This window comes from Phaethon aethereus, assembly GCF_964289735.1.
Source record: "Phaethon aethereus genome assembly, chromosome: Z".
NCBI lineage: Eukaryota > Metazoa > Chordata > Aves > Phaethontiformes > Phaethontidae > Phaethon > Phaethon aethereus.
The window spans coordinates 47,730,537-47,874,715 of record NC_138577.1 but is presented as its reverse complement, the minus strand read 5'-3'; the positions used below and the strand labels follow the sequence as shown (position 1 = coordinate 47,874,715).

Here is a 144,179-nt window from a genome sequence, read left to right as displayed (position 1 = left end):
GTACTATGATGGTAATTATACTGAAGTCAGCTTGTTAAAGATCTTAAAGATACTGTAATTACACATGTTGAGACAAATAACTGTTTTGTATTTAAAATAAATGGTACTGTTAGATCTCGGCAAATTTAACAGCAAACATATTCTTCCCAAGAGTACTTCTGTCCTACCTCTCTGTCTTTGCATTGGGAGAACCTCCAGGAAGCTTTTGCCAACAGAAAAATAAATAGTGCTGACCTAGTGAGACTGTGAATTTTAACCTTAACTGTTTACAGATGACCAGTGTAGCCAATGATTCTTAGAGAACATGTAATTAACTGCTACTATTTGGGATATTTTATTCCTTCAGAAAATATGTCAGGCAACATTAGGAAAACAGATTCATGTAAGTGACACATCTAAACAAAATGATCAAGTCTCCTGTGTATTTAATGCACTGATAAATCATGCAAAGCAGTATTTCAGCTATTAGGCTTGGTTTTTTAATGGCTTTTTAAATATATCGGATCCATTCATTACAGCCTACTTACTGGAATTTTTACTTAAAATATTTTGCTCACATATTGGGGTATAAGGGAAGGTATTACTGGCAGGAGGAAAATTCAACATAGCTTAGATGCTTTGCTGGATTAGAACCTTACTATACTTTCTAGATTTCTAAGAAAGCATCCTTCTTCTGCCTTTCCAAATTTTCTTGTACCTCTGCTGTTCGTTTTATTTCTTTTGTGGGTATTTTTTGTTGTTGTTTCAAAACAGTAGGCAAAAATGTGTCTGGTGTGTCCCCTCCTTCCACTGCCCCCCCTCCCTCTACCTGAGGGAGACGGAAATCTGAGATCACATTGAGGATCTTCCCGTATTAGTGCTGAACCTCAGCACAGTCTGCCAGCGAGGAGGTGGGGAAGAGGTGCCCTTGGAGCTGCTCCCTTGCTGGCTTCCCAGAGGGAGACACGGAGGCTAGCCCACCCGGTGCTGCTCCCAGGGGCACTTGCATTCCCATTGCCCCTCGCTCAGCCCACGGGTACCTTCCCAGACCTCTTCCACTTTGGATGCCTCTTTGTCATCACCTCCTTCTGCTTAGGACTGTTTGTGCAGCCCTGGCCCCATGCCAAGGGCCTGCATGTCTCCTTCTCTGTGCTGTATGTCCCTGCTCACATAGGACTTTTCCAGATCGGCTCTTTTTTTCTGGGTGTTCCTACTCTCTTCTTCCTGCCCATAGTCACATTTCCCCTTCGAGGCCACAGTAGCCTGCCTGCCCTCCTTCCTTATCCTCCGCTTTTCTTCTGCAAGAGGAACTGTGAGTATCCCCAGTACCCTGGATGTACTGACGGGGTGCATGGAGCAAAGATGTTATGCTGGAACGGCCAGGGAGACTTCAGGAAGCAGTGACCCGCGGTGGTTCAAGTGGATGTGCCAGCCCTGTGATGGAAAGGGCATTGTTTGGCCTGTTGATCACCCACAGCTTTAGAATTAATCGTTGTGATTGCTAATTAGCATTCAGGTCTGTGTCCTTAACCCTCCTCCCCACCTTCCCCAAGAGGGACACAATTAACACAAACCAGCTGCTTTGTACAGCCACAGGGCTGTCTTCGTAGAGTGTGGTACGGCATCCACAAAGCTGTAAAGAAGAAGGATATCGAGATGTATCAATAGAAAGAAGTTATGTTTTAAAATGGTACAGGGCATTGGCGTAACAGGGAGGATCTAAACTGTTACACCAAAAGCTGCCACGCTTGTCATAGTTAGGGAATTATCTCAAGGTGCAGACACTAATAGATAGAGTAATACCTGGTTGTTACCAACTGGGGCTGATGCTGAGGGAGTGAAGAGGAAGGAAGGTGAAAGTTGAATTTACAAACAAGGTATAGGTTTAGGCTGGATTCAGGGATGACCCTCTGTGAGGTGGGAACAGTTCTGCTGGTGTGTTATTATGCTCTGGAGCAGCAAGATAATCAAAGCAGGGACAAGTTTGAACTTCATGGCTAATTGCTGTTGGCTTGACTGGGAATTCAGTGCTAGAGATTAATGGCTCAAGATGGCCTTCTGACACACACACATTTGTCCGGCAGAATGAGGGAAGCAACAGCATGTGAACAAAAGCAATTTTTATCAAGAAGGCGTCCTTGGTGTTAGCCATACATTTCCCCTTGTTTACTAGCAGTGGAGTGCCTTCAGCCTAACGCACTTCTTTTTTCAGAGGTTTCCTTGTATTTTGCTTGCTGGTATCATATCATGTTAGCATATTTTCTATTACTGAAAGTGCAACAGAAGAGGAGTTAACACTAATCATTCATTTAAACTTGAAATGTTAACATTATTTTTGTAAGTGACTGAATGTAAATGAGGTAGCTTGAATTCCCTGGTGGCTTGTAATTAGGCTTGTTTTTGCCAAAGGTAATCTTATCTGGTGTTTCATGGTGCCAGCTGTTCACATGAGTCAGTAGGAGTTCCTTCCTCAACCCCATTCCTGCATCTGACATAATTTTGGAGGGTTTCACTTTCCTCAGAAGTGTTAAGCAAAGGTGACTGCTGATATGAAAAAATCTTTTATGTAAGATTTTTTAAATTCCTTTAATTTTTATAACTTTTCTGCAGAAAGAGGTCAACAAGTTACTTTTATCTTTTTGCCCTGAAACATTTCATTAACACCATCTATAAAAGATTAAACATCTTTTAAAATCATTGGTATTAACAGTTCGTAACGGAAGTACTGTTTGCTTTGAAAGCAGCAACTCTGCTGTTAATTTCAAAGTGTTATGGGAAATGTTAATTATTGAAGTTTTGAAAGTCTTTAAAAATTAAGCACAACTGACAGTGTTTTCTTGGCATTCTTTCTGCAGACTTTCAGTTTCTTCAAGGTCAGTAATAAAACAACCCAGAGCATGAAGTGGTTAAGCCAGCTGAGGAATAGATACAGAAGGGAGCAGGGTTTGGGGAATGACCAAACTTGTAAGAACAGGGGGGAAGGGGAGATACGAGAGAGCTGAATTTTCACCCACTGCAGTGATGTTACATGTACATGCCCTTTTTTGACATACCTTGCAACCACAAATTGGTAATGATACATGCCAATGGATATATTTGTCATTGCATGTCTGTGGAGCCCCGGACAGGGGCTGGGCATTAGTCTGAAAGCTCTGCCTCTACATACTGTCTTTCATAGCAATTTGTGTGCTCCTCCTGCTGAAGGGACCCATTTTTACTCGTAAGTTAAGCTGGTGGTTTCCTCTGGTCTCGTGCTTTTTTGACTGCCTCCTCTTAATGTTTCAAAGTCATCTTTCACATGACTGGTATGATAGCACAAATGCTCTCACCTGGCCGCTTTCTGAGAGACCGACATGGAGCTGAACTTGGCAGAGGAGAGATGGGTCGGTATTTTCTCATGTCCTAAGCAATGTTCTCCCCTCTCCAAGGGCACCAGCAAACAACACTTTTTTAAAGAGCACATCAAAGTCCTTTGGTGATGCCAGAAAACCTGATGGCATATTGTTTTCCTCCTGGGCAGATGCTGGAGGGGTGTGTGCAGAGATCTGGCAGGGCTTCTTTCACTGCTTGGTTCTCAGCCCGCTGGCTTCACGAGTGGGTACAATTTGACAGGATAACATAGGAGGCAGTTTTCTAAGGGAGCGGGGATGAGTTTGTAAATGGGAACAGGTACTCGGGCACAGAGGCAGTGGCGGCTGGGTGTGCTTTCTCTTCCAGCACTCTTATCTCCATCCAGCTATAGCTAACCCATCTGATCTGTAATAACGGTTTTCATTACGGCTCCTCAGCACAGCTGCGAGGTGGGTCAGTGATTTCCTCCACCACCACTCCCCCAGCCTTTTCCTTCCTTTCCCTGGACATGCGGTTTGTCATCTGCTTGCACAGAGCCTCCTTGTACTGGGCTGTGGCTTCCTGTACTAAATCTGATCCAAATTTGTGCTGTGAGGTATTCCCTCCCCCTTGAAGGGTGGCAAGGAGGAAAATAACAGTTGAGAGTGAATAGGTGTTGGCTGTGATCTTTACATGTGCTGGCAGCAGATCCCACGACTTGTATTAGCTGCACAAGTTGAACAGATGGAACAAATTGACAAAATCGTGTTCGCTCACGCTGTGCTCGAGGAGCAGCTGAGTTGCTGTTTGAAGTTGAAAGTTTGTGTGTGGGGTTTTTTTCCCCCTTGTAGTAGAATTTCTGGTTATATCATAGAAGGTATTGCCTCGTGCTCTACAGTAGCCCAAAACAGTTAATGAGAGCGGTGTGTGTCATGCTCTGTGGCTCAGTGTATGCGGCCAGGGTTTTGGTGAGGCAGAGGGAAGTATGGAGAGTGTTTCCCTTCTAGATAATAGACTAAATGCCTCCTCTAGTTTTAAGTCCACGGTAGGCGGTGGATCAGGGCTGAACTTGGCCCTTTTCTGTTCTGGCACTGTCCAGGTCAGGGCAAGACTTCAGCTTTGTTTTGAGGAGGGTGTGTATGAAAGAGGTGATAAATGGAAATATGCTTATGGAGTTTTAAGTGTGATGATTCTGGAATTGTGGTTCATGAGGAAAACCTCTTTTTATTCTAGACAAGCCTAATTCTTCACCATCTACTTCTCCAGACAGAGCACTAGGTTGCAAGAAGGAACAGGACCAGAGGGTCCTAATCCAGTCCAAGACCTCCTCTTTGCTTTGAGAGGAAGCTGGTTTACACTAGTGCACATTGCATCTGCAGCTTGCTAGCTCAGCTTTGCTGATCTGCAAAACATGTGAAGACTCTTTGAGGCTTCTCCCTTGCACTTTCTTGCTTCCTCTGCCTTTCTTTGGGCAAAATACTGGACTTGCAGCTGACACTTTTACCTTCCCATACAATGACAGTGAGTCAGGAGCCCCAGATTTAGGAGGCACCAAGTGGACAATTTTCTTCCTAATTCAGCTATGAAAAAGAGTCATTATACTTTTTTCCTGCTGAAATTTGTTTCTAAGAGTGATTGCTTACCTGCTTGTTCTGTCTTCCCCTTGCCTCCCTTAACTCTTCAGGACTTCAGGATGCATTTGACAGCGACTGGGAAACTGGGAGGATCACTTACAACAATTATAAAAATGGATCTGATGATGCTGTTTTGGCTTACAAACTCTTGGTACAAACAGGCAACCGAGCAAAGCCCATTGACATCAGCCAGGTACTGTATCAGAGTCCATACTGGTTTATACAGGAATACACAAATCATCAGGAGTGGGGGGAGATGCAAAGAGCATGTTGTAGTCTCTTTTTTCCACGTTGATGAATTGGATGCCTGAGTTACACCTTACTGCATGGCCTCATTGACTTTGCTGAAGCCATTTGGTAGCTGCAGTCTGGCCTGTATTGCAAAGTGTTCAGAATTCACACTGGAAATGCCTGTCCTTGATTATTACTGGTTGGCTTGTGTTCAGTAATGCTCTTGTGTCAGGCACACTCAGTTTCCATGGAAATCGTTGTGAAAAATGCATCCATAACTAGATGGAGTCTGGTCCTATGCTAGACAGAGTGAACATTAGCCTTGTTGCCCCAAGTGGCATTATTTGTGGTTTGAATCAGATTGCCTTACAGGGTTGTCCTTTGCTCAGCTTTCTGCTCTGGCTTTGAATCTAGCATCTGCAATTATTTGGTTAGCTCCTACCGATTTATGCACAATATAACATTTAAAAAAAGGTGTTGATGAATGATAGTGGAAGGGGACTGAAATAGTTACATGCTGTATCAAACTCTTATGCCATCATTACTAAATACAGCTATACTGTTGTAGAACGAAGAATGGCAGTTGTTTGAGCTGCCTAAGTAAAACATGTCTGTGGTTCTTTTGCAAGGTTATCACAGCTTATGACAGCATTTGCGTTAGCCATTGGTACATGGAAACTCAATAGGTTTGACTCCTTACACTAAAATTAGATTTCAAACCTCTAAGAAGAAATTCTGCAGTAACCTAACTGCTCCTCTCCTAGAGTCATCATTGACTCGCTGTGCTTTCAGGCAGAAAAATAGTCTTTCTAATGAGCTTCTTGGCAGATCTGCTTATTGTCTTTCTTTTTTTCCTGGCATTAAAGGTGACAGATTTACAGAGTACATTGTTCAAAGTTACTGTGGTGTGTAAAACACACTGCTGTATAGCAACACGCAACATGCTGTCAGGTCTGAATGAAGCTTCAGCTATGAATTAAGCAAAGAAAGGGAGTTGAAGAGAAAACCTTCAGTGAGATTTTGTTTAGCAGAGTGTACCAGGTACGCTGTGGAACAAATGCGATTGGACTGCAGCTGCTGATATAATTTCCTGTGCCTGGGAGGGAGAGAAGTGCGGTGCACCCACAGGGGCTGAGCGCTGTACTCTGCAGTTCCAGAGACAGCTTGAAGACATACAGTTGTTGCATATCCTGTGGACTAATTGAATCCAGATCCTTGGAATCCAGCTTTTTTTTTTAAACTGCTGTCACTGTTGTTTTTCATTTCATTAAAAAGACCTGAAACTGGAGCCGAGCCAGTTTTTTAAATAAACAAAACAAAAACCCCCAGTAATACTTTTCACCCACAGAGTCCTCTATCAGAGCTCTAGCTGTGCAGGATTTGGCGGCAGAACCCTAGAAGTGTACCACTGCTGTTTACCCCACAGATACATTTGCCCGCAGTGACCCAAATAACACAGGGCACTCATCTGCTTTCTTGACGCTGGGCATTTTCTGAATACATAGGTCATAGGAGGCAAGTGTTAGCAAAATTTATACAGATGTTGTTTTATTTTTATAGCTCTCCTCCATTTACTGGGTGGCATTTCCTTCAGTGTTAACAACAGAGGTTAACTGCACACAGACGTGTATAGGGACTCTTGCCAGGTTTTCTTTCCCTGTCTTTAAATATGTTTCTCCAACTTGGTTGTTTTTCACTCTTGGCTGCAGGCTTTCAGAATTTGGATTTAATTGGTTCAGTCTATTCTGGAACTGTCTGCTGATTTAGTGGTTATTGTAAATATTATATGAGTACTAACTTATAAATAACCACTTTCTATTGTCACTGTAGTTGTTTAGATTTTTTTTTGTTGTTGTTGTCAAACAATGGTTTACTGATAAGTCACTTCAAGTGAAGATTCATACTCTTTGCTTTTCGCCTCCTATACGTGTGTTGCATCTCCAGGCCATTTGTTGAAAGCTTTACGGCAGGAGCCCCGAAAGCAAAACTCGTTCTGAAAGGCTTCTAATTTTTTCCATTTTGCAGTTGACTAAACAGCGTCTGGTGGATGCGGAGGGAATCATTAACCCAAATGCTTTCTACATCTACCTGACAGCCTGGGTTAGCAATGACCCTGTGGCCTATGCTGCCTCGCAAGCCAACATCCGGCCTCACCGCCCAGAGTGGGTCCACGACAAAGCAGACTATATGCCAGAAACAAGGCTGAGAAGTAAGTAGCATTTCATCTCGATGTCTTGCAGCTTATATAAGTGCCCCCACTCCTTCCTTCGAGAACCAGTAACTCTCTAGTTGGCTGATGCTGCACAGGGCTCAGAAGCGTGAACAGGACAATATATTGTGTTACTCTGTAGTCTTAGGAGACTCGTGCACTATTGCAAATGGGGCACCACTGCAGGGTTTTATCATGTTGGAAAATGAGTTTTGTATGATTTTAAAGCTCTAAAAACTTACAGTAAGCACTGCTTTGTAGTCTCACCTGATAGTTCTGTCTGTGACAGAAACCTGGAGATTGCATGAAATTCCTGCCTATGTCATTCTGAAATTTCATCACGGCGATTATATCATGTTTATCCCCAATTCTTAATAGCTAAGCGATTTTTATCAAGTTAGCTCATATGCTAAACTGCCAACACTGATACGGTACGAGAGCAACGCAGGTAGGGGAGCAGTCTCGTCCTGTGCTGTTTTCTTTTTTTTTTATGGGTAGTCCCGTACCCACTGTTTTCCTGAGCACCAATGCCAGTTCACATTGCTGTGCTTCAGTTTTCGATTTATTGGGAGAATTGCTAGTTGGACACCAGTGGGGAGGGGGAGAGGCATATAGGGGAGGACTGGTGCACTTGGAAATGTGACTGGGTAACCAGCTAGCCATGCTTCAGTGTATCTGAACCCTAGAGCTTTGTGGCAGTCAGCCAAGTCTTGTCTTAATGAAAATTTATAGTTGAGATTATAATAGGGCAAATCATGTTTAGCAAGTCAACTGAATGACCCTGCAGGGTCTGGAACACACAACGGCAGTAACAAAATGCTTGTTGTGGAAGCTTTTTTTTTTTTGTCATACAGTAGACATAGCATTATGCTCAAAAAGAAATATGGAGAGTGTTGGTTTATCAATTTATTAAAGGATAAAGAGTTAAGTATTTCCATAGTAAACCATTACTTCTATATTAGTTATTTTCCCAGTCATGTGTATCAGTAGCAGAACATGGATTTCTGAACCTGACTTTCAAACTATTAAGTGGAAATCTTAACCATCCTGATGGAGCATAATTTTTCTCTAGTTTTGTGTCAGTGGATCTCAGTTACTCAGGGAAGTGACCTTTGATTTCAAAGGAACTGCACTGGCATAAAAGAAGAACATTTGGATAAAATGTTTTAAGATGATGTGATCTACTTTATATTGCAGTTGGGGATTTTTGACCAGGTATTCAGTAAAAACCACTATAACACTGATGAGTATTAAATACATGTATTGAAACATATCTGTTAAATTATATGGACTTGTTTGGGGACTTGATGTAGACTGTGTTCATCCCATTGCACTGCATGATAAAATATAGTAATCTCCTGTACTGCTTCAGCTTTCAATTTATTGGGGAGTTTTAAAAATGTCACTCATTCCAAATAAGTAAAATTTAGATTTAATACCTTTAAGCATTTTGCTGTGGACAACAAAGTGTTTTGTTAATCATATTCTCTGTGTATCTTCTTCTTTCCAAATACACATTTTAACACTGCTATCCTTTTCCTAGTTCCAGCAGCTGAGCCCATAGAATATGCTCAGTTTCCTTTCTACCTCAATGGATTGCGTGAAACTTCTGACTTTGTGGAGGCTATCGAGAAAGTGAGAGCTATCTGTAGTAACTACACCAGCCTGGGGATTGCCAGCTACCCAAATGGTTACCCATTTTTGTTTTGGGAGCAGTACATTGGTCTTCGTCACTGGCTCCTCTTATCCATTAGCGTAGTTTTGGCTTGCACGTTTCTGGTGTGTGCCCTCTTCCTCCTAAACCCCTGGACGGCTGGGATCATTGTAAGTTTATTATAAGGGTCTTTGTTGAAGTCAAATTCCTTTCAGCATAGCTCTTGCTGTAGTCGGGAAGGTTTTGTTTATGTCTGGGCCTCTGGTGGAGTATGTATATTGCATCATTCATTATATATTTATTCAACTTGAGGGGGTAGGGTTCATGCTAAAGGTACAAACCTTAATAACCTTAATCCTTTGGCCACCTTTTTTGCAGCTTTAAAGGTTTCTCAGAAAAGTACATAAACTTTTGCCCTTGCTCCGATGCACCCTAACATGAGAAATAAAGACACAGAGAAAAATTAAAAGCTCTATTAAATATTAAACTTATTTATAGTTATTTATTCCTTCTCCACTTTTATCAGACGTAGTTATTTTTCAAGGCAGTTGCTTGTCGCTAACTTGCCTGTAAATTTTCCCACTGATTTCTGAATGCAGTCTTTCTGGAAAAACTGAAATGTTAGGTTGTACAGTACACACTGTGGAAAAGAGTATAACAGAGCTGTTGAGGAGAAAGAGCCATGAAATTATAAACTGAAGAAAATACTCCTCCATGCTTTCTGCAAGACACTGTAAGCCTCTCAATAAACATTCAAGTTAAATTGAATGATGATGTTCCTATGTTTAAATTCCATAAACTATCGTATGGTTTATAAAATGCCAGAAGTAGAAAAGTGTAAAACAGTTACTAGTTTTTGTAACGTACGTTTATACGACAGTATGTTAAAAGGTAAATGTTTAGTCTAGAATATTTTTCATAGCACTTAATCAAGCAATTTATGTTATTACTCTTGATTCATTAGCTTATAAAATCATTTATTGTAGTGCATACTTTTTTCCCTTGGAAAAGGCATTTATTTTCAGAGTCCACCATTGCTTTTATAAGTATGTCTATCTTTTTTTCCTGCTTGGCTTTATAAACTTTTAAAGTTGATTCTACAGATTTCCTCCCCTCCCTTTTCCTCAAATTTTTTTTACAAGGTAGATGAAAGAAAAATAAAAGCTTTCCCTCAGATTTAACTGTTCACTTTGTGTCAATCCCTCCAAGTACCTTAAAAGCTCAGAGTACCTCTGTAACCTGAGACTCATCAGCTGATTATGGCATTCGTTTTCTTTTGGGCTTTAAACCTACTCAAAAGGCATCCTCACTTATAAAAGAATTCCAGTACAGGTAGTTCAAATTTACTTTTTCTGGAAGGATTGTTCGAGAAACAGGTGAAAAAGAGCATATGTTTTGGGCGGTATCCGTGATAAGGAAGTATAATTTTTTTTTCAGATCACTGGTAAATTGTAACCAATACAAAACTGATGCTTTGTCTGTTAACTGGTTCTTAGGAATATAATTTAAACTGGCTCTTTAGCAAGTCATTGCCACTGAGCACAATGAAACAAGGAAAAGGAGCTTGTCTTTGGGAATAGAGGATGGTTGTGAGGAGCACATGTTACAGTGACCATGTTGTTTTGAAATATTTTGCTCTTCATTTGTGTGGAGTATTAAGAAGTTACTAACAACTGTTTGAAATCATCCAGGTGGTGGTGCTGGCTCTGATGACTGTGGAGCTGTTTGGCATGATGGGTCTAATTGGAATAAAACTGAGTGCAGTGCCTGTGGTCATCCTCATTGCTTCTGTTGGCATTGGTGTGGAATTCACTGTTCACGTTGCATTGGTACGTAAAATCAGGAAGCATTTTCAAAATATTTTAAAATAAAATGGTGGCAGTGTTAGTATTACAAATCTAAAATAGTCTTCCGATGTGCTGAGGAGGAGCAAAGGGGAGAAAGAAGTATGTTTTGTATAAACATTTTCAAGGTTAAGTGTCCAAATCTGGGTGCACCTACTCACCTAGCTTAGTCAATGTGCAAAAATTTATAGAAATGACAGGGTACTTGCAAGGGGGCAGTCTTGGGTGTTCAAGATATACAAAACTCATCTTGCTTTATTTGTTGACAAAGAATAAAAGGCTATTTTCTGTATTCACATTTGACAGTGTTAGTGCTGATCTTTCCAACATTTTGCACACTCAGCATAAGAAATTTTCCTATAAGGCTATTCTAATTGATATTTCAGAATAGTTATGAATTTGAACTTTACTGTATCAAAAAGTAGGAATGAATGAGTGGTCAATATAATATAATTTCAGGGAGGAGGTGCTTGTAGTCCACTATAATCTCTAGTATACTAGTACTGTAGCAATCCAAAATGAAGTGAAGGGAGGGGGCTGGAAAGTGGTGGTGACGTTGGATGGGAATGCAACAGGCCTTTTAGACTCAAAAGGAGAGCTGGTAGACTGCTAAGAAGACCTGGTGACAGGTCTCCTCTCTATAGAGGAGAACTAGCAGGGATCTTAGCACACTGGGGATAGGTAAATACTGGGAACATGTTGTAGATCTTTTCCAACCTTGATGATTCTGTGATGTACAGAGTTGGGGCATGTAAAGTGGCAGGATAGAAAAAATAATTTTAAGAAAAATTGTAGGGGAAGTAGGGTAAGGTTAAAGAGGGGCAACTTATCCCTGAAGTGGTGACATCTTTTTTTCCCCTTACTGCTATGGATAGTTAGGCTTTTGGAGGTAAACCTGTTTGCTAGGACTTGAAATAGTTCGAGGAGTGTCAGAAAGTGTTGAAGAGGAAGAAAGAAATGACAGTTTCTTAGAATTGAAGATTTAAAACAGAAAAACTGGAATAAAAAAGGACAAAACAGTTAATTGTTTCTAAATGGGAAGAAACTAATCTAATTTACAGAACTTTTATATATATATAAAAAAAGTAAAAGTCACCTGTGGCTGAAAGTAAAATGCCAAGCAAACACAAAATTGCATCTTTTTTCACATTGACTCTGGAGTAAAAAATTTTCAAACATAGGCTTTAAATAAAAGAATGCCTAGTAGACCTCTGATGATAGCAGCAGTACTGACCTTCACAGAACTTCCTGCATAGAAACAGTCAAACCAGTGTTCCATAAATAAAAAGGGCAATGCTGGAACTGTTGATACAGAACTTAATTGAACTTGTTGAAGAGTGATTCGCAATCTACTTGTGGCTCAGTTCTCTGCTGTCACTTGTGGATTGTAACCTCAGTTTTTTTAATTCTGCAAATAAATTTCAAATTGATAGTAGACTCTTGTATTATGCATCCTTTAATTACACATATATACATATGTTTATATAACTTGTTAGTATGTTTGTGGATCAGATCCCGTAACTCCAATTCATGTCAGTTGTCTCACTGACAGCTGCCTTTATCCTGAGGGGGATTCTTTATCCATTTATGTATATGGGAATGTAAAATGTCCTGGATACATTAATTTTCCACTTTTAATCCAATACTAAAGATTAATAATACGTGGTTTGGCTACCTACTGAAGTGAGGGTTGGGACTCTCACTCCACGTGTACCCATTTTTGGTCTGCTTGTCCCACCAAATGACTTTTTAATGTGTTGACTGATTCCACCCCAGATTTGTCAGATAAGTGAAAATAAGCTGCTAGAGAAGAGACACTTAAATTCCACGACCAAGAGGAAGATAGCCGCTTGAGCATATCTTAATAGGCAGTAGAGAATTTGCCGAAGAGAGAGCCCTTATAAATCACAGGAAGAGTATCAGCTGGGTTCTTGTCTTTTTAAACAATTAAGTCATACACAGAGAAGGCAAATTCATATGAAACAACAGCATTTGAGTGTTCTTGATAACAGCTTGTTCACTAAGGAGTTGGAAGGAGAAAGACATTTCACTAGTCATATTATTGCTCAAGCTTTACTGTGTTCAGCACTATTCCTAAGGCAATTCTATATGTGTAGGCCTGCTAGCTTTCAAGTAGTAGAAGTTGCAAAAACATTTATTTTGAGTGGAACAGAAGTGTTAAAAAAAGTCACGGGAGCCATGGCCCCAGGAGAGTGAGAGGAGTAGCCCTGTAATCTTGACGCCTGAAGTGCTTTCACGGTGAAATGACCTCTTTGCAGGCAGAAATAAGCAGACCTGGAGACACAAGCCTACTGATGCAAGCAGGCATTTTTTACAGAATTATTCTATCGTCTGACCCTGTGATTAGTGCTTACTCTGGTCATGTGATTTCAGCAGCAACTATGTGGTATGACTGCAGAATTGGGCCTTCTCTTGAAGGTTAGCCAGCTATAGAGATAATTCCATAAACTGCAGTCTGAAGTAATTAACTGGTGAAAAACTGTGCATGCTATCAGAGAGGCTGTTTGGAAGGTTGCATGCATCTGTCTAATAAAATGTTGTTTTCATTGTTTTACAGGCATTTTTGACTGCCATAGGAGACAGGAACCATAGGGCTGTCCTTGCATTGGAACACATGTTTGCACCAGTGCTGGATGGGGCTGTGTCCACTCTGCTTGGAGTGCTAATGCTCGCAGGATCAGAGTTTGATTTTATTGTCAGGTAAAGCATTTGTGTGTGTCTTGACTTTCTTTTTTAAAATAAAAATAAGTATGCTTTTAATTTTTAGTCACTTCAGCGTATCTGCCATTTTATTACTATGCATGGTGTGTCAAGCATGCTTACGTCATGGTCCTGCTTTCCCTCTGTTTTATTAACTCCTTGTTACATGCTAGACGTGGTAGTGTTTCCATTGCTGGTATTAAAATCTGTTCCAGGAAAATCTGACACCCAGCATGAAAGAACACAAAAATGGTCCTCTTTAGCAAACTTTGCTAATTCTGGGTATGAGTCAGTTCAAAGCATCTAGTATTGTCCAGTATTAGCTGGGTTTGACCCTTATCCTTTAGGTCCTCCAGACTTCTTGCATGCACAACAGTTTGCGTGCAAAGGACACGTGAACCTACAGTGTGCTGCAACTGTGCTGCCAGTGACTCTCTCTGGGCCTTCTCCTTCTATCATTATGTGAGGTTTACAGCGAGGTATAACAGGGAGAGGAAAAAAAGCCCTGTTTGGGAGCTGGGGAACCATAAGTAGGAACACAGAACTTCATATTAAAATTTTGTAAAGCAAAGCCTGAAGGCCCTTCTATTTAGAACTACGGGCAGACTGTTTCTTGTGAATTTAATTAAGAATGTGAATTCGTCAAGTATGAGAGGAAAGCAAGTTTTTCATTGGGGGGAATTTGAGAAGTGCAGTGAAACAGAACCCATTCTATTCCAAGCAACCTGTGGAGCTCTGCAAAATGGCTAATCTTAGAAGTAACACAGGTTCTTTGTGGTGAACTACAGCATGAAAAAAAAATAACCCAAGCCCTAAAATGGAACTGAGGTAGAACTGAGCCAAATAAAAATGCTCTGCAAGATGACTTAACTGCTTAGGTAGACATAGATAGATGACTAGACTTAGCTGACATCCATTTGACAACAAGAACACTAAAATGTGAAAGGCAAGAACTGAAAGAATGGCTGCTAAATCTCCTCAAGAGTTTTTGTTTATGTATGTAGGAGATTTGAAGAAAGCAGGCAGTTTGCAGTTAGTCCTCATGAAACCTACATGAGGTTTATTACTATACAGATACTGCATGTCCTGAAATAAAATTTGCATTTTTTCCAAAGGCAGTATTTTTTACTTTATTGGTATTGGAAAAATAAGGTAGAATTATTCTTTTAGGATTTGATCCTGTAAGGGTTGGAATACTTTGACATATAGGTTACTTATAGATTTAACCTGAATTTATAGAGGTGCATTTGGTGTGCTACTTTCCTACTTAACAGATAAGATTTTGGCAAGCGTATTTTTGTGTCATAGCAAATGGAAGATTGTAGCAGCCCTTTACACCAAATTTGGATTGGATGTTCTCTCGGTTTATAAAATGAGCATATCAACTTTTCAACTTATGTTACTTTATGTTTTTTGGCCATCAGTTTCTCATTTTCTAGCACAATCTGACTTCAGTTTGCCTTGTTTAAAAAATAAAATAAAATAAACTGTGGGAGCCTGAGCATTGTTATAGTGGGCAAAGAAGATCACAAACTTCCGGAAAGCGGTAGATTAGTCCAGCAATGTGGAAGATTAAATTAACAGACTTTGTATACACCAAGTGGTCAGAGATGTAATCCTCCTGTTTATCCTAGTGTTAGATGGATGAGACGCAAATGTTTTTAATGGCTTTTGTTGATCTCTGTCCCAGTATAAAGTTCTGGTGGTTTATGTTAGTGGAGTAGATTGGCTTGCTGATTTTTGGTAATGTAGATCAGAAATTCCCAAATGTTTACAATATCAGGATATTTATAATTTTACATGAGTCTGATACATTTGATCAGATGTGGAAACAGGGAGGTAGTAAAGTTTGTTGCCAGCTAGACAATGTAATCAGCAGACCCATTAGTAGCAAACTTGCCCTCCGTTCTTCTCCTTTGCCTTCTTCTCCAGGAATTTACCAAGACTGAGTCCTTGAAATCATTAATTACAACGAAGCCTTAAATTTAATCTGAGCCCCAGCTGTGCCGAATACCAACTAGCAAGGCTTTCCTTTTACTGACAGGTTTACCTTGGTATTCATGAAGGATCCCAGACCTTAGCCCTCAGTGGTGGGAAAGGACAACCACTTGTGCACTTTCCTCTTCTTCCATAGTACTTCAGTCTTTATGTTTGAATTGGCTGACGCAAAACAAGAGTATTCAGAGATGCTAAATTGTTCAACAAAAGATTAGCCTGCAATGCAGCTCTGCCATTGTGGAGTGCTCTTACTCAGTACAATGCTGAAGCTTACTATAGAATGGGCAGCATTTTCTTTGCAGAAAGCGGGTTCCTGTGTTCTAAAAAGGTTGCAATTCGAGCTATTTGGTAAAACTGGAACTCACAGGATTCTACGCAGAAAGTTGTGATTAATGAACAGCAAGGGAAAACCCTTACCTGATACACTGGAGATTTAATTAGAGATTCTGCTGTAAGATGCAGATGCATTTCACAGTGGATTAGCTGCTGGGAGAAGAGGGCTTCTTTTCCTTCTAGGCTAAATTGTTTAAATTCTACACCCTTCACTTCATTTGTTTGCTTCTGCTGGGTTTTCACTAATGGGGGCCCCTTTTCATTGTATTTGTGCTTTCAATCCATTCAGCTATTCACAGCACATTCCATATTTTTGTGTTTGTGTAACATATTCATAAATAACATTACATGCTTCCAGATTCTGGGAAATTAACAAATGTAATTTTTTTTCTTTCCTTTATCAACTAACACTTTGGGTTGTGGAATGTAGCTTCTCTAAATCAAAAGGTAAAAAACCCTATATCTGTATATGGAAAGTGATATAATTGTTTAGTACAATGTTAGTAATATTTTTAGATTTAATTTATTATAGGTATTATTTTAACATATGTAGGAGTAATTTGTAATCCCTTATTTCTAACAATATTTGTGGCTATTCTCTCCCCCAAACACCTTAAACTCTACTTCAGGTATTTCTTTGCTGTTTTGGCAATCTTAACCATTCTGGGAGTTCTCAATGGATTGGTGCTCCTTCCTGTTCTTCTTTCATTCTTTGGACCATACCCTGAGGTCAGTAAAATTAATGGTGAACAGAAGTAATAATACTATGTCTGCACCCCTGCCTCTGCAGATCACCCCACTTTTTTAGAATCTCTTTATTTTTTAAATTCTCATCGATTTTTTTTTTTTTTTTCATTTTTAAGTGTCTTGCTCTAGGGTGTTTTTTGAAATCTTTATTAAAAGTGCTGTTTGTTATTTAGCTTATATTCTTCTACGTATATTTTAATTTTTTTTTTAATAAGTATTGATTTAGAGGCTGCGATCAGCAAACTTGATACAAGTATAGGATTATTTATGCTTTTAAAAGCATAATGTGACATGCAAACTGGTTTGTAAAATAAGGATTTTCCCCAACATTTTGCAAAAGATAGTTTGTTCTTTACACATAACCTTCTTCCTTCCTATCTCACAGTCTCTGTTGCTTTTCTCAAAATATTTAACTGAGCAGACCACCAGGAAGGCCTGTGTGGACCAACATACACCAGTGGTGGTCCACAGACCACACCTTGATAACCATGACAGGTCTGACAGAAGGTCCCCCCTGTCCAGTTGCCCCTCCTTGTGGTATGCTCTTGGCTCAAGCAACATTTTTGATGACTGGAGAGCTTCACTTAGATGTTGATGACTTTGCAGTATAAAGCCCAAGTCCAGCAAAAAAGGATTCATAGATACCAAATTTATATTTGGTTGCTGATTATTCATTACCTGCTCTATAGTTAACACAATTACTGCATTACATAGGGCTGTCTTCATCACATACTAGTAGAATCAGTGTGCTATGCTTCACGTCTCCATATATATATATGTGTGTGTCTGTGTACAAGAATAAAACACAAGGTATGTATACAGCACTGGTAATATTTCAGAAGTATTTATTTTTTTAGTATTAGTAAAACAGTTTTGACAACAGTGTGTACTCTCTTACATTCCTAACAGTACACATGACCTGTCCCTTACTCTAGCAATATATATGTGTATATGTTATTACGAGATACCTTGCTATGTTATGTGTGCGTCCATCTCTCTTTGCAGATAGACCCTGAACCATACTATACATACACATTTGAGGTAGTTATATGAAATCACTGTTAATGCATGCCGAACGGAGAGGGAAGTCCACATACTATTTTTATAAGTGCAAATGCATGCAAGCACACACATACATGCACTTCCTGAGACAATAATACCCAGAAGAGTCTGTGTAATCTTGTTTACATACATATCCACAGATGGAGATCATGTCTCTCTTTCTTTCATTAATTTTTTCTGTTCAGTATAAATGTTTGTCAGAAAACTGGTGCTGGGGTTCTTGCGGTATGGGAGCGTTTGTGTCAAGCACTAATGATTAAAAGGGTAATGCTAACTGAATGTTACTGAATGCATTGTCATTATCAGGTTTCTCCAGCCAATGGACGAAACAGATTGCCGACGCCATCTCCTGAGCCACCCCCTAGCATCGTGAGGTTTGCATTGCCACCCGGGCACACAAATAATGGGTCAGATTCCTCTGATTCAGAGTACAGCTCTCAAACCACAGTGTCTGGCATCAGTGAAGAGCTTCATCAGTATGAGGCTACCCAAGGCCCTGGGGCACCAGTCCGTCAAGTAATAGTGGAAGCCACTGAGAATCCTGTCTTTGCGAGATCCACTGTAAGTAGCTTGCATATTGACTGGCAGTAGGGCTAGAAGTGTGTTTGGGGTTTTTCTTACTTAAATCTATTTTTTTGTGTGGAAAGCTCATTCATATTTCTGTCTGATTATGCTTTGTGCCAAAACTTGTAAGCAGGGAGTGAAGTCTTTCCTCATTCTCTTTAGAATTAAGTTGGGAGTAAAATGATGGTATGAAAGCATAGGTCTTTGGCACGTGTAATTGCTGCTACTTCATATTGGCACCAGCCACAAGAGAGAGCTCTCAGTCTGTTTAATGACTGTTTTTAGAGAGAGAAGGGGAAGAGATTAAAAGATCAGACCTCTTCCACATAGCTCCTTGTGGATCACCATCTCATATACCTCTCTCTGACAGCACATTTTGGGGAGAAAGATCAATAGAGCCAGAAGAAAAGAGTTTCAGGGTTGTACCAAATGTTGAGCCTATTGCATCTTGCCACTGGGTTGGCATAACTGTGATTTCAAAGGGAAGTGAAAAAGCTCTGTCTCCTACCCCTGCTGATGCTGCATGCTGAGCCGCAATGCGGATCTGGTTTTGTTCAGCAGAGGCCTAGAAATAGGTACAAGCACAGCCACATTTGAAGTTGGTCACGGTTTATTGACTGATGTGGCCGCTGCACTTCACGCTTTTTACGGAAATCAGAAAACAGATTCCTACCATCTATACAAACTACCCTACTAACATCCTGTGTATGTGCCCTGCATGGAATAGAGCCTTTTCCAAACGCCTGCAGTTCTGCTTGTTGAACGAGTTAAGATCAAGTGCTTGTCACCCATCCCTTTGAAAAGATGGACTGGCAGGTAGGAAGCTTACAGCAATGTTTTCAGCTGTCATCCTGTGTTCTTCTGAAGGTATGCTTTCCAGGTTTTACTAACTTCAGACAAAAACGATCTGAAAAAATCAACAATTATCAGACACCAGCACATTACCTGTGTGGAGTTAGAGCCAGGACAACATTATTATAATTGTTCTCAGCATAAAATGTAAGCAAGTGTAGTATCTGTTTGCCCTGCTTTGTCAGAGTCATAACCATGCATCTCTCTTTCAGGTGGTTCAGCCAGAGACAAGGCATCAGTCGAGTCCCAGATTACAACTGAGTACAGAGTCCAGCACGCAGCAGGCATGGCGTCAGGGCAGGCAACCCAAACGGGAAGCGAGGGAAGGGCTGCGACCACCTCCTTACCGCCCTCGCAGGGACGCTTTTGAAATTTCTACTGAAGGGCATTCAGGACCTAGCAATAGGGATCGCTTGGGCCACAGGGCTCGTTCTCATCACATGAGAAGCCCAGCGTTCGGCACCGTGGGCGCCGCGGGACCAGCGTACTGCCAGCCTATCACTACTGTGACTGCCTCAGCTTCAGTGACTGTTGCTGTCCACCCTGCAGTGCACAGCCACAGCTCTCGGGGAGGGAGCTTTCCATCCTACGAGGGATACCATGAAGCTGACCATGGGCCATTTGAGGACCCCCATGTGCCTTTTAATGTGTGGTGTGAAAGAAGAAATTCTAAAGTAGAAGTTATAGAACTGCAAGATGTTGAATGTGAGGAAAGGATACCTGGCAACAGCTCACAGTAAGGTAGGTCCGACTCCTGTAGCTGCAAGCTTTGCCTGTGTCAGGCAGCGGTGTGATCGAAAGAAAGGGGAAAGATAAAATTTCTCTGAGGTACCTTTCCTTCAGGTAGGTTTACTTATTGGTCCCTGATCGTCTTAAATCTGCTGACCAGGAATTTAGTATATTTTGCTCTAGAAATCAGGTTGGGTAAGATAGTTCTTGCCGACACTGAGAAGTTCTAGTGGGTTCAGACATGAACTACTTCCAAGAGCCTTGCAAAGTGGCTGTGTTGTACAGTCCCAGCTTACCAGATGAGGAAAATGAAGCAGAGATGTTGTGTAACATCTTCAGAGCTGTGCGACTGCATTTACTGGTGATAGGTCCTGTCTTCTGATCCCTGAATTAGGCACATTCTAAAACATCATAGAGAATGACATTGCCTAGGAGAGTGTAGAACTGCCAGCTACTTGGAGTTGTCCTCTCTTGAAGAAAACTCTGTGAAAGAATTTGAATTCTGTAGTGAGGACTGAGTCCCTCTGGGAAGATGGGCTGAGTGAGAGATGGGAAGGCCCCACCATGCCTAGTGGACTGCTATGTGGCGGGCTGTCCCCTGCACTTTGAGGGGCGTTCAGAGACCCACCCAGCGAACTCGCATGGTGGAGGAGTCCTTGGGCCAATCTCTCCCTTGCCAGGGGCAGGTTTGTGTAGGGTAGGGCTGACCTAGCAGGGTGTTTAATGTGTTCCTGTGAAACAACAGATACACCCGAGAACTTGTGAGACTCGATACCTAAATCGTCTGTCTTTAGGCTGTCAAGAGGAGGTTACAGGAAACACTGCTGTTTACAACAGAAAGGATATTTTAAGAGATTTTTGGAGAAGAATAAAGCTGTTCATTTTCTTGAAATTTTTCCATTAATTTTATAGGGAAAACTTTGAAGAGGAGAAACCAGTTGAGCTTTTACCCTGAATGCTTTTTGGGCCTTGCACCGGAAAAAACATTTCTCACTATTTTAACTCTGGTTTTCTCTTTTTGGGGAAAGAGGAAGTGTTAAAATAGTTACTTAACTGTGTATTCCTGTTTTCTCTCCTTGCTTTTCAGAGCTTTTCAGTGGCAGCCACTAGTTTGACCGAGGAAGCCATTTTATTTTGGTTGTAAAACTACTTCACATGTACGCGCACATGCACGTACATACACACACGTGTGTGGAGAGTTTTGATGGAAATTTTTTGATAACTCACAATAAAATTGCCTTCTGATCTATCAAACATTGCTCCCAACATCTCAAAGTGCAAATAGACATGAATGCCTTTAGCCTTGCAGTCTAGAAATATGGCAAGTAATAGTACCCTCAGAATAAGGAAATACTTGGGCTCAGTTTTTTCAAGCTGAACTGCATGGTAATAGGAGATTCTTAACTGTGCATAGTACTCAATGTAGCATATTTCTCCTTGAGGTGTTCATTGGTTTTGACTGAACTTGTTGCAGGTATCTAAAAGTAGGAACTCAGAAATTAAAGCATCTGTGTTTTTTAAATGGCATCAGTATTTCTTTACTGGGAAATTCATGACTGAGATGAAAGCAGAGTCCATATTTCCTGACTGCTAACCGTAACCACAAGAATCATGAAATGAGTTTTGTATTAGCTTGATTTTTTTTCTTGAACTTTAATGAGTGTTTGTTTTTCTTCTCTCTTTATTTGCGAAGGTTAATAACTGAAGCAAAGAAGAGGCCAAAGATGGAAAACTGTATTTCCGGAACTGCTTGAAGAGAAGAACTGCTTGAAGTTGTAGAAAAGGACATGCTGCATCAGGACAACAGTTCACTGTTACTGTAACCTATTGTATTATTTTGTTAAATATTTCTTTAAGTATTTAAAAGATGTACACATATGTAATATACAAAAGAACAATGTAAAGTAGTATAATCTGGAGTAATTTGCCTCTGGGCAATAGAATGGGGACAATATTGTGTGCGCTTTGTACTTTTTGTACATTGATCTCTGTGCCACAACTAAGCTTAATCTAGTTCTAAATTTCAGCATAAGTTGCTGCTGCTTAAATATTGTATAATTTACTTGTATAATTCTATGCAAATATTGCTTATGTAATAGGATTTGTTTTAAAGGGTACATGTCTGTTTAAAATATTTTAAATTTGCGTATCACAACCCTGTGGTAGTATGAAATGTTACTGTTAACTTTCAAACACGCTATGCGTGATAATTTTTAAAATAAGCAGATATGAAGAAAAGCAAGTTAATCTGGGAGGCTTAAATAGATTTAGCTATGTGCAGGTTTTGTTTTGCTGTGTGTATTCATGTGTGCATCTGGAAGTGTGCATGCTTTTGTGTGTATGTTCCTGGTGTACTGTAGTTTCTCTTTTACTGTATGGTAACACTTAGTGGGCTTATAAACCCACTGATGCTGATGAGAGTCTGGCTTTCCCTGTTAGCAGGCACTAGTGAAAACTGTGTTGGTGTTTACCAACATATACCATGGACTGCCATCATCAAAGGCCCAACTAAAATAGAAGACAGAGAGTCAAGGTTTGGGGTTGTGGTTCAGTTTCCCACACTCTTAATGACTTGGTTCACATGACTTTGGTCAAGTCACTTAACTGCCCCATGCCTCAGTTTCTCATTCTGTAAAATGGGTATAATTACATTTACCTACCTCCCAGGAATGTTGTGAGGCTTAATTACTGTTTGTGTAGTGCTTTGATTTCCGCCCCCCCCTTCCCCCCCCCCCCCTCCTTGCAAGAGGTGCCAGGTAAGTGCAAACACTATAACCATTATTTTTTCACTTCCAAAGGTGCTGGATATTGAGAGGTGCTGGTGGTTATAGAAATTCCATGAGCATATGCCTTATCTTGATATTGATACTGTTAACTGTGAGTGGCATTAGAAGCTGGGTAATTGAGTGGTTTGATGGTGAGACACAGCTCAGCTGTGTCCTTACAGCATTGAAGGCAGTATCTTTGGTCACCTTATTTCCATGGCAGGAAGGAAGTTAATAGTAAGTGATAAAAATCAAATGGAAGGATTAAAAAAATCTGTTTTCACTTTTTAAATATAAATGGCTTTCTGATGGGTCCAGGACTATAATGACATATAAGGCCTGGGGTGTTCTTTTCTATATTGTTTGTGTTTTCCCATGCTGCATTGGCACTTTTAATTAAAACAGCTAAACTGGGATCTCTTTACGAAACTAATTTAGCTTTTTAAAGGGGGATTGCTGCAGGTGAAGGGTCTGAAAAAACACTACAGTCTGTGTTCCAGTTGGAAAAAAACCCTAAGAATGGAGAACCTTAATTTAAAATCATAGAACAAAAGTTTTCATTATCTCTGTCTTCTTTCTTCATCTTTTTCCTGCCCTTCTCCAGGCTGTTGTTTTAGAGCAGGTGGATGTTCAGTTGTATATTCAGAGTGAAACAAAGACAACCAATATTCAGTTTCTAAACACAGCAGTGGTGGGGCTTTTCTTTAACTGCGATGCCTGAACAGCAGCGGCCAATTCTTTGATGGGAAAGTGTTTTTCTCCAGTGGCTTCAGGGAGTCTATCTTTGCCCACAGACCTTGCCAGCATAACGAATGGGGATAATTAGAATGCACAAATTTCCACACCTTTTTTGCTCACTTGAAAACACTTTGATATGAGGCACTTGTTTACAGATCTCCAATGTGAACGCTCGAAGAGCAGGTGGCGAGAGCCTGGTGTCATTCCCATGATACATAAGCTACTGTTTCAATGCACACTAAGGGTTAATGTCGCAACTGCCTACTGGTCCAGTTCACTGTCTAACATGAAAACTCTTAATGACAAAAAGACGAGGGGCCCCAATTTAGCACTAGCAGCACAGTGACCTCAGATCATACAAACTCTGCAACAAAACTGTATGATACTAATTGGAAGCTACCTTCAGCCGCCAAGCGTGTGCGCTCCCGTGTCAGAGGTCGGCGGGGCTCCCACTGACACCGCCGCCGCGGCGGGCTGCCTCACCCCCCTCCTCTTCCTCGGGAGGGAAGGGGGCTGGGGTGAGCCGCGGTGTCTCCCACCTGCCCCTGCCCAAGTCCTCCTGCGTGCTTGTGTGTGGGTGAGCTGTCTGCTGCTTCGTGCACAATGTAGACCTTCTCCAATAGTCACATTGGTAAGGGGAGAACTCAGTGGCTGGCAACATTGTTTTGTTTTGGTTTTGTTCTTTTAACTTTTTTAATCATGGGTGATATTTATATTTTTGTATCATAAGAATGTTTTCTTACAGTGTTTGTCATGCCAGTTTATAACAAACAAGATGCAGGGATTTTATTTCTATTGGAAACACTATTACAGCTATGTTTTTACTGTTTAATGGATTTTTATTTGTATAGAGTGCTTACTAATGTTAAATAGGAAAGAGTATATAACAATTACATTAAGGACTTGTCGTAGCTTTTAGTATAAGGAGTTAAAAGGAAAAAAAAATATTCAAACTGGGTCTCATTGCCTGCCTGTTTTGGTAGGAGTGGGTTTGTGTCATTTCAGTTACAAAGATAAAATTATGCCATATAATTTATTTATATGAAAATTTATTTTTGTAGTGTACATAGTAGTCATCAAGTCTCTTGACAGAAGTATATTTTTAAAGAGTTTATATGTAATGATGATACCATTATGTTTTGGAACACTGCTGAGATACAATTACAGTGCACACTTTTCCTTGTAAACCCCCTGGCAGATAAGAAAGCGTTTAACAGTGTTAAGAGAGAAAGAGAGTGTGAATATTCATACAATTCTGAACTGTGTTGTAGTCGCCATTTGTGATCTAGTGTGGTTCTCATGTTAAACTTTGAATGGAAATTGTACAAACTCTCTAAATATTAATGTTCAAACACTGATAGAAATTCTAACATGAATAAAAAATATTATAACTTACTGGTTATGGATTTTATCATTTGTAGTGTGCTTCTTAATGTACTACTCATCAGCTGTGCAGGTACAACCATGCAGTCATTCTGATCTGAAGCATGATTTTGGGATGTTTGGGAGATTCAGATTGCCCCATTTTGGAGAAGGAGCCAGTTCTAAAATCCTGTCATTTTAGGTGGTTCTTGTCAGATGATTCTGTTACCCTTGTTATGTCTCGGGGGATAGGTTTAGGACTGGATCATACCTTTCATTCTCTCTCTAAATGCAGCGTGTTGTGTAGACTTCGAACCCTTGGGTAAAGCAGTTTATGTTCTTTCTGCTTTAGAAGTGGGAGGAAATTCTTTGTCTTTTTCTGGCTCTGTGGTTGCTCCCTAAATTAGGTGAGAGAAACAGTCTATTTTTCCCACTTTGTGGAACCAAAAAATAAACAAACGTGGACTTCTGAAAACTACAGCTCTCCGTAAGAAGGGAGACTCTTGACCAAAGTCCTCCGGGGAAGTGCATGAGCAACTGCAAGCCTGGGTGCGGGTCCCTGGGAAGGGGGAGAAGCTGCTGCGGGCAGCAGGGTGCGGGTTGTAAGTTGCAACATCTGTCTGAAGTCGCTCGCATCATGAACCTCAGTGTGGTGTGTCCTGTGCGACCATGCTCTGCCGGGCATCCACCAGAGTGCCACAGAGCCAGCACGCATCTACTTTATCCACAGGATAACCCTCAGGTGATTTTTTTTTTTTTCATGCGATCTCTAAATTCCTTATAAACAAAAAGCCCAAACATGTCTTGGGGTAATTTGTAATTCAGCCTCTACTTCTCATGGTCAGAGGAAATACAAATACAGCTTTTTACTTTTAACCAGAAAAGAGAAAAATACAGTTAAAGGCCTTGAACTGCAAAACTGCTACACATGTTTTTTTGCTACTTGAAATACGCTCCTTCAGATCCTCAGGACTAGCCAGACGGAGTCAGGTTGCCAGCCTTGGTGGGTTACAGCCCGTGAGAACAGTGGCTACTGAAGTCTTGCATTAGCTCAACTCACTGACTTTGCCTTTTGTGTCCCAGCCATTCATGGGAGCAGCTCCACTCACAGGACTGGAAACCATAAGAATAAATCAATGCATTCTGCCAGCCAGACCACAGGATTTTTCTTTAAAAATTCCATTTTGCATCAATGATAGCTATTTACCTTCCATTACTTGTCATGTTTAAATTTCTTATAAGTGGCTCTTCTTGGTGTCCATCTTATTAACCCCAGGTGAGATCTTAATATTTTTGTCAGAGATTGGCCATATTTATTCAGGCCTTAAGTAAACATGTGGCCAAATTTTTGTTGGCATAATGCATGTATTTAACAGCTTCAGGAATGCTGCATGCTGCTAAACTGCAGCGGCACTGATGTATGAACAGGTGTTTCATTTTTGTTAACTTTCACTCCCAATGAGCATCTGAGACACTAACTGTTTATATCTGAAAACCACTGTTGCCAAACTGTAATTACTTTTAATGGCTGCTGCAACTAATGAGAACAATTACTACTTCCCTACTCCATTTAATCATTCTTGTCCTTTTTGTTGCAGACATGTTGAACCTTACTGCTGGAACAGGATGCAAGTCAGGAAACTGCACTACCCAGCCTGAGTGGCTTAAAAAAATACATGCCCCGTTTAACTTTACATGGTTAATTGCATCTAATTAAAAGCAAAAACGAAGTAGTACTGCTGCTTTGGGGGCGAGGGGGGGAAGTTTAGCAGACATCCTGGCATATTCGGTACCGCAGAAACCATTCAGCCTCTGTGGATACTACGTAAGCAAAGGAAATCTCTACCTCACATTTTTGGTCATCTGCAGTGGCACCCAGGCCACTTACAGCCCTACAATAGCTTTTCTTAGGAACATTTCCATCCTCATTTTAAGAGCTGTAACTGCACGTGTCACTAGCGCTTCTGCTGCCGCGGCAGCTATAGCTGCTTGTCACTGATGTGGGGCAAGGCTGCAATGGAGAAAATTCTACCTATCTCCCTTGGGTTAGCGAGCGTGCTGTAACTCAGCTTGCCCTAAGGAGCACCAAACACAAGACAGCAGCAAGCTTTTTAATTAGTTTTGCCAATCAGAGCATCCTCCCAAGCTCTTTTGCAGGCTTAACTCAAGCTGCCAGTTAGGAGTTGCTGGATCTTCGAGCCACCTAATTTGCATTAGGACACCACGTTCACACGGTGGAGATAAATACACTTCTGCACAACAGAGCACAAAACCCAGTGGCTTTTCCATCTGGTCTTTCCCTCTCTTGAGCTCAAACCTTTGCAGTGGGTCTGACTTCGCAGGTCCCCAGCTGCCTACAGGCACTGCAGCCTTGTGAAACCTTCTGGGGAGCAAGGCGGCAAGCTACGGCCACCAGCAAGCGGGAGGGCTGGAGGCTGGAGGTTGGAAACGGCTTCCCAGGCAAGGGAGGGCTCTGCCTCTGTTGAAGAGGAAGGGCTGGGAAGCCAGGGCCAGGCTTTGTTCACGGGTGAGTGAAGTAAGTGAGTTTCCCCATCTGTTGAGGGGGAAAGACCACTCAAGTGTTTGAAAAGTGATTTATGGCAGAAGTGAGACACCCGGGGTGCTCTGGAAGAGGGAGAGCTCCACCATCTGATTTAGGAGACCCAAAATGGTATTGCAAATGTGTTTCCAAGCCTAGGTAAGACTGATTTTTCTGTTCCACGTTGTGTCCAGTTTAGCAACTCTTGATTTTTTGTTCTCAAGTTTATGTTGGGGAATAGACTTGTAGGGAGGAATGTCTGGCTAGCCTTTTGAAAGAGAGGGGAGAGGAATTAAACAAGAATTATTTGGTAACTAGAAAGGACTCAAAGGAACAGTATTACTATGCTGCTTTTTTCCGGCTTTTGTTACGTTGACAAAGCGAAATCTTTCCCCTCTCTCTCCCTTGTGACAGATGTTGTGTCTTGGCCAGAAGACAAGAGGCTGCACCTCTCTGGCCTGCCAGATCTTGGCAGGGCTTTTAGGTGGGGAGCTTCCTTTAGGAGAGCCTGTCACCGCAGGGTGCTGCTCCTGCTGTAAGGTGGCTTCATTGAAACTATAAGTGACTCTCTAAGTCACCAAACATGGGTGACGAACAATGTTTCAGGTGGCTGGATTTAAACTAATAACCTTGAGGTTAAAATGCTAATTTACCCTTCCTAATTACCAAACATATGACCCATCTGTAAATACAGTTTGCGTCTCTGAACCAAATGGGTTATTTATTCTCATTAAACAAGGGACCGGATATTCTATTAGTTGTTAAGACTAATAAAGGTAAAAGATTCGAGTACCTTATTTCAGTAGAATAACTGGGGTAAATAGGAAAGTCACAACTTTCACCCCAAATAACTAGAATTTGCTGTAAGAGAATTCAAACCCTCTTTCACTTTATTGCTTCCCTATTATGCCATCATTTTAAGTAGGCTATTTATTTTAACTTAAGAGCATTTACTTTGGTAGCCAATATAATATACTTCTGCACTGTCTTGCAACATTTTAGAAGAGTAACAGGTTCAACTTTAAATGGTTGTGAAGGGTAAGGATGTTGTTATCGTACAGCATCACACACTGAAGTGTAACACTTACGCATATTGTCAGATGACATATGAAAGACAGCTAAAACTTTTTATGTTGGTGTTAGTAGTATTGAGCTTTCTACCTGGCAAAAGGGCAAGGGGGAGGCTCTTTTTGTCCACTTTTATCTTCTCAAACTTTGCAAAAAAATATCAGTAAAGTTCTTGTGAAACTAAATGAATGGAACAAAAGTATCCATGGCATGAGCTCTGTGAATGCCATGCATTTATACTTTCATTCAGTCTGGCCCATATTAAAACAAATGAGGAAACAGAACTATAAATTGAGTTATTTTTAGCCCCTAAAAAGTTCTGTGTATGAATATAACTAATTATTAAGCATATAAATGGTGAAAATACTAACTCCTCTGTTTAAGTTACTTAACATTGCTCCACCTAGTTAATTTAACTTTTCACTCTGCATATCTATACTGTTGTCAGGCATTTCAGCGTAATGCTGAGGAAAAGTGTATGTATGGGGGCAAAAAGTGCTTTTAAGCACATGGCCCGTGAAAGCTTTAATTTCATTCATAAATAGGTTTCCCAATTCATTAGATAGTACACAGAATTTCAGTGGATGTTCTCTAATGCAACAGACTGTAATGCTCCAAAGTAACTGGTACAGTCCATTGAATCAGTAGCCCATGAACTAACAAGGATTTATGAGTTAGTTGGTTATGGTTCCTTAGGAACCCCACCATTTAAGAAGGATGTGAAGGTCCTTGAATGCCTCCAGAGGAGGGCAACAAAGCCGGCAGAAGGGCTGGAAAGCATGTCCTGTGAGGAGCGGCTGAGGACTCTGGGTTTGTCTAGTTTGGAGAGAAGGCAGCTGAGGAACAACCTCATTGCTCTCTACAGCTTCCTGAGGAGGGGAGGTGGAGAGGGAGGTGCTGGGCTCTTCTCCCTGGGATCCAGTGATAGGGCCTGTGGGAATGATTCAAAGATGCACCAGGGGAGGTTTAGACTGGACTTTAGGAAGCATTTCTCTACCGAGAGGGTGGTCAGACACTGGAACAGGCTTCCTAGACAGGTGGTCAATGCCCCATGCCTGTCAGTGTTTAAGACGCATTTGGACAATGCCCTTAATACCAACTTCTGGTCAGCCCTGAAGCGGTCAGGCAGTTGGACTAGAAGGTCATTGTAGGTCCCTTCCAACTGCAAATATTCTATTCTATTCTATTCTATTCTATTCTATTCTATTCTATTCTATTCTATTCTATTCTATTCTATTCTATTCTATTCTATTCTATTCTATTCAGAATATTTAAACAATTTGTTATTGAAATAAGCATAGAAAGGAGCATGGAAACTCCTGCCAAATCTGATGGGAATAAGCCACAAGTCAGCAAGGCTGTTTAAGAGCCTTAAGCAAATACTGCTTTTAAATTATCTTCAGTGGGATTGCGCATAGGTAAATCTGCATTTGTATTAATCTTTGCATGGTATGGTCCATAAAGGGTACTGTGAAAAGTGCGCTCCTGGTTATGCTATTAATACCCTTCCTTTAATCCACAGTATGTAACTTGGGCACAGTGAGTCATCCCTGTGTAGGTGTCCCTCTGCTGTCATTGACTACAAAAGGTACACGGATTTCTGACTGCAGAGGCTCCAGCCCATACTTGAGCTAGATGCCCATAGCTAAGGGTGAGAATCTAGTGAAAAAAATCAGCGTTTCTTCCCCCTCAGACTGTAAATCGTAATTTAGTCAATGGTGCTCTGGGACTCCTTGAATGGATTCGCATACTTCAGGAGCCTTTCTGAGCTGCGTCTGAAGCAGTAAGTTGCACAAGGAAAGCCAACAAGCTGGGGGTTTTGTTTGTGGAATTGGCCTGTCTCATACTCATCTGAGACGTGCACAAGAGCTACGCTGGAATATGCTTGTGAACCTTAATCCTAGGCCTCCAGGTCACTGCCATTACATCCAGTCTTCCTCTCATTATTGTGACATTTAATAATTGTGTTCTGTTTTGGCCGTTCTGTGTTAAATTATCACCTTTTTATTTTCCTTCTGTTTAAATACTACAAAACTCTTTAAGTCAAGAAATTTGCTGTAACCTAAGTGCAATGACCTAGATTGTACCCTTCACCTCTGTGGAACTGGAACTCCACAGGGAAATAATGCTTTGGTTTTTTGACTTAAGTATGATTTTATTCACAACCACACCACTTCCTCCTCTCTTTGCCCTTCCTCTTCCTTGCTTTCCCCCTTGCACATCCTCATGGGGATGTCAGTGTGGCATCCAGTGTGGCTCAGCATTAGCTGGTGAACGGAGTTAGCTGTGGTATGCAGTTTGAATGGAGTTGTTCCAAAAAGCCGATGAATAGAGCTGGTGGGGAAGTACGAGATTTCTTGTGCACCAGTAGGATAGTACAAATTTGGGCCTGTGCAGGCCCGAGGAATCCCAAAAAAGAAATCTCTCTAAGAAGCCCCTCAGACTATGTTGCCTGGGAAGGGGTGTTTCTTTTGCTTTATTTTCTTTCTCCGCTTTGTGTATATGTTTCCCAAATTGTTTTATGGTTCAGATTTTGCAGGAGTCTACTAAACAGTTTTACATTTTTGAAAGCCCAGTCACTTATATCAGACATATTTAGCAGAAAAAATACTATTAAAGAAAACTCAAGATTCTCCTAACAAAAAGTGACATGGGCTCTGGTCCTTTGAACGTTTAAATCCTTTGTTTCACAATCTCAGTGAGTAGCTGGGGCTGTTCAAACCAGAAAAATTAAATAAGTAGTTGCAGAAATGGGATGTGAGTGCTGCAACTGATAAAAATACATATAAGAAAGTTTGAGTTTGCTACTAATGACGATGAGACTTGGTTCAGTTTGGTAACATTGGACTTGGATATTCTGCATGCAGTAGTACTCACACACGTGCTGCGGTCCTTCTTCGCTTGCCTTCATAGATGCAGGGGGAAGGGATGCTGAGACACAGAGAAGCAAAAGAGCCAGTGAGCCATACAGTAGAAAGTGCAAGGAAACAGCAGAAAAAGAAATGAGGGAGAACTCTACCTGAGCCTGTGTAGGAGGACTCACAAAAATTTCTTTAAAAGGTGCATTTGAAGTTTGTGTAAAATGACTCGGGGTGTCATTCTGCTGGACAAGGGAGGCTTGGCCGTGCCTGGATGCTGAGCATAAGAGCCCAGTGTTCCTACTCATAGGGGAGGTGATAACTTGCTTTGGGGGATATTTTTTATAATGTTGATGCTGGCTTTTTGAATGTTTTTCTATGCAACGTGTGTGTGTCTATGTGTGTGTGAGTGTGTATGATGGGAAACATGCGAGTGTGTAGTAGGAACTGTGGTTTCAGTGTGTGGAATTTGCTACTGGCAAGTTATTCTAGCACCGAGTCCAAGATAAATACCAGGTAGGCTTATATTTTTGCATGTGCTTTTTTGTCCTGAAATGTTTTAAAAGTCTTCCAAAATGCAGGAAGTTGCACCTGGGGTTTCACAATTTTCTTGGGGATGACGTTCCCAGGGCACATCGCTTCATTTTCTGTTTCTGCTTTAATTTTTGTTGTTTGGCAAACTCCTGAGGGGAAGCTTAGAAGAAGAGGCTCCAGACAAGTGGTTTTCCTTGGTTTGGAGGCTCCCTTCACTGACCCTTCCTAAAAAAATTTCTTCTGCACTGTCCTACAGACTGTGGGAGGCTCCAGGCTCTCCTTCCCACACTCCTGTTGTTTTGGTTAATTTCTTCAGAGTACAAGTAGGATTAAGCAGATTGGAAGGGGACTGACTTACTGGAAATGGTCTTGTTGGCTCCCTTAATGTACATGTAATAGAAGAAAAAGGCTTTGAATTGAAGACACTCCACTGTGTCACTTAAAATTATTTTCTCTGGCCTCAGAGTACCTTTCCCTTTAAGGTCTTCTTTGCACGGATACTTGGACTAATGATTAATTTTTTCCCACTGAAATTGCGTGTCAGACCCAGAAGTGGGCTGTGGCCCAGCAGACACCTTTTCCTGTTCCAGAAAACACACATCCCCCTAATAACCACCATATCATTCCTCACATGCTGCCAGGCTTAGTGTGTGAAAAACAAGGCTCTGGAAGCCCTTGTGAAGAAGTGTTGCAGTCGAGGGGTGTTTGGGAAGCCACCGCTTATGGGGCAGCTGGGAGCTTGGCTGTCGCGCTGGCTGTTCTGGGGGGATTTGTGACACGTGCACCTCGGTGTGTGTTTTTCGATCCCTGCACCCTGGTCAAAAAGAAATGAAAGGGCGAATGGACTTGGCCATCCCTGAAAGCCAGTAAGAGGGTGGCAGATGGGGAGAAAAGTTCCAGAAGTGGCATTGTCTGGGTCGGAATTGTGGACGTCAGCAGCAGTATTCCCTTGAGCAGCCACAGGAGCTGGGGAAGACAGCCTATCTTTGTGTTCACGCAGTAACAAGGAAGATTTGGGAGGCGTTGGGAAGCTGGGAATTTGTCTGAGGAAGGGTAAAAGCAGCTTGAGCCAGGAGAGGATAGGTTAGAAGGAGCAGGGAACTTCTGAGATGGGAGCATGGGCAGGTGGCTTGGCGAGAGCAAGAAGTTGAGAAATGGGGACTTCTTCAGTGAACATGTACAGAAGAGTGAATGAAAGCCCCAGAACTGAGGAATAAATGCAGCTTCTGCGCTTTAAAATGTTCAAAAACTTAAAATATTCATAGAACTTTGTGACAGACCATGAAGTACTGCACAAAACAGACAGCAAACAATGCAACTGTAATTAAAATATAATAATGTCATCAAAATTGTTATTGTTTCATCACAAGAAATCAGCCCTTCTAAAATGCACAAATAGTTATGATCTGTTCAGTCCAAATATTATATTTAAGAGTCCTACCTTACAATAACAATAATAAATACTACACAAGATTGAACATTGTTTGGAGGCACCACCATCATGGGGATAAGTAATGCACTTGCAGTTCATAGAACTGAGAGAAGGAGTTTTGTGTTGGCAAATGGGAGGCTATATCCTCTTATAAATGTGCTTCAGCTGACATTTTGCCCATTTTGCTGTCATTTTTTTTATCATTCTCAATGACACAAACAGACGTCCCAAAATATAAGAGGAACCAGTGCTGTCCTAGATCTTGTTCTTTCAAAATTCTGCTACACTAAAATCATCAACCAGAAAGAAAGCTTTTTTTCCCACCCTCCCCTATTTTGGCTACAAGCAGGTTCTTTTTTCAAGATCAAACTCATAATTTTTAGCTTTTTTATACAGAATGACTTAAAAGGCAAATGGAATTTTGTGATGAGCTGCCAGTAAGAGTATAACCTTGCTGAGAATACCCAGACAATTAAAGCTATTCTTTAACTTTAAGAATTCTGCTTGCAAATTCATAGATGCACATCTACAATCAAGGAACAGTTCCCAGTGAGTTAGCACCTTGAACATTTGTTTCTCTAAGGCTCTGACAACAAAACACCTCTTAAAAACAAGCAGGAAAGAGCCACAACAGAAAGAAGTGGAACTGTGACGAGCGGAAAGAGATTTCTGCCTTCCTACAAGTCCCTTCTGGCTTTGGTTTATCCTGCGGCCCTCTCCGGGATCATGCAATTTTATTTGGGCACCAAAATAGGTCACCAAATTTTCAGGAGCGCTGAGAAGTCAGCTGTGGTTTCTCTGTTGGATGCTGGCCCCTTTGTTCCACCCTACAGAGGTAGGAAAGAACTATCAAAGCTTTTTTCTCTTTTTTTTCCTTGCTATACTTTGTTCCAAAGGAAGTGGGTTCTGGAAACAGTCACCGTTGTAAATCATGGCTTAAATTCGATACTTGTTCATCTGTTTAACTGCTGCTCTGTGTTTTCAGACTCTCACTCAGTGCTGTGTTGTCGGGAGAACAGAGGTAGCTGTATTGTCATTTGAAAATATATGACAATCATAATGGATAGTAGTAATTTACATAAAATACTGATATTGAAGAGTTCTTTAATCTCTGCTTTAAAATTAAAAGTGGCTACACATCTTATTTATTGTGTGCCATGAATCCTTTCCCATTCTTTTATGATTATATCTTACAATAACTGATAAAATCTAAGCCTTTCATCCACCACAGACGCTCCATATCCCAGTGGGCCTTTGATCCAATATGATCTTCTTAAACAGCACTATAGGGTCAGCGCATTTTCTCCACAGAGTTTTGAGCCGAAGCATATTTCATAATGAGGCCCTTTTATTAAGATCTGTTCTGCCACTCTAATGGAAAACATATATATGTGATCTGTAATTTACAGGATATTAAACAAAAAATTATACTATCATTATTGGATTAGTTACCTCAATGCTTTCAGAGATTAACTCATCATTACTTCTTTCTAAATGGCTTATTCCTGTTTAATATGAATGGATTGATGTGGTCCTATAAGTAGAAAATCGATAAACGGACCGGCAGTGTAATCTTTTAGACTAAAAAAATATGTGACTCCCAGCTTCATACAATTAAACTTGATTTAAACTCTCCTCCATATCTTTATCAGGGTTTAAATTCCTTTGTGCTTTTCTATGGAAGGAAAGTTCCTTGTGTAGTAGCTCAGACGGACCTACTGAGGAAGGATTTTTCTGTAACTAGTTGAGATGAGATGAGCTGGAGTGAATGTTAAATCTGACAGCAGGATTTATGCTAATGCAGATTTCTTTAGATCATGTAGTCTGGTCAGGTATTTACTCCTCGAGCTTTATATGCGTTGCAAAATATGTTGCTGAAAACGGGTATTCACTGGCTCAGCAGAAACATAGCCACAATACTGGTCCTCCTTCACATGCCCTCTGATAAAAATGGTAGGTCTAGGTACGTGCCCACTTAAGCAGTTCATTGTCATAGCCAGGGGATAATGATGTGCAGCACTCCCAAGCATACAAAGTTGAAATTGCATATTGTTTGCAAGCTGGTGAAAGAAGACATTGCCTCTAGGAAATCTACAACTTTGCACGCTGCTATATATATAACAATTTATACACATTCAACAAGTCTATGCAAAAGCGCTTCTGTTGGGTTCTCTGTAATATCTTTATGGTACATGATATCAAATAAAGATGGATCTGAGGAAGACCCTGGGAATAAATAAAAGTATACGTGGAATTGTATTATAGTGGATAAGCTGCTTTCCCCATGAAATGCTGTGACTCCAAGATGTGTATACTACCTTCAATAACTTACCTTTCCAGTAGGCGTGCATCCAAATTGTTATTCTGGGCATCATCGTTAGTTGTTCTGGCATTGCAGTGAAACCTAGGAACTTTGGGCATAGATTAGTTTAACCCTTCACGCAATCTAACCACATTATCATGTGAACATCTACCGTTTTGATTGGTTTGACTTCAGAATTGTGAACTGAATTCAGCAGATGTTGCTTACTAGGGTCTGTGACTTCTGAAAGTGCTGCAGTGGCTGTATCTGGTTTGTGTTTGCTTCTGGTTTCCAGCATTCTGTTTTGGACCTCCATATTGCTTATATACCTTCACTTATGTTTTTCACTTGGATTTTTACTTGTGTTTGCCCTGATTTCCCCCTTCTGTCCACAAAAAAAACGGAGACACTTGCATTTGGCCCTCTAAACAGGTGTCAGGTAACACAGAAATAATAAATGATAAGGTGTAGTGCCACAAGGTTTCCTTTTATTTTGATGCAACCTATTCAGTTCAGGAAAAATGCACTTTCTACCCATCTGAGTGACATCTAGCTATCCTCACAAGGATGTCTGCCTGAAACTTGATGAATATGAGGAAGTGTTAATTCTTGGAACACTCCAGTGAAAAAAAATTATTTCTAAGATTGTTTTTCAAGTATTTGTCCACAGAAAGATAAGCGGCAGTTTAAAACCTAGAGGCATTTAAACTCCGGCCAGTATACCTCCTGAATGTCTGATACGGATTTCAGGATTGAAGCTATCCATTTGGTGAGAAATTTTTGTTCAGAGCAATGTGCAACATGTTGGACAATCAGATACTGCAAAACTTGGGTATATATCTGGGGTGCTAAATTGTGTTTTGGAATGGTGGTTTTATTATTAATTGGTTGAGAGACTTAAACCATTTGGTGCTTGGACAAATTGGAATCCTTTAAGTAAATAGTTTAGTCTTGGCATCCTTTCACTCTAACTGCTGCAACTTATCCAGTTAATGTTGGAGGGGTGGATGTTTCATCTCGAAAGCACATTTAGAAGGACAAAATTTGGTTTTATACACACTGTCTCTTACACTAAAAGCACAGATTTTCAAACAGCGTATAGATGTCCATAATTCATGCCCAGCCACAGGCAGCATTTGCAACTATTTCAGCCTAAACTGGGAAAGCACCCTTTTTTTTGTTAGAGGAACCTGCATTTCTTAGACTGTCTTGAATTCAGGTTGGGAGTCTGACTTCATGGATCACATTCGACTATTGCTATCAGAAGCTGGTGGCTGAGAGGGAAAATTTACATTTGAGCAGAGAGTACAGTCATGGGAGAGGAGCATGCTCCTACATGCATAGTAACATATTACAAAAAAAAAACCCTTAAGCTTCAATCCTGCAAATGTTTATTAAGTGTTTAACTCTCAGAGGACTCCTAAGTCTGTAAAATTAAGCAGATGTGTAACTGTTTGCAGGATTTGTGCTTAAGGACTTGCTCTGTATCCTACCAAGCCAAGGGAGGTCAGGTTTGGGATATTTAGAAGCCTTAAGGTAACACATATGCACATTGTTGAGGTGTTGAAACATTTTTGAAAGGAAAAAAAGAAGAAACTGATATGCCAGTGGAAGTAATCTTAAAATAGGGTGGAACAGCTATCAGGGTATGTATATGTATATATACATACGGAAAGCAAGCGAATAGCTACAAGAGTGTTTCAGCAGAAGTGATACAAGATTTTGTAGTGCAATAGGACATTGACAGGATTGCTGGAATCATCTTTTGCTCTACAGCTCTGAGCACCTTAAGAAAATAGTTACTTTCACTGCTGAAATATAGTTTGCCCAGCAGGATGACCGGCTTTAGAAACTTCCCCATTTACTGATAGTGACTCTAACAGTAGTGGAGAAGGATGTGTTGATATTTACCTTCATCTTTTTAGAAGTGGTGAAGGCAAATTCCAAAGCTTTGCCACCTCCCCTTAAAGGTAATCACCCAGGAAGTTAAATTCTGGTGAAATAAAAATCTGTCATTTGACAAGAGCAGAACTGGTTTTATGCACTGATCAAGCTCAGAAGCTTATGGTAAGTCATCTGATTTTTAGTCTGAAAGTCAGTAGTGAGAGAAAAGACTCAAATATTATAGAACTGGCAGTGTGAGAGGTTTCAGGTTTATCCCTACCTGAGCTTATTTGTGTTATCAGAGTACAAACACATAAAACAGTAAAAAATGTTTTCTACTAAACTTCCAGAATTTTCTCCCCCTCCGCCAGCAGCAATAGCAGTATTTCAATCACAGTGTTTTTATTGTGCTTTGTTTTTGTTTTTTTGAAATCAGAATATTACAAAAATATAAAGCCATGTGTGGATGGCTGTTCTGAAAGATAACTGACCTATTAGACACATAAGTTTCAAGATTTATTCAGTAGTTCGTGGAGCTTAAATCAATTCCTGTTTTATTATGAACTGTACCCATCTCCACATATGAGCAGGAATACTTCCACTGAATGCTCCTTTTCTGTTCCAGCAAATCGATTCCAAATGTATTTTCTTGAATTCTTCTTTTGCTACTACACTCTCTCCCCAGAAGATGTTTTAAATGGAATTATTTAGTATTTATAGGCTCTTGTTAAAGCACATAAAATCCTGCCTGTGTTAAATTTTCATTTTGGCCTGTTGGCCAGCTGGTCTTCTGAATGATCATGTCTTTGTGCAAACATACTAGATAATGAGGAGAAGAAGATGGAGTACTACTTGATAAATACATACACATTTCAGGGTTTTTGTTTCTTTGTTTGGTATGAAAAAAAATCCCATGTCTGACAGCAGATCTGAAATGATAATCAGATAAACTGATCTGAAAGTTGTCAGAGTGCTCTGCTTCCATTTTTCATAATAAGTATAATTAAAACTGCATGACTGGAATGCTGAGAGGTGACTCAAGTAATTGGCTGGTTAATGTTAAGAAGGTGTAAATTCTCCAGAAAAGCCCTGTGCATACCAACTGAAAATGCAACCCCTGAAATAAATCCATCTGCCTACATTTGTTTTAACAGTAATACTGACCTTAGAGCAAGGTATTTCCAAAGGATTTTTAATGACCAGCTGGAGTTAATAGCCTCTGGCTGTACCTCAGGCTTTAAACTCTGCCCAGCCAGCCATTAATTCCTAGGAAATGCTCTGTTCCTTGATTGTTACTGCTTAACAGCATGACAACCTAGACTGTAAATAGCTGTTAGCAGAGAAAATGTTATTACTGTTAAATGCATATAGTACCTTCCTTCAGAAAAGACTCCAAAATATTTACAAGCCGTGGGTTCTAAAAAAAAAAGTAAGCAAAGATGATTTTTGTTGCTGGGAAAATAGCCTATTTCATAAGAAACAGGGCTAAGAATATGCATATTCAGTATGTCTCTGAGAAATTAGAAACCCTTAGGGTTGTCTCATTGCCCACTGCTGGTGTTTCTGGCTATAGGCTAGAAAAGCACTAGCACTACCCTCTTCTAGCCCTGCCTGTTGGGCACAAGGATCTGAATTGTGTGGACATTTACCAATCTTCTGGGGAAACATGTCAAAAATTTGCAAATGTCTGCCACCAGATCTCCAACATGCAAACAAACAAAAAAAGATATGCTCATATAAGTAGTTTGTGGTTAAGTTTTATTGTATAGGCACAACATCTAAGGCAGCATAGCCTTATCTGCGATGGCTTCATGCTGCAGGAGACTTAGGAGGAAAACATTTGATTCCTGAAAGGGATAAACCAGGCAAAAGAAGTCTTATTTCTGCCATGTCTTCCAGAACATCCACAGAGACTTTATGAACCAGAAGGGAGAAGAGACAGTGACTGATAAGCCAGAGGAATCACGTACCTGAATGCCAGCTTTTCTGGCTTACTCTGTGCCACCGGTGTGCTCAACGGGGGCACATTCAGGCCACCATTTCCCATTCAACCATGAGCATTAGTGCGGTGCTGAGGCAGTCAGCCCTGACGCTGAGAAACCGTGTAAGCTTGTGTTTAACAGTGTGCACACCAGTTGCACTGTCCCTTGCCACAACACTCTGCCTAACCTTAAGCACAGGACCAAAGGCTTTGCCAGGCTGTCAGCGAAGGCTGTACAGCAGGCTTTGCTAGGCATGCAATTTGCTAGGCAAATCTGCTTGTTTTAAAAATGTGAAGGGGAGGAGACTGATACTACAGATTTGTGACAGTGCTAAATAATACAATGAATTACTTCCAACGCATGTTGGTTAAGGAGTTTTATCATGTGGATATGAATGAAAATTAGTGATAAGTATAAAGCTACTAGAGATTTCACAACCTCACATCCACAGCTGAAAGAAAAAAACAGTGTTTTTCTGATAGAGAATATTTCACAGCAGTGATCTTTTAAATTATATAATTATTTGTAACTGGCCTACTATGACTTTTCTGGATCTAATACGGTTACAAGTTCTCTGAACAAGTACTAATAGATTTCACTATAACTTTAAACACAGTGCTGCTGAAGCTAGCAAAATGACATTTTAAAACTTTTTTTAGTGGTTGCAGACTTTCTTAAAAGAACAGACCTCTTCTGTTTTCTCCCTGCTGTTTCTTAATTAGGCTTCCTTTATTCCGTGACAAATGGGTATCACGCCATTATCCAGTTACAGATCAGTCTTCACATGTCTTTGCCATTGTCATTAATGCACTGGCACGACTCGGAGCAGCATTTAGTCGTGTTCCATTTTTGACTGCTCGGAGCTACAGAGCAGCCATGGCTGGACAGAGTGCCTGGCAAAGTGTGAATCATCAAGATGTCAGCAGCAGCACAAGGGCAGCTCTGACAACAGAGGCACAAGGTCTTGCTAGCGGAGTTTTTGCTCCACCCTTGTTGCAGCCTGTGAAAAATTCCAGACAGGGGTCAGGCTCCCAGCCCCCTCATCATTTTGGCCATCTGTTCCCATCAACAGCTTGGCTGTTGTCTTGTGGCACGGAGAAGGGTTTTGGGGAGGTGACAAGTAATGCTGCAGCCCCTAGATAGGTTTTGAGTATCGAGGAAGTAGGAACTACAGAAGATAGATAATGTCCCCCTAATTAATCTAGTTACTTGTTTGCAGCATTTCATATGCTGTAATGTACAGCTAGATATTACCATGTTTAGAACATTTCACTGCTGTATCCTGTGTGTTTCCAGTAAAATACACTCACTGGGAAACCACTCAGAAGCCTTTTTGCATTCTAGATACTTTCCTAGTGACACTTTAATTTTCCAACTCAGTTACTAAAGCTGGCACTTCAGTTTTTTTTGCTTTTAATTATGGCCTAGTAGTATTTAGTTAGTGCATGGAAAAGGCAAAGGTTAATGACTTCCTAGAAATCACAAAGCCAATTAATTAAGTCTGAGGAACCAGGCACCATTGGAGAGTCTTTTTTCCTCTACAATAATTATTAGGCTTACTTTTTGCATGGTGTTCCTTAGTCCTCATTCCTAGAGCAATTTACAATGCAAGTATCATTTTCCTCAGTTACCAGATGGGGAAAAATTGAATTGCCGCTTGGAGGAAGGAAATAAAATGCTTTCAGCCACCCAGAAGACTCATAGACTCTCTGCAAAACTCATTGCCTGCTAGGTGCATTTTGAATATCATTTTATTGCCTACGATATGCTTGTACACAAGGCACTGTGACTTCAAGGAGAGAGAGTAGCATTTCTAGATTGGATAGAAATGGATGCTCACATCATTAGCTTTTTGGTGAGGTCAGGCCAGCCACATTTTACATTCAGGCATAGGTGGAGCTCATAGGGGAACAGGGTACAGCCTCTGTTCTCTTACAGTCAAATACCACCTGTTTCTTAGGTTTGTTTGGCCAACGACACTTGGTCAATTTGTACAATCTGATCATCTGAAGTAAGAGCCTATTTACTAAGAAATTTTTTGGACTCTTGATACCTAGGGGATCAAGAATAGCTAGTATTTCTAAATGTTTAAATTTTAAGATTGGAAACATTATTCTTCTGTTCTCATTTGTATGAACATGTACGCTAAACAGACATGGATCAGACCTCTGGTATAGCAAGCTGGGTTATCTGTCTGCAGCAGTAGTCCGTAGGCACACAACTCTGAGCTGTTTTTCATGGATGCAGAACTGCTTGCACTAGCTTTATTGCTCACTGCAGATTCTGCAGTGTTATGCCAGCTAAGGTATCAGGAACTGAGAGGCTGAAAGGGCTGTAATGCCCTCGTACAGTCCTCCCCTCACGGCTGGGCAGACTGACGCAAGAGAACTGAGGGGTACCTAAAGCACAGACGCATCAGAGCTTAATACACAGGGCTCCCCACACAATTTTTTTTATTTGATGCTTTGTCCAGACCAGTGCATTTCAGGTAATGATTTAATTAATTAATAAGTGCAAGAAGGTTGCTTGCACTTATTTTCAGGTCACTATGAGCTCCACACGGTAGCACTTGGTAGGGAGGGGATTCAGGTTCGTACACTTATTTGATACCATACTATTTCATGACAAAAACTATTTTATAAGATCAAATATGAAAGAATCTCTAATTCCATTGTAGCTGCCCCCAGAGTTATTTTACGTCCTAGGAAAAGAAAGATGTAGGGAAATGCATAGTTAAATTCTAGGTTTGAGCTAAAGCTCTTAAGCAAGCTTCGAGGGACGCTGCTGACAGAAAACAAGGGGTGTGACACTGTGAGCACAAGAGAAACGGGGGGCAGGCAACTATTTCCAAAATTAATAAAATATTGTACGGAACAACAAACTCTATGCCTTAAACTTTTGATTATTGCATTATCAGCCTCACGAGAGTTTAGGCTCTTTGTGTTTTTTAATACATTTAGGTTTATTTTGTATGTGATCTTAATTAATAACTTGGCATTGTGATGCTCAGATTTGGATTAATTCAACACAATTTGCATTGAATTTATTTATTTGTAATTTGCAGATACATATTCTCAACCTTATATCTATTTATTATGTATCATGTTTTTGCATATACATTTTTCATTTAGAGAGATATCTGAAACACTGCCTTTAAACTAGGCTTTACATGGTCTGCACAAAGCTGTATAAAGCATTTCTGAATTGTATGCATTATGTGTGTGTAAATGATTATCAGTTGTGAATCAGATTTACCATCTCAAATTATAGACCATTTAAAGGTGATCCAATGTAAATATTCAGTTAATGCAACAAGGAAATTAAGGAAACAAAGGAACACTGTTTTAATGAGAGAATGATGGAAAACAAATTGATATTTTGTCTGGGATGTCACGAGGAAGGGACTAAATCTGAAGATAGACAAGGTTAAAGAAAGGTTAATACCAATAAAGGAAGAAGGATTGCTAAAACAACTGAGAGAAGATTTATGAAAGAGTACATTCCACGGATTTGCAACTATGAGTATTGCAGGCAAAGGAGTGTGGATGACAAACTGTTTAAAGAAGCAGTGAAGGCACTGGAATATTGGAGATATATTTCCTTTGGGAGGTCAAAAAAGCACCATATTGTAGTGTTCAATAAACTAAACAAAGAAACGAGAAATACGAGGTTTTGGTTAATGTATAGAGAATGTGGGGGCAAAGTTGGCAATCTACAAATTGCAGTTCTTGTTTTCTGCCACAGAGCTGTTTTGTTTCAGCCCTGTTTTGACTAACACCGGAATGACTGCGATTCTACAGACTTGCTATATGCTATTTTGGTAGCTACTTTAATACTCAGTAAGCAGAGCTATTTTCCATTTTGAAGGACATTGCTACTTAGGGACCTTTTTGTGAGGCAGAGGTCTGCAGCATCAAAACAATACGTAACTTGCAAAGGCATGAAGGTGACACTAGCAGACTGGCCTATCTTACTGTGAACAAAGGATCATATACAACATTCAGCAAACATTGAAAAATGCAGAACACAGAGATGATTTCTCAAGCCAGTTAGCTAAAGATGCCTGCATGAGATTGGATTGAAACCAAAGAAAGGTATCTTCTCACTGTCTCTCCATCCAGTCTTCTTTTCCTGTCTTCTATGGCCTTTTAATACTTTGTTATTACTTTTTTTTTAATATGCACCATAGAAGTGAGAATAAGGAATGTTATGGTTAATAGGTGGAAATTTGTGCATTGAGTAAATACTGGTCATTTCTTCATTTTTCATCTGATGTATAGTATTTATGTTTATGCTTTGGATTTGTTTGGTTTTGATGGAGACATATGCTTGGGAAGGCTTACAGCTGAAAAGGCGGTCTCATGTTTCAAACAAAACTATGTCAGTTTGGCAACTGTGCTTCCATTTTTAATAAAAGCATTTAATCCAGATGATAAAAGGCAGTTATAAGAGAAATTTATCCACTTACATGCTTACATTTTCTCCTTGTATTCTCCCACTTGTCGTCTTCTCCACAGACAGTGACTCTGTCTTGCTGCATTTTTAGTACAGTGGGATGTTATAAGGCAACATTCTGTTTTTACTCAGTTTATGATTTGTATCATGCCATGAAAGGTTGAGGCATACCTTTTGTGCGTGTAAATTTTGCTTTTTGTTTTATTTCAAAATTTCTATATGTAATGGAATAAGAACTTATAATAAAAATATAAACTGTTTTACATGGAACATTTTACAGTGTTGTGGGCTTGTTTGAAATTTCAGTTTCAAGTAGTCATCAGCTTTCTCATAATTTTAAACTGTGAAGAAAAAGGAATTTATGAAGCTTTAATGACTTAATTTGAAAATCTCGCTTGTAATAATCAAGTTTGCAAAGAAAAAAAACTAAAGACTTTCAGTGTGTGATGCCTTCGAGTTCACTGATGTACTTTAAATTATGATGGTAACTTCATTTTCTAAGATTTAATGCTTCATGACCTGAGAGGAGTTTGAGTAATGATGTAAGTCATGAAAGAATATAAAGTTTTGTAGCTGCATTCTGTTTCTGAACAGGCAGTTTCCTACACCTCCAAACCTCTGTAAATTGGTTCAAGCATGAGCTTTATCCCATTTTGTGGATTTGTTATTTTGGCTCCTGCTTACTGCCAGTAAAATCAGCATTTCCCTTTTTATTATCTTAAATTTTGCTAAAACTTTTTCAGGTTCTTGAATGTGTAAATATCTCTTCTAGTTAAGGAGAGTATTTTATATAAAGCAAGAAGGAATACAGTCACACACATGAGACTGAAATTCTCACTAAAGTATTTCATATTGTTAACAGCTGTCAGTAAGAGAACAGGTCAAGGCGAAGTCATTAACTTTCCATTCCGTAGCAAGTCTTTTATGCTTCTTCTGTACTTGCCATAGAAATTTTTCAGAGTATCAACAGGGAATAGCACAGAAATGAGTAAGCTCTCTGCTCCTATGCACCATGCTTAGTTCCTGCAGACCAAGCTGTGGAAATGCTCTCCACTATTCATCAAGTGTTCAATCACCACACAAAAACAGCAGGTTAGCATGGAAGATTTTTACATTTTTGCTGTCTCAGTGTCTTGGGAATGACTGACTTCACTCATGTTTTTTTCTATAGCACCTGCTGAGAGTGCAGATAGGTACAGGGAAGGAATTATTTTCATGATTATTTTCCATGAGGAATTTTATAAATTATATATAGAAAATAATCAATCACCAAGCTAAATACCTCAGCTTCTCTAATAATGTGCATATTACAAAGATACGCAATAATGAATTTTGAAAAAATTCATTATTTTGAATTTTCAAAATTATGAAAATGTTGACTGTGTCAAGATTAGCTAATTGATTGATATATGCTATAATTTCCAAATTTTATCCTTGTGAACATATGTTTTACATAAGACTGAGAAATACCAAGGACACAGCTTTAACAGATACTAGGAGAACTCCTAAGGTCTGGTTTAAGGAGTATTAAATACCATTGGCCTATTCAGGCCCAATTTTTTAGAAGCCGACAGAGACTCCCCAGCTGAAGACTTGATAGTATTTGTGTTAAGAAGAAACCAAACATATTAATCTATCACTTGGGACACAGAATGCAGTAAATGTTCCTGCCTTTCTTAGGAGCAAATAAACATCCCCGGGATGTCAAATCAAAAGGAACAACAAGAAAATCAGCAGTCAAAAGGAGAGGAAAAATTATTCCAGTGTCAACATAAAGACTGTGTGATACGCACTGCTCACAAAGACCATCAACCAGATTTGCAGAGCCTGGTGCCTCCAAGAAGCAACTCCACTTCTCCTTACTGAAGACGGTTCTTTCATAAAACAGAACAGAAAGCATAAGCAACGCTGAACCATGAAATTATACTCGAAAGTGAATAGGAGGTATGGGAGAGGATGAACGCCTGCAACTCAAGGATGTTAGTATGCCTAGCTATTATGCTAACAGTTGTCCAAAATACAGTATTTTAGTGGGGAAATTTTCAAAGATACAACCACCAGCTTATTTCTGAAATACCTATTGAGAAATCTGCCTGATGTGGCTAGCAAACAGCAGTAAACTGAAATTGGCGACTTGTTACACACTGTGGTCTTCTCTGGAAGAATGAAGCTTTGCTTCCGACTCTTAATACTTGCGCAGTTCAAATTCCATCCAGAAAGGACAACAATATGTACAGAGCGGCTACATTAGCTCCTTGTTGTCTTGCAGCAACCATTTTGAACTAGCCACAGATCTATATAAAGGTATCTATCGTGTTCACTTCAGCTAACGGGTCTGAGGGCATTTTGCTTGGTACTGCGTGTTTGTTTGTTTAAGCAGAAGCTCTTGTGTTGCTTAAAGCAGTATGTGCTCTTCAGCTAATCACTATAATGTGCATAAAATATATTACATATGTGGTGGTCATGTGCACTGATAAATTATATTTACCATGCACCTCTGTGTGCCTCACCTGCAGTTTGTCCCATCAATCTATCTCCCCCAGTATTTATTCTAACATTCCAAACCTCTGAGCCGCTTCAAACAGCTGGGACTTTTTTTTCTTTTTTTTTTTTTTCTTTTCCCCAAAACCTGTCAAAGATATATTTCCTTCTTTTCTCCCAACAGGGGATTTTCTTCCTACCAAATTAATACTGGCGAAAAGACAAAATTGTGATATTTTGCCCTGAACCAGAGTGTGGTATCTGCTGTATCTCATGAAAGTGCAAAGCTCAACAAGGGGCTTTTGCAGGATACCTTGGGGAAAAGGAGATTGCTAGGGTTAGGAAGATCCTTTCCTAAATATCTAGGTTTTGAACTCATAGCATTCTTATCTATAGCAGTACTATTTCTAGTGATTTCCAACAGTTTAAAATATTATTTGGAAGTTTCACAGATTTACTATTAGTAATTCTCTGTTTGAGACTAGGCATTGGAGGCGTAGTACCTGCTATTAAAGGTCAAGGCTGCAAAAAAATAGTCCCGATGATAACATTTTTTTAACACTCAAATGTTTTGCATTTATTAAATGTAGGAGAGTGGCAAACTGCATACAGAATGTCTGAAGTAACATTTGTGTTGGCATTCGCTTGATTTGTACTACCTAATTCATTATTCATATCATTGCCACTTATTTTGTGACTATTTAAAATGAGGGTCATTTGAAGGTAATGCTACCAAATGCTCTTTCCACCCACAGGAGTTTATACATATTAGTAATTTGCTTTCATCTTTGCTATTATATTTATTCCTATTTTTATACATCTGTCTACTATACCCTTTCCCATGACTTTCTTAAATGTTCTTTTTATTTTAATTCCCGTGTTTATTTTTCACAGCTTCTGGTATATCACAATAATCTTTGGCCATATGTCTGGGTGTGCATGAGAACTGTGATACGGTTTCTTGCATAGAAAGAAGAAGATTGGCTCTGCTGATGGTATAAACATCGAGCCGATTAATAATGGCAGCTTTTTGCTACTCTGTGATATGGGATAGAAATAGACATTGGACAACAATGGAATACGTTCAATCCGAAACATGAAAAATGATGTTATCAAACTTCTTCCACTTAAGCTTCTTCCACTGTACCAGAACAGTTAGATGTTTCAGCAATGAAATAATTAATAATGCTGACATCTAAGGAAGTATTAACACAACTGATGGTAGAAAACAAATAACAATTCTCCCATGTTTTCATTTGACAAGAAAAAGAAGGAGTCGAATGATTAAAGACTTGCATGAGTTATGAACTGGACTCACAGTGCGAATATGGGCATTACACCCAAAGCTCCGAGTTGTGCTTTGCAGATGTGCTGGATGTGTGGGAAACATCCCTGCCAGTTTGTCTTGGTGAGTTGCCTGATGAGCAATTTCTGTTTTCCAAGAAAGTACCTTGAAACTTCCAGAGGTAAGCCTTTAATTCATCAGGTGTTGCTGATTTGATAGGATGAAATAAAAAAATGTAACGTTAAGTACTCACGCATGGGGATTTCAGTATTTGGGTAGGTTGAATTTGCCTTTGTACTGAATGGGAGTTTGTCTCATTTTACAGATAACTGAAAGCAGTGGTGATCAAAAAAGATGACACACTGTACAAAATCTGAATAGAAGAATATGAAAGCTGAATGAGACTAAGGAGTTTGGAGATCAGCTGGGCTGGGTAAATTGTAAAGAGAAAAATAGCAACTTGAGCTTTAGCAGCAGTGGTAGTCCTGTGTTCATAGAGAGTGCAATTCATGAATATAAATCTAATACAAACTAGCCTGTTAGTTCAGACTAATGGGCTCAGTGGAATTTAATTTAAAATCCTTCTGAAAAGACACATTCCAACCTTGGTTCTAGATAGCGAGCATTTTCCCATAGTGACTTTGTTCTTTCAGGTAATTTCTTTTGTTTTTCTTTAGGTAGGATCTCAATGACTGCCTCACTATCCACAGTTTCTTCAAGGAGGAAATAAGGACAGAGTGGTTTAAGCATTGGTATTTTGGGAGGAGGAAGATGCTGGGAGTGAAAGTGTTGCTGGCTTACTCAAAGAACCAGGTGGAAATACTGTAGCAATTTCCCACCAGCTCTTCATCACAAGTAGTGAATGTGGAGGTAAAACCAGTCAGGCGTGGAAACACTAGTGGGGTGAATAGAAGAGGAAGTGGAATAGATGAGCGAAAGAGGAAGAATGCAGGAAGTTGAATAAAGTATGAACATGTAAGCGAGCTAGGGAGTGATGAGCAAAACTGCACTAAGGAGTCAGAGTGTGTAGTGTTGGTATTTTCAGCAGGATTTCCTTCAGGAAAATGAGGAAATGACCAGCATAACTTGACAGTGGTGAAGTGGCAGAATATGGGTCTTGGTAATTTTACTACTGATGCTTTTTATCAAATTGAGGGCTAGTAAGGTGCACCATGCATATATATCTCGTTTTAGCACAGCTGAAATTTCAGTGAGAGCAATCAGATATTTTTTCAAACCCTACGTTTATTCAAAGTTTCTTATCTACTCTTAAGTCTGTACTCACACTGTTCGCATTTTTTTCACATGGGTGAAAAGGCCTGTTGATGTTGACAAAACGGAAAACAAGCAGGTTTTATGCTTAGTCTTAACAGGAGGGGAAAAACTGAAGGATTTTATTCGTTCATGAGGGTGGGTCATGGGCAGGTGCCTTCACCTGGCCACCACCAGCAAGCAGTCCCTAGCAGACTCACCACAACAGTCATGTCATGGAGGCTTCATGTCCCCGTCACTGGGATTTCCCTGAGGGGCTGTTACCTTACCTGCACACGCAGGATCAAAACCGGCTTTACCCATCCCGCGCTGTTTCACGGAGGGATTTCTTTCGGATACGTAGGGAACACAAGCATGGCTGTTTCCGGTCAGCGGGAGCCCTCTGAGCCATGAAGGCCCATCCGGCTTTTGCTCCAGCTCACGCTGGGCTCCCGTACTTGGGGAGGGACGAGCTGTTGGGCCCGGTGACGAGCAGAAGCCCCGAGCGTTACCGCAGCTGGGGGGCGCCGAGGACCGCCCCACACGTTACTGCCCAACAGCCGGCGCCGCCCCGCCCACCTCCCCGGAGGCGCGGCGGCGGCGGCGACACGCCCCCTCGCGCATGCGCGCCGCCCGCGGGCGTGGGGACGGAGCGCGCGAAAATTCCAAACCGGCGGCGCGCTCCGGGCCGCGGGGTAAGCCGCTGGGGAGGGGGCGGGGCCGAGGGGCGGGGGCCGCGCGCGCCCAGCTGGTACGGCGGCAGGGGAGGGGGGTGCGGCACCCCTGACCCCTTCCTCTGGGCAGCGGGGTGCTCGGGGGCGGCCACCGACTCCGCGGCGGCGGTGGGGACCTTCCCGCTGGCTGACAGGGGAGCGGCCTTTCTCGCCCGCCCCCGCCGGCCTCGGCCCGGGAGGCGCGGGCGCCCCGGCGAAGGGGAGGGGGCGCGGGGAAGAGGGCCGGCGCATGCGTGGATGGGGGGTGAGGGAGGAGAGGTGTTTGTCGTGAGGGGAGGGCGCGGTAGCGGGAGCTGGCGGCGAGGGAGTGGGCCAGGGCGGGGGCCCGACATCGACCCCGAGAGCTCCGTAGAGCTTTCCGCTCTGCCGGAGGAAGGCGGCTGTGGCGTTGAGGCTGGTGCTGCGCTCGGTTGTTACGTCCTGTGAGCTGCGCACCGACCGTCTCGCCCCGGGGGCTGCTCGAGCTGCCGCTACCTCACTTGTGAGGCCGTTGTGGGGTGTCTCATCCCTCGGTGCCGCTCTGCCTCGTCCTCGCCCTAGCGCAAGGGGACAGTGGTGCTAGACTTCCCCAAACAAGGGTGGAGCTTTGTAGTGAGAATGCCGGTTCGGCTGTGGGCTGTCAAAGATGGGGTGGCTTGTGGTAAAGGAAATGGCCGCATGCACGTTCCGGTTAACAGCTGTAGCACCTGGTCTGTGTCGTCTGGTACTGAAAACACTTGAAAAGAGAGAGACTTTACATCTGTGCTGCCTGCGTCTTGCTATGCCCCTTTGGCTTAGGAAGTTCGGAAAGCGAGCTATAAAATGTCCTTTTGTGATACGTGTACGAGATCAGTGCAACTGTAATAGATAGATACCTTCCTAAATGGCTTACAGAGAGGGAGGAAAAAGTTTACAGCCTTGTTTCTGATTTTGCAGGTGTGCCAACTTTCGTACTGTGCTATGCGATGCTCGCGGATGCTCTAGTGGAGGAACTCCAGTAGAGTATGCTTTTACAGTATACTGTCAGGGTAGCTGGCCTTTTATTTAAACTAAAGATTAGGGAAGACCAATGCCTTGTAAGTGTTGGGACAAGTTGCCGGTTTTATTTTTGGTTTTGGTTCACAAATTTAGGTAGTTAAACCACTACCTTCCACTCCTCTCAAAAATTTTCTGTATCGCCATTTTTGATGTGGAACCGTGGCGAAAAGTGGGGTAATGGTTACTGCTCTATATCACATTGAAGAACCCTTTAGGTAAAATTTGTGGGACATAACATTCTAGTGACAGGCCTTTGAAAAACAGGAGAATCTTAAGAATTTGGGATTTTTTTCCGAGGCTCTGAAGTGTTCTCTTAGCCCCCCTCTCTCTGTGCAAACCCTATAAAACTTTTTTTGTGAAGGGAAAGCTTTCTTGTCTGTGGCCATTAAAAGAAGTAACATTCAATGTAGTTTCTTAGTTAGACGGATTATTTACTGTGTAACTTGTTTTTATGCTCATTCCATCTTTGCTCAAGGTTCAAAAAAATTGTGTCATCGTGCAATATTTGAAGCTGAGATTGAGGTATTTATCAAAGTATATAATGAGCTACCGGCAGGTCTATGAACATCTTCTGTCTTGAATTTTGGCATTGCTGGAAAGCCCTCTTGTTTTTCGTTTTTTCCTCCGTTGCAGTCTGTCTTCCTCTCTATGTGCCTGTTCACTACTGCCATCTCTTGGGTAGAAGCAGGCCTGATGAACGTTTATGATGGTTGTCCTCTAGTGGTTGGTTTGTAAAGAGAATATAAACGCTGCTGTACTTGCCCCTCAGTGGAGACTTGTCTTTAGAGAACATGGCAGTGGGAGAGCATGAGGCATGAGTCGGGAACAGATCCTGAAGGTTAACTTTTCACTTACAGGCATGGGTCATGTTTTATAATAATTTCTGTGCTTTTTGTCTTCGTTTCCTCGGGAAATGAGATCTGTGTGATTCTACATCTTTGTGTCTTTGGATACTAAGAATTGAACATGTTATTCAATTTTAACCAAGTTTGAAAGCAGGATAAAGGTTTGAAAACAATTCTATTCTATTTATTTTCTAAAAATTGAGGGCAGGGTCAAAGAGAGAGAACAAAATTCCGCATTTCATTTGGCAGTAATCCTCCATCTAGTCAGCACAAGCATATGGGCCAGCTGGATGGTATGGGCATGAAATTAACCATAGGATACCATGGGTGAAAGTGTCATAAGGGACACCAGTGGAAGTTGATGTTTTAAGGGTGGTGTTACGGAGGGTTAAAGCAACAAAGGATACGTATTTGAAGGTACTAGGTACAGATATTCTCCTGTTAATGGAGAATTCAATGTGCTTTTAAACCATAAATTCTTTTCTTTGCACTCAATGTGCTTTTAAACCATAAATTCTTTTCTTTTTCTCTAAGCCATATGTTTCAGTATACTAACCTACAGTTGTGAAGATGCTGTTTTTGACAAAGATGTCTTTCAAAAGAGGAGTGAAGGATCTTGTGAAGGGTGAAGGATGGGTGAAGCAATTTTTTCCTGAAAAAATAATTTAGAAAATTTTAGAGTCCTTTGATATACACAGAATAATTTTTCACATTTACAGGAAGATGCATATATTGCATGAGATTAATCCCAAATAAAAATCTTCAGTCTTCGATTTACCAGAATTTTTTTGTTAAAGAATACAACATTTTGTGCCAACCTGATCTAAAAAATGTAAAAAGTATGCCAGGTTGTAAAGATCTTACTACATGTATAAACAGTAGAACAGGCCTCAAAAATCAAGTCAACTGTTGAATTGAACAATTCAACTTTCACCAAGAAGGGTATTGCCAGACCAAATTTTCTGGTTAATGTTAATAAATGACTGTCACTATTATTAATGTTGCTAAAATGAAGATAATGGTAATGTTCATTAAAAATCTCTTATTTTCTTTCATGTAGCTTTGGAATTAGAAAAATCCTTTGTGTCTTGGAACTTGGTGGCATATGCCATCAACTTCTGAGACAACTTTTGAACCACATAGTCTACTTTGTAAGTTATAGGAATGTAGAATATGATAAATATTTTCTCCTCTGTGGGTATTGCAAAAATATGTAAAAATTAGTAGGACTTAGTTATGAATTTTACTATAGAAATAATACTGATTTTAGATGGCTATGACAAATGATGTGTGATGATTTGGAGTTGAACTCTGTATCCCTAATACAAAACTACTCTTTATTGGTATTACATTAATCATGAACTAATTAAACATAAACATAAATTAATAAGAAATAAATCACAAAGAGAAATCTATATTAATTAACAGTTATACTTTAAATCTTCTAAATTTGGAAATTTTTAGTTGCAGCTTTAACACCTTTTCAAGAGTGCTTTTACTCTTACTATGTTATGGTGAAGGATGGACTCATGTCAGACTTACGCTATTCACAAGAGGTTTCTGTTGTTATTTTTTTAACTGTCAGCCTTGCATATGGTTGCAGGGTTCTGACATAGAACTTCTGCAAGCATTTTTAACTTTTCATAGAAATTCTGTAGGTAAGCAATGCCATGAGTTATAGTTTCATAAATTTACTAGTCATGAATTATACCAGATATTATTGGACACAATCTAAAGACAGATGACTTGCTCAAACATAATCTGCACAGCATCAGTTGTAGTAATCTGGCGAAATAAAGTCCAGGAGTTTACTGCAGCACAAACAGCAATGTAAATCTTTGAGGCAAATAAATTCTTTTTACTTGCACATGGAGCAAACCTGATGTTATTATGTTATCAGACATGTATTTTTAGTTTGATTTAAAAAAAAATTACACTGTACTATTAAACTTTAAAATTTGAGCAGTACTAATTGGTCTCCTGTAGAGGTGAAGTAGAACAGGCCTTGGAAACTTAAATTACTTCTTTAGTGTCATGTGTGAGATGTGTCAGAAGTGAGAATCAGACTCTTAAGTTTCTGGCTCCTGGGGCCAAACTGCAAGGCTGCCCTTTCTCCCTACTAGAAGATTCACTAGACATGTATACTTTATAAATTTTAATTAACTATGTGACAATATTGAAATATTCCAAACACTGATTCTCATAAAGTATTGTAATTTAGAACTAAATTGACATATATGAGTGTCCAAGGAGAATAGGCCAAGTGACATACCACAAGCCAATACTGTTTTCCTGTGTTGCACATTAAAAGTTCTCATCTTATCATCAGCTGACCCAAATGCATAAGGAACTCCTTTCCCATACAATACCAGGGCTATATAGCTTTAATTTCATGCCAAGGGTGGCATTGCTAAATTGTGATTTTTTTCAGGAACAGATGCAACAAAAATCTTACTGGCCAGTCACAGGATCCTCTATTAGCATGTTAGAAAGTACACACACAAAGAATATGCAGGAATATTTTACTGAGAATCCCACAAATCAATGCCTCATTGCTTTGAATGTCAGTGCCCTGTCTCCAGTGTAAATGCCCACATAGCTAATTGTTGCGGCAGTATGAGTTTGACTGAGTGAATCACTGAAAGTCTTTGCTCTAGATGTTTCTGAGGAAACTTATCTCTTCTTGTTTGCAAAGAATGAATAGCCTGATTTAATGCTTGTGAATAGCATGAAACCTTGTCAATGGACTCCAGGGACAAGAGTCTGTTGGAGTGTGTTAAAATAATGTACAACAAAAAGGTGTAAAAGTTGATGCGGATCTCATGAAGTTATTTTTATTCTTCTGAAGAATACATTTTGCTTTTTCTGTCAGGTGTGCTTAGTGCCATAAATATGTCTTTATTCAGAAGATTTTATTCTGTGGCTGTTTCTGCGTGTTAGTAGTCAAGGAGAGAGGGGAGAAAAGTATGAGATTCTTTGGTTAAGTTCTTTTTTTTTTTTTTTTTTAATGCCAAAGAGAAATGCGTTCTTTCATTTGCAAACTTGCTTTCATTGTATGTGTACTATGTGAATGCTTTTCACAGAATTTCAGTAGCCTCAACTGATATTACAATAAATATGTATCATTTTTACTTACACTTATTATGGTGTCACTAGAGTTCATACAAAAATATGTATGCATAATAAAAACTGGAAAGAAAATACTTTCCTATGATTATTGTGTGGTCATTTTCTTTTTGGTGGAATATTGCCCTTCACTATTGCATAAACCATTGTGTCATGCTTGAGGATCTTAGGTTGAATAATAGATTATCTTGGAGGAAATCCTTGAGAAGCAGTGTTAGCTAATGGGCCAGAACATAGGAGATTTGTGTCTTTTATCTCTTTCTGTCATTTGTTTCCTCAGTGACTTCAGTCAGGTCACTTGCTGTTTGTGCCGCTGTTTCCTTACACTTATGTAGAAATGCTTTAACTCCTTTGAGCTGAAGAATTTCAATGAAAGGTATGTGCTTCATTACTAGAGTAAATATGAGAGGGTCTTGAAAAAAATGGTTATAGAGATTTTTTGAGAAAAGGAATTCACTTAGTCTAAACAAGACAACTCTATACACGGTATGAATAGCTCTGAATATCAATACTGTTGGCAGGATTTGAACTGATGTATCTGTGTACATCAGCGGTAAAGCCTGAATTTATAAGTTTCACAGATATTAAAGAAGCATAATTGCCAGAAATATGAAACCCTTTAGTTTTAACTTACAATTTAAGGCTGGTCATTCTTCTCTAAAGAAGCATCTGTCTAAACAGATTGTGTACCTCTCCCTGCACCCCCCCCCCCCTTTTTTTTTTTTTAATGGTGAAACAAAAGTGAATATTTTTGGACTGTGCTGCTCATTTGCGGAACCTTCTCCACAGCTTAGTTGGAGGAAGATAATGTCCTGGCAGGGACTTCTTTAGACTTTCATTCCTGCCTCCTTGTATTTTTAGTATGTACAGGTAGAAGTGAATGCTGTTCCTTGATACACTAATACAAAGGAATACACTTTTTTCTTTTACATTAGAGGTCATATATGACTCTTCTGAAGAGAGGACTAACGTTCTAAGTTGCTGTGTACAGTTTAATGTATATTCTTCTAGTTATGCTTGGAAACTAGTTAATTACTGCGTAATTGTTAATTTCAGAACTTAAAGTGAAATGTCTAGAAAGGAAAAAAAAAAGTGCCAAGTATTGATGTATATGCAACCCTCCCTCCCTGGTAGCTCAAAATATTGTCACTCTGGAAATAGAAGAATGCTGCTTATTTCATGGTGAAACTTTGAACTAATCTCTAGTTAAAGTGTTTTTTCAGAGGAACTGAATTTTAAGGAAATAATTTTTTCTGTATTTCACTCAAGCAGTATACAAGTAAGTTGAAGAGGAGGCTCAATGATGAGGGAAGCTTGGATGATTGGTTTTGTTTATGTTCAGATCAGAATTAATAGAATGGACCATTTCAGTTGGAAGGGACCTGCAGCGGTTATCTAGTCCAACTGCCTGACCACTCCAGGGCTGACCAGACTAAAGCATGTCATTAAGGGCATTGGTCACTGACGCTGACAGGCATGGGGCATTGACCACCTGTCTAGGAAGCCTGTTCCAGTGTCTGACCACCCTCTCGGTAGAGAAATGCTTCCTAAAGTCCAGTCTGAACCTCCCCTGGTGCAGCTTTGAATCACTCCCACGGGTCCTATTACTGGATCCCAGGGAGAAGAGCTCAGCACCTCCCTCTCCACCTCCCCTCCTCAGGAAGCTGTAGAGAGCAATGAGGTTGTTCCTCAGCCACCTTCTCTCCAAACTAGACAAACCCAGAGTCCTCAACCGCTCCTCACAGGACATGCCTTCCAGCCCTTCCACCAGCTTTTTTGTTCTCCTCTGGAGGCATTCAAGGACCTTCACATCCTTCTTAAATGGTGGGGCCCATAACTGGACACAGTGCTCAAGGTGAGGCCACATCAACGCTGAACACAGGAGGATAATCCCCTCTCTTGACCAGCTGGTTACGCTGTGTTGCTGCACCCCAGGATGGGGTTTGCCCTCCTGGCTGCCAGGGCACACTGCGGACTCACACTGAGCCTGCTGTCACCCAGCACCCCAAATCCAGATCAGTTTTTTTCTCAAGCAGTGTTGTTCTGTAGAAAAGAGGTTGAAGAAAGACTTTTATGCATGTGAAGTTACGGTAAGTATGTCTAATAGTGGATTTAAGCTGGAGGAGACAGTGATAACCAGATGTAGAAGTTTAACTGAGGAAGTACAATTTGTATTTGGTACACCTCTGTGTCTAGGTAATTATAATTCATTCACATCTGTGCTTTGGATTACATGAAGCTATGTGAGAGCATAATATTTGCCAGTAGAGGGTAATGAAAACTTTATATCGAGGTTCATGTCAGCCCACGAGATACTGAGTGATGCATTAGCTGGCAGACTGGGTATAGGAGAAGGGGTACAAACAATAAATTACATCTAACAAGAATTTGCTGTTACTGTTCATAGGTGTAACTTTTCTGGTGTAGTGACATGGTGAGCTCTTATGTGAATAAGCTTCTTAGTGTCTTGAATGCGCTGTGTGAAATTTAGGCTCCATTGAGACTAACAAAAATTTTGCTGCTGATGTAAACAGAATCAGAATTTTGTTCCTTTTCCTGTAACCTGCAAAAAAAGGTCTAATTTATGTAGTGTTTAGACTACTGATATCAGAGGCCCATGCACAACTGATGTGTGGTGTTACTAGCCAGTGAAGCTAAACTGGCGTTCACAGTGATTGGACTTTTTGCAAAGTGGTGTAAAAATACGTTACTTTTATTTTTATGTTATCAGATACTCTACAGAAGCAGTTCTGCCTCCTGTAGTTCAGAGGCTGAATCAGACCTAACACCTCTTTCCAGAGTTGCATTTATTCTTTGTTTGCACTGTCATCTTAGCTGCGTTTTTCTTTGTGTGGTCTTTATTGCAGCTGTTGTCACAGAAGTCAGCTGAAAATGAACTGGGATGGGTGAAAAGGCTCTGTCCAGCAAACTAAATCCAAGAATGTTTTAACATTCATCTTTATTAGAGCTACCCCAAAAAATGTTTATCCTTCAAGCAGTAGGAGAGATTGCCGTATGACAGTGACCTGAGTATTACCAAAATAATCTTGGAAGTTTTGCCATTTACATTGTGCGAGACACAATGTGTAAGTTTTTGTCTTACTGAGGAAATATATTGAAAGGAGATGAGCTTCACTCCCCCCGCCCCAATTTCTAGATGATTGCAAAGGTGCGTGCTTGTTTGTGCTTCGGTTCACCATGCCCAGTATGTCATTTCTAGCCTCTGCTGTATTTTGTCGTATATTGTTGTTACCTTTCTGTGGTAGACCACTGTGTTCTGATGCGAGGTAAGCATTTCAGATAATGGAAGAACAAGCAAGGAGTTAAAGGGTGAGCTAGAAGCCCCCTGTTCCTTTCAAGTCTGGCTTTTGATTTGGAAGGCCCTGTTGATCTGCTTAACATCACTGTGCACCAGTCAAATCTGGGATTTGCTTTATTGCCCTGAAACAAATTTCCATTTTGTACATGCATCTGATTCCCTGCCTAGTGGTATGGACAGCTTTATGTGGGCCTTGCTGGATTTTGATCTGGCTAGTCCTGACATTGAAATTCTTTTAAATTAGGACATAGTATGTTTTGATACTTTGTTGAATTGCGTAGAGCCTTCTGCCAGAGATGTAAAGGTACTTTACCTGTTTTTTCCTCTTAAATTTACCTCTTTAAAAAAAAAAAATACTTGCGGCGTTGGAGTCTTAATAACTTAGTTGGTGCATTTCTTGCAGGAATGACTTCAAGTGGCTTGTGATCAGACTTTGTTATTCCGTTTGTGCATAAAAACATACTAATCCATTCTGTGGGGTGGTAATTGCATCTTTTGTGTATGAGAGTGGTAATTAATTGCCGTGTTGACCTGTTAAGATTCATTATGGAAAGGTAGCAAATAACATCTGTAAAATTCAACGATACTACTGCTAAATGTCTTTCACATTTTTCACTGTTCCCTTGAATAGATAAGAGTTAGATGGATGTGCTGAGAGATTATTTCTGCCTTTCCCATTAAAGAAGGTTTTATTCTTAGCCTCTTGAAATGGGGTAGGTCAGAAGGAAGATCTCCTGCTGGAAGACAAGCTTGCCATTAGAACCAGAAAGTTTTAAAATTAATTTTTGTGAAGTGGTTACTCTTATTGGAGAAGGCTAATAAATAGGTTTTTTTTTGTCATGAAGCTTATAGCCTGATGAATGGGAAGGAGAAGGCTTTATTATGATCATATAGTCCTTCTGGAGGGGAGAAGGAGATGTAATGTTTTCAGAGTGTTCTAGAAAGGGAGATCTTGTATGAATCCCAGCAATGCATGCTTCTTCAGGGCATGGAGTCCTTCTCCAGTCCTGCAGAGCAACAGAATGCAACTGGAAACATCATTTTGTTGTTTGCAATGTAACTCAGATTAAACCTGTACAAGAGGTTTCATAAAAGTCTCCCTGTTGGGGACCACAGTCCTTTAAAGATGAAAATTGGGCTCCTTTTCCAGTGAGACCTGATAGTGTAATTCAGAAGGCAGATCTGACAACTGTTAGGATACTGATTATTGGAGTAAATAGAGGAAACAAATATAGAGGAGCAAAATAGAGTTGTTAATTACTCTCTCTAGGAGAACTGTTAGTCTAAATGTTGAATGATAATGCCACCCATCTGCTTGACAGCTATTTAGTTTACTGGATTTTGCATGCTTCTTGGACAATGTTGGTTCCTTTCTTTTGGCAAAACTCTGTTCTTTATCTTTCTTTGGAAATAAAACCATATTCACATGCATTTTGTTTTAATTTGAAAAGTCTGCATAGTCGGGAAGTTTTCTGTAATAGTGGTTTGTTCTTGCTGTAAAATACATTTGTGAATGTAGGCACAAAGAGGAATAGGCAAACTTGCTCTTATCTGAAAAGTTATTAAATAAAAAATCAACATTAATCAACACTGGATGTAAGCACACTGTCCAGAATCAAGATGGAAATTGTTCTCTAGATTATTGTTGAGTGCTGGACTGCCAGTGAGTGTAGGTTAGACCAACCTTTAAAGCAGCCTGTGAGGCTAATTTCTCAACAAGGGACATTGTGAAAAATAAGATGACAGGAATAAATAATACATATTTTTGATATTAATGTAGTCTTTAATACTCTTGGAGCTTTCTGAAGTTTCTAAAAAAATTATTCACTTGTTTCCTAATAAACCTTTTCTGAATTTATTTCTGGGGGCTAGTAATAGGTTTTCTTTAATGTAGGAAATAAATCATGTTTGATTTTACTGCCTAACTAAGTACATATTACATTTTCATTTTGTTCTTGGTAAGTAAAAGGACAGTTGTCAAGGTGATGATGAAAAGTATACTTGTGGGGACAAGGTGAAAGAACCTAACTGACATTTTATGTAGAGAAATAATAAATGAGGAAATAGTATCTATGTTTTGGATAACTGCTACTTTTTTTTTCTTTTGGCATAACCTCAAAATATCATCCCTGAGACAGTAAATTTGTGACATGTTTATCATCATCTTTGAAACATGGAAAGAGTAAGTTGAAGGTCTTCTGCTCTATTAGTGTATCAACCATGTTGCATCATAATTGAGTTAAGGGTGATGGACTAAGGAGTCAAAATAGTGATATCTTTTGATTATCTAATACACTGAAGTGCTTACTTCATATCTAGTCTCCTAATTCCTAGTGTTAGTCTCCTTATGCCTATTAGAGTAATAAACATGCACAGAAGGACTGTTCTACTGCTCTTATAAGTGTTAACAACCCGAAAAATAATTTGGAATTTGGAATGTATGTTTATCTGTTCTGTTAGCTCAATGGTGACCTGTTCTGCTTGGGCCCTTTGGACCGTGATGTCATATAAGTATTTAAACTGTTTTCATGTTTTGTTTTTTCCTCACAAGCTGAGGTTACTGATGGGCGAGATTTGAGAGACGGAGTAATGGAAAGCAAGGTGTTCATTTGGAGTGTGGAGCAGCTTATCACTGGTTCAAGGAAAAATACACAAATGAGAGCTTTAAACCTAGAATGCAAGTTTTTGTCACGTTTATTTGGAATGCTGTGACATAAGGCAGTGTTGTACCTTAATGGTATCTCAAAGATCCTTCTACCTGAAATGCTTTTATTTGCTTAAAAATATCAGCTGAATTTACAAGATTAAAGACAAACTGAGTAATAGAAGTTTAGTAGTAATTTTTGGCAATCTATTAAAGCCAGAGTTGGGGACATAAATAGCTATGAAAGCTTGTTACTGAATTTTCTGTGATTGACAGAAATTCTTTCTGAGGAGCTGTAATGCTTTAACAACTGCATATTCCGTTTTTATTATAGCCGAGTCCTGAGTTTCAGGATTTTTAGTAGTAAAGAACTTACTTTGCTTTCACTTGACTTATTTTTTTATGGTTTTACTTAAAAAAATATTAATTTCTGCACTTTTAGGTTAAAAAACCCCTACCCTTCATTCTTTTACCACCTCAGATGCTGGATGCACAAGTGTTCCATTTTCAGGCTACAGGTAAGGAGATAGTTGTGAGAAGTTTTCTGAGCACTCCGTTGGTGTCTCTTCTCCCGTAGCCAGCAGCGGTTCACTGTCTGCCACAGGTGAGCAGCATGCGGGTCTGGCTTAGCGTGTCAGCCCGCAACGGTGCGGTGGTTGCCTGGGGGTGTCCTGGAGGTGCAGCGGTGGGTCTGCAGTTGAGCGTCGTGCCCTGGGGTGCCAGTAGGGCTTCACCTCAAGATGTGGGAACAAAAGTCACTGCCTAAAGTGGTGCGTTTCAGACACTAATCCAGGTAGTTTACTTGACAGAATAAAGCTAATCCATTCCTTCTTAGAAATGCTGCCTTCAGCTTCTGAAGGATATAACAAGTAGCCTCACGCCTGAGCTCCACAGGGTTCCCCGTGCTTCAAAGTACAAGGCCAGGAGGGTTTGACTGGGGGTTCTGAGTGAGGAGGACTAAAGACTATTTCCTCCCCTTCTTTCTAGAAGTAAAGGATATTTTAAGGCGATTCACAGTAAATCCATCTTCTGAATTTCTCATATTGTGGAGTAAATAGTCATAAATAAGAAGCAGCTTTTTGATTTTTGGCACTGAAATGAAAGGAGTCCCAACTGAAAAGAGTGGAAGTGCACCTGAAAGAGACTTTAGGAATATACCTGACAGGATGGCAAGTCAGACTATTAATTAAGTCTTTATTATCTATAATTTCTGTAGGTCTTTTAATATGTCCTGTATCTTTCTGGGACCTGAATGTTTAAATTACATTTAATTCACTAATAGTTTTATATCTCTCATGTTAATAAACTATATATCCTGTGACGGTTTTTGAGATTAAATCTGTGTGTCAGGTTTGCTCTGTTACGCTTTCTTTTTAATTGTGTTATTTATACATTCAGTAATTTTACTGTATGCTTTCCAGTAATGTTGAGGTGAAGACAAGAGTCTAGGACTAAATGCTATAGTTAAAATAAACAATGAACAAAATAACTATTTCATTGGAGGCTTCTAAAGAAAGCAAACACATAATTACAGCTTAAAAATCATGCTATTGCAAATAGAACAGGTGCTTGGGATAATTCTTTTTTCTGGTTTTCTTTTCATGTGGCAGCATAAGCAGTGTTGTGATGCAGCAAAATATTACTGCATATTAAATTAAGCATGCTCTTGATCGAGGATGAATTGAGGCACATACTAAGTGCTAAACAAGGGCCTATGGCCTATATGAACAATACAGCAATTCTTGGAAATGTCACTTTAATATGCAGAATCACAGAATCACTAAGGTTGGACAGGACCTTCAAGATCATCAGGTCCAACCATTAATCCAGCGCCACCGTGTCCCCTAAACCATGTCTTGAAGCGCCACATCCACACGTTTTTTGAACACTTCCAGAGATGGCGACTCCACCACCTCCCTGGGCAGCCTGTTCCAATGCCTGACCACTCTCTCGGTGAAGAAATTTTTTCTAATAGCCAATCTAAACCTTCTCTGGTGAAACTTGAGGCCATTTCCTCTCATCCTATCGCTGGTTACTTGGGAGAAGAGACCAGCGCCCTTGTCGCCACAACCCTCTTTCAGGTAGTTGTAGAGAGCGATAAGGTCTCCCCTCAGCCTCCTTTTCTCCAGACTGAACAACCCCAGTTCTCTCAGCTGCTCCCCATGAGACTTGTGCTCCAGACCCCTCACCAGCTTCATTGCCCTTCTCTGGACTTGCTCCAGCACCTCAGCGTCCTTCTTGTAGGGAGGGGCCCAGAACTGAACACAGGATTCAAGGTGCGGCCTCACCAGGGCCGAGTACAGGGGCACAATCACTTCCCTCCTGCTGGCCACACTATTCCTGATACAGGCCAGGACGCTGTTGGCCTTCTTGGCCACCTGGGCACACGGCTGGCTCATATTCAGCCAGCTGTCAACCAGCACCCCCAGGTCCTTTTCTGCCAGGCTGCTCTCCAGCCACTCCTCCCCAAGCCTGTAGTGTTGCCTGGGGTTGTTGTGGCCAAAGTGCAGGACCTGGCATTTGGCCTTATTAAACCTCATACAGCTGACCTCAACCCATCGATCCAGCCTGTCCAGATCCCTCTGCAGAGCCCTCCTACCCTCCAGCAGATCAACACTCCCACCCAGCTTGGTGTCATCTGCAAACTTACTGAGGGAGGACTCCATCCCCTCATCCAGGTCATTGGTAAAGATATTGAACAAGACCGGCCCCAGCACCAAGCCCTGGGGAGCACCGCTTTTGACCGGCCGCCAGCTGGATTTAACACCGTTCACCACAACTCTCTGGGCTCGGCCATCCAGCCAGTTCCTCAGCCAGCGAAGAGTAAACCTGTTTAAGCCACGAGCAGCCAGTTTCTCCAGGAGAATTCTGTGGGAGACGCTGTCAAAGGCTTTACTAAAGTCCAGGTAGACAACGTCCACAGCCTTTCCCTCATCCACTAGGCAGGTCACCTGGTCATAGAAGGAGATCAGGTTGGTCAAGCAGGACCTGCCTTTCATGAACCCATGCTGGCTGGGCCTGATCCCTTGGTTGTCCTGCAGATGCCCTGTGAGTACTCTCAAGACCACCCGCTCCATGATCTTCCCCGGCACGGAGGTCAGGCTGACAGGCCTGTAGTTCCTAGGATCCTCCTCCCGGCCTTTCTTGTAGATGGGTGTCACATTGGCAAGCCTCCAGTCTTCTGGGTCCTCCCCTGTTAACCAGGACTGCTGATAAATGATGGAGAGTGGCTTGGCAAGCTCCTCCACCAGCTCTCCCAGTACTCTCAGGTGGATCCCATCGGGCCCCATAGACTTGTGGGTGTCCAGGTGGTTTAACATGTCCTTAACTGCTTCCTCCTGGATTATGGGCGGGTTATTGTGCTCTCCATCCCCATCTTCCAGCTCAGGGGGCTGAATACCCTGTGGATACCTGGACTGGCTATTAAAAGAGGCAAAGAAGGCATTAAGTACCTCAGCCTTGTCCTCGTCCTTGGAGACAATGTTCCCCGCCATATCCAGTAGGGGATGGAGATTCTCCTTGCCTCTCTTTTTGTTGTTAATGTATTTGTAAAAACATTTTTTGTTATCCTTTACGACTGTAGCCAGACTGAGCTCTAGCTGGGCTTTTGGCTTTCTAATTTTGTCCCTGCTTGACCTAACAAGGTCCTTGTACTCTTCGTGAGTTACCTGCCCCTTCTTCCAGAGGTGACAAACTCTCCTCTTTTCCCTGAGTCCCAGCAAAATCTCCCTGTTCAGCCAGGCCGGTCACCTTCCCCGCCAGCTCTTCTTACAGCACATGGGGACCGTCTGCTCCTGCGCCTTTAAGATTTCCTTCTTGAAGGCTGTCCAGCCTTCCTGGACCCCTGTGTCCTTCAGGACTGTCTCCCAAGGGACTCTCTCAACTAGGGACCTGAACAGGCCAAAGTCTGCCCTCTGGAAGTCCATGGTAGCAGTTTTGCTGACCTCCTTCCTTACTTCACTCACAACTGAGAATTGCCCAAGATGGCCTCCAACTACCACATCTCCCACCAGTCCTTCTCTGTTTGTAAACAGCAGGTCCTGCAAGGCACCTCCCCTGGTGGGCTCTTCTGTAACTCTCAGTGTAAGTCTTCTAAGAATGTGAATTGATTGTATCCCAAAACAGGTAATAGCAATATTTTTAGAACTTAAAGTTAATTTTTCTGATGATAGTTTTTTAAAATCTGCATTTGGTTCCTAATAGTTGCTGTAAGTGATTCTGCTACCATTAAATTGGCAAGAGTAGTTCTTGCATAAAGCCTCACAGAAGTGCTCAAACTTGCCTCCTCCCCCAAAGAAAGAGTGCAAACAAAGATTGTTATTCATGTCACTCTTAATGGTTTGTTTCCCATTTCTTTTGGTGTATATACCACAATTTATTAGAGATAAGCACTGCAGATTACCTGTTCTCTCAGTGATATGGATAACTTGCTCCTTATTTCTGATATTATAGTATTTTGAGCAATTTCAGAAAATTAATTGCACAGAAAAAAGCCATTTATTTGTCCCTTAATCCACTTTAGAAATGGGACAGAAAACTGACTCCTCCATTTTTGCCTGGAAACGTGTCAATGAATAAGCATTAGACTGCAGCTGAGATTTCTGAATTCTATTTTAGAAACAGAACTCTATTTCTGCTTCATCAGAAAATGATGTGAAAGGAGCAAGTTCATGACTGATCTTTCTGAAGATAGGCTCTGAACTCTAGAACGTGTAGTTGGGGTTTTTGGTGCAAGTACTTTGCTTATGCTTTCATACAACAACTGTGGAAAATATACTGCGTTTCAGGTGAGGATTTTGGGTAGCACTGAACACAGCGCTGCTTTGTTTCCTCGGTGAAGGAAAGACAGGTTTATTTGTGTGGCTAGTACAAGTCTGTTGATGGGACAGTATTTTGCTCATATCCAAGATACTCAGAACAGGTATCTTAAGGGTATTAACTATTAGAAGCTCTAAAAAATGCACACTTGCAGTTAGCAGCATATAGAGTAGATATCTATTCTAAGATTTTCTTTCTTTTATGATTTGTGCTGAGATTCTCCTTTTTGATTTCTCTTTTTTTGATTATGGTTAAAATAGAATGTACATCTCAGTCTTTGACAGTTTTTTCGATAAGGCAATGGCTCTGGACCAGCTAAGGAGTTGCTCAGGAGTGTCTCTGGCCCAGCAATCTGATTTATTTGGCTGTAATTAAGAAGGGAGGTAAAACACCTTTCTTATTGTGGAGCTGGAATTTCAGACTTCTCGGAAAAGACCATCCTCACCGTGTGATGGCTGTGCCATTCTGCATACTGAAATAGTAGTTACAAGATGCCTGGTATAGGAGGTAAGACTGCTTCATTTGCTTACCTTGGATCCTCTGTTAACATGTAGTCGACTCATGTGACTGGCCCCAAAATGTTGGAGTATCTGTGGGTTTTGATTTTTTGTTTGGTCGTCCCCGCCCCCACCCCCCTTTTCCTTAAAGTTTTAGGAACCATTTTGTTAGGGGACTTACTTTTCAGTTTTTCAGGAGGGTTAATCTTACCTGGGAACATCAAACAGGCTCATTAATTTGCTCAAACGTGTAAAATCAGTTCCTGGCTTTAATTTGTTCTTGAAGTCTTTATTATGCCCCTGTGATAAGAGTGTTTGATGGCTAATGGTTAATTGTTGCTGGGTGTTTGACCTGTGTCAGTTCAGAGAGCAATGGCGATGAAGTCTCATAGCCTGTTTTTGATACTCGAAGAAGATCAGTAAAGATCTTGGCATGGCATAGGTCCATTAAGAGTTCTGCTGACAGCAGCAGCTGCAGGTAGAAACGGGACTTTTTTTTTGCTTACGTTACTTTGAACATGTTTAGGGCAAATATGCCTTGATCTCTGGCAAGCCAACAGCTTTTTTTTCTTTGTTTTTTTTTTTTTTTCCCCCTGGACAGGAGCCAAAGTCAATAGTTTTGATTCACGATGGGGTATTTATTTATTTATTACTTGTAGAAATTAAACATGTTTATTAATGATATTCAGATTTTTCTCTGGCTCACATTAGCATGCTACATAAGTGATGTGATTGTAAGTGTCAGTTGTATAAAGCAAGCTCGATTTGCAGGGCTGCTGCTCACGTTCAGGTTTATTTTTTTGTTCCATAGCTCCATGTCTGTAGCTTACAAAGGTAAATATTCACTGATTTCTGTTGCTTCTCTGAGTGTCTGAATTTGTCTCCAAGTGGGCAACAGTTCGTTTCTGAAAACTGCCACCACATTTGTGTTAATTGACAGTTGTCTTTACAGTCTTGACAGAAAGAACAAAGACTGAATGGCTGCAAGAGCTTGTTTGCTCTTTCAGCCTGTGAGGTGTTTCTTTCAGAGAGATTTAAAGGTTGGTGTAGTGCCTGCTGTGCTATTCTCTGTCCTTCTGCCAACGACAAATATAATAGCAAAGCAGAAAAAAATGTGTGACGGGGTTTGGTGTCTTTTACCGGGGTAATTTGGTTAGATTTCAACATTCCAGCTTGGCAATAATGCTCATCTCTCAAAGACCCAGTTTTTACAGCAAAGTGTGCTATTGGATATAGATTCTATATGGTACAGCTCTTATTCAGAACCGAGTTATGTGTAAAGCTGCATGTGGTCATATTTTTCTCATCTCCTTTGTATAATAATAAAAAGAGAACCAGAGCTGAAATACTAAATTTATTAGTTTCCTTTAAGGAAAATATCCTTTTTGCACTTAAAACTAATGATCAATTACAAATGTAGAACTTAGAACAAGCGAAGTCTCCCAACCCCTTTTGTTTTGATTGAGCCTTCTTTTAATGCTTTCATTTATCTTGAAACAGGCATTTTCAGTTTTTCATCGTGCACAGGATTCTAAATAAATGCACACTTACATTATTCTAATATTCTTTGAGTGAAATATTGGTGACGACAAATTCAGATAACAAAAGCCTGAGACACAGCTGGGTGGTACATTCTAAGGTAATTTACTGATTACTGTGCCCCCTTTGCTACTTTGTCACAATGGGGTTATTATTTTACCCTCTCACTTGGACAAAGAAAATTGGCACCCTTATGAGGCGGAAATACAAAAACACCCCTGACACCCCCCTTTCACATGTGAACACAAAAAAAGTTAGCAGAAATCCTTCTTCCCATTTTAATTCTTGGTTTGAAGCCAGTGTTCAGTGCTGTCTGATGGGGAGTTTTAATCTTTTTTTCAGGTCTGCAGGATGGCCCAGGACACTACAGTGCCCAAACTGAACTTTGAATATTGGTTGGATAAAGCTATTAAATGGGGTCAAGCCACCACACTGGAATCCCAGAAGGATGTGTGCCTTCAATTGCCTCAACTCCAGGAGTTTCTACATCAGCTTTATGAAACTTTAAAACATATGGTAAGTTTTTCTTTTCCTCTTAAAAGGAAGAGTGACCTGTTTTGAAGATGCCCTCAGAAAACCCTCTGAACCCATGTTTCAACAAAAGCAGAAGCTAACAGTAGCAAGGAGGTTTGTGCTGTTGACCTAACGTATTGCTGGATCAGAGAGGCAAATTGGGGAAACAGTCACAGGTAATGCAAACAGGAGTGTGCTTCCTGTTTCCCTGATTTATTGTGAAAGGAGGTTTTTCTTCTTGATTGGTTGCTGTCACGTGAGATTTCCCAGCCAATGCTCTAGCCCCTTTAAAAAACTCTTTAAAATAAACAAGAATTTGATTCTGGTTGTCAGGTCATAAATTGGGTTATTTAAAGACCTTAACATGCAAAACTGTAATTGATCCTTTAAATGTTGGAGAGTCTGTTGACACATTAACCCCAGCGTTGTGGCACATGGTGTGCGTTCTAGCAGCATGGTCAGACCATTGGCACATGCTGCTGGCTGTTCTCTTCAGTAATTTAATTATTGTCTTCGCTCGCTAGAGTGCTTTTTTTAGAAGTAATTTTAGTTGTTTATATGTTAAATTGTGTATATGTTTTTCTGAGCACGGCTGGTTTTGGTATATGTATTCAGTACAGTTAGCTGTAGAAATACTGCATTATGGCATGAGGCTGACTTACGACAGTACTTCTTTCTAAATATTCTTTTTATCTGAAGACTGTGGAGTTGTTATTTTTTTCTGAACTGAATTTAACTTTTAGATAAAAAGATTTCTGGGGAGTGGTGTTTCTTCCCATATTTATATATGTCTTTTTCTTCGGGGGGGAGGGGATGATAATCTATTTTTAATGTTGCTATTTCAAGTAATCTGAGGCTTAGCCTGAAATGGACCTTGTGAATATGGCCCCAGAAAGTCTAGGGCTAGCCCCAAACGTGAGACAAATGTAAGGAATTTATTGCAGCAGCAGGAGATGGTTATCGTTCCTGCTACTTGCATGTTATCTCAGCACAGCACCATTTTTAAAAGCCTTCATTTATGAGATAGTAAAGCTACAAAAATGGAAAAATAAGATCGATTACACAGGACTGTATGTAAACTACATTGTCTACTACTTTTATAGTGAAGCTGCTTTCTATTTGGTTAAAAGCTAAATTGCAGTTTGTTGCTGGCTAGTCATTATGTAAGTTAATTTAAAGAAAGCAAGGGAAAGTAAAAGAAAGATACTTAGTTTTATGCCATAGTAGGTATTCATTTATTCAGAAAGTCCGTAAGACAGTATATTAAAGCAATGAGGATCAACAAAAATATAGGTTGATTGTGCTTTTATTATTATGAAATCTTGGTTACCAATATTGTTTTCTGATTACTGGATATGTGTCAAATGAACAAATTTTCTACCATAATTAAGTATTAAGTGAGGAAATTAATTACTTAAGCTTTAACCTATTTGAATTATGACATTATAGCCAATTTCAGGAAGTTCTGCTTTTATTACATACCTGCAGGTGTTTTGCTTCCAGAGCATTTCACAGCAAAACCACTGGGATTTTAATTTACAACATTCTGTATCATTAACAGTTCTCCTGACTTACTTTTGATGTGCAGTATATTTATTATCTTTTTGTTTGTTTTTATGTTTTAACAGGATTCAATTGTAGCAATCCAGCAGTTCCCTTTAATTGGCCAGCTTCTAGGAAGGCTTTGTTGGAATCCTTTTGTTATAGGATATGGTAAGAACATGTAATGATATTCCTGCAGCAGTTTCATAAACTTTATTTTAGACAAATTAGGAAGATACAACTTGTTGTATACTTTGATTTTTTTTACCATAAAAACACACCATTCTTTTTTACTTAAGTAAAATTTTGAGATGAAAATGTTAGCCAAGTTATTTAAAATATGTGACGTTAAGAAATCTTATATTTACTGTTGGAGCTAATTAATTTCATGGATTAGTTACAGAATCTTGACTTGAGAGCAGTAGGTTTCAAACCTGGTGAGTGTTTATGTGTGTCATGATTTACGGTTTTCTTATTTTCCTCTTGTATTAATTAAATTTTTGTTACCTTCTCAAAATGTACAAAATCTAGTGCTTCAGATTACTTTAAGCAGAAGTTTCTTCCAGTTATGCATCAGAATAGTCCATTATAGATGCTAATATAGAAGAATTAATTTTTCTGTTCTTGGTTTGGTTTTTCATTAGTGTAAAGCTAATGTATGTGTTTTTAATGAGTTTATTCTGAATGTGTGTTTTCACCATCTTACAAGCTAGTAAAAATGCACACAGAAGCAGACGCAGAACAGTGAAATGGTAACACAGGAAAAAAAAAGTATGAAAAACCAAAATCCTCGTACTGGTAGTGTATATATTTGTAGGTAAGAATAAAGATGAGAAAAGAAATTGGCGACAGGAAAACTGTTGGGAGGGAAGAGATACTACTTGTGCTACCTCACCAGCAGTTCCAGTACATTTTTCAGGAACTGAGAAGTTGATATGTTGACAAATTACTCTGGATCTACTTTTAAGCGGAAAACCAATTCTGAGCTTCTCTATGAGCCCCTTAAGATAATCTGTTGCCAGTCTTCTGCTACAACTACGACAAAAAAGTTGCATTTTTGTCACTTCTGCTTTTTGCTTCCTTTTGGCAAAATACAGGGAAGGACAATTTTTGTGCTCACCTGGAAGGGCTTATTAAGCACAGCATTAGGCTAAAGCGATTGTATGTCTTCTGATTTGGCTTTACCCTCTTCTAGTCAGCTCCAAGCACAGGCAGAATGAACTTGTCTGCAAAAAACATGGTAGATGTGTGTTCTGTCAGCACTTCCCCTCTGAAAAGAAAATTTGGGAAGAAACCATAGATTTAAACATAGATCACTTTTGCAGCAGAGCAAATGTGTGCTTTTGTGGCATCTTTTGAGAAAAGACTTTTCACACTTTATAGACTTATTTTCACAGTGGTTATCTTTTGAATCATAGTTCCAGTTTTTGAGAATGCCGGTAACTGTTCATGTTTACAATTACACACCTGCTTTTCTTCTAAGCTTTTGTTTGAAATATACAAGTCTTCAGACCATGAATTCTTTTGAGCTGACAATACATTGTGGTATAGGAACTAGCTTCTATATTTTTCATCAAAGTTGAAAGCCATCTGTTTCTGCTTTTGACTCCCTTTCACAACAATCCTAGCAATACATTCCTGGTTTCCTGCTTCTTCCTCTTCTTTGGTATCCCTCAGCATTTTCTAAAGCAAGAAAAGCCCTTTTTCTGCAAGGGCAGAAAAGACCTCTGAAACTGCTAGAGAATGGAGTTTTACTATAGAGGTTTTTTTTGGTCTCAAAGTTGCAAGCAAGCCAATTCGGAGAACTTCACTTGCTCAAAATGGAATCCTTCACTTTAACGCTTGAAGATGAGTCAAGGAGGTCTGACATCAGTAGACCTGAAGATGTCTGCTTATACATTCCCACCACTTCCTCTTTTTTGAGCCACCTGAGTGCGCTTTGGACTGCTGGCATTTTAGATTCAACAGATTTTCATTTTGTTTGGCACTACTTCTGAAGATACTGTTTAAGATAGTGCTGGCTATAGCAGATGCTGACTCTTAAATGGAGTTCATGTAATTTCTCATTTGGATAGATAGCTCATTCAGGCATATGTCTGAGATGAGGCCACCCTCGCAGTACAAGGTACTAATTTTGCTCAATTCAGTCATTCATACTAATAAATGGAGGAGGAAAAACATTATACTTCTGCATCACGTCCAAACCACAATACCTATCACCTTAGATGAATGTCTCTTGGTGCTGGAAGCTGACATGGCTGACCACTCTGTGCAGGAAGTGTGGTCTCCAAGGGAAAATAATCTCCTCATAAACACTCCTGAGCAGGAGGTGACCAAGTTAGCCTTATTTAGAATGCTAATGTGAAAGAAGCACGACCAAAGAAAATCTCATGGCTGTGTTTGTGGTCCTAAACAACAAGGGATACATGAGGAATTCAGTCTTGGTAAGGAATTCCAGTGTTTTTTCTGTGGGCTGGGGGATTATCTTCTCAGTAGGACCCTCCTGGTTTAAGTTTTGAGCCTAAATGTCTTGAATCCCAAACTAATACTATAAATGCTGGGGAATTTCTTCGTGGCTCTGTATGTCAGTATATGTGTGTGAGCATGCATGCTTATGTATGCATTCATTGCCACAGAAAGCTCTCTTTGAGCTAATCAACATTTTCTGATATATTTCAATAAAATTTTACAACAAGCTCTAAAAAGAATATTTCTGGCTGTAAGATTAGGGTTTTCTTATTTGTTCCTTGCATCTGGCCCTGTTCATGACAGGATATTTATAAACTGACTGTATCATAGGATGATTGAGACCACACTGTGTTATGAGAAAAGCATTGCCTTTTTGTTTTATTTTGTTTTGTTTTTAATTTTTGATGTGACACTGGCAGGGAAGAAATGCAATCTGATTAATCATAAAGGTTTGGGCTGTTTTTTGTTTACTTGGTTTTTGTTGCTTTTTTATTTTTTACAAAAAACTTCCAAGCTGTCTTAATTTTCAACAGAAAGTTTTCATTCCTTTAGTTGGAGTTACATTAATGTGCTTTAGAAGTCCATTAGACAGTTGGTGACCTTTTTTGGGACATAATTTGCACCTTTGAGTTACTAATTTTGTTCCTCTGGATGTATTAATTGGATATTTATTTGGGTCATGAGCATTCTTTCATGCCATAATAAGATCAAATGCCTTCGTTCATATCCCAATAATGGTTTTGAGTGCATACCATGATGGTATGTTTTCCATGGGGATCCCATTTACTAGAAAAAGGGAGGAAAAAACCCACCAGTAAGTTTTCTGTGGCTCTCTGTGTTTGGTCTTTTGATGTGATTATCTTTTGCAGCTGCCATAATTATTTTAAGATCTGTCCTCTCTAACTCTTAATCTTCCCATCTTTCATCCCCAGTTCCAAAGCAGTTGTGAAAAGAAAACAGTGAACCTGAGAGTGGCCCTCAGAGCGTCGTTGGGTACTTCAGGAAGAGGACTGTGTTGTTCTTTTTCCTACTTTTCACAGATCTATGGGAGGCCACTTCGGTTTTGATTGTAGCCAAAAAGTAATTTTGGCTGGGAAAATTGTAAAGCTGTACAAGTCCCTTGTTTTTTGGGAACTGCTCACATAGCTGTGACACAAATAAAAGTTGGTTTCACTTAAGTTGAGGTTTGAATGCATTTAGCTAAATCTGTGTAAACTCATTATGCTGGCAAAGTGCGCCAATATGTAATTTATCTAAGCTTTGTTTTCATCGTTTGAGCTTTCATCATACTGATTTACATTTCTGACAGGCAACAATATATGCAATTTACTTTATAGTATCCATCAAGTCATTATGTGTAGTAAAAAGTCTTCTCATCCAGAAGTCTGATTAAGCAGTTACATGCACTTTTTTCATGTCCTTCCTTTACTTTTTTAGGTCAAAAGAAAACTATAACTTAAATAAAGTGACTTAATGGCATACTGTAGATAGATAGTATAAACAGGATGAGTCAAAAGAAGGAATACTTGAACTACGTATGCATTGTTCAGGATAGGCGATTTGGACTGGATTTTTCTTCTTTTTTTCCCTTGTCTCTTTCTGTATTTTCTTTACTTTTTTAAAAACAGAATTCATATAATTGAAAATTATCTCAAAAGCCAGACTTTATAAACAGACGATATCTTAGTACTAGTAACTAATTATGTTTAAAATCATCATTTTCCAAAAAGCAAATGGCTATCATTTAGTCATTTAAACAAATAAAACAGAATTTGTTTATTTTTTCCTCCCATATAATTTAATATCAGTGTTTAAGTGAAATTTTTTTTAAGCAGATAGAGTTGCTTCTTAGTGCGGATGTCTGAATGCTAGCTGGATATAGTTATAATCGAAGTATAACAATACTTTGAATTTCTGCTGAGCAGTATGCAAGATGTCTCCTTTAACTCTGAACTTAAACAACCTAGGAAATTATGAGCCTTGTAAAAATCTGTATTAAAAAAAAATCCCCAAACACACAATGGCAGAATACCCCAAATTGTAGTCAGTTAAATGTGTATGTTTGAGAAACCATTTCTGTGCAGATATGTTAGTCGGTGGGAGGCCAGTAATGGCCTACAGGCTTGTTGGACATTTATTGAGGAATACTGGTTTAAATCAATATTAACATCTCTGATCACCTGGTGAAAATACAAGCATTACTTAATGGAGCTTTTATTTTTTCTTCAGGCTTTGCCAACAAAGCATTTCTAAATAATACTGTTTATTACATCCTGGATAACAAATACACAGAAAACAAAAGAAATCACTTGTTGAGCTTGATAATCAAATTTTCTCCTAATATAATTTCTAAAACTCATGTGTTATTACAAGTTTGTATTATTTTTAACAAGAATGATATTGCTTACTAAGTGAATATTGTATCAGAGCTACAATACTACATCCCGTTTTCATAATTTTTATTACAATCATGCAGTTTTATTCTGGGATGAAATTCAGTGTAGAGACTCTTGGTATCTGCTAAAGAAAAAAAAAAAGCCCACTGAAAACAAAGTTGTAGGAAATAATCATGAGGTAAATGGCTCTTCAACTGCTTACTCCAAATAATCAGTTCCTCTATAGAAATATATGTGCATCTGAGCAGTGACAGTATTGGTCAGTATAGTAGATTTAGAATTAAGTAAAACCTGATCTGATCCTGAACGGAAAATCACAATAGGATTTTTCTTCCATCAGCATTCAGTTATTTTGCTGTCTACAGAAATGTCATTTTCCTGGAGCATGGAGAATCTTAATATATTCTTACACAAAACTCAATGTTTTACATTCTTCTTACAAATTATTTCATACTTCACAAACTTAAATTTTTCAGAAGTGAGCTTTCTTTAGTTATGCAAGCTTTGGACACAATGTGATAACTATTTTACTACTGTTGATTATTGTTTATTATTAATGATGTTACGTAGACACTAAATTGAAAGTTCCTTGATGGTAGTTTCAGGTATTATTTATGTAAATGTGTCACTAGGTCATGCATGTTTCTTAAGACCATCTAAATATTATATTGATTTTGAACTCTTTGATACCTTTTAAATTACTATTGAAGGAAATGATTACATGAGAACTACATATGAATAATATTAAATGTGTGGTGTGAGTATTGCAGAATAGAAGCATTTTAAGTTGAGACTGATACTTAGGGCTTAAGTTTTGTGTATGGGTAGGGATTGTTGTGTGTAATTCTGTCTGGGGTTTGATTTTTCTTACACCACCCCCCCTTCCCCCCCGAAATGTATCCTTATTTGCTTTTTTTTCTGCAGATGAAAGCCAGAAGATTCTGATGTGGTGCTTATGTTGTCTATACAGCAGTGAACCACAGAACCCTGTGGAATTGAAGGCCAACAGCTGGATACGGGTAAGTGAATGAATCCTTCCCCGGACTGCTTTGAATTAAATTGATTATTTAAAGGTGCTACATCTAGAGCATAGAGACACTGTCATTTAAGAAACTGCTCCAAATACAACTTGCATACATATCGTGTTGAAGTATATATCACTCTAATTATAACACAGTCAGTGTAGTCTGTCATTTTAAATATTAAAAAGATGTGGCATTTTAAAGTGGGTAGTTTTGATGGCTTTTAACCTAGTGGAATCGCCAAGTCTAGTAACTGTGAATAGTGAGCAACAACCACAGATCAGAAGGGAAGCCAATCTTATTAAAAAAAAAAAAAAAGAACCTTTCAATTAGTGTAAAATAAATAAACTGGAGAAATGCCATAGTTTGTTTTGAAAGCAGCTTACATTTGCTCTTTAATTTTATTCTTTTTTTGCTTTTGTTTAATCTCCTGCCTATGAAGAATTTAATTGTATCCAAACTTTCTTCAAAGGCAGTCAGAGAAGGGAGGGATAGTGCTTGTGTGTGTATTTATATTTAGTGACTTAAGGAATAATGAATCCTTAACTTTAATCCCAAATTTAGGGTTTTGCATGGCACATCTGTTCATATTTTATATATTTCTACACTGAACTAGCAAAGCACATCAGCATGTAAATAACTTGCAGCACATTGATGCTTAATGCTTTACATTGCTGAATAGCAATTTGAGGGTGCAGTTTTGTTGATTTTACAACCTTGCATTCTCTGTGGGTCCATATCAAAATACGGTTAAAAATATTAATGGAAGTGTTAGTGTATTTCTTTTTTTTTATATCTTACAGTCCTTACAACTAGTGAGATTGTATCAGCCTGATCATTATTTATGTACGTCTGCTAAAACTGAAAATACTTCTAGACTTCTCTAACTAGTTAATTTCTGACTTACTGTTGGACTTTGTGCATGCCAGTTAATCTAGGTATGCATGTAATACTAGGATGTACAAATAATTATGAAATAGGTAATGATACTTCAGATGCTTATGCCGGTAAGTAAGTGTGTTTAAATGTGTAGTGTTGTTGATTTAGGTGCAGTAATTCTCTTGTACCACAGGCCATGAAATGCTCAACAACTTAATACTAACTAAAATCACCCTTATTTTCTTCCTGTCTTTAACTTTTTTCAAGAGGCTTTTGCTGAGGTCAATTTACTTGGAATTTAAGGTGCAGCAATGCTTGAGTACTGTAAAGTGATACAAGAAAAAATTCTGCCTTTTCTAATGTAGTCTTGCTGGTTAGATATATTCTTCAAAATGACTTAGGAGATGCACAATATCATACACTTAGTTATCAAACAGAGCAAAATTTTTCATTTTGTTATTAGCAGCAGCGTATGCATTAATGATGTTAAGTGGTGAGGGAGAGTTGTACCCAGACAAACTTCTATAGATAGCTTCCATTTCTGTGAGGGCAAAAAAAACAGTTGTTGTAATCTAGATCAATTGCCTTGTTTGATGGATGTAACTGAACTGATGGTGTTGCTGATACAAGAAAACGTGTCAAGTAAACAAGAACAAACAGTTGGGGATGGATGAAGGTGGGACTGCTGCTTTTGGCAGCACTGCCACCTGAAGCTGTGTTAGATTGGGACTAACGTGTAAGCATGTGATTCAAGCCTCACTGTAGTCTGCAGGAATTTTTCCACCCACTCTGTGTGTTTGAATCAACCTTAATAGTCATTGTGACTTCAGGGGTTAAGAGTTAGCCTAAAAGTGATAAGGAGGAGGTCAAGAAGAATTTCAAAGCACAAACATCTTACTAGCTATTTTTATCATTGAGCACTTGCCTAGTTGCCTAAAGTGGGTGTAGCATAATATGATCTGAAGTGTAATACCTTCATATTTTGATTAGAGGGAAAGAAACAGCTCTTGGAAAACTTCTAATTTAAAAAAAAAAGGATAGTTAAAGGGAGATTATGAAATGCACAGCACAAGGATACAAAAGTTGACATCAAAAGAAAGAGCATTATTATATTGTTTTCTACAGTCATTAGAATTTCCACTCAGTTTCTTACTGTCTAGTGTGCATCATCACAAAGCTTTTTGAAGAAAATGGTTTTATTCCTTTTCCTAATCAGCATTGTAATTCTTGTCACCAACAATTGTGATACAATAAGGACTATCACGATTCCATATTATACGAGTTTTAAAAGATTGTCACAGAAAGGGATCAAGACACATTTGCTATGAGAGCTGTAATTTGATGTTTGCATCAGCTGTTTTTGTATTGACTGGATGACCAACCTCTGCAGTGATTTGATTTGACCTCAACCATGTTTGTCATGTGGCAAGAGCTCTTTACAGCAGTGATATGCACTCTCTGCTGTGAATCTCACTAAGATGCCAAATACACTGTGGTGCACTATGGAAAAAATGGCCAAAAGTCTAAAATAGGTAGTTGAAACAAATTCTGGGGCATGAGGAGGAAAGTAGTTTGTGACTACATGAGGCAAAGGGAATTGAAATCCAGAAATTAATTCTAAATAAAGCTCTGAAATTTGAATGCCTCTTAAAAGGTTTTTAGCATAATGGAAAACTTGCCTGTACTTGGAACGAAATGGTAGATTATCTAAGGTATTGAAGCTCTCCATAGAAGGTGCAGATGGAAAGCCATCCATTACAACACGGAATGGGGCTCTGTGTTGGGTCCATACCCTCTGACACAAGAGCCATGGAAGAGGGGTTCACGTGTAAGAACTGCTGTTCAGCTTCTGTGGAAGTGACCTTCACAGTAGCTTTGTCCTTCGGCCCTGCAGCTGAGTGTTAATTTTATCTCCTCAACTTAATATTTCAGCATTCACTGAGAAGGAATACTCAGTTTTTGAAATGGTAAAGTAGTTCACTGTGTAAGGCAGCATACATCAAATAAATTGGGATCTTTGGGTGTACATTTAGTTGACAATAGAAAAAAGAAAACGTAAAAAGGCAAACCCAGGCAAAAAACTCCACCCAAACAACAAAAAAATAAGGAGTGTGTAATGGAGATAGACAACTTTACCTGCTTGCTATTAACTGTTTAATTTTAACAACAACAAAACCTTGTTTAAGATTGCTTTCTAGTTTTATGGGTTTTAAATTTAAAATCTAAAATTTAAATTTTAAGTTTTAATGGTTTTAAATTTTTGAGTGGGAGTGTTGATCTGCTGGAGTATAGGAGGGCTCTGCAGAGGGATCTGGACAGGCTGGATTGATGGGCTGAGGTTAATTGTACGAGGTTTAATAAGGCCAAGTGCTGGGTCCTGCACTTCGGCCACAACAACCCCATGCAACACTACAGGCTTGGGGAGGAGTGGCTGGAGAGCTGCCTGGTGGAAAGGACCTGGGGGTGCTGGTTGACAGCCGGCTGAACATGAGCCAGCAGTGTGCCCAGGTGGCCAAGAAGGCCAACAGCGTCCTGGCCTGTATCAGGAATAGTATGGCCAGCAGGAGTAGGGAAGTGATTGTGCCCCTGTACTCGGCACTGGTGAGGCCGCACCTTGAATCCTGTGTTCAGTTTTGGGCCCCTCACTACAAGAAGGACATGGAGGTGCTGGAGCAAATCCAGAGAAGGGCAATGAAGCTGGTGAGGGGTCTGGAGCACAAGTCTTATGAGGATCGGCTGAGGGAACTGGGGTTGTTCAGTCTGGAGAAGAGGAGGCTGAGGGGAGACCTTATCACTCTCTACAACTACCTGAAAGAGGTTGTGGTGAGGTGAGTGTTGGTCTCTTCTCCCAACTAATTAGCGATAGGACAAGAGAAAATGGCCTCAAGTTGTGCCAGAGGAGGTTTAGATTGGATATCAGGAAAAATGTCTTTACTGAGAGAGTGGTCAAGAATTGGAACAGGCTGCCCACAGAGGTCACCATCTCTGGAAGTGTTCAAAAAACATGTAGATGTGGTGTTTCGGGAACATGGTTTAGTGGGCATGGTGGCGTTGGGTTAACGGTTGCACTTGATGATCTTAAAGGTCCTTTCCAACCTTAATGATTCTGTGATTCTCTGATATGAAAATTTTTCTCCCAAAATGCAAATGATATTATTCAGTCAAGTTAGTGGTGGATATTCTTCTTTCTTTTGTTTTTATAGCTATGTACATTGACTATTAAATTAGACCTTGCTTTTTGTCATGTCAAGCGTGAGTTTCTAAAAAATACTTTGTGGCCTGTCAGTGTGTCTTTAACTAAGGTTGTTGACAGGAAGGCTGATCTCAGGTCTTTTGTTTTCAGTTACTAAATTGCATTTTTGAAGTATCAAAAAATGTATTTCACAGAATTACAGAATCACTAAGGTTGGAAAGGACCTTCAAGATCATCAAGTCCAACCATTAACCCAGTGCCACCATGTTCCTTAAACCACGTCCTGAAGCGCCACATCCACATGTTTTTTGAACACTTCCAGAGATGGCGACTCCACCACCTCCCTGGGCAGCCTGTTCCAATGCTTGACCACTCTCTCGGTGAAGAAATGTTTCCTAATACACAATCTAAACCTCTCCTGGCATAACTTGAGGCCATTTCCTCTCATCCTATCGCTGGTTACTTGGGAGAAGAGACCAACACCCTCGTCACCACAACACTCTTTCAGGTAGCTGTAGAGAGCGATAAGGTCTCCCCTCAGCCTCCTCTTCTACAGACTAAACACCACCAGTTCCCTCAGCCGTTCCTCATAAGACTTGTGCTCCAGAACCCTCATCAGCTTTGTTGCCCTTCTCTGGACATGCTCCAGCACCTCCATGTCCTTCTTGTAGTGAGGGGCCCAAAACTGAACACAGGATTTGAGGTGCGGCCTCACCAGTGCCGAGTACAGGGGCACGATCACTTCCCTACTCCTGCTGGCCACACTATTTCTGATAGATAAACTGATTTGATGCTTGCTTACTTTTTAACTTCTGTGCCATTGTCATAGAAAAGCTGTCTTGTTTTTAATGGCAAGAAGGGTAGCTATCTACTTGAACCATATTACTAGTTTGAGAAACTAAGATTCTGGAGGTTTGTAAGTCCTCTTAAAAAGTAAAATGTGCAAGCAAATGACTTGGAATTTAATTGAAAAGTGCAGTGTAGACTGCAGTGTTTTTAGGATCAGATGCTGTTTAACATGGTAGAATTTTGTTGTTGTTGTTATTATGAATGATTCTGAATTTTAGCGATGGAATCTAGGTTCTACAGGTCTTCTACACAGCCAGATGCAGTGTAAGAAGCCAAGATACAGACTGCCACAGATTTATCACTGATGTAATCAATCATGACCTGGTGAAACAAGCCTCTAAAAGTGATTTAGTTTCTCCAGCTGGTCTTCTCTGAGCAGAGAGTTTTGGAGTGATAAGTGTGGTTCTAACATTGGCCTCTCTCTGGTGGGGCTAGAACAGCTTCCTTTCACTGTGGGTCACCCTTGCAATCACGTTGCAGCAACTAGAGAGCTTTTCTGAAGTAGATTTCCATTTTATTAACTTGGTCATGCCTCCGCCTCTGCTGTCTGTTCATAAGCTGTGTTTATGAATTGTTTATGGCTTTGGATTTTGTTTCAAATACTGCTTTTGTTGTATTGTGTACTTATGAGTGTTACAGCCCATCCTTTTTCAAATTGGGTAAAACAGGAACAGTTAATATCCCTCTTTAATTTTTTTTTTTTTTTTTTAATATAAGATACATTTTTTCAGTGCTCTACTTTCCCTCAAAGGAATTACAAAGAAACAGGACAGCATATACATAATAGCTTAAACATAGGGGTGGAAGGCCTATCAGCCTTGTCACGTGTGTTTAGAGGCGGTTTTTGGGCTTAGCCAAATTTTCCTTGTGGGAGGTGTGTAGTTGTTTTTGGTATCTGTGTCCTCTGCAAGACCACATTAGATTAATGGCTGCAAAAGTCATAGGTGTTCTTTGTAAGAGTAATTTTTAATGGCACTAGAATTACTATATTATTTTTGTTGTATTTTCCAAAAATACCTAATAAAATTTGTGTATTTTATCTTCCATAAGATTTCGTAAGTTTTCTCTTGCCAGTGTTATTCTGAGTAGTTTTTGAGCTGGGGATGATATGATGCCAAATTGCTGTAAAAAGTTTGATTCAAAAACTTAATTTTATTGGATCAGTGAGTTTCTAGTTCCTCAACAGAAATGTAAAAATAATGTTCCTATGAAAATACTAATACTATTTAAAACAAAAAAAAGCCTCTAAAACTTTGACTCATGTGCTAATCATTTGTGCAAGCTGCTGAGATATTTGTGCTGTAACATCAAGGTTTTGAGTTATGGTCTGCAGTCCTTGCCTCCCCTCCTTGTCTTTGATTTTAACTTATCACATTTCTGCTGAGCTAAACAATGTTGATGGAAAGGTGGTGGGCACCACTTATTTCCAAATGTATGCCGTGGAAAGCAGAGACCTTATTATTATTTCCTTTGGACACTGTCAGCACTCAATGAACAAAGCTCACCACTTGAGAGTACCTCTTTGAGAATGCAAACATAGTCTTTTCAGATAAAGAATTTCCATTTTGTCAAGTTTAGTGTTTGCAGTAAAACTGCAGCATTTGCTTGCTGGAGTTCTCTGCTTTTTAGGGAAATAGGAGGTATACCAGAACTTCAATGTCATCTTGTTATTTTTTGAATAGCAAACATAGAAATATGTTTGAAAATCATTAGTTTAATGTGGTTCATGTTTAGTAGAACCCCTGCTTGTACAGCAATGCTTGAACGTTTCTGGTGAAAAGGGATTTGTGGGGTTTTTTTTGTTGTTTTGTGTTTTGTTTTGGTTTTCTAAGTTTGAGCTATAAATCTGAAAACATAATGTCAAGGCCTTCTCTGTGGGATCTTTCCCTTTAGTATTGTTATACTTGCCTCCTGTGGAGGACACATTAAAGCATCTGAATGGAAGTCTTGTTTTCCAGAAGAATGGAAGGCATATACCTGTCCTCCACTTGCCAAACTTTTGATGTGCCTTGAAGCAGTATTTGTTTAGACTAAATTTAATGTCTATTGTATTAAATCGTATTAAAGTGTTTTGCAGGGGATTGCTACTCCTCAAATAGTCCAGATCAAGAAATTTACTGCCAGTTAAGCACAGGATGTTTGAGATTTTTAGTGATGTTCTCTGGATGACCTGGGTTTTTCTTTATGATCATCTTGACTTTTTAATTAAACTACAATTTAAATTGAGCTGGTTCAGTTAATGAAGAACCGACCTTTTGCCCCTACTTCTGAATCTGTGACAGAATTTTCAGCAAAATGGGTTTTTAAGACCTTTGCTTTCTATGTAGCAATATATCTAAGACTGTGATGAATTAACATTGAAAGGATGGTCTCTCAGTGGTGGTTCAAAAGGAAAGGTTTTGTGATTTACTTCTTGGGACAGATGCACCTGCACTGCAATGCTTAGTTACCTCTCACTATAAACTTGCACTTGTGTGTGGTTTTCCTTTCCTCCTTGGATGTCAAGTGCTTCTTCGCTCGTATTTTGGGTCATCCAGTTGTCTGATCAGGTGTTACCGTGTTTGTAATTCTTAATAGTTTAATGTATTGATACAGATTTTTTTTAGGCAACAATATTCAGGAATAGAAGAAAAACAACACTGTTATAAAAACAGGAGTTCAGCAAAATGAAATTTCTTAAAATTTTAGGATTTAAGTGGACTTACTCTTTTGTCTGTCAGGGAAGAGGTGCTCACTGGCTTACTGGGACTTTGTAGGATTATTTAGTTACTGCTGAGGAAGCCTCATACAAATTGAAGTAGAAGTGTTACAAGAAAGTAGTTAAAGAACAGATATTGGTGGAACTACGGGAAAGCTATGGGGAATAGCTGAGGAAAAAACTGGAAAGAAAGGTCAGGGAGTGTGAAGTGTGTGTGTGTGCACGCATGCTTTCATGTATTTTGGCTTCAATTTGGAATGAGTTACTAAAACATTTTCAATATTTTATCACAACGAGGATAGTAGTGCCTCATGGTGAAACATGAAGGAACTGAAAAGGACTAGATTATCTTTGAGAAATACAGGGATTCTCATCGTATCTTTATAAAGTATCCAAAATAGAAGGCAAAAAAGGGAGGTAGACTCCATATTCCTGTTTCTGTTTTCTTCCCATGTCTGTTATATGGGAAGGAGCTTATTTTGCAGGATATATGGCTCATGTATATCTCTTAAAATGCAGTATGCCGAGTACGTGAGGAAGAGTTTGGAACTGGACACGGTTGTTGGCAGTACGTAGTAATGACAGCTTCGCTTCCTATTACGGCAGCTGTTTAATAACTTACCAACTGTGGTGTATATTCTTACATATCAATAGATAACATTCTTCATATTACATACAGCTACACGTATGTTTGGCTTATTTTCATATGTACACAGCTTTCCATTTCACAGCATTCTGATACGTATTCTTCTAAGGGAAGAGGAACATTTAATAGTAGTCTCTACATTAGAAGCCAGCTTCACTGCTGCCAGGTTGTGTGCCATTATTTTGAGTTTTAGCTGTCTAATGATGCTTGCACCAGTGAGAGTTCTGTGTTAAGATTCCTGAAATTTTTGGCAACAATTCAGGTTACTCACTAATAGGAAAATCAATTTCATGATCTTCCTGTTTCCTGTATGCACAGTGTATGCAGTTGAACTGGTTTTTGTCTTTTCTTGCCTATAATTATTCCAGAGATGTAGAAGAATTCTACCTGTGTTTTTACATGTTGTAATGATAATAATTCATTCTCTGAATTTTTTTTTTTTTTAGTACTCAGGGGCTTTGTATCTAGGTATCTGTTGCATTAAACACTGTACACAAACAGTTTAGAAAACATTCCTGGTTCTGAAGTGGTTACAATGAAAGATGCATCATGCAAATGGATTTAGAAAAAAGAATGAAGAAACACTCATTGCTTTCCTCCAGCCTCTTCCTTCCTCACTGTTACAAGAGTACAAATAGTATTCTGAACAGTGCAGGTTTTCTGTATTTCCCCCCCTCTGTTTTTCACTAGGTAGTGGTAGTTCTGTTAGTAATTTTTTTTTTTAATAACAAACATAGAAATATGTTTGAAAAACATTAGTTTATATGTGGTACATGTTTAGTAGAACCCCTGCCTGTACAGGGGGTACAAAGTACAAAAAACTTAGTACATGGTTTCATGGTGACCCATGCACTGTCATGCAGTGTATTTTTAAGGACAAGTCATCTATCTATTCCAGATGTTTTTTAGTATGTCTGTCATATTACTTGGCTTGCTGCTCCCATGTTTTAATTTATTCTGTCACCTTTTTCACTGCTGCTGGTCTCGGAAGTTTATTTGCTGTAGGCACAAGACTCTCCCCACAACATCGGGCACAATGAAGGATCCATTCTTTGGTTTCTAGTACCTTGTTAAGAGTGCATGAGCACAGCAACTGTAGCAAACCTAATAAACTGAAAAAAATTATACCACTAAATACCAGAAGATGGCACTCTCTGTATTAAGTGATTGCCAGTGTGTACATCCTACAAACATGCATACACACAGAAACATGGACTCTCACACACAATTTTTAGAGACTAAGGTAATTCAGATGTTGTTAGGGATTAAACTAATGGAAATAATGTTGTGACCTTCCCCTGTTTCCATGTGGATGTGTTTTCTTAGAAAGGCAGTACTACATGGTTGTTAGCCTTTAATTTGTCAAATTTGTCATGAGGATGACAAATAAAGATGAGTGCTTCCTCTATGGGAGCACCAAGTTGAACTTGACTTCTACAATGAAATTAATGGGTATAAAATAATGCTGTTGCAGAGTAAGCATGTCCACTGGAGTTTGTAATGAGAAGTAAAAACTAGGAATTAGCTGTTGTGCGTTATACTTTCACTTAAACTGTTCTGTGTTACAAAATTTTCCATTCTCTAGTTAAAGCTGAGAGCAATTATTAAATAACTGTGCCTCATAAAAATGGAAACAAACAAAAACAGTCTACCAAGTATCCTGCTGCTAATGGTTGCCTGTTCTGGAGGCTTTCATGGACACGCAAGAGATTCTGGGTAATTACAGACGAGTGATCCCTTTTATGATGTTTCATTTACGTTTGGAGATTTTTAGATTATTCTTATAATTCATGATTAAGAGCATTGAAGCACTTGGAAAATAATGTAATTTTAAAAGTTTAACTGTTACACAATGGAGTTATTAATGTTGTCATCATTCATGAAAATTCTAATCCAATTTTAAATCCCACATAGGCTTGTATCCTGCAGACAGGATGGCAAATGCAGACTCTGATGGCATTGGTAAGTTGACAAGCCATCAAAGTTTCATCCAAGTAACCTGAATGTTGTATTTGACTTGTGAGCCAAGAAATAATGGGGAAACATACAAGCTTTCTGAATAGGAAAAGCGGATTTTAAAATGTTTCCCAGGTATAAGGGGAGAACATAAAAGATACTACTTCTCAATTCTATGTTTAAAATTCTGTGTACATAGTTTTATTTTTTATGTGTGAAACTAAATAAACAGGGTTTTTTTGTTTTAAACGTAATTTATCCATCATTCTATTTAGTAACAAAGTTGACTAAATAACAGCAAACATACCTGAGTGAATGTAATTGTCACAACAGTTAAACTGATGGTTTTCCCATTGTTTATTTAAGCAGTGAAGGATCAGAAGCATTTGCTTAACCCTTGCTTCTGCATAGTTCTCAGTCAACCATATTATACGAGGACATTTAAATATATAATAATGGCAGTGATTATAAAATTGTGTTTTGCTCACCTAGTCCACCTCTCTTGATACACAGTGCATAGGTACACTCTTAGACTAGATACTAGGAGCAGAATGGAACAGGTATCTGAAGGGAACTTTATTCTGGAGTGGTTTTTTACTAATGTATAGTAGCAAAAATAAAACAACTGTTCCGACAGTAGATAGAACAGGTTAAATGCCAACACCCCACACCCTGTATAGCTGAAAGGACATACAAAAGATTCAGATGTGCCATTTTGTCAAAGGCAATGGTATTAAAACCCAGAAGAGTCAGAAGGCAGCATTCCTCTATGTAATTATTGGAGATAAATTGATGTTTTAAAACAGTTTTCAGTTAATTCAACCAGTGGAAACTGGGTGGATTATTTCAGACATGTATGCAAAAGCTGTACACACATGTATTGTGTAAAATGAAACATAAAAATGAGTTGTTTTAGAGAATGTGTAAGGAAAGTGAAAATTGTAAATTCTGTAAAACAGTTTCTAAATAAGAATGAAAAAACCCCAATTTTACAAACTTAAGGGCTGACTCACAGGTGAGAGATCACAGTGTGATCAGGACTTGGAACAAATGGTGAGACACATGCTAGCAGATGTAGACCTAATTTCTAATGCCTTGTATTTGTTAAGCAGGAATTTGACAATTAGAGTTTTGTCAAAAGCAAGCAAAAAAGTTTGTGTCAGTCAAAGCTAAAGCATGGGGAGAGGGAGTGCTCACTTTGTGGGAGCCAGTTACCAAATCAAATCTGATGGGAGGGTGGGGAAAGATGAGCTGAAAGGGCATGCAGATCTAAAAATACTTGGTGGAGCTTCATAACGTCTGCTAGGATCTGTGGCAGTGGACAAAAAAAACCCCAAAACTTCCAATTCAGAAAAGTAATGCTCAAAGTACAGAATAAAACTGAAGGGGCCTAAATATTCCACGACTCTTTCCGGAAGGCTGGCTGTTCTGAAGAGCAGCTGAGCGGTACACTTGTTGGCCATGTACAAAACCAACCCCAAACAAATCCACTCAAGGATTACTGGATTAAATATTTAAAGAGAGACTACCTGATAATGACACACAAGGAGAGACATTTGTGATTGGTGGCCGATATTGAGCTTGCTGTAACGTCAGGGTTTAATAGTTGCTCTTGAAAACATTTCCTCTGTTTTTCTGAGTGCAGTCCTTTCCGTAAGCAAAACTCCTTTTCTTTACTTGGCTGTCACTTGGGTTGGGTACAGCAGTCAGTTTCTCTCACCAGAATGCAGAAACATGTTTTTAAAAATCAAGCTCTATGAATCTGGAATAAAATAGTAACAATACCCAAACCCAATAATAGAAGAATATGGTCAGAAGCTCCAAGCCATTTCTGAATGAAAGAGAAATTCTGAGTCAAATGAAACAAACAGAAGTGCCTTTGCATAGATGTAGCATACCTGTGGAGAAGTGCATAGTAAGACAGATTGTACTAAGAAAGAATATCATGTATGTGGATGGGCTGTATATAAAGTGTTCAGAATGCATTTCATGCACTTAATCAAGCTGCCTGAACCAACCTTATGAGTGTATCATTGTGCAAAACTGTCTGATAAGCATTCTGTGCAGTTTGTGAAAAGAGTTTGAGAAAAAGAGAGGATTAAGTTAAGAAAAAAAATCCTTGATTCTTGTGTCTCTGCCAAACAACAGAGAGGGTATTACTGCAGTCACATCAGTTAAAATAGAAAGATGGCACTGTTTGTATCATGGGCCTGACAAAAGCAAGAGTAAGAACTCCCACTCTTTCACTGGCAATGAAAGAAATGCAGTTCATGCAGTAAAAGGTTTGGGCTTGGTTTTTTTTGTGTGTGGAAGTCGAGCTTCAGCTGAAGTGATAATAAAACAATTGTGACCATTCAGGTAAAAGGATAAATTTAGTAATCAAACACTTTACCGCTAAATGTAGCATTTGCAAAGGTAAAGTCAGACCTTGGATAGAATTGCTGTTTACTGGAAAACCCAGTAAGCATTTGGAAAAACCTCAGTGAAGCAAAACTTCAGCGCAGATCAACTATATTAATTCATGTAAGATCTGAGGGTATTGAAGACAGAGGCTAATTGGAAAGACTTGTTAGTGGCACCTTGAGGGTTGAGGCCATTGCATGATGGAGGAAGTTGAGTGTAGGTAGATGGACGCTGACATGCTTGGTGTGTGGGAGTGCCAAGGGTAGGCGGCTCCATGGGGGAAGGCAAGCCAGGACCTGTAGGTGACTAGAAGGCAGGTGTGGCTGTGGCTTTACAGAAAAACGCACAGTTGCAGAAGAAGAGCTGAGCAAGTCGAGTGACAACCATCAGGGTGAGCCATGAGTCCAGTGATCGCCAGACCAGGTTCTCAGTGATGAGGCAGGTCCAGAGTCAAGCCAGGAAGTCACAGCCACGGGTCAGACTCCAGAGCAGCAAGGTGCACAAACAGCCGCAAGGACTCAAAAGCCTTGCTTGCCTGTGCTTAAATCCCAAGAGAAGCCAGAAGGACCCATCTTCTAACAGCTCTTGCTCACACAGCTCTGTAGGCAGCTGGCCTTGAGCACAGGATGCCAAACCCCTAGGAAGGAGGGGTAAGGGAGATACAACTAGGTGCCTGCTCTGTTCGTACAGGTTTTCCCAATGCTTCTGCCTTTCACTGTTGTCGGAGACAGGGTGCTAGCTAGATAGGAAGCTGGTTTTTGGGTATTTCTGTTCCTGTGTAATGAAACTTGTCTTGTTTCAAACATAGCATGTGTAGTAATTGTTAGAGGTAGCATTAGGGAATGTAATTTAAGAGTGCAAGAATGTAATTTAAGAGTACTAGTTCAGAGGGTCACAACAACATAGTTCCGACTATTGCTGTCAGTTTGAGAGGGCAAAGGGAGGGTATTGCAGTACTCTGCTGGTTTCTTTAAAGCTTGTCATGGTGGTTCCTTTAAGATGCTGGAAAATATATGTTAAAAGAGAAAAATAAAGCTTATTCACAGATTTAAGAATTCTTAGTTTTGACAGAATTGTTTTAGACTGGTCTCGAATTTGACACGATACAAATGTTAATGCTTATTTCAGAAGTTGAAATTGCAGGCCAAGTCAAATGAGACTTCACTGGGTAGGCATAGATTTGCTTACTTTTTAGAAAAATAACAATACTTTGATTATTGCTCTATTTCCCAGTGATATCCTCTCTTAATAAAGTGATTTTTTCCATATTGACTTATTTTCAATAGCCATAGCATATTCAGTATATGTATAGCGCTTGAGTTACTCTTCTGTATAGTATATTAGTAGGCCACTATTAAGTAGGCTGTTTTTGAGGTATGCCACACTAGTGAATTTTTTTTTTGCTTTGTTTTCTGATTGAGATTTCTTTCAATCTTACTTGTGCTTTGAATTATTTTTGAGTGATACAATGTGAGGCTTCTGCAGATGTGAATTAGGAGACATAAGAATACAGTTTCTAGAACTTTGCATGAAAATTCCCTAGAAGGCTTAGGCAGCTAAGCTAATTTTCCTATATCTTTAAGTTGCCACTTTCATATGCGAGGTAACCAGACAATCTGTGCACGGTGAGAACAGCTCTACAGATGGCGATAGAAAGGACTTTTAGTGGGGAAGAGGGACAGATTATTACATGTGAACTTCTTCTGCCCAAGGGTCACAGTGTGTTTCTCCCAGATGGCCAAAGCAAAGGTTTTTGATTTCGTGTTTGAAACACAAAGGTGAGTCCATTCGTTAGAGATCGAGAATAAATTGATGCTGGGACGTTGTGATTTACTATAAGCTTGCTGGAACTGGAAGTATTCTGGTAGATGAAAGGAGCATCTTGTGGTGTGGAAAGTGTGTGACAGCGAAGTATCTTTCCAAATCCAGATACTTTCCAAATCCCTCAAAGGCTAAACCTCAGAGAATGTTCTTCGTCCAAGCATTCTGTACTTGGTCTAATTGGTAAGTAAGAGGTCCACAAAGGGACTCTAGATGGCTTGATTCCATCTGATTAGTGAGGTAATTTGTGGTCATTACAGGCTGCTACAATCAGTAGGAGAAAGGTTGACTAATACATTTTGTAATGTGGCAGTTTTTTCTGCCACACAGAATTTCAAAGGCTAATCTCAAATTCCCTTATGAACACTCTCTTGCTGCAGGTACCAGTGCTTCATAATAGTTCATGCCTATGATCAGATGTTTGGCTTTCTTTAGCACCAGCGGTTTTTGTGAAAGTCTTTCTCCTATCAGTGGGTATGTCAGGAGGTTTATTCTCTTCCATCAAGACAACTTGCTATATGAGAGTACCTCAGCAGCTCAGGTTCACATACACGTCATACATTTTGATCATCATGGTTCTTCAGGTAAACAATGAAAAATACATTCTGCTTTGATACATTCAGTTGAAGTAATAGGGGAACTTTAGGATTTACTTGGTTTCCATTAACGTAGTTCTTTCATGAGTACTTTCCTGCTAAGAAGGACTTAACCTTTTACTGTCATACTAGAATCTCACCTAAAGTTTGAGTCAAATGCCTTTACTTCTTATACAAGACATCACACAAGGGGTCCTTTAGTGTTCAAATGAACAACTGGTTACTCAATATCTAATCCACTCAAGCTTTTCTGCATCCAGGAATATCCCCTCTCCTGTGATGGCGAGTCCTTTAACAACTGCCAAGGGAGCCTGTTTCACTTTTGGCGCTTCAGCCTGGATGATTGTTATAGTGACCTAGTTTTGGGCAGGAAGACAATTTCATGGTCAGTGAACAGTTTTAAAGTTTTTGTTCTTCTGGCAAGAGAAGTTTGCATATTACCAGTCAAGAGTTCAGGGCTGTTCGTAATTCCTGTCTGCTGATCATCCTAACCAGATGATAGTGAGTAACATTTTTAAGTATTCTGCCTAAGTAAAAAAAAATGATAAAACATGATCTTCTCTGAGCTGGGCAGTAGATCATGCTGTGAATCATCAAACCCACTTGTCTGTCATTTCTCCTTGATTTTCTGAAGGTATATTTATGATACAAGATTTTGAGCTGGAGACTCAGGATCTGGATTTTCTGAGGTGAATCATTTTGCCTCAGTAATGAATAAGAGATCCTTTTGCCCAGAACTTGTCCACATCTTTTTTTACTGTTCCTGTCCTCATCTGCAGGTCAGAGACTGATATACCTTTTACGCCATGCACCTCTCTTTCTCCAGGATCAGTGGTTGGTTGGTGTTTACATATCTTTGGTCTCTTTGGGCCCAGCTGTAGTTCCTGTTTGTAAATTTGCTCAGGTTCACTTGGCTGTTTTCTTCTCCAAACTCATGTTTAATATTTCTTCACATTTAGGTTTTTTAAAAAAGAAACACTTCTCTTATCCTCCCCACTTGTTTTCTTTTGGTTGCTGAAATAAACATGGCACAGTGCTTAGATGAAGAAAATAGCCATAAAGATGGTGAGATCTGTTAGAATATACTGAAACAAGGATCTAAAGCAATTATAAGGTTTTAGCATGTGTCACTAATCAGCTGTAAGTTTTGCAAATTTCTTAATATGTGGAAGGTTACTGATTAGATGATTAGTTTGACTTTAGTATAGAATTCTTTAGCCTAATAACCATGTGATTATGTTTAACGGCCTATTCTCACAGTCCTTAGGCTGTATTTGCCTCAGTGCTAACATTGTAACTATGTAAACTGTTAATCACAAGGAAAGCAGGCCTCATGAAAATTAAAACAGAGAAGAGTTAAGAGCAAAGACTGAGAGATTAAAGAGAACAGAGAAGATATCTTAACCTTGAGCATGGAGACAGACTGGCAGGAATGCTCTAACAAGGACGATAAGAAGGAACCGCTTGGCTGAACAATGGAAGGGGTGAACATTCAAGGAGAAGAAATTATCCTCAAGAGACCCGTGACCATAAAAGGGAAAAAGGAGTAGGGGTCTAGCTCCCCAAACGACCACCGACGACCACCTGAGACCCCCGCGCATGCGTAGTGTAGTTTTGCAATGCCAGCATTACGTAAATGTAGTAGATAAGCAAGGAGGTGGTGATTTCTTGGAAAATGTGTGAATATTCATGTCTTTTGGATATATAAAGGATGAACTTTTGTTTCAGCGCACGCATGCTAGGAGGAGATATCCCCCATGCGTCCAGCACTGCAATAAAGATGTCTGCTTAATAACACTTTGATGTTATTGAGTTTAAATTTCTTAAGTTTGAATTTCTTTGAATCAGTACTGTAGGAGTGCAAATGTATTCAAGGGATCCGGGCACACTCCACCACAAGTTGGGCCTTGTTCCAGTATGCGTGGGATGATTACTTGAAGTTTTGTTTATACCTTCACCAAATGATAGGTCATCTTGGAGGCTTCGAGAAACAATACCATCCTTGGCAGAATGTCTTTCTCTAGGACAACTCCAAGATCCTGTACTAGGCTGAAGTTTCTCGTAGTATGAATTTGAATACAGGTAAGCACTCAAAAGTGAGAGAAGATTTTCCTCTTCAGGTAGAGCTGTTGTCTGTTAAACATTTACTAACTTCCTTACCAACTTCTTTCTAGTAGGAATTTAATCTATTAGGGTGTATACCACCGTCTTGAGGTCACAAATCTACCACAAGGTAGGGCAGGTTGCAATACGCTCTTTTTGCAAAACATTTCCTTTTCCTCGAGTGCCCTTTTGATGGAATAGATGTCTGCATGACAGCACATCTCAAAGAACTGCAACTGCATGGTATTCTGTGTTTCTTGGAAGTAAAGGAATTGCATTAATGGAGACTGTGACTATCCTAAAAGAATATTTTTTGGCTTATTTTTACCAGTGTTGCTTATAAGCTTGGTTGAACATAAACTGGATCATTGTGATTGAAGGAGACAGTGTTCCATCTCTTCATTCTCTAAAATTACCAACTTCAATACAGATGCATTAATTTACACATGAAGATGTAGGTTGTACGTTGGATTTATAATAGCGTATTCTTAGGTGAAGAGTATTGATTTGATTTTGTGGCCAATATACTGTTGTCTTTTAATAAAATTTGCTACATACTTTTTTTATTTACATGCACAACCTGTCAGATGGTTGATCTAAGGCCAAATCTACATTTCCGAGGTTGAAGAAATAACTATGGACCTTAGTAGGAGATCTACATGACTAAGTATTTGCAAGAACACCTCAGAAAATGTTGTTAGGAAAGAACATGATATGTTAAGAATAATCCAAATATAATGTAAAAAGCTTTTCACCTTTTTTTTTTGTGTGTGTATTCTCTTGTCTTTATAAAAGCAAATCTACAAGCTCACATTTTTCTAGAAGATGGGAATTTAGGGTAACACGAAGAAGATATTTAGTGTGCAAATTAGTGAACCTCAAGTTCTGTCCTTCAGTTTGCTTTAACAAGTTAGGAAGAGCCTAGGTCCTTTGTCATTTGTCATTCCACAGGAGCAAATGGGCCCCAAGACCATTTAATGGAGAAAAATATAAAAATAATGTTGGATTTACAATAAATTATGTCTCCACGAGATAAGAATACTATATTAATGACACATATGGGTAATGCGTCTGTTAAAAGGCTTATGAATTGCTAGAGGTCATACTGAGAAACACGTTTTTTCCTTCTTATCTAGACAGTTTTGAAAAAGGGAGATTAAGAACTGAACTGAGATATTTGAGTTAGAATTATGAACATACTTCACCTGCTATTTATTATTGAGAAAGGTAGCGGAGAAAGAATCTATGTTGTAGAGCATAGATTTTAGCATGGTTTTATTATAAATACAACATTTGAAACTTGGTTTTTGTTGTTCCCCCCTTCTAAAGGCAGAACACTAATTTTAATAATATTCAGACTAAGATAAATAACTAGTTGTTTTGAAATATTTCTTATCTTTATAATAGTATCACTGTAATATTTTATCATAGGGAAAATACAAAAAAATTAGAAGGGAATGCCAGTTTAAGAGGTAAGTGGAGGTGTGTACCAGGGGATCTGGTTTTCCCTAGCAGTTGTGGGAAGAGAGAGGTCTGTGTTCCAGGGGGCATGTGTCCAAGAGAGAAATGGAAAATGTTAAGTCTCCTGGAGGCCAAAGTAGTTCAAAGTTACTTAATCACTTTCTGAGACTCACTCTTGTGGTTTTAGGGATCTTATGGCTTTTTTGGTATGTTTGGAAAAGAGGAGTTGTCATTCCTCCTCTAACCTGTGCAAATAATAATCAGGAACTTTGATCACTGCAAAGACGGTTGTGTATTCCTTCAGATGAAAGACATCTGATGGTGATTAAAGTATGTATCTTGTTTATGCTTTTCCTATTAATTTTTCTGTATATTTTCCTGGTCTTTCAGGAGCCTTTGTGGCAGTTTTCGTCAATCACTGTATGTGGAATTTGCTCTTGCCTCTAATCAAAAGTTTATATCAAAGAGGGTCTAAAGACATTTCCTCAGGAAGTGGTCTGGAGTGGGTGGAGACGAATGGGCTTTTACCAAGTCCTTGATTTTTTTTTTTTTTTTTTTTTTCATTCAGGCTTGCTTTTGGTACATCCTTCTTCCCTCCTTTGCTACGCAGTGGCACACTGGTTAGTGTAACACTTCATATTTATAGCCAGTAGACAATCCGTGCTTTTCACAGCCGCCAACTGCACTGGCAGCTCCTGGCAAAATTGTTGAAATGGTACAGACTGCCTCATAAATTTGTTAGGGAAGAGTGCAATAACAGCTATGTGTAGTGCTTCCAACAACAGCGCTGTACTGCTTAATTTGTGTTACAAAACACCAAACAATATCAGGAAAATGCATGGAATATAAGTTTTGAACTTTTTTATTACTTATTGCAGAGGTCAGAATTTGAGATAAAATTTTCTGCTAAAATTAAACTGCTACTTATTTTGATGTTGAGGGCTTATTTTATTGTTTTCAAAGTTACTGTTACTATGTAATATTCAACAGTCTTAAAGAGAAAGAGAGATGTTGTAATATGTTTAAACCATAGGGTCATCGGATATGTTCAATGTGTGTAATCACTTAATGAAGTGACAGATGGAATTGTAATATTTTAGTGCTCTCTAGATACACGTTTGATCCACAATTCACATAATTTTTGTGCTTTAAAGATCTAAAGCAACGACTTAGCTCATGATAAAGATGTGGGGTGAAAGGGTGGTGTGTCAGGCTGTATCTTTCAGTAAGTAGGTTAAAGTGAATGTTTCAGGGGTAGATCTGCTTTCACTGTGGCACTGGCTATACTATAAGGCAAAATATTTTCATAAACTTAAAAAGAGAAGTATTTAAAGTGTCCAGTTTTCAAGCCATTTGTGCACATTAAAAATAACTTGCTATTCATGTTCAATGGTTTTCTTGTTGGGCAATGTAAGGGGACTTGCCGCAACAGATGCAATAGATTATAAGAAGACTGCAAGTATAATAATTACAGCATGGAGCAGACTTTGCTGGCAGATAGAAAAACGCAGCACTCTCTTTAATCATAGTGCTTCCCATAGTGTGGGTGGCCACGGGCTGCAGACATTTCAGTCAATCCCTTCTCCATGCAGCAGTGGTTGTAAAACAGAGCTGAAGTAAACAGCATTCCACAGACTTTTAGGGGTTTTTAATTTTGAGAAAGTATAGCTTCCCTTCGTCCCTCCTCTTGGCTGCTTGCTTCTGTCAGCCGTAACCATACAGGTCATGCTTCCTACCAAATCAGTTCTGCTTGAAGTAAATAGTATATAATGTAATATATATATAGACTCTTCAAAAAGTTGTTTGTTTGACTTTTTTCTTTTTAAATATATGTTACTTTAAAACCTGAATGTTTTGTTGTTTTTTGGCAATAAGAAGAAACCACGGCACTTACATTATGTGCTGTATAATGTCTAATCCTTTTTTAAAAGCCTTTCATCTTTGTTGTTTTCATTCTCCTAATTTTTTTTGCTTCAATGCCCAGTGTTGTTTTACTGTTTATCTAAAATATTTGACCATCACTCTAGACATTAGCAGAGCACTTTTCCTCCAACCAAAATGAAGAGGAATTTTTTTTTTTTTTTTTTTTCCTGGCAGCCAGTTTACTGCTTTGAAAGCTGATTTCACCTCCTTAATGTTTGATATATACTCATCTGGAATCTTGAGTTTCATGAAATAGATTTAAATGGCTAAACTTAGTGTCCTGCAAATACTTACACAGCATTTAGAGGACTTTTTGGAGTATGTAAATCAGCTACAGTTGAGGACAGATACTGTAATTCTGTTATATAACAAGCATTAAAGTATACATTTTGATAGATGACTTTTTACATTTTATTTAAGCATATGTGGAATTAAGTATGTAAATGAGCTTGAAAGGAACATCTAAACTTTCCCTGGGTAACTGACAGTTGAAAATCAGTTTTCCTTTGCATCAAAACTGAAAGCAAAAGACTGTTAAATGAGATATATGCACACTTTTAAGATCTGACATCATGAATTAGAGCCCAATGACTTAATGAACTCCTAATGTGATATGAGACCTTTCAACTTTTAAATTACTGTTTAAAATGCAGTTTTGAGAACTAAGTCTGCTTGTTTTGCAATGTGTGCTGAGGGAGTAATGAGTGATAAAGGCACTTTTCTCAGTCCTTCATGCGATTTGTTTGTGTCACAGGAATCAACCTGGAAAGTGAAATGGGCTCCTCAGAGCTGCTGGCCCTCTTTATTCCTGTCCCTGAGGTGTACGTCCTGTGCGTACACGAAATACATGGGCCAGAGGTGGAGTGATTTCAGAACCATTGTTTAACATTTTTGTTCAGCTGCACCAGCTGCTGAAGTGTGTGTGACTGCGCTGGGTACACACCTGGGGAGACCCACTTCTCCCAGCAGCACTCGCTTAAGATTTGACGTATCTTAAACTGGCTAATAAACATTTCTGCCTCTAGCAGGTTAAAAAGCAAGATTCTTAGGTATGGTTAGAGTGGGTCACTTCAGGGAAGGGAAAGATTGCAGTGAAAACTGGAATTGACCCGTGAATCGAAGATGAGCAAGTAGTTGATACAGTGATAGTATATATTCAAGAATATTCAATTCAATAATAGACTGTATTCTAAAATAATTTTATTCACAAAGGACAGGAGGGTGATTGAAAATGTTAAGAGATATTCATACAAGAAGAGATAGGGGCTGGCTCTTTTTAATGTAGTGAGAGAACAAGAATGAAGATAGGTTTTCATAGACAGCAGATAATCAATGTCTGATACTTACTGTCCCAAAGTTTTACTGAGTTCACTGACAGTATTTTGTTGTTGTTCTTTCAGTTTTTGGAAAGTCAAATGGAAGGAGTTCTTGGTTGTTTCTAACCTATTGAAGATTATACATCTAAATTATTAGCCTGCTCACTAATCCCTTTGTGAATCAATTTGCCAAGCTGATTTGGACCTTCTAGATCTTTTTGGATCCAAAAGATCTGGATCTTTTTGGACCTATAGATAATTGCATTGGTAGGATGTAAGAGAATTTGCAATGTTTGCAAATTTGCAAGTTCTACCATATTCCTCTGGTTAAAAATAGTGTGGTAATATGAATGGGCTGGGGGAAAACAAACCTCTCTTCTTTTTTGGATAGATAATTCTTTAACAACGCCAAGCTAACATGAATATAAATAATTTCTTGGCTTTTGGGCCAAAATAAACAAAAGCTACGTGTTTCAAAGAACAAATGAGAAACTAGGGATTCTGCTTTCCTGCAAGGCTACTTGAGCTTTAGCAACAAGTGTCACAATTTGCTAGCCAGCTGACATTTCTCAGAGCACTTTAGCAGTGCCAGGTGTCTCTAGTAAAGAATAATGATTTGTTACTGACAAAGAGAGGTCTCTATTTGAAGAAATTCTACTGGCATTAGATATTTTTGCTCAACCTAATATAATTAGTGACCAGTAGTTGTTGCATTGCCATTATAGATGTATTTTGTACTCTTTTGCTAAAAAAGTCGGTGAATTTTTTCTCTCCTTAAATTTTTAACAGCTTGATACTTACGAAATCCAAACCCAAGTGATTAAAAGTAATTTTTCCTGAATATTTCCTAGGTTAGGTGATCTCCGGGTATTTGCACCTACCTATTGGAAGTATAAAAATCTGACATTGGGCATGTACATTTATTGAAAAAAGCTTAAATTTGGGGTTATCTTTTTTCTAGAAATTACTGAACTGACAGATTTAAACTAGCAGTGAAACAATTTTATGATGCATCCACTCTTTCTAGACTTAAATTTATTCATCACTCTTTTCCACATAATTTTTTCATGGATTTCAGGAATTCTGTGGGAAGCTTGCATTTTGGCTTTTGAAAATTGTGGAAGGAAGAGGGAAATTAATTGTAAATCTCTGGCTAGTTAAACCAGAGGTCTTTAAAAAAAAGAAAATTTATGGTTGACTCTGGTAAAGCTATTGAATTTCCTTTTGTAAGTTAGTGTAAATATGTGTTTTATTTCGGCAACAAGTCTCCCCTTTTTTAATACAAAAAGTAATAGCACTCTCTAGGTGCATGTTTCTTAAAGAGAGAGAAAAGCGAAGGAGATTTGAAACTGCTTTTCCTGTCTGAGGCCAAGAGTAGAGTCAAAGCTTGCCAGCCCCACAATTCTTTAGCTTCTTTCTTATGATTTCCAAGGGTTTTGTTAGTGATTTGCAGATGGAGCTTAGGTTTTGGAACTCGTCCATTACAAAGTTGTGTGGTCTTAGCCACAGTAGTAGTGCAACATGTTTTTCCTATACTAGTTTCACAGAAGTTAACTGAGCTTGAATTGGTGAGGGAACAAAAGTGCAGCTTCCCCCGCCTCCCTCTGCCTTCCCATAATTTTCCTTGCTGCATATCATTTGGAAATTAGGATCAGGTTCATTTTGAGTTGTATGGAAATATGTAACATTTTTCTTACATTTTAAGAAATAGGGGTTGAATATGAGCCTTGTCTTTTTAATAAGCTACGTGTAGCACCAAGGGTAACACAATTCATAGTATACATTAATTTCTAAATAAAAAACATATCTGAACGGGTTTTTGAGTTTTTTTCAGTTAAGTTTTTCTAGCAGGTTTTCATGGTCCTTTTGTGTATTTTTGACATTATTACTTCTGTTAAAAAGCAAATTGCAATTGCAGTTGTGGAAGCAAAGTTAACAAAATAGGCCTAATATAAGAGCACTTGAGCAGGTTTACTGCAAACACTGACTGAAGAGCCTGCTTACAAGCTTCAAGGACAGAATAGGGTGAAAGGCTCTGTTGCATCATGTATGGTGTGGAGAACTTCATAGAATATATGTTTTCCTGTCTGGGAATATGTGAAAAGCAATGAAGTCTGTGCATCTGGCAACATTAATTTTGTGAAAGAATAATATTATTCCTGGATTTTTTTTTTTCAACTCTAAAGTAATATTAACTCAATCTAGTAATTTATCTACAGATTTTCTGTAACTTGATTACATGCTTAAATGGCAAGACCCCTGTCTGTAGGAGTGTTTAGCAGAATAATTTGTTTACTAGTCTTTCATGGTTATCAATGGAGATTTAGATGTGGGCAGATGTCAGATTGTCATTCCAAATGAATAAGGAGAAAAATGAGAAGCTCCAATAAATCCTAAACATGTACTTGTGGCCAACAATTTTATTTAGTATGCTGGTATAGAATTTAGCTAATGAAAACCATCCCATAAATGTGAAGAATGTGTATCCATAAACTGTGCTAAAACAGAAAAAACTTCCTGACAGTAAATGTCAGAAAGAAATGTGGGAGGAAAACCCCTCCCCACCCTATACTTAGGCACTTTGGCCCTGATCCAGTAAATTACTGAAGATCCAGTAAATTACTGAAGAATATTCTAAGCTTTCTTAAAGTTAAGTTGAAACTTGAAGTGATTTCTTTGCAGAAAACCTCTGAGTGGTTACTGCAATAGACTTAATTTGGTAAAGTGGGGGGTTGTGTAGGTTAGCTAATCATTGAAATATATGTGTGTGCATAGTATAACGTTTTGTCTATTTGAAATGTGTTTTAAACAATTTTAAAGTATAAATTTGAGATTTTGATTGGGTTATAGATGGTAAGTAGTTAAAGAATTTTTTTACTAGCTTATAAAATACACTCACATACTGATAATATTTAAGTTGTTAACAAACATATGCCATATAATTTCCCCTAATTCATACACTGAGAATTTTATAAAATATTGAGAAAACAAAATTGTTTAGAGTAAAGCAGTACTTTGAAAGCTAAATCTGTTTAAATCTGTTTTATGTTTTACTGCCTTTTTTTTTTTTTTTTTTTTTTGTTTTAGTTTGTGGAAAACTAATTTTCTGTCTTTTCCTGGAACTAAGGAGCAAGTGAGCAAGAGGTCTTGTAAGCAAAATTAAATGTCACAGACTTTGTTATGATTGGATAAGTGTGTGGAAATAATATGAATTGTGTTATGTCAGTATCCTACTCACAGAATTGGTTTCATAAACAGTTGGTGTTGAGACAGTCTCTGAATGAGCATGTTGCCTTGTCATTTACAGACTTAGCCACTAAGATTCTCCAGAACGGGCTGTTTATTTCATAGTAAAAAGGTTCTAAAAAAACCAGACCTGTTTGTGTTTTGTTGTCGATCATTTAATCTACAAGGTATGGGACGCAATAAAACTGCTAAGCCTTCAGGTAGGAGTTTTAAGAAAATATTGATAAAAAATATCCAGAGGAATTTGGTTTGGACTGAGCTGCTGAAAGCTAGCAAACAAACAAATTAATTTACATTTAAATAAATCAGAGCAATGTGTATACCTTGCTTCCCCAGGACTCTGTTTAAATAATTTAGGAAGTAATTTGGGATGTTAGAATCCTGCCTATTTAAAGAAAGAAATAGTACCTTCTGTATAGCATTTTCATTTGTTTTAATAATGACTGGAAATCATACTATCTAATTTATCATCAATGTTGTAATTGATTACACAGTTTTGAAGTATTTTGAAAGCCAGGTTGGAAAAGAATTTTATCTTTTGTCTTTTAGACCTGTGTTGAAAGCAATAGGCCATCTGACTGTACAGGGAACACCTAAGAAGAAAATTGATGTACAGACTCTTGAAATCATTGCCATACAAGAAATACTCATTCCAAAATCTGATAAAATGCAAAGAGGAAATAGCACTTACTTCTAACGCTTCCTCTGAATAAGGTTTAGTTTTTCTTATTATACCTGCTTTTTCTTAGCAGAGCTGAGGAAATCTGGTTCCCGTTGAAGCAGATGGAAAGGTCAGAAATAAACCTGTTACTTGACCAGATTTCAGAGATTTACCCTTGGGTATCTGTGTTGTACAAATTCCAACGAATTCACATAGATCATAATTTTCAGCAAAATGTCATTAGTGATCTCTTCTCAAAAAATAATGGCTTTCTGTGTTTCAAGGAGAATATACTAAAGAAGAAGGTCCGTTAAGATAAATGATAGATCCTTCTGTTCCCTCCTGCTCTACCTGTCGCTTTGACCAGCTCATCCAAATTGGCAAAAAGAGCCCAGTAGTGTCACTGGCAAATCCTAATTAGTATCAGGTTTGAATGGCTCACCCCGGTGAAACCATCCATCTCCTCTCTCCAAAATATATTGCCCCTGTTGATTTTCACATCTGCTTCGGAGGAGATTCAGAATCATAAATACTTTGGAGAGAGTGTGTTGAGAAATTTCCAGGAACAAATTGGTTTATCTGGTTCCCCTGGAATGTCTTTGAAACTGTGTCATAAATTCCAGGACAGTTGCTACACAAATATAGTTACTAGCATAAAACTTGTCATGTGGTCCTGTAATAAAAATCAAGTGCTATTTTCTGTGTTGATGTCTAATTTCAGAGGTAATTGTGCCTTTAATTCAGGCTTCTATATTTTTCCCCATCGACATAAGCAGGAAGATAGCTGGCTTGGTGTCTGCCTGGTGTGGTGCTGCCTATCTCAGTGGAGGGCCAAATTCTTCTCCAGGAAAATAATTTCCAGGCTTTCATAGCCACATGTGCTCCAAGAGGTGGTTGTCTCTGAGGAACAGACTTCATGGAGTAAATGAACAAATCCTTTGTAGCACATGGAAATTAGCCTTCATTACTTAAAGAGGAGTATCAAAAGAATTGGCTTGGCTTACTTGAAGAGAGATATGTAGGAAATGTTTTTCAGTTGCTTAGTCCTCTATAGATCAGGGAACATAGTGACTTGTTTTCCTCATTTGTATTCTTAGAAGTCTTCAGTTTCAAGTCTATTCTCATTCCCTCCACTTTCCCTGAGTGAATTATTAAGGGACAGCCTTATAGCCAATCTATAAATCAGAGGAGTAAATGTTAAATCAGGCCTCCCTCTGCTGCAAAATCTGGTAGATATGAAGTGCTGTGTTTACACTGATGAAGTAAATTATTTTATGTCTTCATGCAAATGCTCCTAGGGTTATCTGCCTGTTAAAGATATTAGAAATCCTGGTGCAGCAGCGGATGTTAAACTGAGTTAGCTAGAATATTACTCAGTACAAATTGCATCAATAAAATAAAGCCATGGGCAAGGTTGTTTGAGGAAGTTGGTCATTGTGAGGGCTTTATGAAAACTCATTAATTCAGTTTCGAGATGAAAAGGATTATGTTGGAGAACTTTAATCCAAGGTCATGGGGATGGGTGTTTTCTCTTGCAACTAGAACCAAGGTGGTCTCCTTCCTGCTTCCTACTTAATCAATGGTGAGGGAAATCAAGAAAGAAATAATCTCTGATATCACAGTATGCCTGACTGCTGTTTGTTTTCCGTAATCATGACACCTTGTTATTTTTCCTGAATGCAGCACTTCTGCCACAGACTCATCCATTTTTTTCTGGCTTGTAGAATATGGTATTAAGGGATTAGACAGTGAGTGTTTATTATTTTACTGCCAGAATTAACTGATAATGATGTAGATCTCAAATTGTCTATTTTGCTGGAGTAAGCTAGGATTCATGACTGAGATCATCAGTACAGGAGTTCATTTAGTATTGACAATTTTTTCTTTCCCATCATGGTCTTGAATACCTTTTACTGGGTTTGAAATGATTCCTTAAAAGTCGTAAGTCTCAAATTATGGATCTGTCTGACCCCAGGAATCCACACTGTGTCTATATAAAATATTATGGTTTTCCCTTCTCTGAAATGCTTTGTGGGGTCTTCATAAAGCTATAATGGAACCTACTACTAGTTTTGAATATTTCTGTAGTATCCTATAAGAACCTCTGAGAAAACCTCCTGAAACCTCCTAGATTTCGCTATACTGTTTTCTGAAAGAGTTGATTTCAAAAGTTAAAGGAGAAATTTAATATAAGAAAACATTTTACACTCACCCTTGGAGCTGGTTCTAGACAAGTTCTGCAGTGTAATGTGAAATAACTACTGATACAGTCCCTTTAGGTTTGAGAATTACTGGAATTTAAGCATTGCGAACTTTGAGGCTTGAGATAAAAACGGAAGTTTTCACTGCTGGTTAGTTAAAAATTAGCCATTCCTGGCTTACACTGTATTTTTGATAATCAAGTTAATGTTGTATAGGATGAAATATGATGGACAAATATCATAAGAAAATAATTACCTCATGATCTTTTTGTTCTCAGTTTTTCTCTCTAGAGTTTATCTCTTGGAATAGTTTGCTTGTTTTATCTTTGCATGTTCTAACTGGAAAATTGGATTTCTCACAACTACTGAGTTTACCTTATCCAATTTACCTGCTAAGTGGCTGGAAGAATCATATGAAAAAAATAATTGTCTTTAGTTGGAGTTTATTAGATATAAGCTTTATTTCTGGCCATTATACTATCCCTTCGACACCATTTGTGTACAGTACACAGAAGTGTACTGTTATGAGAGGATTATGTGATAGAACAGCCGAAAGCATCTTGTTTTTAAGAAACAGCATGCCTTACACATCATAGAATCATGCAATTGTTTGGGTTGGAAGACACCTTCAACTATCATCTAGTCCAACCCTCCTGCCATGGGCAGGGGCACCTTTCACTAAATCAGGTTGCTCCAAGTCACATCCAACCCGACCTTGAACACTTCTAAGGATGGGGCATACACAACTTCTCTGGGCAACCTGTTCCAGTGTTTCTGGCTTTCTGGGCTGCAAACGCACGTTGCTGGCTCACGTCCAATTTTTCATCTGCCAGTATCCCCCAGTATCCCTTCTCTGTAGGGCTGCTCCCCATCCCTTCAGTGCCAGTCTGCATTGGTGTTGGGGATTGGCCTGATACAGCTGCAGGACCTTGCACTTGGCTTTGTTGAACTTTATGACCTTTGCACAGGCCCACTCCTCAAGCCTGTCAAGGTACCTCTGGATGGTGTCCCTTCCCCCAAACACATCAACTGCGTTGTGTAGCTTCGTGTCAGCTGCAAACTTGCTGAGGGGTGCACTCAATCCCACTGTCCTACTCGATCCCATCCCATTGACGAAGATCTTTAATAGTATTGGTCCCAGTACAGACACTTGAGGGACAACACTCGTTACCGCTTTCCACTTGGACATTGGCCATCTAGCCAATTCCTTAGCCTTCTAACAGTCCATTTGTCAAATGTAAGAGTGAATTGTTAGTATTTATTTTTCTTTTAGACAGCTCCCTGCTAGTGCAATATATAGTAGTAAAAGAATTATCACTGATAACCAGTGTGGTAACTGAACTACATTTTCTAGAGAGACTGAGAACTTTCTGGACATGCTTTGGACCAAAGAAAGCATTTAAACCTTAAAAGATAAATGCTTTAAAATATTGTTACCAAATTTATTCTCTTTGTTGTATGTAGGTGTGTCTCAGGCTTTGCACTGGCAATAGCATCTGTAAAATGAGATATCTAAGACATAAAGCTGAATTCTAAATGTTTTTCACCTTTAATACATAACTTTCTTTTACACACCTAATACCTCCTTTCATCTTGACCACAGCATCTCCTTACCCTTTTTTTCCTGGCCCCCTTCTGGCTGTTTAGAGGTTTTGTGTGTTCCAAAAAAATAACTGAAGTGTTCTGTAAAATCCTAGCATGGATGTGTGCCCAGAAAAGGAAAAACATACAAAACCCCAACCAACCAAATAAACAAAACCCAAAACAAACCCCCAAAAATCAGTCAAACAAACAAAAAACAAAACAAAACAACTACATAAGAACCCAGGAAAGTGTTGAGAGCCATATGCAGGCTCTGATGATGTATAGTAATTTTGTCTTGTCTTTTCCGCTATTAATTGGTTAAGAATGACTTACCCAAGGGTAGGGGGAAAGTAGTTTTGAAATGACTCTTCACATAAAGAGTGTTTGATTTGTTTTATCCTTAGGGAAATTCTGGTTACAGAGAGACTCACTAGATAATGTATTTTGTAGTGTTACAGGTGAATATATAGGGTTTTTAAGCTACTCCCTCAGTTGTCTCTCATTAGTTGCCATGTCAACCTGTCAAATCCTTTTCAGAGCTTTTTATTTTTGTTATTCTCACTGGTGAAGCTTTTTGCAAGTCTTCCACTGAGCAATCCAACAAACCTTACACTTTTCAAGCCTCCTCCTTACCTCTAGCAGAAGTGGCATCCTAGGCTTGTTGTTGCTAACTCCTCCTTTATGTTCTTTTCAACTTGCAGTCTGATCCCTTATCTCATTCTACTTGGCAAACGATCCTATTTCTGTAGGAACGATTTGTCTGAACCCTTGATGGTGTTCTGAAAACAAATTTTAACTTCAGCAGTAGTTGCAAAGGACAATAAAATAGATACGCTTCCATATTAATAAATTGATTAAGGAGTGTTCGGAGATTGTACGATTTAATAGATTATAGCACTATATGTAGGTGCTTGTAGATTTTGAAAATCCACCTGTTTATGTCTTTTTCTTAAGAATGCAAAAGTTACATGTAAATTACTCCTGTGAAACTCTTGTGTTGCCGCAGCATTTTCCTTCCCCCTTGGTTTTAGGGACGTCACTAGATGGCGGTAAAACAGCAGTTTCGAGCAAGAAAAGGCTATTTAGGCATTTAACATAAGTCTGCAAGGTAGTAAAATGATCCTGAACGACAGTACAGTAACTAAGGTGTCCCAAATGCTTGTTACTTATTTTGGTAGTAATGAATTTTCCTTGACCTCTGGTGTGCTTCTGATTATATCTTCTCTCTCACATTAATCAAACATGGAATACATCTAATTCCAGGACTTCTGAAGCAGTTGCTTAGGGATGTTGAACAACAGCGTGCATAAATATTCGGTTTGGGTTTCTGAAAGCAGAAAAAGAGCTAACTGATTTTTTTTTTTTTTTAGTCTGGAATCTTTCATCAGATCCCTTTTTTAAAAAGAATACATAGAGTGAAACACCCTAAGACCATGGAAGTCAGAGCTTTCGTCTGGACTTTCCTTCTAATTATGTATTTTTAAAATTAAGGTCTTTTCCAGTGTTTGCTAATCCTGACCCTCTGTTACAAAAGGTTTTATACTTATTGCCATATGAAATGTAATTTATTTCATACTTTAAATGTCAGTGATATATAAAGCCCCAAAATTAACCTCTGGAAAGGGAATGCAGCTGTTGTTATATCAGCAGGTAGTAATAGAGGACAGGAAACTGTGAAAAATTCAGAGCAGCTCATTTGCTAAGCAGTATAAAATTACCTCTGCTCAGTTATGACAGCAGGATGCAAAAACCTGCTCAAGATTTCACACAACAGACACCAGCATACTGTGTTCAGAGTACTCCGTACACACCTGCAGAACCAGGGTATCGAGTGTTAATCTGACGTTGGTTTGAATCTATCATCAAAGGATTGTTTTGATTTTTATGTGATGTACTAAAAAGGTTTTATTAAATGTGACTTAGAACATTCTGCGGTGAAATTAGTAAAAAAGTAAATGTCAAACTAAAATTTTTTCATTATCTTTTCAAGATAATGAGGAAGTTAAGCAAATTAAATTATAAGGCCAGACCCTCAATCCCATCCAAAATACTTGGGCCTCTTGAAGGAGTGGTACAGAAAAGTAGATGTTAACTTCCTGCTTTCTCTTCTTGATCACGGTACTGATGTGTGTGAACCTGCGTTTGATTGTGGCAGCGGCAGCATTTTCCTGATGGTTGGTGGGAGCTGCCTGCTCTTCTGTGCCGATGACATGGTGTAAAATCGCCACAACCGATTTACCCCAGATAATGGTTCAATAGCAGTCAATTCTTTTCACACAGCATGTTGTAGCCTAATACTTTTTGTTTATTTCCCTTCTGTTGATTTCTCACAGAGTTTGCTGTGCCATCTTCTTTCTTCTTCAAAGTGGGAAAGTAATGAAGCTGAAACCAGTACATTCATATCGACTCTTGGCTACACGTCAGCAGATTATTATTGTCACTTAGTTAAAAATGTAAGTATTTTGTGCAACTGAGATTTTTTTAATAATAAATCACCAATTTATAAGCACATACATGGAGTTGTCATTGTTATAAGGAACATGAACTGAACTTTGTTTATCTTTTCTTACCCCACTTACTTTTACAGCCTATTAAGGGAAAAAAAGAAGTGGGAGATCTCTGGACAAAAGAAAATTTTTTAATCAGATTATACTGTAATAGATGTTCATAAAAACAAAATTCCTGTTGCTATTGTGGTATAACAAAAAAAAGTCTGTCCTATCATATTTTTTTTTCTTCCCAGTGAAGTTTAAATTGTATATATTATTTTGTGTATTAGAATGTAACTTTTGGAATTTTTTCTTTGACTGTATGCACTGCATTCAAAATGGTAGATGAGCCCTAATTCTTAGGAAAAGTGTCTTTTACATTTAATATATAAAAATAATGGGAATAATATTTCATAATACATTGACTTAGACTAGATAAAGCATATAAAAATTATTAGTAATGCCATTCTCAAAGTTTGTCTCAACTCGTCAGGAAGCAAAGCTAAAATAAATAGCTGCTTAGTTTTCAAATGTGGAAGGTATATAATGCGTGTTCAAAAAACGTTTTGCAGCATAATTTATGCAGTGATCTGGATAGCTTTAACTTGGCACCAACAATTTAAAAAATAAAAAATCAAACTGAGTGAACGGAGGAAGTTATTAACCTCCACAGTATGTCAGTCACACAGAGAACCGTGCAACTAATGTCTGCTCATTTGCAGTATGTGTAATTTATTTATCAATTTATTTATTTATTTTATTTCATTTAACAGATGGTCTTTTCATTAGTAACAGAACTCAGAGGAAATAAATTCAATGGACTTAACATTCAGGGGAGGTAAGTGTTATCTAAACATCATTTTAATATGTTTTAGTTTGGATCATTACAGTTCACTAAGGACCTTTTTACAGTCTTGCTCAACTTAGACTTCAGTTAGAAAACTTTGGATACGTATGTAGATAATTTCAGGTATGGACAAGCTTATTAAGTTGTGTTTCACATAAGAGTTTATATTTTACCTGAGAGTCATAGAATGGTTTGGGTGGGAAGGGACCTTCAAAGATCACGTAGTCCAACCCCCATTCTGTGGGCAGGGTCATCTTTCACTAGATCAAGTTTACTTAAAGCCTCATCAAACCTGACCTTGAACACTTCCAGGGGAATTCACAACTTCTCTGAACAACCTGTTCCACTGTCTCATCACCCTGATAATGAAGAATTTCTTCTTTATATCTAATCTAAATCTACCCTCCCAGTTTAAAACTGTTGCCCCTTGTCCTGTCGCTAGAGACCCTGGTAAAAAATCTCTCTCTGTTTTTCTTGTAAGCCCCCTTTATGTATGTGTTGAAAAGCCGCAATAAGGTCTCCCTGGAGCCTTCTCTTCTCCAGGCTAAACCACCCCAACTCTCTCAGCCTGTCCTCACAGGAGAGGTGATCCAGCCCTCTGATCATTTTTGTGGCCTCCTCTAGATGTGCTCCAATAGGCCCATGTCTTTCCTGTGCTGAGGGCTCCAGAGCTGGATACAGGACTCCAGGTGGGGTCTCACCAGAGCAGAGCAGAGGGCCAGAATCACCTCCCTCGACCTGCTGGCCACGCTGCTTTGGATGCAGCCCAGGATACAGTTGACCTTCTGGGCTGCGAGCACACATTGCCGGCTCATGTCCAGCTTTTCACCCACCAGTACCCCCAAGTCCTTCTCGACAGGGCTGGTCTCCATCCCTTCATCCCCCAGCCTGTGGTGATACTGGGGGTTGCCCCAACCCAGGTGCAGGACCTTGCACTTGGCCTTGTTGAACTTTATGAACTTCATAATCCTAATGTTGGCTGTTATATGCATCTTATGACGGAAGTTAACTGGCAGATACTATAAGAAAAAGCAAAAATATATTTCCAAAGGAATTTCATTCCCTATTTATGCAAGTGATAGTTTAATATGACAGAATAGTAGTTACTTTGTACTTGTTATTAATGATAAAATTTCTCCATGCTTATTTAAAGAACCTCTTATTTTTCTTCCATTAGTTCCTTGATCTGATACCAAACAGTGCTGTGGCAATACTGTGTGTTTCGTATACAGCTATTTTAAATGTACCTAAGCACATAGTATTTCCACCCTTTAAGTGCTTCCTTGGCCTGGTTTTCTAAGGATGAAAGTCCGAGAAAGTGGATGGGAAGGAAATTGTGATGTGCTCTGGCCAGATCGACAATCCAGATTATCAGGAAATGCTAATAATCACCTTGCAATATTGTGTGTGTTGTTTCTACCTGTCTAGGTGTAGTCTGTGAGAATAATCACATTCTTCATCCACGTAACATAAATCTGGGTAATTAAGCCAAAATCTGTGACTGTTAATAAAAGAATACGTTTCCCTAATACTACTGTTGTCAATATTTTTGACATGATCATGCCTTTTCATTGTGTAATTTGTGCCTTTCCACTGACTTTGAAATGCAGATCATAGTCTTTCATCAGTACTTTAAAAATTATCATATTTGAATATGTCAGTAGAGCCTTTTGGTTCCATGTAAATTAAGTGTATTCAGGCTAAAAAACAAAAGCAAAATTAAGAGTGGATATTTTTAATATAGACTATATACTCAAATTGTGGCTTCTTTTTTCAATGTATGACTCTTGTGTGCATATTCTGTTGGTCGTCAGAGTCGAAGCTGCTGACACGATGAAATTAGTTTTATGACCTATTTAACACCACACAGCCTGTAAAGTTACAGGAAAGAGGAGGCTGATTGAAGTATTTTGCTTGTATCATGAGCCACTAGCTTGGCTATTTTTCTCCCTTCCTTCTTGTACCTAGGTGTTTCTGTAAGGAAGACTAAATGGGCTGAATTCATTTAGAGCTGACTTTAGTACTGAAATTGTGGACAAAGCTAATGAGGAGCATCACAAAGTTTTGTTCAATGCAGAAAAAACACACCCATGTTTTATAAAGTAGGCAGACTTAGCTGAAAAGCTAATGATACTGTTGGGAAGAGAAATATCTGATATTCCTTCAACTGCAGAACTGTAAGACAAAAATTTTTTAACTAAGCATTTGAAGACAGCAGGATTTGTATTGTTTCGTTCATAGAAGTTGTCTCTCTTGAGAGGAGAGAAGTCAAGGAAGTAACAGACGACCTTTAAAGCAGCCAGGGAGTCTCTTGTGAGGATCTAGCAAACCTACATGGGGCTGTGAATCTGTACTCTTCCCTACCTGTGCTTCACTGATCCTGGGAAAGACCAAGCATTCCTGCTGGGAAGGGTGCGATTACTGAGTGAACACGACTGGCTGCATTTCAGAATTGGGTTGATACCATGGGTTGCCTTGAGCACTAAAACATCAAAGTTTTTATCTGACTTCTCCTTAAGATTCTTCAGGCAATATGTAACAACATGTTAACAGTCATTCCAAGAAACAATTTTTCTGCAGTTGGGTATGCATCTCTTGCCTGTTACCTTCTGTAATTAATTTAATATTCTTTTACCTTATCAGTTTAGAAATTAAAGTTTTGACTTTTCTGAAATATGAACTGTTTTTACTTTTCCCCTCAGAGTTTCAGCCAGTCATGTGAATGCTGTGTCCCTTTCCTGTGTGCCTCTCATTACTTTGCCTGATCTAACACCATTGCTGGAAACTCTCCTTCTTTACCATGGAGGTGCATCAAAAGAAATTCTCAGTTCAGAGTTTCTAGAGGCTGTGAATGAGGCTTTTTTAAAGTAAGTAACATGGTTTGTATGATTTTTATTCTTTTTCTACAAAGATTATTAATTCACTTAAATGTCTGTTCTCTGAATTTGTATGCTGAATGCACTGTAGATCTGTATTCTAGTAAAATATTTCCTTTGCAGTTGAATAGCAGAGCTGAGGGTGTAGGACAAAGCAGAATTTAAAATTGCTGATCTACAAATTGTGGCATAACAGTTTCAAATATTGATTGTAGCTTTGTCCCACCTTTTCTTTAAAATGGAGGTTAAAGCCTTCAATAGATTTTAGGAGTTTTGTGAAGGATATGATCACTTTTCACAGAAACATTATTTACCTTTCATATAAGTGTATCAACATTCCTAACTTGGCATTTTGAGAGCCATATTTATTTTTCCATGCATCAGATAGATCCTTATGTTTGAGTGGTTCCGTATTTCTCTTATTTTTTTCTGTGAAATTAGTTCTCGAGTTTTTAAATTCTCCTGTTTTTCAGCAGATTATTTTTAATGAGTCTGGTAAGAGCAATTTGTGAAATATAACTGCTTGTTTTGCTACCACTAAAACCACTGTTTTGGTAAAATCCATCTATGGATAAAAACCAGCAGAGTGAACGTGAACATCAGCAAAATTGGCTATGCCAGGGAAGGAAAGACATCATGGAAAGCACAGCCTACTTTTGGTTGAGAGTTTTATTCAAGTTGTAGCTGAGAGGCTGTATTATAAACAATAGGGGTTTTTTGATAGTAGAAAAGGGCCTTTGTGAACACAATTATCCATTTGTCTCCTTTTTAATCTTAATGAAAAATTTTAAAGTTTTAATTGCTTCCTCTGTACTCAACATAGTAATTTCTGAGATGTGTCAATGAAGATTGTTATATATAGGCATGTATTTATTGCTATGCATGTAGTTTTTTGTTTTTAACCTTTTAGTTTGCAGCTATCATAGTAGCTGCAAAACCATTCCAGGATGTTTTACTTTGTGCTGTGGTATCTCTCCTTCTTGGGTGGTTACTTTAGTATATTTTTAATTGTGCTGGTCCACACACATTACAGTGTTGTCTCAAAATAAGCTGTGCCTCTTATTTCCTAGTGATACAACACTGTACTTCAGCTGAGCTGAGTATAGTTGAAGGCTTTAGGTGGGGAGATAATTAGCTTCTTAACCATTTGTCTTTTAAAATGCTCCAGTCAGTGTTGGTTACTTACCAAGACTTACCTACCTCTACCTCGTTTTTGTTGTGGGTTGGGTTTTTTTTCCTTATTTCTCTGCAAAGACAGGTAATGCTTTGATTTAGCCCACAGCAGTATTATCAAGGACCTTCCTGCTTCTCTGTCAGCTGCCGACACTTTCTGAGCAGCTCGGTCTGCAGGAAGCAGTCTGGGTTTGGAAGAGCGCAAGCGTGGGGTCGGACCTTCCTCTAGAGAGGAAGGGAACTCCAGACTTAAACTTTCTGTTTCCATTTGCTGGGATCTGTCATAACCAAATTTCTAGTTTTTAAAGACGTGGTAAGGTTTCATTTGTACATGACGGTGATTTTGCCATTATTCTTTGCCATTATTATTTGATAGTGGACAGAGCACCGTAAAGAAGATTTTCTGCCTCTAACTTTAGGTTGATCTTTGTCTGTTCTTTTTCCCCAATGTACTTAAAAAAAATATATTAAAAAGGTACATATTTGTGTTTACTTCTGGTTTCTCAGGGAAAACAGTATTTTTCTCTATAAACCAGGAAGAAGATCTCCCTCCCTGAATCAGCTGTCTTCAACCTCTGGCTTCGTCACCTACCAAGCCTGGAAAAAGCGACATTATATCTTTTAGACCAGCTGATTTCCATTCAGTTGAATTCACTGGAAGAAATGGCTTGGGTCATAAAAGACTCGCTACTGGTATGTGTAACATGTAGTACATTTACTACTGCTCTTTCATGCATCAGAAATGACAGTTTCCAAATATGTCAGCATATTTGAGGGAAATGCCTGTCATGTGGCATATAACTTGCTAATGTGCAGGTAGATCTTGAGGCTTAGAAATGTCACTAAATTTTCGGTTTTTACACTGAACTGGTAGAAGAGAAAAAAGATTTATTCCAGTGATGAAGAATGGATGAAGAGATGAGAATCTGACTGCTGGGGCTGCTGAGTACCTGCTGCTGTCTTAAAAAATTATAAACTTTGGCCAGGGAGGATTTGAATCTGTTTTTACTTCAATCTCTGTGCCCTCGGGAGGTTAGCAATTTAAACAATTGAAATTCCTTGCATATTATTTTATTATGGACTGCTTAGTTACTTGTTTTTGTTTACAAACGTGAACAAAATTCTTAATACAAACCATTTGCTAAACAAATCAGTTTGTTTTCAAATGCTGTTTTACACAATCCACCAACAAATCTTTCCTATCACAAAACATGACATAATACCTTTTCCAAAATAACGAGCTAGTTTGCCACACTAAATGTAAATTTAACTATTAATTACAGTGTGAAATAGCATGTATGCTATGCACTTAGATGACATATTTCATAAAATGGATAGAACCAGAAAATGGCATGTGGTATCTTATTTTCAGCCTGTGAAACTGCTTACAGAGTATATATTTTAGATAGGAAAAGAATAATACCTTTAAATATTCTTCCTTTTTAATTGAATCTGCAAACTTCTGTTTTAGGTATCCATTCTAATACTTGCAAATCTCATAAATGCTTGGCATCAACAGCACTTCATATGTCACCTGGGGATCTAGATATTCCAGAAGACAAGGCTAGATACAAGGCCGGTGCCTGATTTTTCTGTATTAGGTACTCTGTGAATTGAGTATAGGATATGCTACCACATGTGGCTTAGGAAAAAAAACAAAAATATTTAGGTTATACATAAAAAGTAATAAAATATTTGCTTAATTATTGAGTTGTTGTTTGTTAACAATGTTCATCTTTATCTTGTCTTCACATCCTGATCCCTGAAAAGAACGGATCATTACTATCCTACCACACTTAGGTTGTCCTTACTTGCCTCTGCTCCAAAGACTTTGTGCTTTCAAAATAAGATATTAACAAAATTCATCAGTGCGGCAGCTTTGAATACTGGTTTAGAGAGGACATCCTGTGGACAAGGAGTGGAATGAATGAATGGAGGCATAAAGAAGAGAGCGGATGATAACAGTGATTCTTGTATTGCCTGATGGGATACCGAGCTGGAGGCTGCTCTGGTTCCCGTGCCCGTCCATCACCCTCTTGCTGTGCCTTGTCCCCAGGTTTTGAGTCTAGCTGGATCCACGCTTACCTTTCACTGGGACCTGTGCCAATCAAATAGGCATTAACGAGGGAGAAAGGAAAAAGGATAGAGAGGGAGAATGAGAAGGTTTTTTTCTTGTTGTAATACACTCCAGACAAGTTACAGTTAATTCCTTCAGTATTGCCTGTCTCTGAAACCTGTGTTGTTATGGTAAAATTTTTTGAACAGTGCACGCTGATTTATTCATAATGTTGACGAATTCAGGAACTTTTTAAACCTGTGTAAAATATGTTTGTGCTTTCAAAACAAGTGTATGCTTCAAAGTAAAAAATACATTTGGCACAAGAAAAAATTAAGTGACACTTCTTATTTTTAGTTGGTAAATATAGAATTCAGGAATACAGGTAAATAATTTGGAAATACAGACATTTGAAATACAGCCGTGTTTTAGTTTCTTAGGGCTAGATGTGTTTAGCGGTAGAAGTGTTGTGTCCAATTAATTGCATGTGAGTCTGGAAGTCAAGAGAACTGGTATTTGTGGTGTTACCACCTCAAATCTGTTGCTGCGTGATCTTGGGCACAATTTGTTTCCTTACATTTACTCGTACTTGTGGTTGTTACAGAGCGTTCTATGATGTGAATAAAATGCAGTACATGATTATTACTCTGTTCCTCTTTGTGCCGTTTACTTGCATCCTGTAGATACCAATGTATTTTTCTTATGTCTTTATTCAGTTCTGGCTTTGTATTATAAACTAGTTGTTTAGGAGTCTTCTTTCTGATAATACAGATACAAAAGTATATTAATTCTATAGAATTTGTGTGTCTAATACTTCATGCTACAGTATATTTCTCCTATTTTATTTCTTTCAAAAATCACAGTGCTTGGGGGTGGGGTGGGTCTGAAGAGGCACACATTCTTAAAATATGTAATCATGATACCGCACATGCAGCCGCAGTTCCCTGTGTTTGTGTCTTTTTAGTTTAGTGTGTGTTGTGCTGTATATGTTGTGCGTGTTTTAAAAGTGGTGGAATAAGCTCCTGGTAAGACAGTATGTTTGGTTTGCTGAGCTTTCTCTGAAAAATATTGTGTAGTCGCAGACAAAATTATTGAACTGTAAAATGCCCTTTCATTTTGAAAAAATAAGGAGATGATGTCAACAACATGAGAGTCCCTCCTGAAGCTGATAGTCCCTCCCAAACTCCAGAATTGCTGCTAGCTACAGAAGAATCATGCTGCTTGCTCTAGTCCTGCTACACAACAGGCACATCTTCAAGTTGCGTTGGAGACTCTTGTGCTGTCATAACATTCTTACCCTGAGTGCTTGCAGATTATTTCTGTGCAGTCCATTAATTAAAATCTTGGGGGGGATGGTTTTTTTTTTATTTTCCCTTTCGAATCCCAGTGGTGAAATTCATATTGATTTCAGTAGTGTAGATTAAATACTGGGAGCTATTAACTGTGGTTTCTTGTAGTGAGTACTATAGATTGCTGCTGTCTGGCAGGAATGGGTTGCATACAGCACATTTATTTTGGTGTTCTTCAAATGAACTATGACTTGATCTTGATATGATGGACACTTCATAGTTTATGGTCAACCTGGCAAGCAAAAGTGGGTTGGTACGTCATCATAGAAATATGTGTGCAAAGGTAGGTAGAGTGTCTGAGAAGACAGAGGAGAAATGGCTGAATTCAACTATTTAGCCCATGGGACTGAAAAACAGATTTCTCACTTTCCACTGTTCTCATGGAACGGCAGAATGAGTTGGAAGGCGCCTCTGGAGATCGTCTAGTCCAAGCTTTCCTTTTAAAAACGAGAGATGAACGTATCTTTTTTTCTTTTTTTTTCTTTCTTTCTCATCCAGCCAGGTGGTTTTTTTCTCCCTCTAGCAGTGGAAGTTTGGAGACGAGCCTTGCACCAAACTGTACGAGGTTGTTCACACGACCAAACAACTGGCTGTAAATACTCTCGAACACTAGATGGCATGCGTTCAATAGGACACCTTAGCTACAGCCTTGTGACAGAAAAAGTGTGGTAAAACATGAAAATGAGGTGCCACCTAGTATTTCTGGTGTGGCAAAGACAACTGAGAGAAACAAGGAGCTTTTCTAGGCAGTTTGTATTAAAGGCTGTGTCTTTATTTTCTGAAATTATCATATGGAGTAAAGTCCTCATTCTGCCTGGGTGCAATTAAAAAGAAAAAAAATCTGACTCTATTTGGTACTTCTTAGCTTGAACACATGCATAAAGGTTTTCTTTAGAATAGTGCATCAGGCACTCAAAGCTGTTACAGTAAATGCCATTTGTAAGTGCTATTCCTTCCATGCATCCTGAAGTTTATAGAATGTATTTTAGAAAAAATGCAGGTGGTTCAAGAACTGTATTCTTATCAGATTTTCAGGTGCTAACCTCAGAAGCAGAAAGCATGCATTTGGTTTTTAATTTAGGCAAATATACTTTGGGGAATGTGTAATTAGTTTTTTATTCTTTTTGCACTATAAGAGCCTAATAAATCTTAGAATTTAACAGTATGAGATTAGAAAGTAATATATTTACTAGTGCATGATTAAAGATGCAACTTTCTTAAAACAGTCTTTTGTGTGGTAGCATAATAAGAAGCTTTACTACTTTCAAAAAAATACATTTGGAGGCATGAGATATTTAGCTTGTACTAGCAACTCAAATTCACATAAGATGATAATACTGTGAAAAAATGTCTCGGACCAAAATGTGTGTGGTAGAACTAAAGACAAAGGTGGAATTTAATTTTGAAGATGTAGTAAAAATCTCAAAGCATATCCAAAAGGGATTGTCTGTGAAGAGGAGAGAAAACCTTTTTGTAAATCTGCTCCCTGTCTCTTGCCTCTAGCAATTGCGTGCAACAACTTGTTCTTTCTATCTGCTAGCTGTAGTGATCGCTGTCATAAACAGTCTGAGATCCCAGGTGTTTGCATTTATCAGCTGTTTAGCATGCTTGGTATCGCTGTGGATCTCATTCCATGACTTTGACGCAGTTATTTTGAAGAACCTAATCCTGAGAAAATCTGAGGGTTTAGTAAGAGTTGATCTGAGATTTACAGTTTAATAATTGCAGTGTAATAGCATCCATGAGTTAAGCTGTAAATTATACAGTGGCAGTTGTTGAATTGTTTATTATTAATGCCTAATTTCCTTTCATTTGTTTATCAACAGCCACAAGCAGCAAGCCATCCTGCCATTTTCAGAATTGTTAATGAAATTTTCAAGTAAGTATTGAAATCATAGTGGGAAGTGTTTCACATTATCAGTTTAAACGTTGAGGATTTCTTCATGAGAAGGAGTATTATAATAAGGGATGTATTATAATTTCAAGATGTCTCTTTCTTTAGCTGTATGCCCTAGCGTCTCCTTTTGTGTAATATACTGCGAGTAATGAAGAATGTTTAAAATCTTGTCAACTTTACATGAAAGTTAAATTAATTAATACAGTTGACTATATTGTATTTTAGCCTTTAAAATTTATAATTTATTTTGCACTTCAGTAGAGATTTGTGGCTGAAATAAGATTTTGAGGTGAAAATTATAAATGCTGGAATGGCTTGGCCTGTTCCAGCATGAAGATGGAATTTAGTTAAAACATTTGCATTTATCAGTGTAGCCTCTTTTACATTATGTTAATAGTCTTCAGGATTGATATCGGATATGCTCTTAATGACATTAAACTATTGATCTGCCTGTTAATAATGGTTTGGTTTTGAATGTGTTAAGATTACTTTGAAGCGATAGATATTGTTTACCACGCGGAGGCTTCCAGTCCTTTGTACTCAGTTTTCAGTGTCTTTTTTTCTCTTCACTTCAACTTGACTTACTATTTTATTGTTCTTTTGAAGAATCATAGAATCACTGATCTACTGCTGGGGTTACTGGTATTATAATTTCAATACGATAATGTGTTGAGTGACTGATGTTCTTTGTTTATCAAGTGTTTTCCTTCCTAAGAAAAAATGGCTCCCAGGTGGATGTGGTTGGGGCGTTTGTGTGTTGGTGTGCACGTTAGGTTTGTGCAGGCACTAGCAGAAGAGTCTTTGCTGTATTGTGAGAGCGGAACCACTTGGCAGCTATTGCTGTGGCAGCCCTTTCTCTTGCTGTGGTCTGGTGTCTGAGCACAGCTAACATCTTCTGAATAGTTGAGACCAGCCACTTTCCCAAAGCAAAATGCACTTGAAAATTGATGTGATTTCAACAGACCCGTAATAATGTCTTAGGCTGGAGGCGGTATATTGTGATGGTATAAGGAGACAAAATTTGTTCAAGCTTCTTGGTTTATTTAGGGCCATGGTATATAAAATATTTACTAAAAATAACACAAGACTACATAACTCTTTTGCACCCTTTCCATTTGGTAGACATTAGAAATGGATGAGATGCTGTTTCTCAAATAATGCAGGACTTTGTCCAGCAGACTATTTCCTAATAAAACTTTGCACTTGTATTAATGTTCCAAATTGTCGTAGAGATTCATCATGTTTTCCCGTTGCTCAGCCTAGATCTCTGCTCCCGTGTTTCATTTCCATTGTTTCTACTTAGTATGCTTGTTCCTCTACATTGTTGGTATTAAACCCTTAATATGTTTTAAAACTACTATGTTTCAGATCATCTTGGTATTAAGTGAAACTGTATATGTTAGCTGGCTTTTACAGAGCAGTTGGTTTCTGCAGCTTTATGTCCATTTTTGTTGTATTTCTCTGACATCCTTCCAACTATTACCAAGTGGTGTGCAGATGTTAAGGTACTATTCCAGATACAGTCACATGTGAGATTTTAGAGAACTGCTGATAAAGAAGCTATACTTCATTGCTTGGAAACTGTGTTATGTTTCTACACCAGGCAGAAAACTGCTCTTATTTTGGGAGTTCATATTCTGTTTGAAGCACAGATCTAAGCATTGTGTCTCTTTCAGAAATAACTTCTGCTATTTGCATGCTTTTTATTGAGGTTGATTGTGCTAAATTGTTTTATCTCAGGCATGTTAACTTGCGGTTTTATTTCCCAAGTAGAAGCTTATTTTATAGACTCGTAGAATGGTTTGAGTTAGAAGGGACTTTTAAAGATCATCTAGTTCCAACCCCCCTGCTGTGGACAGGGACATCTTTCACTAGATCGGGTTGCTCAGAGCCTCATTCAACCTGACCTCAAATGTTTCCAGGATGGGGCATCTACCACCTCTCTGGGCAACCTGTGCCAGGGTTTCACCACCTTCACAGTAAAGAATTTCTTCCTTACATCTGTTCTAAATCTACCCTCCTTTAGTTTAAAACCATTACCCCTTGTCCTATCGCTACAGGCCTGGGCTCTTCCTTCTTAAAATGGATTCTACAAGGATATACTTCTATTATGCATGAAAACCTCAAGAGTTTTATTCTGTCCTTCCAATTTTAATGCTTCTCTTTTCTGTAATTGCAACAGCTGGTCTCAAACTGAAGGAGTACACTGTACAGAAGTAATAATAATGTCTGCAAGAAAACCTTGACTTTGTGTTATTGTCTGTAATAATTGCAATCTTTCTCACAAATGCAGGTCCTGTTTCTATGTGTGGGTATACTGGTGTCCACACACCTAGACTGTCTTGAGCTTCTGTGTACTATTTCTTGTGTTGATATTAGTGATTGTATGTGCCTGTAGTTTTGTGAAATTTGTCTGTCACAGTAAAGTGTTAGCTGTTCTTATCTTTTAGGTCATTATGGAAAGAACGAAACAATTCTGTAATAAAAAACTTACCTCAGTGGCAGCTTACTGTGAACATTTTTGAATATGTCTTTCAAATAAGAGAATGCAAATTACACTTTGCTCCCCATATGTTTCTTTGCTCCATTTGCTCAAGGTTACATTATGCCCTACAGAAGGACAGTTAAAACATTCATCTTCCTGAACCTCCAGAGTGAGGGTTTTTTTTATGATTTCATCATTGAAAGCACATCGGAATGCACTGGTCCCTAATTAGATCTGCAGCAATTACTGATCTAAAGTACACCTTTGGTGTATACTCATTCTGTTTGTGCTTCTGATTCATTGCTTGAGTCACAGAGACTGAACAGCAGCTCTATTATTTAAGTTCAGTCTCCTTGTGTTGTTTTTTAAAATATGTAGCTTTTAAACTTGATCAACAACGTTTGTTTGTTTCCCTGGCTCCAGTAGGAGTGTTACATTTAACAGTTTAAGTCAAGATTTTTAATTTTTTTTTCCCTCCAGGTATATATCCCAGGAAATTGTACTACATTGTACTTTATCTCTAATTTGAAATGGCCTTTGGGATGCTGTCCCACAAAGCACTGAAGTATGCTTAACTGTAGGCATGGGATAGTTGCTCTGAAGCCAGTAAGACTGTTCAGGTGCCAAATTTGCATAATAAAGCTGTGGTAGTCTCTTTTTCAATTTTACACTTTTTACCCCTATTGGTAGTGTAAATTATGTGTGTCTGCATGTATATTGTATATACTCACTACATCTACTTTATTTGTAGGAGTTGCATGTATTTTTTTAAAAGTAAAAATAAAATTTAAAAAGTTAGTATTTCTATCAGTTTCCACACTGGCATAATGAGCTCAGACACAGCTTGAATCTACAGTATAAAAAGAACGTACTTTTTTTTTCTTCATTTCAATTAACAGTGGTGTGATGGGCAGACTAATTATCTGATCTGTCATAATCTAACTTCTCAATGCTTAGGAATGCACTGCTGGAAACTGATGGAACTCCAGAAGTTATGACCATAATACAGGTGTTTACACAGCTCTTCCTTCAGGCTCATCAGGATGAAAACAAGCAGGTTAGTCAAGAATTATTTCTTAATGTTTCTTTTCAGTGAAAACATATGAAATTTCACAAGAAAAGAACAATTCTACTGTTAAGAATGGTAACTGAATACAATGAGCTGAATAATAGCATCTCTCTACAGCTGTATATACATGCCAAAGTTCACTTCAAACATTTTCACTTGTGAATGAAATTGTAGTGTGAAAACAATATGTAAAAGCAATTTACCTGACTTCACCCTGGAGTAATCCTGCAACCTAAGCTGTGATTTTCACAGGGGCAGTTCCCCTGGTGCTGAAGTTTCTGCCTGTATAGTGAACATGATCATGATCATCCATCTTTGATAGAAAGGATGAAGAACTTTAGATGCATTTTTCTTTTGCAGTAGCAGGGTTTCTGATAATAGATGAAACGAAAATAATAACCCCATCCCCATTCCCCCAAATAATTGCAAGTAAGACACCAAATAGTCATATTTGTCTTTTCAAAAGGTAAAAGACACAGAATATATACTGGTTTCAGTTTCTGGTCTTCAACAGTGGCCTCTCACAAATTTTTCCTCAGTCTAAAGCTTCAAATTTCCCAGCTTAGTGTCTCTTCTTCTGCACAGATCTTTATACAGGTCTTCCTGAAGTGAATTAAAAGTAGAATTACTTTTCTATGTATTAATTTAAACAAAAGCAGGATCAGTTTCTCATTTTTAAATTTCAAAATGGAAATATGCAAACGTCTTGTCTAGTTTATAGGCTGCAAACTTCTTTTTAGGTTCCCAAATCACACTGTCATTTCACATCCTGACTCTTTTGTTTGGCTCCATTCATATGACATAAGTTTGGAAAGTATCCTATCATTTAATAGCTTCCCTTTAGACTTAAGAAAATTTCCAGCTCCTTTGATTTTTGCATCTTTTTGGGGACTTGGTAGTTAAGAAAATGTTGGGACTTCTTGGAAGTTGTGATGTACTGTCCTTTAATTAGCAGTGTGACTGACTCTGTCTTCTCGCTTCAGGCAATATGAATTAAGGGTGAATCTGCATTTGTCTTGCTTAATATGTAAGTGGTGTCCATGTTAATTTTATGCCACCCTGACTACCTGGCAGTAGTACATTGTATAGCCCCAGGTTGAGGTGACTGGGTGGAGAACAGAAGTAAACAGCCGTCAGACGTTCAAGAGCTAATCCTGTTGTGCAGGTGATGCATTTGCTTCAGGGTGACAGTCCTTCACCTGCTGGCATTGCAACATGGACTATTGCCCACTTTTTTGAAGTTTATTTAACTTCTTTTGAAGTTATTTAACTTGTATACAGTTTAATACATGGGTCTCTAATTAAGGTATTATTTTCAGTATTAGAATTTAAAATCCCTTGTTTCACAGTTTATGAATCAACCGTACTGTTAACTCACAGTTGGCATACAAAAATGCAGGCACAGACTGTTTCCTATACTTTGTTTCAATCAGATTGTATTTTTTTGTTATACCAATAATTACATATATTCATAAGGCACCCGTCTTTGTGGTATCAGGATGCCCTTGACAGGACATAATGTGCTCCGTTAGCATTTCACAGAGGAATGGTAAAACCATTAATGACAGAGGATGAAGAGAGTTCTGGCTGGGTCATCTGAGACCTTAGGAATTTATAGTACAGTTAATTGAAAAAAGGCTAGGGAAACAGATGTATCCACAAAACTTTCAAAAGAACCAGGTCACATCTGGCGGCTGCACAGGTTTGCAAGTTAGGCGGAGAACGATTCTCTGCTGCAGTGTGGCAGCTGTCAGAAATACCTGTCTTTTCTAATAACTTTGTGGACCATTTAGAGAGAACAAGGTTTGGCAGAAAAAAGCTGAGGAGTGTGAAAAAACAGGGTTTAGGAACAGTGTTGTTTCCTCAGTGTTTTGGGAGACTGAAAAAGGTACAAATGAACATGGGGTTTAAACCTACATAGGAAAAAAGACCATTTGTGTAGTCATTGAATAAGAGATTTAAGAATGGGTATACTGAGATCACTGTTGGAATAATCCTTTCCATGTTTTCTACAAGCAGATTTCCTTCAAGTTTGTGATGGTAGTGAAAGCTGACCTAAGGATATTTAGGTCACATTACTTGTCAATTTATGAACTTAAAGTTCATGGGTTTATTTGATGGAAATTATAATTTACTCCAGGATTATTTTCCCTTGATCGTTTCAGAACTGTTGGTGGTTTTCACCTGGGAATTTTGTTTTAAATAGCTGGATAAATATTTTAAGTCAGTGTTCAACTTTTATTTTCTGTTATACATCATGGCAATTATGATAACCAGCCACATCCAAACTCATTCTGTCTCTTTGTACCTTGTTTTGTACTTTGTGATGGCTTATGTAAGGAAAGAACTGCCTAAAATACTGTGTTTGTATGATAGGAAGCAAACATTTTTTCTTCGCTTCAACAGTATGCTGAAAACTGGTTTTCACTTACTTTACAGTACTGTTTTGATATGTAACTCATGCTGTGGGTTGTCTTGGCTACTACTAACTGTGTCACGGGCTGCTTTTTTACGGGGATTTTTGGTGCAAGCTAATTGGCTACATGCATACTTTAGTATAGGGATTATTAATTTTTAATTAACCTAATTCCACTTGACAAGTAGACTCTTAGAGTCTTACCATACCAATGATACATAGACTGTCTGAGAATACTGTATATATTAGTGTGCTGTAATTTCAAGTAACTGTTGTTTACAGAACAAAAAATGAGTAGAGAGAGAATGTGGCTTTTTTTTTTAAGATGCATGCATGTATGCCCCAAGTGAAATGAGTTACTAAATACGGTCTTCACTGGATTTAGGAATTTCTCACATTTTATGGAGTCTGTATTCCTAGTCTGTGTTTCAAGAGATGATCTATTTGATAATAGTCTCTTATTCCTAAAGAAAAGAGACAGAAGAGTTCTAAGGTCATTGGTATGGAGACTTGAAGACCAAAATGACAGAATCATAGAGTGGTTGAGGGGAACTGTAGAGGTCATCTTGTCCCCAGCTCAAGCAGGGCCACCTAGAACCAGTTGCTCAGGAATGTGTCCAGTCAGCTTTTGAATATCTCCAAGGACTGAGACTCTACAACCCCTCTGGGCTTGGTCACCCTCACAGTAAAAAAATAAAATTAAAAAAAAGTGTTTTCTGATATGCATACAGAACCTCCTGTGTTTCAGTTTATGCCCGTTGCCTCTAGTCTTGTGACAGGGCACCGCTGAAGGGAGCCTGGCTCCATCTTCTTTGCATCCTCTCTTTGGGTATTTATATACATCCATAAGATCTCCCTTGAGCCTTCTTCAGGCTCTCTCAGCCTTTCCTCATAGGAGAGATGCTCCAGTCCCTTAATCATCCTTGTGGCCCTTCGTTGAACAGTAAAAATACAGTATGTCAATGTCCCTTTTGTACTAAGGAGCCTAGAACCAGGCATAGTACTCCATCTTTGGCTGCCGGAGTGGCTGCTCACCAGTGCAAGACCTGCTGGCAATCCTTTGCCTAATGCAGCTCAAGGTACCATTTTGCTGCCTTTGCAGCACGGGTATGTTGCTGGCTCATATTCAACTTGGTGATCACCAGGACCTCCAGGTTCTCTTCTGCAAAACTGCTTTCCAGCTGGTTGGCTCCCAGAATGTACTGGTGCCTGAGGTTGTTCCTTCCCAGGTGCAGGACTTTACGCTTTCTCCTTGTTGAACTTCATGAGATTCCGGTCAGCCCATTTCTCCAGCCTGTCAAGGTCCATCTGGGTGGCAGTATGACTCTCTGACATATCAGCCACTCCTCCCAGTTTTGTGTCATCCGCAAACTTGCTGAGGGTACACTGTGCCCCATCATCCAGATCATTAATGAAGACATTAAACAGGACTAGACCCAGTATTGACTCCTGGGTCGTATATATACATACATATATGCATACATCACTAGTTACTGGCCTCTAGCTAGACTTGACGTCAATGATCACCACATTCTGGCCCCACCATTCATCCAGTTTTCAATCCACCTCAAAGGTAGTTCCTATTGTACTTGCATATGCATGCTACACACTAGACATGCCTGTAGTAGATGTTTGCAGAACAAGAACGTTAAAGGCATGCTGCTGGTAGTCTCAACTGCAAGAGCAGCAATGTTTACAGTATACAAATTGCATATACCCAGATAAATAGTCTGTTATCCATGACTACCCTACCTTGTGATGAATCAGATCCTAAAAATTTTAGGTTTCCATTTTTGAACATAAGGCAATAATCTACATCACACCCTCAGATTTTGTGGCTGTTACTAGTTTTTAGTTTAATGTGATCTGTTAACCTGTTTACACTGGAAAATTAAATTACACTAATTAGCGTGTCTTTTAACTGCTGCATATTAAGAGTGAAGGCTTTTGTGATTACAGGGAAAAAGCCTAAGAACGTTAAGATGTAATTTTCTTCATACTCTGAATCTTTTTTAATGCATGGATTTTAAAAATCTGTAAATAATTACTTTCTCTAAGCAGGCTTTTCTTAAGTATCCCCCATCTTTCATTATGAAAAATCCTAAAATTACATGTAGAGTTACTTTTGTGTTCCCTTGCTTCAGTCTGTATTGCTAATTACTACCTCAGATGAGATTGTTCACTGTCAGTTTGTTTTGAAAACTGACCAGAAAGCTCTTAAAATAATGATTTTTGTATCTTAGCATAAATTTCCACTGAAGGCCTACTTCCCTTACCATTACCAGCCTCTTGTAACAGCTTTACTCAGACGTCCTTTTGGTAAGTTTCTTCATTAAATACTTGCAGCATTAGTCAACCTGCATGATCTGTATATGTCTTAAAGTAACTTTAGAGGGGATGAAGATAAAATTTTGCCATTTCCTAAATAAGGTGTGTTGACCTAGCAATTTTAATAATACTTTTTTCTTTTTTTTTTTTTCAGGAATATCTAATTCTTATGTAACAATAATAGAGATCTAATTTTAAGGAAAATTAAACTCAAAGAAAGAGTGCGTAATTTTGTATGAATGAAGACAAGTTACCGAGATTGTAAAAATACTAAACATTTTTATCTTATAATAATAGAAATTGTCATTATGAGAATTTTCATGTGTATATTACAAGAAATACCCTTGCTGTTTGTCTCTGAAGCTTGAATTCTGCTGATCTTTCAGATGGCAGACCTAATATTTTATTTCAGGTTTCTCATTTTTATAGATCAAGAAACCACTGTTCAGTATGGTACAGTTTTTCACGAGCAATAATTTCAGCTCAGTACAAGAGCCTCTGAGAATGTTAGTCTACTGATTATATATTAATATTGAGGTAGCATTTACACACAGGTAAATCAGCCTCATTTGAATATTCCTAGCTGCACTGCCTCACATGGCTTTGTCAAGGGATTGTTCTAGGAAACACAGTAATAGGTACTGTTGCAAATTGGGAAATTTTAAAATTAAATTTTAAATGCTTTGTGATAACTGAATCAAGTTGCACAAATTTTAATGCTAGCGTAATATGGTTAATTTCACTGTTCTGTTCTAGTTGGACAAACTAGACTTTTAAGAGTTTTATTTTCATCCTCCCCCCTCAGAACTGCCAACTACACACTGGTCTCAACACTTGAAACACATTTCGGATATGCTCAAAGCATTAGTAGAAGATACAAACGTTAGGTAAGCAGTACTATATTTTCTAACTTTTTGTCCTTTGCGTATGTTCCTTTGTGAAAGGTCATGTCATTTGAAGTCTTTAGTGGTTACATTTCACCATTTTCTTATTATTCTCTAAACAGAGCTTTATTTTAAAGACTGGAACTTAGATTACTTACTGAACCTGAAGTTTGTAGCACCTATAGACCTGACCAATAAGCCTCTGAATAAACTAAATCTTGTTGTTCTTTTCATTTCAGCAAATAGCTAGCTGTAGAACAGAAATGCTTGCTTGCCTGCTCTCCCATTTTTCCCAAAAGACTTTTAAAACTGATTCTGGATTGAATAACAAGAGAATTCTTCCAACCAGAAAAGCAACTAATATTGCAGAGAGCCTGTTGTGAGTGGCACAATACAATGAATGAGATGGTATTGACTTTCTGCAAGTTTGTGCAAACATCCAAGCTGCTTGATTTTTTTTCATAAAGATATGACTGCTAGACTGCAGTATTGTTTGTTACATTGCTCTTTGAGCTGACACCCCATGTTTCTGATCTGTTGCCCTTAGCTTTTTTTTGTACAAACAGTTGCTAGTGTTTGTCTGCATAAACTCTGCTTTGGTAGTAGGTGCTCTAGGACTACATGAAAAGCATGAAAGAAGAGAGATCTGTCTGTTGCTGCCCTGTAATTCTTTATTACCAGGTGTGTGATGAGACCTGACTCATCCAGAGCTTGGATATCAGTCTGCCTAGATCTGCTCCGAGAATGTGCTTTCCAAAGAATATTGAACAGTTTTAAATTCAAAGAAACAAATTTCATTTTGATTTAAAACCTGAAATATTTCAAAAGAAACATGGAACACCTAGGCCACATACACTCACAAAACAAGATACCCAGCTGACCCCCTGTGTCGTGCAAGGCAGATACTTGCATCCACGCTTGGTTTCAGTTAACTTATGAAGACTTTTATTTTTATTGTTGAGTGGCAGAAAAAAGCTTTTTGCTGTTCTCTCTGAGGCCAGGCTGTCTTCTGGCAGCTTCTCACTTTCTGTTCAGTGCTATGTCTTGCCTGTTCATCCCTGAAGTCTGTCAAATCTTTCCGGCCACAGAGTGTGACCAGTAGCTGACCCCAGCTTCTTAAAGAAATACATAACTCAAACTTAGAACAAACAAATAAAACAAGTGTCATCCATCATAATGTGTTACAATAATAGAAACATGTCTGTTCTTTTGTTGCCTAGCCCTTTCTTGGCTTATATTGTCTTTTCTCCCCTGTTGCTTTGATAGTAGATTAGTTTGAATAGTATTGTACTTGCCAGAATATCCTCTTACTTCCTTTAGAACTCACGGAACAACTCTGTTTTCTACCAAACTCCTTTCAGTTACAAGTAAAATGGAGCCGGCTTAAGTTTTTTAATACTAATATCCATGAGGAAACTGTATTCAGTTTTCTTCTATTGCTTTATTCCTGATTCTGTTGCCTTGCTACTTAATAAGATTAACAGAGGAGCAAAAAATACTTCTATACAGCATATCCTCTTGCTTCTTATAGTCAGTGCTCTGTTTATATAGCTTGTTTTTCAGTGGTTTTATTTTACACCAAATGTAAACCTTACAGCAAGGTGCTTTGTGTGTACTTCTAATCAACAGATTACTTCTGTGCCATTGTTTATTATTATATGTAGTCATCTCAGACAACAGTAAATAATATGTGACATTTTAAACCAGAGATCAACTGATGTATGTTTTGTGGGGGGAAGTCCCACAAAAAGTAAAGGGCCACTTCTGGCAATGACAGTGCAGCAGTTGACATAAGTGACACTACAGAGCAGGCAGAAACAGCAGTGGGGACAGAAGTGGAGGGTACACGACTCCAAACCAGGCACTGTGACGGTACAGGAAAGGTATGGTGAGTTGTAAGTGCAGTTGTAAGTGCCTGGGCTCTCTAGGCGAGAATTAAATTCTGTTCTGCTAAATACCTGTTAAAATTAGTTTAATGCTTGTAGTTTAAGGACTAGTATTTACCCTTTAAGTTATGAACACTGCCAGTCGTAAATACTGTCAGTATTACCCTAGGAATAGTTATCTGTTCTCAGTAATTAGCTTTTAATTAAATTTCATCTTTGATTGTACATCACTGGGTTTCAAAGATAGCCTATCCACTTACATTGTCACAGCATTGAATTATGGTCAGACAAGTAGATGATTTTGCTGAGGGGAGGGCTGTTGTCCTAGATCACAATCGCAGTTGTTTGTTTTTTCAAAGGTTTTTAAGTTGCATTTCCAGATTCTATTACCTTCAAAGACTTTACCAGTGCTGATCCTGTTCCTTTACCTAAGCAATTTTAGTCTCAGATTTTGGCACACATCTCTAGTTCCCTGCAGTCTGAGCCATACTGCTGCCCCTCCAAAAGCTGTGGAATGTCAGCAACAGTGACTTAAATAGCAGTCACCTCAGTACCCTATTTTCTCTGTCACTCTATGTCAACTTCTTATGTCTGATGTCAGTGATCACACTTGTCCAAAAATACTGATGTGGTGGATTTGTGTTATAGGGATAGGATTTTGAGACCCTGAGATTCTGTGGCATACAGACAAGACCGTTTACAGGATCAGTAACTTCTGAGACACCTGTAGACAACATCAGTCACCAGTATACCACAGACGTTGAATACTATCTGCACACATCACACCATCCGTAAAACTGTGCCTCCCACCTCTTCAGAAAGTCTTAAAGAAGTTTATTCCAATTATGTGACCTTGTCACATTCCCAAGATGATGTGATGTTATCAGACGACTTCATCAACTCCTGAAATTTCTAAGATCTCTTGGATTTTCATGAGAAGGGTGGCATAGCAGCTTTTGGAGCCCCCAGGAATAAAATATAAGAAAAACCTACAATTCTTAAAACTTTTGCCAAACTTAATAGGAATAATTGTTCCTGGTTCTTAATCTCCTTCTAGCTGTCATTCTGTCTGTCTTTCCTTTCACACCCAGTTTGACTTTTTGTTTCGGAGACACCTACCATTAGTTTGCATCTCCCCATTATTTCCCTTTTCCTTAGTCTTAACTGTAGAGGCGTACATGTGGGAAAGTGTAGAGATGAGCTGTGATCCATTCTCACCTTTCTTTTTACTACTGCGATAAACTACTTGTAAATATCTGCAAAATTTTCATTAAAGAGGACCTGAATTTGAAGAATCAGGAGATTAATATCTTTAAAGTTAATTAATATCCTTTAGTCCATCTAAATGTAATTCCTCAAGAATTACAAAAAAAACATGTGCCTCATGAATTACCAAAACCCAGAAAATAACCCTGGAAAACAACAGAGAGAAACTGAAAGATGATATAAGGCAACAATATATTGGAATACAACACATGAGATATGATTTAAAGTTTTGAAAATCCTTCAGCTGGAGAGTATAAATGATAAGGTTTAATTTTATGATGTCTATTTTAATACATAGTCTTTTGTCACAGTTTATTAGAAATTGGTATTATGGAGAGTCTGTTCCACTGACAATGTTAATCTGTTATTAGTACTGGGCATGTCTCATTTGATCATGACTGCAGTTAATATAGATAACTATTACCTTATCTATTAAATTACCTGCTTAGCAGGTAAGACATTATCTGTTCAAGAGTTGTTTAATGATTTTTATTTTCATGCCAGTACCCTTTGCACTTAAGACATTTAAAAATGTAAAATAACAAAAAATACTTAATTCTATATTTGTTATTTTCCAGTTCTCTTGCTGACCTTTTTGAAATCTGGTTTTTGGTTGCTCGTTTTGGAGAATGGCTGGATATTGCGGCAGAACAATTACTGAAGGCTGCTGTAGAACCAGATGCTTTGCTGTGGCTGCTGGCATTTTACTACTGTCCTCAGAATGAAAATCAACAAAGGACTCAAACAATGGTGAGTAATGTAGTGATAGTAAGCATCAATAAGCAGGCAATAGTCTGCTTACCTCTTGTTGCTATAAAACAAATAGTGCACACCAGAAAAATGAAAGGTCTATGGTGGAGAAGGTTTTGGCTTTGCAAGGTCTTCTGGGAATTGCGTTGCAGTGGAGAAGTTGAAAGATAGTTTTTGTGGATTTTCTTGGTGACATTTAGAAAACAGTTTTCCTCTTTATAGTATATTGTATAGATTAGCCTTCTTGACTTTCTTTTTGATAACTTGGGTGCTTTCAATCGCAAGCAAAACTACTCTAGGAGTGGTATTTTTTAAGTCACTGTGTGGCAGAATTCAGCATTCCTATGTAATGGCATCTTCTGAGAGGGAAACACAAGAGAAATGACAACAGCAGTTGAAGCAGTAAAGGTACTTATCAGACATAGCCCTGAATCCTAACCTTGCCCATCTATTCTGATTTCTCTTGTTTATCATTACTGATTTTTGGCACATTGTGAGATTGTAACAAGTATGTTATATTCCCACATGCTAGGTTTCTAACAGAAGAAAGCAGTGTTCTAACCTCACGTACTGTACTGCATGAAGAGTGCTGTGTGTCTGTGTATGCATGCAAATAAATGAAAGCCTTTAATTTAGACCTATTATGCAAGTTTGAACTAGCCCAAGCAATCTGATCTACAAAGCCCAGATTCAAAATCTGGCTGTAGCATCTCTAGTTTTCCTTAACTCAAAAACACATTCTGTTTGATTTAAAAATGCAGCTCAGTACACCATGCTAGTAAAACATCATGCTTTCATTTTACATCTAATGGTCCATGTACAACAGTGTGTTCTGCAGTATTTTATTTCCTTCCCTTCCCCTCCTGCCACCCAGATGGCACTATGAACACAAGCTCACACCCCAATCACTTTTGAATTTTTTTTCCTCTCTAATTTCTTATAGTCTAGGGGTGGGGTGTTGTCTGAGCAGAGTTAGGTTAAAGCTACAAGGAAGTAAAGAAACTAGGGTTGGTTTCAGAATGCAGTTTTGGTAAAGAAGGCAATATCCAAGCAATAAACATGAGTGAATGAAACTGAAGGACTACAGGTGCAGATCTGTGAATGGAACATTGCTTTGACTCTAGCACCACAGAATGAAATCACATTGTCGCATACATAAAATCATCTCCTCTGTGTCTCCTATTTGATCAGTTTGTTATTCTGTCATAATGTATGACAAACTTTAGTGAGAAAAACGCTTTTCCACTGACAGCCCACACAGTTACTCATCTGTTCCCAGAGGTCTAACATTTCAGTTCATTACAATTCTTTTCGTTAGTTATTTCAAGTAAGACTTTTTTTTTCCACAGGTCAGGCTACTTCAGAAGCATTCCCACAGTTCATGCAAAGCTTCTGTCTTTAGTTAGATATTTGCTTTTTATTTTAATTTGTCCTTTGGCAGGTTAGCTCTCAGCTCTTTCAAACGGAGTGGTTTCCTCCTCAACCCCTGCACCTTTCTCCAGTTAAGGGTTAAGAAGGGATTGGAACTTCTGGCAGATGCCAAGCTAGAGGACTTTTCATTCAGCATATTTTTGTGTGGAAAGGTATACACTCATGACTTCAGATTTTGTGTTCTTGCTACTTCAGGTTGCAACTTATATATCAGCAAGAGTGGAATACATAGGATTAAAATGATTTAAAGAAGAAAAAGGCTGTTCACTAGACTTCACTCATATATGCAGGGCTGAGTACTCTGCTCTTCACTATTTATTCACTTCTTATAGTCCTTTCATAACTTTAAATTCAGAAACATTGGAGGCACAAAACTTGGAAGTTGGTCACAGTAACTTTGGCACTAAGAATGATTCTGTTCTGTGCTGGTTGACAGCAGCTGAATATGAGCTGGCAGTGTGCCCAGATGGCCAAGAAGGCCAACAGTGTCCTGGCCTGTATCAGAAATAGCGTGGCCAGCAGGAGTAGGGAAGTGATTGTGCCCCTGTACTCGGCACTGGTGAGGCCGCACCTCGAATGCTGTGTTCAGTTTTGGGCCCCTCACTACAAGAAGGACATGGAGGTGCTGGAGCATGTCCAGAGAAGGGCAACAAAGCTGGTGAGGGGGCTGGAGCACAAGTCTTATGAGGATCGGCTGAGGGAACTGGGGTTGTTCAGTCTGGAGAAGAGGAGGCTGAGGGGAGACCTTATTGCTCCCTACAACTACCTGAAAGGGGGTTGTGGTGAGGTGGGTGTTGGTCTCTTCTCTGAAGTAATTAGTGATAGGACGAGAGGAAATGGCCTCAAGTTGCACCAGGGGAGGTTTAGATTGGATATTAGGAAAAATGTCTTTACGGAGAGAGGGGTCAAGCATTGGCACAGGCTGCCCAGGGAGGTGGTGGAGTCCCTGTCACCGTAAGCATTCAACAACTGTGTAGATGTGGTAGTTCAGGACATGGTTTAGTGGGCTTGGTGGTGTTGCATTGATGTTTGGTCTTGATGATCTTAAAGGTCTTTTCCAACCTTAATGATTCTGTGATTATCTGAGTCTCCTAGGGCACGTGAGCTCATGGAGCAGAGCCTGCTACTATCATTCTCCCATCTCTGGCACATGGGATGGAGGCACACTGAGAAGAGAATGCACAGAGGGATAAAGAATCTTGAAGAATTCCAGTTACCTTTCTTTAGATTCTGGTAGCATTTGTTGCCTCACATGTAATTGTAAACATAATACAAGAATAGCAGCTTTTTCAGACTATTTTAGGTGGAATTTTTAATAGGGCAGGAATGAGAAAAGCAAGGTCAGATAAATGACTGAAACAAATTGTCCTAATGAACATGACTGAGAAATGGGTGTCTTTTTCCCTTGGGTCTGCAGGGGTGTATTTTTTCCATTGTTCTTGCATTTAGTAATTTGGTGGGGTTTTTTCTACCAGTTTGTTTGGTTTATTTTAATATAGTGAACAGAATTATTGTTAGGAGTTTTTTGCAATAGTTGCTTATAGTTCTTTTTCCATTGTGTATGTTCCAATATCTTCTGTTTTCTACTCCCAGTAAAAATTAGTTTTTATTGGCTAACTCAAAAGGTAAAACCATAAGTTGCAAACAACACAGGAAGAAGGAAAAAAACTGCATTCTTACCAGAACATTTTATCAGCCAAGGTCAGGTTGCATGGGGATTTAATTGATTTGTAGCAGCAATACTGAAATGAGCCCTTGAGGATCCTCTGTTCTTTTTCCCACAATGCAAAAATCTGACCATGTTCTGCTGAGGGACTTTCTCCATTTCCTCTTATTATTAAAAAAGGTCAAATCCTGGCTTGATGCCCTGCCTGCTTAGTTTGCAAGACCAAAGAAAGTTAAAAAATCCATTCTCTCCACCTCTGTGTGTGTGAATCAGTATAAAAGAAATGTGTACAGCCCTTCCTTCCCTGTTCTTCCTGCTGCTTAGATTCAAACTCTTTTCATGTGTGGGTAGTTTCTGCCAAAGATTTGGTTTCCTGTTAGTGAATAAATCCAAAGGAAAAATACCATAGGTGTGACCTTTACTCTTCTCTGATTCTGCATCCTTTGAAATTGTTTCCTACAGGTAGAAGCTCAAGCAGTCTACAATCATTTAATGATGTTCTTCAGCTGTACAGTCCTTTCCATCAAAGACCTGGAGGCTGCTGTACACAGTATAACGGATATAGAGCAATGTCATAACCAGCATCTTCTAACACACCTTCTTATCAACTTTTTACTCTTTTCTTCTGGTGGACATATGATTGCCCAGGAATTTATTTGCCATGTAAGTGTTTCTTACTTTTTTTCAGTTTAAGTACAATTTTTTTTTTTTTACTATTTTGGTTTTACGTTCCTACCTTTTAATAAAAAAAGTACATAAAAGATAATGAAAGAAGATCGTGACTAGAGCAACTATACCTAACCTGCTGCATATCTTTTTCAGCTATCTCAGTAGGAGGCTAGGAATTTATTCTTCTGTAACTATAAAACCATACTCTCTTAAGAAGTACAAGCCTACTGTGCCAGGAACTTTAGGGCCAGTGTGCGGTTTTAGCGTTTCAGAAGTTTTTCCTTTCAGCAGCAGTGTGCTCGTCCATCTGTATAGGCTATACTGCATGTATGAGGAGTCTCATTTTACGACACGGCGAACTGGAAACCTATTCTGGTGGTTATTCCTTCTGGCTGACTAAACAGACATAACATTTTTCTGTTCATGAAGGGCTAAGATATTTCTATCATTTTAGCTGTAAATGATCTATTAAGCACAAATGATCAAAAAAATCACAAATAATCTATTTCTTCTTAGCGTAAGAATAGGGGGTTGTATGTATTTTTACAATCTGCTGTTTTTAGTATTTCTCTTTTGAGAGTTGTGGCTGTTGAGCAGAGATGCTGTAAAATGCTAGTCTATTGATTTAAACTTCAGGCAGACCAACGGCAGTTTCTTGTTTCTTTATAGACAGCAATGTAACCAACTTTCAAAACTGTGAGTATTTCCTAGTGCAAGGTGGTCATGAGCTGTTGTAGGCCAGAGTATGTTGGTCTAATTAATTTTGACTGTATCTGTGCAGTCATTAATGTGTAGCTAGGCTCTCCATGTGATTTGAAAAGGCCTGAAGACAATATATGAAAGACAGAATGGTGTGGAACCAAACTGGGATGCATAGTAGTGGTTTTGGTTAGCATAGTAAACTTTAGGATTAACATAGCAGATAATGTAAAGACTCCCATGATCTGCAAAAATTGCAGCTTAGGGTCTTTTCCTTTTACTTTGTCATCTTTCGGGATTTATTTTTACTTTTGAAAGCTTTACAGAATTGAATTGTCTCCCCAAACCCACCCAAAACTCTGGTGTGCTTTTAGTTGTTTTCTAAGGCAGTGACTTCTAAATGGTTACACTGTCTGTCCATTTGTGTTTCCTTTTAAAACTTTTTGACCTCTTGATTTGTTTCACTTAAATTTGAGAGAACAGTTCAAATGTCAAAGTTGGTCAGTTCCTCCAAGATGTATGAAGAGAGATGCCTTGGGCAGAAGTTGCTTTTGAACTCAGACAATCTCACTTGTTCAGTGGTGAGGGACAAATCTGTGGTTTTGTTGCAAATATTAACAGAGAATTCTTAGTACTTAGCAACATAATTGCATTATTTCCCATCTTCTCTGTTTTCCTTCAGATTACTGAGACAACTGATACAAGCAAAGAAGTTTGTAGCCTTCTTATCCGTACTGCATACAGAATTAACCGTAATGGTGAAAAAAACCCAAGGACTGTGAAGCTGCTGAATGAACTTCTTCAAAAACTAACATTGAAAGTTTAGATATTTAATGTCATCTATTTAACAAGCCAACAACTCATATCTTTATTCAGGTGTCAGATTTTCATTAATGACTTGCACCGCAAGTTACTAAGGGTAGAAAAATATCTACTTTAAGCATATCCCACAACTTTGTGTTCCCTCATATATATATTTGAAAATAATCCTTTGTTTGGAAATGTTAGCCTTTTAGAATGTAACTGTAGATACTAAAGATGGTTGAGAATTTTGTTCTGAGCACCTTCTTTAACAAGAGACCTACACCATTAAAGCAGTTCACTCATCTCCTTCTTGTTCATCTGGCTGAGGATCAGTTTTTCTCCCAAATGACACATGGTTTTATTAGCAAATTATATCCAATTGCTTGGTTGGTAAGTTGTTCCTAAAATGTTTTGTTCTATAATTCTGCTTTTATGAAACTAACAATGATCTCAAGTGAGAGTTAGTGATTCATGGAGAATGCACTTTGTGTTCTCAGGAAATCAACAACGTTTCCTGAACTTTTAGTTCTTTTTGAAAATGTTTCCAAAATGAAAACGCCTCTCAGATTTGCTAAATGATTTTTTTCGGTACTCCAGCTTTCACAGGACAGTGTTCTCTGCAAAGTACTATACCAATAGCTGGTCTCTGTCAACAGATACTGCAGGTAGAAGATTGCTTGCAGTACAGCCTATTTTCAGTGTATCATGACTGATGCTATTGTTTATTTGTTTAAGAAATCTTTTATTCATTCAGACAAAACAGGGCAAGCACAACATAGGCATAAGGAAACTTTCCAGTTTGAGGGCAGATGGTTGCAACTCATCTCCTTCCTTTTTGTGTCCAGAGGTAGTTTGCTTACTTCTGTGTTTAGGTTGTTTAGGTTTTTTGTCTCATGCAAAGAGGAGGAGCAATGGCTTACTCTTACCCTTAGGAAAGTATTTGTCCTAAGAAATTTTGTGAACCTCTTTCTAGCTTAAATAGAAAAATAAGCATGCAGAATAGTAATGAGAGAGGATCTTAACTCTTTTCAGTGATCTGTTCTCATAAATTATCTAGCTTTGTGTCAACACTTGTGCTATGTCCAAAGGTGCTACTTGGAATACCATTCTTGCATACAAAAGCAGAGGCACGTATCTTAAATTAACACAGCTTTCTGAATGTAGCATTCGTTTTTGAGCAAAGGAAAAGAAAAACAATGTACTTACTTAGTGTCCCTTGGCTCTAAGAAGTGGAAGGATATTTTCTGTAATGCTGTTGACTGATTTCTTCCAATTTTGTTCCCAGTGAGTCATATCAGACCAAATTACAGAGGTTACATGTCCTTTCAGTCAATTTGTTAATGTTTGCAATATTTGATTCCAGCATGTGAAGAAATAGTAAATACATAATGTTTATCTGTGAAGAAAGGTTTTCTTTTCTTTTTTTGGATTAAAAATATTTCTGAATGAAAAATCACAAAGATATATGTTTCAATTTTTCAGCTGTTGGTAGCCACACATATCTAAAAAGGCAAAATCAAACAACCCAGTTTTCTATTCCCTGAGTATCACACCTGAAAAGCATGGGATTAAACTAAATTATTTGTTGATCACGACCTCTGAGGTATTTGTGTAGTGGGAACACATGTGGAATGCTCTACCTAGAATGATAAATCTAAAAGTCTCCAAAGGAAGAATGATTTTTTTTTTTTTTTTGCTTTAATTTCTAATCCAGTTGTTTGATGTGAGATTCTTTGGTTGTCCTTAAATTCTCTCTATTACAACTACATGTAATTTTAACTACTTAAAGATAGGGAAAGAGTTGCAATATAGCATTCTTGTAGATTTGTTAGGTGAAATATATGGGTATTATATTTATATGTGTATTACAGTCATTGGAGATTAATTTGTAAGCATACTTTCACAGCGCAGACATTTTTCTTTTCCACCAACAAAGTGCATGAAAATTCTTCTAACTTTCTTAAACAAAATCAATATACTGTTAAATAGTGATAAGTCCATTCAAGAAGGAAAGAAATGTGCAGTAAAGGCAGAAAGAACAAAATTAGTAGTGAACTGGTACCTTCTTGTTTTCCTGTGTTCGACTTCTTAAGAAATACTGCATGATTTAAATATTACAAGGAGGGTTTGCTCATTTCAGACAGCTGTAAGGAAGAAGCCTAATTGAGGCTATCTGTAACTTTAAAAAGATACATCTGTACTGGCATTCTTTTTGCTTTATTTAGCATAGTTGTTATAAATCTTTGGTAGTTCTTTTTCCTTGCTCTTTCACAGTATGATCTAACTTTGATATAAACCATGATTTTGTGCTATGTTGAAGCTACTTTTGTTAGTTTGCCAGCGGAAGGCAACAGTGTGATTTGGCAGATCTGAGTAATGAAAGATTTCTCATACGGTGACTCCTGCATTATCCATCTGATGTGCATCTTCTCCTCTGTAATCGCTGCTTCCTGGAAAACGTCTTTGGAGCCTTCAGGGCTGTACTTTCATGCAGAACCAGCCGACGAGTCCTGAAATCAGGCTTCAAGTATCTTGTTCCCTTCCCTCCAATCTCCATGTCAGCACACACCCTAATCCTGGATATTATACTGAATATAGAGAGCTTTTCAAAATTCTTCTGCTTCAAGGAGCTGTTTTGAATAAGAATGCAACCAGTAAAATTGACTTGTTTGTTGATGATGCTTGTTTCCAGTCTAAGATGGCTAAATTACAGCTTTTGGAATTCTACAAACATTCCAGCACGGGGTTGAGTGGTTTCTGTGGATTTTCTTCAGAAAAAAAGCCACTTCTGTGGCTTTCATTCAACCAAGATCTTAGCACAGTGCATAAACAAAGCAGAATACATTTTATTTTGCGAGGTATGGTAGGAACAGGTATGTTACCAGGTATTGCAATTCAGTTAAGCAGCACTAGCATGTTAATCTCTTGCTTCTGGGATTTGTGATCAGGTTTCCATACTCACAGCATTGTAAGTGCAAAGAGGTGTTAATAGAGAAGTCAGACTTCTGAGAGACTTCTCTATTAACTGGCTTCTGTTAATAGAGCAGTCAGATGCAAGTGAGTTAATACAAGTTTTGGCAAGTTAGAATTCATGCCGTGTTGGTATATGTTTCGCTTGGTTTTGGGGGATACAATAAAAAAAATTCTGAAGCATTATAGAAGTTTAGGATGAAACATTTAGCAAAAACAACTTGCAGTTATTGAACCAAATGCTATGAAACCAGGTTTACTCGATTTCTTTGCTGTATTATCCAATGACAGAATAAAATGCTAATTTTCTGTGTGACTGCACAATGTCATGCTAATTAAAATGCAGTTTTTCTTGTGATAGAAGAAGCATGTAGGAAGGTGAGAAATTCTGCCACTGAAAGTGCAGCTTTCTACTAGACCCAAGTTTGAAGAGTCAAAACCTGGAATGTTATGGGTAGGAGTCCTCCACCATAGCACTGACCATGTTTTTGAATCCATGTTTTTATACTTTCCAGATAGTCTGCAATGGCTTTGTTATGCAGTCAATATGTTTTGCTGGGCAACACCAGAACTTAGACCACTGTAGCTGAATTAGCTGGTGCTAGAGGCAGCCCTGTAGCACCCAATCCACAGCAGTACTCACACGTGGGCCGTTTGGGCCACCTACCTCTCTGGCAAGTTTTTCTTATTCGTGTTACAGTTTTTCCTTAAATGCTTGCCTGGATTTAAAAGGTGTGCTCACAGTAGCCGTTTCATGTGCTGCCTCTCTTAGCAGAGAGTAGCTTATTCTGGGAATTCGCTGTTAGGTGGTCTGCTCACTACTGAATGCCAAAAAGGAGCTTCCCTTGCTTGCGTTGGCCATCTTCCGTTAACCAGCCGTCTGGCTGCTGGAAAGGAATAAACCTGCATCGGGTCTGGCTGAGATGAGTTAATTTTCCCCACAGAAGCGCTCACAGCGCTGTGCTTTGTACGGGCAGCTAGAAAGGTGTCGATAACACACCGGTGCTTTGGCTACTGCTGAGCAGCGCTCGCACTGCATCAAGGCTGTCTCTCCAGCTTCCCCCCCGACCAGTAGGCTGGGGGTGGGCAAGATCTTGGGAGGGGACGCAGCCAGGACAGCTGACCCAAATGGCCAAAGGAATATTCCATACCGTATGACGTCAGCTCAGCAATTAAAGCTGGGGCAGGAGGGGACTCATTTGTCTTCTGGAGCAACCACTGGGCGTACTGAAGCCCTGCTTCCCGGGAAGTGGCTGAACGTCGCCTGCTGATGGGAAGTAGAGAGTAAATCTTTTGTTTTCCTTTGCTTCCGCGCACAGCCTTTGCTTTTGCTTTATTAAACAGCCTTTATCTTGACCCACGTGTTTTTTCCATCTTATTTTCTCCCCGGCTGCACTGCTGGGGAGGGGAGTGGTAGAGCGGCTTGGTGGCACCTGGCGTCCAGCCAAGGTCAACCCACCACAAAACCTCAAGAGCCCCTTCTGATGTCTTAAGTGTACTCATAGTGACTGGGTCCTTTTAGCGGCCAGGAGCCAGCTGAGGGTTAGGCATTGGATCGCCATCAGCCACTGAAACAAAAATTTGAAATGTCTGCCGGTGGTAGCCAAGTTGTAGCAATGCAGTTAGCAGGCACGGATTGCACCTCAGTTTGCATTTTGTATTCTGGCGTGGGTGTGAAGGGAGAGAGGGTGAGAGGGAAGAAAAAACCCAGCATGTTGGAACTCAGTTGCAGAAATTTAGCTGTGATTTTTATATTCAATTTAATTGTAGTACTGATAGGATTAGGAAATAACAACTCCATCAGTTAAACTGAACATCAGCAAGTAGCAGAAAAAAATCCAGCAATGCTATATCTTTAATAGGTCTGTGCATTTAATTAATTCCCATCTCCTAACAAGTCTTGCTGCTTTAAAAGCATGTTTCATAACTCTTCTGTATTATGTCAGATGATAGACTCATTTCATGAAAAAGCAGCCCCTCAGGAACAATGACCCTCTCTTTTCTATTATTTCCAATAAAAATATCTGTTAGGCCCATGAACTTTTGCAGATGCATATTGCCGTCTTGAAAAGATCACATTTTTACATATTCTTGACCATAATGAACAGTTCCACTTAGTCATCCACATCCTGAATTACACTGTCCTTGAGATTTCCCATGCATGTGTGCCAAATCAGTCTGTACATACAGTTTATTCACTCCTTGCTGTTTTGATTTTATTTCTTAGCTTGTGGCTTTATTTTGAGGCTCCCAAAACAGCTGTATGCAACATGTCATTTGCATGCTACTGTTAAAAGTTCCCTTAATATCTAACGCACGAGAATGCAGCTTTTCTTTGTTTTGTTTAATGATGCTGTAACTCCTACCCAGTATAAGTTTTCTAAAGTTAGGACTTCCATTTTTTTAATTCCAAACTAACCTGTAAAAGTAGCTAAAGATACAAATTTCCCATCTGTATTATGATTCCCTGTAGAGACTACCAGTAAGTGTTTAAGTGCTTTTGATCTCATGATTATGCTTCCGTATCAGTTTGAGATGTCCGCGAATAGAGAGGGAAAAGCCAGCATCAAATTCCACTGAAGAGGAGAGAGGCCTTGAAATTTGCTAGAGAATTAGTTCTTAAGATGGAAATGAGTTCTACGTGTGCCTGTGAATTGAGGCATTATCTGTGAGTTTCTAGTGGGCAGGATCATTACCATCTTTTCTGGAGACATGACAAAAATACAAATGTTGTCTCCATAGACCACTAAATTCCTTCTTCAAATGCATTGCAAAACCACTATTATCTTTCAACTTTCCTTGCTTGTGGTGTTGCTTCTTTGCTAAAAAAAACGAATTATTCGTGCTGAGCAATATACTGTACAGCATACTTTCAGGGCCAGACTGAATTGCTACAGTTGGTTGCTCTGGCCTGCTTGACCATGACAGGACACTGAACAAATGCCAAGCCCAAACCTGGCAATTAAGCTATAACATTAATTTTGGAAAGATAACTCTGTTGCGATTTAAAGTTTTCAGGTAATAGCTGTTGACTTTTTCATCATAGTTTTTCTGATCTTCTTTTCAACAGTTTGGCTTCTGCTTGCTGTATTGGCAGGGTGAGCTCTCAGACACAGTTACTCTTCGGGCAGAAGCTTCGCCTTTTCTTTCTCTTCCCCCTCTCTCCCTTTCTGCCCACGATCTAAGATGAATGGAGGTATGATCCATACTGGGTTTCTAGGAAAAAGTGAACCAAGCAACCAAAACCAACTGGGTTTTGCTAGGCTAAGTTAGGTAACGGTGCAAGTCATCCAGTGTACCTGTCAGGGAAGGAGAAGGTATGTGTGAGCCCTTGTATGTCCCTGTGTGTGTGATGCCAGCTCTGCTCCCAGGCAACACCCTAGCACAAATTTTAACATGTTGATTACTGTTAATTTACACCCATAAGGTTAGTTTATTTAGTAAGATTCACTTTGTTCTGATGATCTTTTCAGCCCTTCCTGCAGCTGAGCTAGAGAGAGTATTTCCTTTTACCTCTTCTCCGTGGATGGGCAGGCTGTACAAATGGTAGATCCAGTCACTTTATTTTTTTAATTTTATTTTTAAGATGCAATAGCCCAAAGTTATGCAAACATCATACAATGAAGAATTTGCATATAAAATCACACACGTGCTGAATATCTGTTCTTTCTACTGCATACTTCTGCTTAACCATACAACAGTCTCTAAGTCAGCTGTTCCCTGCCCTGATTTCTTCAGACTTGGCAAACTTAATTGTCATAGCATATTGAAAGAAGAAGAGATTTTGGTATTATATTCATGGCTGTCTCCCACCCTGCTTAAAAATCAGGCATTCGAACAGCCCAGTAATGGTATGTATGTCACTTAAACAGTAACTCCACTTTGGGGCGGTTCTTCAAAATGTATTGTGGAGTCTAGCAATCCACATGTATTTAAAGAAAATATGAAAAGGACTGCCATGAGACATCTTGTTGTGGTGCCACTTTCATCATTTTTCTATCAATTCAGTTTTCTTTTGTGAACCTGAAAGTTTAGCTCTGATTTTTCAGATGTTTGGAAAGTAAGCTCCTCCTTCCTGACTGCACTGGGAGCTGCGGGTCCTGACCACCTCTAAAACACCAGGATCCCCAGTCTTTACTCACTCTGTTTCAAGACAGAGAGGGAATAATTTTTGGTGATTTTGTTTCTTGCCTGTTATAAACCTGTGGTTTTGGTGCTGGATGCCAAAATAAAATATTATGCCAAAATACAGATTATAATGCTAAAAATACACCAACTTTTATCATTGACCTTTGTTCTGTGGTTACAAGCAATTGCTTCTATCAGTGTCGCAACCATCCTACAGCTGATGCTGGCATTACTTGATATTGGTATAAGAGAATCAGATAGCTTAAGACATAAGTAAGACTTACTGTTTTCCTAGTATGACTGCTTCCTAATTCTCACTCTTTCCTCTCAGCTGTCAAGTGGGAAACCTGTGCATTCCCATTATTTGACTGAAGAAGGGAGGCAAGAGCTAGTTAGAATTGGAGAAGGTGTGTACAGAAACCACAGAATGTCAGTAGATGGGCTTACTTGTTCTTGCATAAAATGACCCCTGAGGGACACCACTCATCACCTGTTCTCCATTGAGCTGTTGACCACTACCCTCTGGATGTGACCATCCAACCAATTCCTCATCCATGCAACAGTCCACCCCTCAAATCCATCCCTCTCCAATTTAGACAGAAGGATGTTGTGGGGGACTGTGTCAAAGGTCTTACAGAAGTCCAGACAGATGACATTGGTAGCTCTTCCCTTGTCCACTGATGTGGTTCACCACAGAAGGCCACTAGGTCGGTCAGGCAGGACTTGCCCTTGGTGAAGCCATGCTGGCTGTCTCAAATCACCTCCCTGTCCTCCCTGTGCCTTAGCATAGCTTCTAGGGTGATCTGCTCCATGATCTTCCTAGGCACAGAGGTGAGGCTGACGGGGCGGTAGTTCCCAGGGTCCTCCTTCCAATCTTTTTTAAAAATGGGTGCAATGTTTCCCTTTTTCCAGTCTCCAGGGACTTCAGCTGACTGCCAGGGCTTTTCAAATATGATGGAGAGTGGCTTGGCAACTCCATCAGCCAATTCCCTCAGGACTCTGGGATGCATCTCATCAGGTCCCACAGATTTACATATGTTCAGGTTCCTCAGGTGGTCTCAAACCTGATCTTTTACAGTGGGAGGGACTTTGCTTCTCCAGTCCACCATCCTGCAGTCCTCAAGAGGTGTGGGAACAGACACTGCCAGTGAAGACTGAGGCAAAGATGTTGTTGAGTACCTCAGCCTTCTCCTCATCCATT

At 38.9% G+C, this 144,179-nt stretch overlaps 2 protein-coding genes across 2 annotated transcripts in view; both read left to right on the top strand.

Annotated features, from left to right (window-relative positions):
* Nucleotides 1–19,898, top strand: part of PTCH1 (patched 1) — a gene marked incomplete at its 3' end in the record, with an annotated part of 63,277 nt that extends 43,379 nt beyond the window's left edge. Inside the window, exons 16-23 of the mRNA XM_082013449.1 lie at nt 4,994–5,136; nt 7,200–7,383; nt 8,927–9,207; nt 10,729–10,866; nt 13,460–13,602; nt 16,563–16,662; nt 18,049–18,303; nt 19,371–19,898. Coding sequence (XP_081869575.1) covers nt 4,994–5,136; nt 7,200–7,383; nt 8,927–9,207; nt 10,729–10,866; nt 13,460–13,602; nt 16,563–16,662; nt 18,049–18,303; nt 19,371–19,898 — 1,772 coding nt within the window. The remainder of the gene's footprint in view (nt 1–4,993; nt 5,137–7,199; nt 7,384–8,926; nt 9,208–10,728; nt 10,867–13,459; nt 13,603–16,562; nt 16,663–18,048; nt 18,304–19,370) is intronic.
* A 47,815-nt stretch (nt 19,899–67,713) lies between these two features.
* Nucleotides 67,714–135,902, top strand: FANCC (FA complementation group C; the record flags this gene model as incomplete). Its single annotated transcript, XM_082013377.1, has 14 exons — nt 67,714–67,878; nt 69,504–69,588; nt 75,207–75,301; nt 107,174–107,293; nt 108,103–108,167; nt 110,879–111,043; nt 112,762–112,918; nt 117,457–117,509; nt 120,970–121,069; nt 125,741–125,816; nt 126,631–126,712; nt 130,440–130,611; nt 134,171–134,371; nt 135,759–135,902. 14 exons carry the CDS (start codon nt 67,714–67,716, stop codon nt 135,900–135,902), a joined length of 1,680 nt encoding a protein of 559 aa, XP_081869503.1.
* Between the last annotated feature and the right edge of the window lie 8,277 nt (nt 135,903–144,179).